The 144,179-nt window shown below is 40.9% G+C and overlaps 1 long non-coding RNA gene and 1 pseudogene across 2 annotated transcripts; both read right to left on the reverse strand.

Annotated features, from left to right (window-relative positions):
* Positions 1-18,904: 18,904 nt before the first annotated feature.
* LOC143389120 (arf-GAP with SH3 domain, ANK repeat and PH domain-containing protein 1-like) lies at positions 18,905-85,840 on the reverse strand (annotated as a pseudogene). The gene is made up of 14 exons (XR_013155155.1): positions 85,713-85,840; positions 83,265-83,394; positions 81,723-81,808; positions 73,062-73,137; positions 71,622-71,708; positions 66,178-66,278; positions 62,060-62,129; positions 46,623-46,710; positions 38,291-38,457; positions 37,918-38,200; positions 36,343-36,476; positions 34,492-34,583; positions 24,431-24,500; positions 18,905-19,382 (listed from the first exon to the last, which is right to left on the reverse strand). The product of XR_013155155.1 is annotated as an arf-GAP with SH3 domain, ANK repeat and PH domain-containing protein 1-like (transcript).
* A 105-nt stretch (positions 85,841-85,945) lies between these two features.
* Positions 85,946-110,502, reverse strand: LOC143389864 (uncharacterized). The gene is made up of 6 exons (XR_013090182.1): positions 110,464-110,502; positions 108,615-108,750; positions 101,610-101,684; positions 98,879-98,958; positions 88,051-88,182; positions 85,946-86,126 (listed from the first exon to the last, which is right to left on the reverse strand). It is a non-coding gene; the product is annotated as an uncharacterized LOC143389864 (long non-coding RNA).
* Positions 110,503-144,179: the final 33,677 nt, after the last annotated feature.

The raw sequence follows: 144,179 nt of genomic DNA on the forward strand, positions 1-144,179 counted from the left end.
TTTTCAATGTTATGAGCATCTTTCAGAATGAGAGAAAGGGCCCCCATCTATCCCACAGCCCCTCCTCCAGGGAGGCTCCTTTCTCAGCCCAGCTCAGGACTTCATATCTGTGAAGGTCATCTCCAGCCTCCCCCAACCCCACACCTGTCCTGCGTGCGTATGGCCACCGTTTGCCATATTTGCATGAAATCATTTTCGTTCTCTTTCCTTTGTTTATTTGCTGGGTGGGGAACCTGAGTGTTCCCTTCTGAGTTGGTGCATCTCCCTCCACCCTCACCGAGCTTGGTCACCCCCATGTATTCACAAAAGGGATATAGAATTTTGCAGTTTTAAAACTTCATAGAAGTGGCTCCAATTTGTAGAAACCCTTCCATCAACGTTCTGTTTTGCTCAATGCTCAATGTCGCTCCCTATGGACCTGGTCTGTGTATTTAGTGCTTTGTGGCATTCACTAACCCCGTGAGGACCCTAGAGTCTTTCCATGTGGCCAGCTCTGCTCCCTCCATCCGCCACAGTCCCGGCTTTGTGAGAGCAGGGATTTGTCTGTAGTCCCCAGGACAGGGTGTACCCTGAAAAATCTGCAAACTTGTTCCAAGAATGAATCAGCACCCTGTAGTAGCCCCCCACACAGAGTCCACACAGTTCTAGCCTCTTTCCTCTACAGATGGGGGGTACTTTCATTATTCCAGTATTTTGCTTCGTTATTCCAGTTCTTTTATAGGGATGTCTGTCTCTGTGTCTTCTGTTTGCACGTGGGTAGAAATCTCTCTGGACCCCAGTTGGAGTGGTTGGGAAATAGGTCAGATATGTGCAGCTTTGCCTTATTAAATATGACTACCTACTTTCAAAACATTATGCCAATGTAAGTACAAACCCTTTCATAAGGTTTTCTATGCATAAACTGTGAGGCATGGAGAGATTTCTCTTTGGACACATTGAGACTTTTTACCTTTTTCTTTTTGACAGCTGTTGGCATAACTTTGCTAAGATCCACCTTATTTTCTAAGACAGCATGTTCATGGCAACATATTATTTTGTTGCTATATCATATGCACGTTCACATCACATGCACGTTCATGGCAACATATTATTTTGTTGCTATATCATAAAAATTACTGATGTGTATTTTTAAAAGAATGCCCAGTAACTTAGGAGGCTGAAACAGGAGTATCCCAAGTTAAGGGCAGCTGCTGAAATTTAGTGAGAATGCAACTCAGTAGTTAAGCACCCCTGGGTTTAAGCCTAGCACACACACACAAAAAAAAAAAAAAAAAATAGATTTATTTTTCTTAGAAAAAATTCCCAAGAATTAGAATTTAGGTCAGTATACTAAAAATTATTTTTGCACCTCTTACTGCCTCAAAGGATTACATATTATCACTTAGAATGCCCCTCTCCTGGAAGCCAGTTTCCTTTGGGCATCTTGTTCATTTATTTTACTGAATTCACTCTGAGTCTCCACAAGGCAGGACTGTGTTGATACTCTTCTGTGTCCCTGGAGTCTGGCACATAGTAGATGCACAATAAATATTCATTAAAAGAAAAAATGGCTCTGGAGGAGGATTGGGTGTCAGTCTGGGAAGATGGGGTCGCCTCAGCTGCCCTCGGAGTGGGTTAGAGACCTGAGAGGGTGGTAACAAGGCTGTGATTCCTGGGGGTCACCTGGGGCCTACCTGGAAGCTTGCCTTCCTGTCCATTCCTGGTAGCAGGCAGCCAACTGGTTGGGCTAACTGTGGCCTCTGGGTGGGCAGTGGGGTTACGCCAAGGGTGGGGCCAGGAGCAAGACCCACATGTGGCTGCCGATCTGTCACAGCGGCTGATGTGAGCACAGGACCTGGCAGGTCCCAAGCTGGTGCTCACAGTGGTTTGAGGAAGTGAGTCACCTGGGTGACACCTGACCAAGAATATCTACTCTCCAGCGGTGCAGCTTGGGGAAAGTTAAGGGTCTTGATGTGGCACAGACGGTCCTGGATTGCCCAGGTTGGCCCTGTGAAATCACAAGGATCCTTATAAAGAGTGGCAGGAGGGTCACAGTAAGAAAAAGAAGCGGTGACCACAGAACTACAGGTTGAGTGATGTGCTTTGAAAATAGAGGGACCTGGGCTGGGGTTGTGGCTCAATGGTAGAGCGCTTGCCTAGCACGTGCGAGACCCTGGGTTCGATCCTGAGCACCACATTAAAATAAATAAATAAAGGTATTGTGTCCAACTACAACTAAAAAATTATATATAAAGAAAATAGAGGGACCAGAGATGGAGGAATGCAGGAAGTTTCTAGAAGCTAGAATAAGAAAATGCCACCCTGAAGCCTCCAGGAAACAGGCAAGCCAACACCTTGATTCAGACTTCTCACCTCCAGGACCAGAAAAGAATAAATCTGTGCTGTTTTAAACCACTGAGTTTGTGGTAGTTTGTCTTAGCAGCTGTAGGAAACTCGTCTTCAAGGCTGTACCTGTGAAGTGGGGATGGCTATTAGCCTGGGCCACCAGCTGCTTGAAGACTTAATGTACTTCAAGGTTTCTACATGTTTAGAAGCATGCCTGGCAAACAGTAAGCAATTAATAAGCACTTTGGCAAATCACCTGAACTCCCTGGACCCAGACACACCCAGTATCAGGAAGGGCTTCTGAGAGCAGCTGTTTCCAGGGGGTTCAGCCTGCTTTGTTCTCCCTTTGCTGCCCTCCACTTAGCAGGTGCCTGGAGCTTTGGGGGAAGATGAGCCCTGGCAGGTGAAGCTTCAGGCCTTGCCAGGCCATCAGGGAAAGCCAATGGGGGTTCATGGGAGTGAAGAAAAAGTTCCGACAATTGCACTTTCCTGCAGTGATTCAGTAGAGCAGAGTGGCCAGGAAAGCAACCAGGGACAGCTCAGGTCAAGGCAAGAAGTCAGGGCAAGGGAGGAATCATCTCTTCTAATCATCTCTTTGCCATGCTCAAAGCTTGCACACACAGGCACACACATAAGAGCCCATGTGTGTACACACACACACAACTGATGCTCCCAGTAGTGCCAGGATGTAGGCAGAGTTATGTAACCCATTTTCCAGATGGAAAACTCAAATTTAGAGAGGAAAATTCTTGCCTAAGATCATGCAATTGGCTAGGCTCCCAGCAAGGGCCAGAGCCCGGCTTCCACTCCCACCTCTGTTGCAGTCCAGGGTATTGGTGACCTAGCAGGTGGACTTCAATTTCCTTGCCCCTGCTGCCCTGTGGGGATGCCCCTGGGTGCAGGCACAAACAGGATTACATTCATAACACCACCTTCTGCATTTGATTTCAAGAGCAGGGGCTAACGGATGATGAACACTAGGCCAGAAGGAAAGAGGACCACTTTTCACGAATCTCAGGTGATTCTTCTCAGTGAAATTCTGATTGGGTCAGGTCCTCAGCACTTGCTGCCTTAAACCTGTTAGCTGAGGACCCACGATGTGCTCATCCTAGCAGGGGCATGCACATGGCAGACCCAGATGGGGCCTTTGAAGCACCTGATGCTTGGTCAGTGGCCTGAACCCAGAACTCGTCAGAGGGCAGACAAAGCATGGTGGAAAGGCAGTGGGTTAGGCAGTGGGCACCCCCTGGATGAGAAGGAGGCTAAGGAGAGTGAGAGCAGCATGACCCTGTCAGCCTGGCAGAATCCCAAGATGCCAGGCCCCAGGCCATTTCCATCGAAGCCATCTTTTGCTGTCAAGTCCATTTGTTTTGATTGAATAGTCAATTCTGTGAATGCTACTTTTCAAAGGGCAGTCTGTGACCACTCGCATGAGAACCACCAGGCTGGGTTTGCCAGAAGCCCCCCGTCCTGGGACTCAGCCGGCTCCAGCACCCCTGTCCTGCTCACTGTCTCTAGGAGCCAGTTGCAGGCTTTGCATTTTCCAGTTTGAGACCCACAGGTTAGGTGTCGGGAGAGACAGGTACTGGGTACTGCTCTGGGTTGGGCTCTCCTGGAGCATCCCAGGGGCACTGAGCAGTGGGCACCTGGACAGCATGGGTGTGTAGGAGCTGCAGGAACCCTGCCTGGAGGAGAGGATTTTGAGTAGAGCAGAGGGGTTACCTTGATACCTGAACTTCCCAGCCTGACTCACGGAGAGAGAGAGTTCACCATTGAGGGTCCGAGGGGGCAAAGTTGAGGAACTTCTAGAAGAGTTTCATTTTTATTTTGCAACTCACAGGTCACCCTTGGGCAGCTTGCCTGTGGCTCCCGTATAGACCTGTTTGTTACAGGAAGTTCGGTTCCTGAACCTCCAGATTCTGCTCCAGGATCTGAGCCCAGCCTGTGTCCCTCCCCAGGAGGCTCTGCAACCTGACTCAGGAAGCAGAGCAGCCAGGTGTCCCTAGGGTGGTAGAACTCGCAGAAGATGAGGCCCCAGGGCTCTAGGGCACAGGATGTCCAGGCTAGGCCCAGCAGGGTGAGGTGGGAACAGATGCTGTGGTGGAGACCGAGGAAGGCCCTGCTAGGGCCAAATGGCTGTGTCCCCCAGAAGGAGGCAAATAAATGACACTTTCCTCTGGTTTCAGTTGACAGCAAACTTTTTATTGGCCCAAGAAGCTGACAAACACTTTGTCAGTGATTTCATAATAATAACGAAAGCAAAAGCTGTGATATTTCCCCCTTTCTCCTCCTCACCGCCTTAAAAAACAGCAGTTTCAAGCTTCCCCTGCTAAAAGTAGCCATGGGAAATTAAGAATGAAGGGGTACAGGGTTGAGGGAGCAGATTGTCACTCATTTTTTTAAGCCCCTGATTTACATCAGGCGAGATATAAGGCTTACATTTTACTTTAAAAAGGTCTGTGAAGACAAAGTGTGCACATAGTTAAGATTTATTCAGGAAGACCTATTGTAAAACACTTTGGGTTACCTGTTCTGGGTCTTTGGAGGGTGGTGGCAGGGTAACACTCCGTTGACAAGCACATTGAGGGCTCCTTGGGGCCATGCAATGTGCCCATGTCCACTCAGCTTTGAGAGGGAGATCACCATTTGCTGAGATCTGAATGTACCTCCCGAAGTTCAGGGGCTAGAAACTTAATCCCCAAACTCATGTGAATGGTATTTGAAGGTGGGACCTTGGGGTGGCAACAGGGTGAGGACTGGGTGACTAGGCTCTGCCCTCAGGAATGGAACGAGGCTTTCATGGATTAGTGGGTTAGTGAGGGAGCGGCTTCTTAAAGGAAGCCAGCTCTCTGTGGCATGCTTGCCCTGAACACAGGAGGGCCCTCCCAGATGCTGCGTGTGTGGGCACAGGCTCATGGGCTTCCCACCTCCAGAACTGGGAGCTGAACAGACTTCCTTATAAATGACCTGGTATCAGGTATTCAGTGATAGCAACAGAAAATGGATGACCACACCACTCACACTGGGCCCCTGGGAATCCAAAGCCCACACTCATACTCCCAGAGGTCACAGAAATGCTCAGTTTGACTTGAACACAGTGTTACAGGAGAAAAACAGAAGGCCACCTCACAGCTCTCGGTGATTTTGTCTGGCCTTTGAAGACTTTGGCTCTGAAAGTTCATCTTCTGGAAGAGGGAAATGAGTCATAATCAAAGGAAAAGCAGCAGAAAAAGACAACCACCAGAGGGGAGGAAAATTCAAACCACATAGCGAGAAAGGACTTGTATGTAGAAAATATAAATAACTCAAAATAAGGGACAACACAATTTAAAAATGGGCAAATGAAGATGTGTTCAGCATCACAAATCATCAGGAAATGCAAATCAGAACCACCACGAGAGGTCACTTTATCCTTATTAGGGTGGCTGTTACAAGAGGAGGAAGAGGAGACGTGGGGGGAAGAGGAGGAGTGGTGCTGGTGAGGATGTGGAGAAATTGGGACCCACATGCACTGCAGGTGAGAATGGAAAATGGTGCCTCTGCTTTGGGAAACAGTCTGGCAGGTCCTCAGAAGGTACATATAGGATGCTCCTATAATCTAGCAATTTCACTCCTAGATGTATATATACACAAGAAATGAAAACCAATGTCCATGCAAAAACAGGTACCCAAAAGTCCATGGCAGCATTATTTATAATAATCAAAAAAGATGGAAATGACTCAAATGTCCTCTCAAATGGATAAAGAAAATGAAGTATATCATACAGTGGAAGATTACTTGGAAAAAAGAAAAGAAGCAATGAAATGAGATGAAACAGGGACAGGTAGTACAAGGGGGACCCACCTTGAACCCATCGTGGTGAATGAAAGAAGCCAGTCAGAGCAGAATGCTTATTGAATGTTTCCACTTACATGAAATTTCCAAAGAAGATAAATCTATGGATATGGGAAGTAGATTAGTGGTTTTCAGGGGTTGGAGGAAAATGAGGAACACCTGTTAAATGGGTATGGGGTTTCTTTATGGGGTGAGGAAAATGTTCTAAACTCAATCGTGATGATGGTTGTGTAGCTCTGTGGATATACCAAAACCGACTGCAATGCATATCTTTAATGAATGAATTGCATGGTATATGAATTATATCTCAATAATGCTCTTACAATTTTTTAAAAATGGGTGTAGTTATTTGTGTGGTGTGTGTGAGCTCTAACAGGGGACCAAGCAAGACAGGGGTTACCCCAATCAGTCCCTAGTCTCACCTCAAATTTTAATAGACAATTTTTCATTGGTGTGTTGTACATAATGGCAGGATTCATATTCATATATGCACATAACATAATTTGGTCAATTTCATTCCTCAACACCTACCCTGTCCCTACGTCCTCCCTCCCCTGGTCCCTCACCTCTACCCTTTTGGTCTTCCTTCTAATTTCCTGAGATCCAACCCCTTTTTACCACTTTTACTCTCTAGCTTTCACATATGAGAGAAAAATATACGACCCTTGACTTTCTGAGTTTGGCATATTTCACTTAACATAATTCTGTCAAGTTCATTAATTTTCCTGCAAATGATATAATTTTGCTCTTTATAATGGATGAATAAAACTCCATTGTGTGTACATATCACATTTTCTTTGTTCACTCATCTGTTGATGGGCGCCGAGGCTGCTGGTTCCATAACTTGGTTATTGTGAATTGAGCTGCTGTAAATACAGCTATGCATGACAATGCTATAGCAGGCTCACTTTAATTCTTTTAAATAAATACTGAGGAGTGGTATTGCTGCGTCAGACTTGTTTTAAAGGTGTTTTTTAAGGTATAACCAGTGATCTGCTGAAGTTGCCACAATATGACTTTTGAGAAAGGGTTTGTCTTGGTTGGCTTTTTGTTGCTGTGACCAAACCACCTGATAAGAACAACTCAGAGAAGGAAAAGTTCATTTGGGGCTCATAGTTTCAGAAGCCTCAGTCCACGGATGACCAACTCCATTGCTGTAGGACCAAGATGAGGTATCACATTGTGAGGGAAGGGCCAGGACAGGGAAGTTGTTCCCCTCTTGGCAGCAAAGGAGGAGAGGGAGGGAGGGAGGGGAGGAGAAAGAGAAGAAGAGAGGGGAGCTGCAGGGCAGATGCACCCTTCCAGGGCGCCCCCAGGACCCGCCTCCTCCAGCCAGGCCCCTCCCAGTCTACTCAAACCAGGATAGACTGATCAGGTTACAGCTCTCACCACCCCATCCTTTGCTATCTGAAGATTTCCTTTATGAACAGGAGCTGTTTGTAATTAGCTACAGTAGAAATATTTACACCCAGGAGTTGGCAAATTCTACAAATAAAGGTTTCTTCTCAATTTTAATTTTTTAAGAGTTGCTTAAACATTAAGCAGCAGACCACTGAGAATAACAGCACACATAAAAAAAGACAAGACAAGAATGAACAGGTCAATGAGTGTTCAAATTGAACAAACCCTTGTGACAAATATTCAGAGAAAGAAACAGAATAGTATCCGTACCCCGAAACCCCCTTCCTCCAGGGTGCCCTCCTAGTGGTTACCCAAAGATAACCACATCGATGGCCAATTTGTGTACATTAAGTGGAATTACAAGGCAAATTCCTTCAAGTCTGGCTTCTTGTGATTAATGTTATTCGTGAGATTTGTCCATGTGGTTAGGCTGTAGTTTATTTCAAATACAATGTGTGAACATTTCCCATTTATGCATCCATCTCCTGTGTTTCCTATTATAAGTAGCTCTTTTAGGACACAGGTCCATGTCTTTGAGCTGACATATGTACACATTTCTGTGTAGGGTTCCTAGGTCCTGGGCATCGTCATACTCAGATATAGTTGACAGATTCCTAGTCAACTGCCTTTGACGTTCCCTCCTTGCTAGCCAGGTCTCTGCATCTCTGTTGCCCACCAGAATGGTCCTCCTAGGCTTTGGGGAGAAAATAAAGCCAAGGCCATGGAACTTGTTGGGAAGGCAAGCCAGGGACTAGTAATCGGAGGTAGAGCTGCCAGGAAGTCCTGTGAGTTTTTATTTCCTATGAGAGTGTCTCCCTAAGTTGCCCAGGCTCTTAGTGTGGGCAGATGTGCTGCAAGTGACAGGAGGCACCTGGCCCTCCGACTGGTTCCCACTAGACCTAGGAGACCAGTGGGTGTATCTGGGAGAATGTTCTCCCATGTCTTAGAGAGGAACACGTAGAACCAACAGGCTCCAAGCACTGTTGCACATTTGAGTTCCAAGCTCCTGAGCTGAGTAATGGTATGAGGAAGCTCAGGGCTGAGAGCGCCCGAGCCACATGCACTGTCTGCCCAACAATGTGCTACGCATGTCTGTTTGCAACTGGCCAGGGCGGTGTTGAACCAGGTCTGCCAAAGTTGTTTCCTTTTCATGGCACTTACTATGGTGAGACAGTGACAGTTGGAGTTTCCGAAGTGCTGAGCCCTCAATGAGAGGTTTCCTCATTATTAGAGGGTGCGTCTGTAAGGAGGTTCAGGACTCTGGATAATTCTCCCTCATGGTGACAGAGTAGATTTTCAGGAGCTGAGTGGTGTTCCAGGAGTGACCTGGCTTTTTTGGCGAATGTGTGGGAATCACCTGGGGGACGTGGTTAAATGCAGACTCCTGGGTCCCTCCCATGATGTAGAATCTCCAGGACAGGACAGATTTGCTTCCCAAATCTGAAAGCCGGGTGCTGTTTTCTTGCTGTGTCTTGCTCTCCAATCTGCCTGGAACTGCACAGTGAAGTTTCCACTCTGCCTGTTCGAGTGTGAAGCCGAATAAGGCTTCTGTCCCGATGATTTAGCAGAAGGTCAAGGTTTTGGCCTCAGCTAGGATTTGCTGTGTGGTAAGATTTTTGCAAAACATCTGTGTTTATCTGAGCTCTAATTGCTGTTTCGGGAGCTTATGTGTTTCAGCATCTGCCTGTGGGATGCTGTGCTCACAGATACGCACGCTCCCTCACTGTTTTCTTCCGGCAGTCTATGTGTGCCAGGATAGCCACCTCTGGTTCCCAAGTGTGCAGTAGTAGTCCAAGAAATCCTCCTATGGGGCTCTTCTGGCAAGTGCTGGCACTTCTCTGAATTGGAAACTTGATTTTGTGGTTTGCACTTTACTGGCAGCCGACCTGCCGGGAGAGGGGAGGAGCAGGCCAGCAAAGGCTCCCAGGCAGGAGCTGCAGTGGGCCCTGTGTTAGGGTTCAAATCAAGGTTCCTGAATCATGAGTGACTTGGCTTCTGGCAAGTTACAAATCAACCTGAGCATCAGTCTTCTCATCTGCTCATGGGGAGAATACAGCTCCTTCTAATAGCTGTGCCCAGCCCACAGGCGTTGTTAGCACTGGGCCCTGATCCATGGGAGGTCAGGGTTGGGTGTAGGGACGACCCTGCTCTCCAGCTCAGCACTGATGGAAGACCCTGCAGGTGGCTCTGCCCATCTCGAGCCTGCTCCAGCTGTTTCAGGAGGGCCACCTCTCACTCACTGGCCTTGGTGAGAGCTTCCCCAGGTCCTTGGGGACAGGCACCGCCTTCCCCCAGGCCATCCCCCAGCTGAGCCCCACAGTCATCCTCACCTATCCATCCCCTTCTCAGCCTGGAGCTTCTAGAAGAGGATGTGGAGCTGGTCTGTGCAACCACTGGCCTGGCATCATCTGGCCACAAAGGGGATGTGTGTGGGACACATGAGCCTCGGACGCAGAGAAGGAAGGTGACATGATTTAGTTGACTTTGCCTCCATCCCAGGCAGCTGGCTGCAGAGGCCAGGCCCAGTGTGTCTCTTGGCTGGTTTGGGCTCAGCCTCGGCTCGCCAGCTGGAGTCGTGAGGCCATTAGCTCTGAACACTCTGCATGATGCAAAATTGAGATTTGCATCTGGGACAGATGGATACACAGGGGGAATGAGCAGCGTAGGAGAAGCTGAACCATCCCAACAAATGTCATCCACACCAGCCCCCCTGCCACACATGCAGACTCTGGGAGTGAGGAAGACTTACACATATGCAAGGGGAGGAGAACACAGGGTTAGGACAGAGGGGAAAAGCTGGGGCGGGGAGGGAGAGCAGTTGTCCTCGACATGGGCTTGCCCACTGCCCACCACTTCCTGTGTGATATTGAGCAGTTCGCTCCAGCTGCTCCAGGTCAGAAAATTTCAACAGAAAATGTGCCTAACAAGATGACACCTGCCTCACAGCTGAACAGGTGTAGGAGGCCTGGGCCTGTGTTCAGAGGGCACTCAACCCAGTGAGGTGCAGAGGCCAGAGCCAGCCTCCAAATTCTGTGATCCCTGGAGAAATGAGATAGCTATTGGGCCATGAGAGGGGCTGCTCTTAAAGGGGTGGTGAGTTCTTGGTTTTAAACAGGCCCTGTAGCAGGGTTAAAACCACAGATAACCAAATGGGAAATGACATTTTGTAACCAGACAGAAAACAGGCTGCTGCTCTGCCTGACTTATCCAGGCCAACAGTGTCAGCGTCTCCCAGAAACCGCCTGATGCAAATCTACCGCTTCCCTGCCAAAGCCCCTTCCTCCAGCCACACAGTGTGTGTTGGGTTTCCCACACTGGCTGTGTGGACAGACCTGAGGTTACCAACTTTCAGGAAGGAAGGAGAAAGAACGTGGAGACCAGCACTTCAGAATCTTTGATGCTGTGATCGCTCCCTGGCTAGAACTTCGTGTAGCAGACATCTTCCATGGTCTACCATGGCTCAGATTTCTGCCATGGAAGCCAGAACCACTTGTATGCACTGACTCAGTGATTTTGGAGCCACGAATCTCTCCGAGTTTCATTTCCAAGCTTGTGAAGTGAGAGGTCAGTGCCCCTGTAGGGGGTCACTGGGGACTTAGCCAGACGCTGTAGGCAGAGCACCTGGGCCTGAGCTGCTCCACCCCACCTCAGGGCAGCACTAGGAGTGACAGCTGCCGACAGAAGCACTCTGTGGCACATTGCTGGGCACCTAGAGCTGCGGCTGCATCAGCATGTCACCCCGGGACACAGAGGGGCCCCCCTCTCCTTCCTGTCCTGTTCACAGTGCCACACACTGTTCACAGGAGGTAAGATGACCAGTATCATTCTTTCCTCCAGAGTAAAGCCGATGAAGTCCCGATCTTCTCCAGTCGGAAGGAGTGGACAACTCACAAAATGGTCTCACTGCAGATGTTTGGGGTCAACTGAGAATGTTTATTTAAAAGCAATTTTAAATATTAAAAAAAGTAGAAATTAACACATACAGTACTGAAAAATGGTCACATTAAATACATGTGAAACGAAAAGTGTACTGATGTTTGATGGTAACATCCAGATGAGGATTCGGAAATTAACTAGTGGCACTATGGGATTCCTATACAACACGTTGAAGTTTTAGGCAATACAAAAATAAATAGCAATTGCTGTTCAACAGTCAAATAGACACACACTACTTGCAGAACATTACTTTTTCCTCTGGGGAAAAAAAAGAACTAATTTGCTATTTTTTTTTTTTTTGGTAAGGTCCCATTCCTTCAAAATACTATATCATGTACAAAATGGCAGATCATGGCTCTTCACTGAGTTTAAGAATGAGGTCAGATTTAAACTCAACAAGATTGCCAATGGTTTTTCTATCTAGTTTTCCTATGTCCCACAGAAAACTGGATTAGAGAGAATTCAAATTGCTCATGGAAAACAAAACAAAACCAGAGAGGAGGAGGAGGAAAAAAAAAGGTATGAAAAATGCATCTGTGAGAGTTTCTACAATAGGGGAAACAGAATAGACATCGCCTCCACATAACTCTAGAGACGGAGCTTGTGTGTGTATTTAAAATAACTAGTTTATTTTCAGATGAGTTGCAAATAGTCTGGCCACAATTAAGAACGGCTCTCTACTGCAACTTCAAATTGTGAATGAATGAGCTGGGACCCAGGGCATCCTCAGATGCTGACTTCCTGTGCTGACACCAGTGTGGCTTAAATGCTGAGGCTGCTGGCACGGCCAGTCACACATCAGCATGTGGCCTGGTGCCTCCCTCACATTCTGGGTTAGGTGCGGGAATGCACGTGTGCCCTGATGCTGAGGAAGCAATTGCTTAAAATCAGTTTCCAATAGTAGCTGATAAAATATTTCTCAGGTATGCCATGCAAGGTTTATTCTTCAGGTGGCTACTCAAAGTTTTCATAGTAACCACTTAAGCAGAACTAAATATTTACTGAGCACTGTGACTATGAAAGAGGGTTTTTCCTATGGATTTGGTTGGGAATTGTGCTTCTGTGAAATTAACATTTCTCATTCACGGCTAAGATTATTTGCTTAAAAATATTAAGTCTTCTGTGCTGTTGCCAAAATAGCAGTTTAAGCAAATGGAACATCAGAACGACACGAGCCTTAGAATCAAGGACAGCTCCACTGGTTGTGGAATACGACTGCTGTATTCTTGTCCAAAATTCAGACTGATGCCAAAGATCAAAACACAATGTTCTTAATGGTCTGATAAGCATGGCTGGGATGAAAGCAAAATGAGAGAGAGAGAAAGAGCACAAGTGACAGAGAAACAGAGACAGACTCCTTGCAGGGAGAGCTTTTTCACAGTGCAATTCAGAGCAGCTTCCAAAACTTGGTTATGAATTGACTTGAAAGGGAACTGTCTAGTGGCTGGCGCTTCAGATGGGAACACTAGTGTATGAAGAAGAGCAGAAGAGCTTGGTTTCAGCACCTGGATCCTACTCTGGAAACACTGTGTGAAGGGCTGACTTTTAAACTCTCCATTTGGAATAGTCTTTTAAAAGTAAATTTATCCAAGAACAAAACTAAGAAAATAATTTAAAACCAACACTTTAGATGCTTCAACACAATTGAGGGATGCTGATTCATAATACATTATGTAAATTCACACTCTTTGAGAGAGTTGAATGACTGACTACAAACAGATATAGTTGCAACCTTATAATTTCTGCTTTAATGGCAATCAAGTTTAAAAAATGTACAGTTCAACTTATTCATACTATTTATTCCTTTATAAAAGGCAAGATTTTAGGTATAAGCTTCTAAATGCATGCATAATGTAGAGGCTAATATTTTCTGGCAGTCCTTGGTTCCTGAAAGTTAATCTTCATCAGACATATTTTAAACTTTGTCAAAATAGGCATGAAGGATATGTTATTTTTGCATAATGAGGTAATATCTCAAGGGTGGGCACTCATCATCATAAGACAGTATAAATCCACTTGTCTCAACTTGCATGAGGCTGTGTGCATTGTAAAATGCCACAGAGTTTTGGGTCAGTGAACATTTGCTGAAGGAGTAACATATTTAACTGAGCACTTGTCTGTAATAAATACCAAAGTAGGTTTTTGTAGCTGTAAACTGTGTACACAGATAACTACAGGCTGGTCTGTCATGGAGCTAACTAGAAGTTTCATCTGGAGAATAGAACCCACCTCTTTGCTAATGCTGCATTTTCAGTAACAAGATTGAGAATACTGCACTGTAAGGAGCAGAGTCAACTCTAGGCCCTTCAATAGCTGCTGAACAGAAACCACTCTACTTTCAAAGCCAGCAATTCCTACACTCCTGGTTTTTTGTTGTAGTTGGTTTATTTTTTATTTTTACTTTTTTATTTTTGCTTGCTTGTAAAACAGCACAGATAGAGAGAGATGTAAGTGCTAGGTGCCAAGGACGGCTTTGGCAAACCAGCAAGGCGCACCGGGCCCCGAGGCTACCCTCATACTGGCAAAGGCAGAAGACCACAGGATATTTACAATACATACTCTGTTCCCCTCCCGAGGTGGCCCTCGAGGAGTTTCCTATTCTGTAACAGCAGCTATACACACACTGTGCACAGGGTGGCATGGAAGCAGAAGTCTGGAATGGAGGATGGAGACAACCATAAGGTTCTGCTTTCTGCTAGTCGGACAGGATGTGAACAAAGGACACTGGAAAGACCCCCTTCCTTTCAGGCTGTCCTTTGATGTGTCCAATCTGCAAAGGAAAAAGATAGTGGTCAGGCTGGAGGCAGCAGGCAGCTGCCCTGGGACAAGTCCAGGGGGTAAGAGCCCAGCCCCAGAACCCAGAGCCCTGGGGTGGACCCAGACAGATTTCCCTATCCTTTGTGAACCACAGAAACTATGCAAAGAAACAACAGAAGGGCACTTCTGCCTGCCCCCACAGAGTTCCCAGAGAGGTGGAACAGCCTGCCCAAGGCCTCCCTCCAGCCCAGACTTCACGATCCATGTTCTGAGCGGATGCTTCTGCTTTCCAGATGGGGAGGAGGTGGGGGTCAGACACACCTTGCTAAGCCTCTCAACTGTAAAACAGGGCACCAGAAAAGCCCTTCTCAGGCTTGTGTGATTACTTTAAAAAACACAAACTACATGGGAAAAGCTGCTACGTGCCCATCGTTTGTCCTCTGGCTACTCTGGGGGAGGATATTGCGGGAGTCTGAGGCTGAGGTCAACTGTACTGACTGCTACACAAGGCTGCAAGCCAGGCTGCCTGCAAAGATCTTCTCGTCACCTCTATTAGATCAGTGTTAATCACATCAAAGAGAACCACATCAGGAGCCCTCGACAGCAAGAAAGACAAGACCACTCACGCTGTCTTTAAATGGCAAATACACCTAGCAGGGTGGTTGAAGCATGGGACAGGATGAATCAGGCCAACTCTCGTTTTCTCTGCATGAAGTACCAACTGCCCAGAGAGTGGGAGCCAAGAACTGTCTAGCCTATAACCAGCTCCTTTACCAACCAGGCCCATGGCGGTGGAGGCCATTGGTACTACTGGTCCCTTATCCTGGATATGCAGTCAATGGTTAAGATGTGGCCTACCTACGCCACGAGCGCTCAGCTGAAACCACGCAGTACGAGGTTCTGTGGGTGGCATGTCACCATGGGGACATGGGGATGCATGGTGACATTCGTGTCTGGCTGGACATGTGCTGTTGGCTCAGAGAACTTCTCCCAGGAACAATGCTGAACACACTAACACAGACTCGTCTCTGCTGGAGTCACCCGTCCTTAGCAAAGACTATGATGGCTGCTTGATCACACTACAGCAAAGTGAGTTTGGTGACATCCTTGTGAGGGAGGATTAATCAGGTCCCAGTTTTCAGAAGAAAATAGGTTTACAGGAGGGACATGCTTCCCCTAAGGCCACAGAGATGGTGACTGACTCCCGCTGGCGACCTCAGAGTTCATCTCCTTGGCCTTGTGCACATTGGCTCTCCAGGCTGCATGCTGGGGGCTGGCCTGCCTCTGCCAACAGAGGCTGGAGGCCCCTGGGCCTGCCCCAGCTCATCCTGTCCCAGGAGAGAAGAGGACACCAGCCACCTCAACCCAGGGTTTCCTGACCTCAGTGCTGACATCTCTGCTGCGTGGCTCCCTGCGCATGGCAAGGTGTGGGCATCACCTTGGCTTCTTCCCACAACATGCCCACAGCAAGCATCTTTCCCAGGTCCGACAGTCAAGGTTTCTCCAGAACTTGCAAACCTCCCAGTAAAAACCATTGTTCCAGTCCAGCAAAACCACTGCCCACAGGCCCAGGGGAGGAGGAGCCAAGGTGAGTGTGCACATTTGCATGTGCCAGGCTTGCACAGGCCAGGCACACACGTGAGGGGGTGTTCTGGGCAGCCACAGGTTTTGCTGGCCCAACTGTGAACCACAGAACTGAGCCCCTCTTGGGAGGAGGGGACTCATGCTGCCAAAGAAGGAGGATTTCCATGCTGAAGGTGGGAAACTGTCAACCAGAAAAGTTTGAGGTGACCGTCTGCTGCACCTTGGCCTGGTAGTCGTCCTGGGGAGACACTTTCTGATCAGCCTGAGAAGCGACCAGTGCGACGGTACCTATAGGCCTCCAAAAAGCTGGGTGGAAAGGACAAGGGTGCCTTCCCTTACACATACCTGAGTGGCAGGTCTTAATGTGAGGGGAGTTTTCACAGATATTTTCATTTTATCTTCTAGAATTATGTGATGAAGTTACTGCAAGTCCTCTTTACAAACTGGGAACCCCAGAAAGGATTAAAGACTGAGCCCGAGGGCCAAGCACCACAAACAGCTGAGCATGTCCTGCACCTCCGCCTTCTGGCTCCCAGCTGGGGGACGGCATGCAAGGGGAACAAAGCACAGGCTTCGAGCTCTGGAGCGACTCAGAGACCCGACTGCCTGTGTATCATCCGCCTGGCCTCGGCAATGCGCCTGACTTTCCTGAGCTTGAGCTCTGCGTCTGAATATTTAAAGATGCCTACAGCACACAGTGGGCTGTATGGTACCTTGGGAAATCACATACACGCATTCATTTCCTTTACCCACTTCTGAAGGGAGGTACCATGTGGAAGGATCAAGTGTAAAAGGCTCACAGGCCATTGTCGCGGCTGGCAGGCTCTCTGTGCATGAGGGATGCTTTACTGACTGCAGGGTCTGCAGGTTCCCACATGTCATCTGCCAGGGTGTGGTTGGTGAGTGAATGGAGGGACCAAATGTACATACCCACCACTCCTGGTCCTCTTCCCCTGTGACAATAATTACTTCTCCCTCGATGAAGGTGAGCTCGTTGTAATTGTCTGCCTGGCAGTCGTAAATGGTCTTCACGGGCCTCACTTTATTCTTCCCCTTCAATACAGAAACTGGGTTTTAGCTGGAAGAACAGGCTGCAGGGGTGAAGAGCATTTTGCTCTTTAGGTGGATGGGTGATGTGGGGCAAGCGACTGGACCTCACCGAGCCTTGATTTTCTCAAGGGTGTGTGTGTGGAGGGGAGTGTCTGCCAGGCACCCAGCGTACCACCGTGTGCTCTTGAGGAATGACGGGCCCTTCCTCCATCAGGAGCAGGCTAGTGCCCAGTTAGGGATTGGCCACTGCCAAGTTATTTTCACTAAAAATCACATCATGTAGGCAGGAATCGAAATTCAACTTCCCCAAAACACATGAAGCACCCTGCCCTCCCCCACTGGCAACAGAAGCTTGCAGAAATGACAGCGGAGTCTAAAAATGTTTTTAGGAAACATGATGTAAAGCAAAATGTGCAGCTTCTGCACACTGAATGTGCAGCATCAACAAATTTCACCGTACCCTCATGCAAAACAGCAGGTCAGGACATGTGGGCTACCCCCGGCAGGATCAGCCTGGCCGGGTGGATTCTTGCTCATACACCATTCTAACTTCTGGCCAGTTCTGACTTAGGCTTTCGTTGGCTGGGCTTCCAGTTCTTTGTAAACAGAAAGATGAAAACAGAGACCTTACCTTCTAAAGAAAACTTTTAGCACCCAGCTAATAAAATAATCAGTAATAAAAAGAGCAAGCTGTCTCTCTGAAGTGTTTGGGTCTGGTGACTCCCCCTCTCTGCCTCCTCACTCTGCCCTGGATGAGCCAGGCCTGTGCTCCCTGCCAGGGCCATGGTGGGGTCTGGGAAACCTGGCAGAACTATGGTGGCAGCAGACTCTGAAAGCAACTGAGAAGCAACCAAGAAGGCCCATGATGTGCTCATTTAAAATGGAAAGGATTAAATGAGACGGCTCGACTGCAAAGCTCCCAGCATCAACTGGAACTGCACAAATCAAAAGGCTGGTGAGGCCATCGGCAGTGCTTTGGACTAGGGGTAGCGACCTCCTGAGGACAAGGAAGAGCATCTATGATGCTCGCCAGGCTGGTCTCAAATCCATGGGAGGATGATTTATTTTTCTTACCTTTCCTTTGGTACTCATGTGAAACTTTTTTTTTTGATAGCACTGGGGGTTGAACCCAGGGACAGTGTACCACTGAGCAACATCCTCAGACCTTTATTCTTTTGAGACAGAATCTCACTAGGCTGCCCAGGCTGGCCTCAAACATGTGATCCTCCTTCCTCAGCCTCCTGAGTTGCTGGGGTTACAGTATGAACCATGGATACACTTTTACTCTAACATATTTTACAATAAAATGAACGGATGGGGCTATCTGCACAGCGGGAGGACTCTGGGTTTCCACAGTAACTGTGCCCCTCACCTGAGGTGCAGGGCCGTGGGGTGCAGCCGTGCACAGGGCAGAGTACTGCACATCTCCCTGGAGCATCACCTTTCCACAGAGATGGTGGAGAAAGCCATGTTGTGGTAAAATAAAGACGATGCACTACAGAGGAGGAATGTGGCTCTGACAGAATGGCAGAAGGCTGACACTTTCTCAAAGCCCGCCTGTGGAAGGGTGGTGGACTTCCCCCCTAGGAAGGCATGAGCAGCACTGGCTGAGGAGCTACTCAGGACCCCGAGAGGGAAACTGCTCTCCCATGATCCTGGGGAAAAGCAGCAGTGCCGCCCTCAGGTTCTCCGGAGAGCAGCAGCGCTTGTGCTGCATGGCCTGAGGGCTCCCAAGGCTCACACGCTGACCCACCTGTGAGCTGCGTGTCCATGGGCCCCCTTTTTTTTGTGAGGAAAGAGCCTCAGGGTGAGGAACTTGCCACCTCCCTGCAGTTTTCCCAGGTCCTATGGCAGCTGAGGCAGGTCGCACAGCCTGCCTCTGACCACCAGGCTGTCTCCGCCCCAGCACCTGCCCCACAGCCAGGCAGAGGCGTGGTGGGCAGCCTGCTGCATGGGGCAAAGCCGTCCCGATGCCCTCCAGGGGCAGTGGGGTGAGTGGCCTGAGCGCAGGGGGCACCCACGGTGTTGATTTTTCTGGGCAGTGGTACAGGCGTCTCGGGCAGAGTGGGCGTGAGGTCACTGGAGTCCTCAGATGCCTGCTTCGGGACAGTATCTCTGGACTGCATGTTTAGGGAGAGATCCCCTGGGTGTGACTTCTGTGTGACCTCGGAGGGCTGCTGAGACTTGGGTGAGACGTCACTCATCTGAGACTTTGCCAGCAGGTCGCCCAGCTGGGGCTTGGGGGGCAGGTCCTTCATGTGCGGTTTGGGAGATAAGTCTGAGAGCTGGGGCTTGGGGGGCAGTTCTCCAGGCTTAGGTGGCAAATCTCCGACTTGGGGCTTGGGGGCCAGTTCTGTGGGCTTTGGGGGCAGGTCTCCAGGTGGTGGCTTTTGTGGCAATTCGGCCAACTGTGAAGATTTCTGAAAAATCTCAGGCGGGATGTTGGCTTTGTCTAGAGAGAGATGATGGCTCGTTTCTGTTTTCCTTAGTGCCACTGTGGGGAACAATCAGAGAGAACAAGGTCACCAAACAGACAACGCGTTATCAGCAGGAGGCACAAGCACCTCAGTGGAGCCATCTCCAGGGAGCACTCGCGGGGACCAAGCCAGGGCCAGGCCAAAGCCTGGGCTGCGGTTCTTGGCCAGGTGCGAGGAGGAAGCTGGAAAGTCCATCATGCAAGGACAACAGGGCCACCTTAACTCAGAATTTAAAACCCCCTTAAAAGGATACTATTCCCAGAAAATTGGAAAGCACAGTTGAAAAGAAAACTGCCCCATAAGACTACCTCTACAGGTAGCCATTTTAATATGCGTCCTTCTGATTTTTCTGTGTGTTTTCTACAAACGAGACTTTTATCAATATACTGTTTGAGCAAGAGTACTTGCTGAGCTATTAAAATCCTTTACGCGTAGCACAGATGTAATGTTGAAGGGGAATTCTATCAAATCTATGGCTGTTATAATTTACTTCCTATTTTTTTTATATGATTCACGCAGTAGGTAAGAGAGGTCCCTATGGCCACCCGACCTCCTCCCGCTCTGCACACACGTACACTGAGGATGTCATTTGACACAGTATAGGGGACCGGAATCCCAACACTGCAACTGTCTCCCTACCCAATGCGCCTGGAAGGGCTTCTCCCCATTCCCTCACCAGCTGCACATGCTGCAAGGCTCAGCGGGGACAACTTACTGAGCCTCTCACAGCCTTGCACAGCTCTGCAGAGCAGCACTTACGGCATTCAGACACGTCTTCATGTCAAGCTCAACATTAACTAGCTGTGTGACCTTGGGAGAATTACCCAATCTCTGTGCCTCAGTGTCTTCACCTCTAAAACCCTAGTTCAAAGGGTTCATGAAGATTGCATGAGTTAATATGTGTAAAGAATTGACTGATGGGACCTGGCAGGCGGTGATTCTTCTGTGAGAGTAATAATATCACTTCTGTTCAGGCTCCAGAGCTAGGAAACAGAAATCTTGGTTTGAGTATTCCCCAGTGCGCTCTGTGCTGAAACATAACTCCCACTGGGAGATATTATGAGGGTGGGGACTTACCCTGACTGTGGCGCTAGGAGATGGAGGCTCTAGGAGGTGATCAGGGTTAAAGTCATGAGGGTGGAGCCCCTGTGACTAATCCTAATGAAGAGGTCGCTGAGGACGTGATGCCTGCTCTCACAAGCCTGCTTCCTGACTCTAGACCTGTGAGCCTTTATCACCTTGGGACTCTGTCAGAAGGAAGACCATCACCAGATGCACTGCCAAACATTGCACCTTCAGCATTACAGATCCAAATAACCTTTTTTCTTTATAAAGGTATTCAGCCCCAGGTATCCTATTACAGAAACAAAGTAGGCCAAGAGGGAAAACTTTGGTCCAAGAAACTTAGAAGACAGATCAATCAATCAAATGTGTAGACTTCATCTTGATTCTTATTCAAATAATTCATAAAAAATTTGCTAGTAAATTTGACATGTGAACACTGTGTAGTTGATGATATTGAGGAATTTTTAACCTTTTATATGCGAGGATGAATTGCATATGAATAAAATCACATGTTTGGGGTCTGCGGCAGAACTACTAGGGGCCAGTGGATAGGGATATATACAGAATGGGATCAGGTATAAACTGGGAAGTGCTGGAGATGAGTGACAAGTGTCTGGGAGGCTGCGTTACCTTATTCCTGGTCTAGCTGTCAGGACAGGTGCAGGTGAGAGAGCAAAAAACAGCACAGGAGGGATGGGAGGCGTGGAGGGGTGGGGACGGGGAGCAGGCAGCAGCAGCCTAGGTGGACATTTGGTCTGGGTGCAGGAAAATTCTGCTGGGAGGCAGGGAGAGGGACTCAGGGGTAACAGGCAAGAGACACAGGTCAGAAGCTGGGCAGCCTGAAGGTGGAGGACAGTGTCTAGCAAACTCAGCTCAAGCTCTTGAGGCCAGGATAAAAATGAACACTGTCACCAATAAAACCTAACTCTAGAGAGAGACTCAGCAAATTCTGGGAGTGCTCCCTCACTGCTCCGTGGATGATGAGTCAGCAGCCACTTGAGATGTCCCCTCCTGACAGGGAGTCGGCCCCTTCTGCTGATGTCCTTCCAAATGGCCACTAGGCTGAAAAACTTGGGAGAGTGGCAAATTCTAACTCCTCTACACTGACTTCTACTCTAACTAGGCTGCAGAACATGGGACAGGGTCAGAAGTTGGCTCCAGGCACCAGCAGTCCAGAGCAGCTCCCCTGGGCCTCTGCCAGGACCTATGCTGATGCTGGCCTTGGGCTCCCAGGAAAGGGAAGCAGACGTCTGATGGGCTCCGCAGTTCTGAGGGCAAGGCTGGCGCTGCACTAGAAGTCTGAAATTTTGGTTTGTGGAGGAAAACTCTGTTTAGGTCTGAAGAAGACCTGGTCAGAGTGGAGTGTCTCTGCTGCCGAGCAGCATTGGCAGACATGCCTTCTGTCCTGTGCAGAGCTTGTGCCTCTCTATGGCATGACAGATGCCATCTTAGGGGGGGTCCTGTTGCCACCCACCTGCTGGGGGCCCTCTGAGCATGACTGCACTCTGTCCTATAAACTCCATGAAGTAGGCATCATTCCCCACTTTAGAGCTGAGGTGTGTGAGGCTACCAGGTCACTGGCCTGAGGTCACAGCTAGGAAGTGGAAGAGCCAGTACTACTCCCCAGGTCTGTCTGCTCAAGTGTCCCAGAGGGGAGAGACTTGGAGATCATGACAGTGTCTTCTGGAAAGGTATTTTTTTAAATGAAAAACTACAGTGTTTTGCTAGTCACAGATTTTGAATTTATAAATAAATTTATAACCTTTTTAAAAACAAGTATTTACTGGGCACCTCCTATGTGCAAGGTGTTGCTCTGGGCATTTTGGACAGATCAATGAACAAGAGATGAGACCTCTGTCCCTTGGGAAGGTGCAGTTTAGGAAGAACTCTTGGGCCAAGGGCAGTCTTTGCAGAACCAGTGCTGACCAAGAAATAACAACCATTTAGGATCTAGAAGTTCTATAATATCAGTAGTTCTATAATATTATTCAAAGAAATCGAAGCATTTACAGAATTACCTAGAGGATTCTTTCAGAATTCAACCAAATATTACTCTATTTTCAGGACTTCCTTTTGCCTGGTTGAGAAGCATGGGAAAGGGTTGGGGATCCCGAAGCCAAGGAGTTTGATAAAGCCACACTCTGCCTCAGAGCTCTTATTGTTCGAGGAATAACGTGCATGAAAGCACTTGGCCACCACAAGCTGTGACCGTCACGTACTGACCACAGCACCCTGCCTCATCAGCTCCCATGAAGCAGCCCTTGTCACCTCATCTTCAGATGAGGAAGTTGAGGTACATGGAGTGTCACTAGCTAGCAGAAGGTCCCTGGGCCAGTGGGGGACAATGGAAATTCAGCCCCTTCCTCCTCCACGCCAGATGGCCTGGCCTCCAAGTCTCAGGCTGGCCCTCCGGAGGACATGTACCTGTGCAGGGGAAACACCCAAGTGCCCAGAGCAGAAGTCTGCTCCACGCGCGGTAGCGCCAGGCAGCCACTGTCTCCCTCTAAGGAGACGCTACGGTTACCCTGAGCACCCCAGGGGCATTGCGCTCCCGAGAAGCAACAGCAGCCACCAGCCTAAGCAGCCCTTGCTGAGGACCTTTTCTTGATCCCATGCCCCCTTCCTGGCCTCTGACCGGCTGCTGTCCTAAATGCATTGAAAGGAAAAAAAATGGCCAAGCCTTCCAACCAAGCAACCGAGTCAAGGAGAAGAGGACGAGGCACTTGTTCCTTTGATGCGGCCCCCGCACACCTGGGTCCTACTGCCCCTGTGTAGCTCCCTGTCAATCCTCCCACCCCTGCAGCCTGGAGGGCAACCCTGTCCAGACGGTCACTACTGAACAAGGAGCATAAGTGCTGGAGGGCTTTGCTTCCAACATTCTGCAGTGTGTTTGCTCATGTTCTGCCTTGGCATCTTCTCAAAGACCTTGACCCATGGTTCCTCCTGGTCATGCCACCAAGGCCAGGGCCAGGGTCTAGACGGATGGTCCTTCCATGGAGACTCTGGACCAACACCCAGCCTGCACCTTCAGCTTCCTATCACAAGTGAGCACAGGGCCAGTGCCGTGTGCACAAGTGTGTGGGCATGTGTGCGGAGGACTGAGAATGCAGAGATTGCCAACTGGCTCTGGTTTACAACCAGCCTGGCCATTGCAGGTGCTTTCTCTGTGTCACCCTCCCCTCTCTGGCCCCCTGAGCAGGGGTGGAGGAGGACCAAGTGAGGATAAAGTTGGGAGCAGGGTGTGGAACCAGCCAGCTCTGATATTCATGCTGCTCTGAACCTCAGTCTCCTTATCTGTGAAGCTGAGGATAATGGTGATTGGGTCCATCCCACAGGGATACAGGGGTCAAATGTGACGGCAGCATTAAGAGGAAAGGGGTTTTTTTTTCTTTGCTAAACCCTACAAAATGGCCCTGGCACACCAGCTGATTCTTTCTCCTGAGGGTCTGGAAGTGGTTCTTTGTGTCTGATATTTGAGGTGCACCTCTACAGAGAAAACCCTTTGGGGTGGGCTGGATAAACAGTATGGCTTTTAGCTGTCCCCCTTCAGGGAAAGGAGGGAAGAAAGGAACACCAGGGTTAGCCCCACCTACAAAAATCTTACAAACAGCCAATCTAGAAAGAGGTTTTGTGTTTGAAAAGCTCTGGCTTCCAGATTTCCCTGAGGAGAATCTTTTCCAATTTCCAAGTCTGTGAACAGGTGGAGGGGGACATAACAAAGTCACAGAATTAAAACATCAGAAGCAACAGTAAAGCTCATCTGGCAGGAGCGCCGTCACAGACCCTCTTCTGACTCTGACCTCAGGGCCACGAGGCTGCACTGCCCATGGATGGAGTGCCCCATGCAGGACAGGATGCCCGAGAGTGGACGCCCAGCCTCTCCTCATGAGCCACGCTGCCAATGACCACACCATGAGTGGCACTGGGAACACAGCCTCAGCCACCTGCAGAATCCTTCCCATCGCAACTCCAAGTCCAACAAGGAGCTCAGAGGGCTTACCTGGATTGTTGAGACAGCCCCTCAAACTTGTTCGCTGTCTTACTTGAAGATGACGGACCCACATCGTTACCTACGAGGGAAATCAGATAGGGAATGTACGGCTTCTGCAAACAGGTGGGATCCCTGAGGTTCCAGAAAGGTATTTAAGAGACCTCAGCCTTCTGGCTGTATGCGTTTGGGGCATTAAAACAAAACAAAATGAAGCATTGTTTTGGGGTTGGTGTTTTTATTACGAGTGGAGGAGCACGTCACAGGAGAGCAGCCTGGTTTTTGACAATGCCTCTAAGATCACAGGACCTGGTGTCCCATTGGCTCAGATCCTGGCCTCAGACTGGGGGCACAGGAAGAAAACAGTAAAGTGTCAAGTTCACGTAGAGGTTGCCCCTGGTAACCACACTCAGATGACACACTTGACCCCCACACTGTGGGCACAATAAGGAGGGTGCTGATGACAGTCATGGCCCTGAGCCACTGACTCGTCATTCATCCATATTTTAACATTTCTTAAGCACCTACTATATGCAAAGCATGAGTGTGAAGTGTGGGCACGGAGGCACATGAAATGCCACTGTTCCTGGGAGCCTCGTGGGTGGCAACTATTAACTTGGAATGAAACAAAGACAGTCAGGTTTGCTACTGTGGAAATCCAGAGGAAATGGGTGTCTGCAACCTAAGTGGCAGGGGTGGACAGGGACTATCCACCTTGGAGGTCATGACACATGAACTCCCTCATGGGGAGTGGCAAAACCAGAGGCCCGCAGGTGAATGTAAGTGTGCTTCTGCCCAGAGGAAGTCAAAAGACCAGTTAGAATAAAAGTGGCTTGCTGGCGCACATCTATAATCCCAGCAACTCAGGAGGCTGAGGTAGGAGGATTCGAAGATTGAGGCCAGCATCAGCAACTTATGAGACCCTATCTCAAAATGCCCTGGAGTCCTGACCACAAATCTATATGCTCTTTGCCACCCTTCATGATGCCCCAATGGTAACATTAATCACAGAAACTACATTTATTGAGAACTTACTCTGAGCAAGGCAATATACCAAGTGTCTCAAGGTAATCGTGCCTATGAGAAGTAATATAATCACCCTCTCTCTTTTACACTTGGTGAACCATGAAGAGAAGCAAAATTGCCCAAGGTGAAGTAGCAGGTCAGAGCCAGGGAGACCACCTCCAGGTCTGGACACTAAACCTTACCCTCCACCCTCCCAGGCCTCCAGAACCTGTTCAATCAGGAGGGCTTGGCAGTGTTGGGGCCTCTTGAAGGGAATGTCCCTGATTCTAGGGTATCTATACACAAAGACATAAGTTCAACTGCATTGCCAGCATCAAAGACTTTCAAACCAGTGCTGTTTAACTTTGATAAGATACTGCTGACCATCAGTGTATCCATGAGCCTGTAACGTGATAATGGAGGACTTCTTTGGGATCTCTTGTAAAATCTGAACTGATTGCTTTAAGGTAGGCTTTCTCCCCTGGCTCCCCCGGCCCAGCATCATGCTCAGTACTGAGTCTACAGTCCTGGATCTCAAATTCTACCCTTTCAGACTGAAATGAGCCCTAACTATCAAAAAGTCACATCCATGGATTCCCTCTCCAGGTGGAAACACTTCCAACAATGGCTATTAATTCACTTTTTTACATGTGAGAGGCACGAGTGACTTGGAGACCAGCAGACTGAACCCCTTGGCTCTACTGCTGTCCTTCTCTCTGAAGTCACATAGGTGAGTTATCATGGCTGTGGTCTGGTCCCACGTGCATTTAATCTTCCTTTCTGGCCACTCAAGATGACGTGCCACTCTTCAAAGACACTGTTTTGATGCCTCTGTAGCTCTGCTCTTTCTTTTCTTTCGTCCCCTTCCACTCTTGAATCTCACAGCTAGGCAAAGGCCACCTGCTGTGCCCAGAAGAAAAGCCTGGCTTAGAAACATTCCTAAAAATAAGACAGCACTAAAAGGAAGAGGAGCAAAAATGATGGCGGCAGTTCAGTCCTTTTTTCTTTCTCCGTGCAACCTGGAAAAGGCTGTGGGTGGATCGCACAGGTGTGTGCAGGAGAGACCTGGAGGAGGCCATGGCCAGACAACTGGAGACCTTGGAGCCAAGACTCCTTACTATACAGCTCAGAAGCTGCAGGATGGGAATTTGTGGGAAAGGCAGAGGACATTAGCTCAGCAGTGAATGGCCTGGAGGACTTGGCCCAGGGAGGACCCAGGAGTCTTCTAAAATGATGGACTAGTAGACAGGCCTGGAGTCGGAAAGGGGTTCAAATCCCAGTTCTGAAGTTTCTGGATTCGTGACTTTAAGCAACTTCTATGCTTCAATTTCCTCATTGGTGAACTGGGGCAACAAGAGTCCCTTATCTTTTAGAATAATAAAAGATAATTTTAAATCCCAGTGGCCAAAGGTGAGGAATGTTAGTGATTCCCAGAGGTCACTTAGGCGTGGAATGGTGGAACCGAGATCAGAACTTGGGCTTCAAGAATGTTCATCCAGTGCACAGATGGCCTCCCATGACCCACACTGCAGACATTTCTCTAAATGTTGATGGGCTGAGGTCCCAGGAGGAACTGCCCTGAGATATTAACTTTAGGAATCTCAAGTGCAAGAACAGGATTAATCCTATGCCTATCAATCACACACCAGATGATTTGTTGCATTTTTCCTGGGTTTATTCCTGTGAGACCCCTAGAGTAAAATCTGGGGTCCACTCTCAGCCATGGTATGCAACCTCATGTTAGGGATTTAAGAGATCACACTCCTCCTGTACTACATCTTACTTTGCTATCTTTTTCCCTTCTCTTTCCTCTCATTTTCTTATTTTTTCAATTGTGTTAAAATATGAGCTGGTCTGTTTTAAAGTAGGTTCTTTAAAACAGGAGGAGGTATAACGAAGTGCCACTTCAAAGATCCTAAAGCACCCACAAGACTCAAACTGCCCATTGTTCTATTTGCTTCCTTATCAAGACTGCCCTGGACGTCTCTGGACACAGATGGCCCCATTTATCACAGAAGTGGGGATTCTGCAAAGCAGTGCCTGGGCTGTTCTGGGGGCTGTGGATGGTGCAGGTCTGGCAGAGAGCACCTGGAGTGGCCCTTCCTGTCCGGGTCAGGCTAGAGCTGCACTTGTTGCAGATGGAGAGTGGGGCTCAGCCCACAGAGCACTCACTGCTTGCTGGACTTCCTGGGCTAAGTGGAGCACCTTCTCTTCACAGGTACAGAAATGACTATTGAGAAGGGGACAGTGAGGAGTCTCACTCACCTGCTTTTTGAGCGTGAGGAATGTGGGCTCTCAGCTACTCAGGCTCAGACCACCCCTGGCCCTCAGGCACCAGCTGTGAGAACTGGGGCAAGCTGCGTAACCTTCCGGAGCCTCCTGTCCTCACAGCCCAGGTACCAGCACAACCTCCAGCATACAGGATGCTCAACAATGCCCGGCACTCCACGAGTAAGAGCCAGCTTTAAAAATACACATGTGCAGTTGTTTATCTAGGTAATGACACCATACACCTGCATTAAGAATTGAAGAAGGCAGAAAATGGTTTTGAGGGGTAGAAAGACAGTGTCTCTGTAAGTGGCTTTTCATGAAGTAGATGCATTAAAGGCTACTCTCTTGGCCCTCATCCTTACAAGATGAACATCAAATGCCTGCTTATGTCCTCCAGGCTACTCCCCTCATCCTGCAAGCACAAACTCAAGCTCTACCACCTCATCTTTTTTTTGTTGTTGTTGTTCTGGGGATGGAACTCTGGGGTGCTCTGCAATTGAGTTATGCCCTCAGCCCTTTTTTGCAATACTGGGGATTAAACCCAGGGCCTTACACATGCTATACAACTGCTCTACCACTGAGCTACATCCCCAGACCCCTCCCCCTTTTTTGTGGGATACCAGGGATTGAATTCAGGGGCACTCAACCACTGAGCCATATCCCCAGCCCTATTTTGTATAGCACCTCGCTTTTGCTGAGGCTGGCTCTGAACTCATGATTCTCCTGCCTCTACCTCCTGAGCTGCTGGGATTATAGGCATGTGCCACAGTGGCCAGCAGACCTTTGTGTGTATTTTTTTGGTAGTTCTCAATGGACAGAATGCCTTTATTTACTTTTATGTGATGCTGAGGATTGGACCCAGTGCCTCACAGTGCAAGGCAAGCTCTCTGCTACTGGGCGACAGTTCCAGCCCACCTTTTTGTTTTGAGACAGGGTCTCTAAGTTGTCCAGGCTGGCTATGGACTTGCAATCCTCCTACCCCACCTCCTGAGTAGCTGGAATTACAGGTGTGTGCCACCGTGCCTGTTCTCCTTCCTGTCTAAAGTCCAGCATGGAGGGTTGGGCAAAGCATGAGGACATCGGTAGAGGCAGGGCCTGGTAGCTACAGGGGCTCCACAGTCAGAATCCAGAGATGCCCGAGTCCTGTAACAGGACTATGGTAGGAGGACCCACTAAGTGTACAAGCTTCAGAAAGTGACAGGTGGAAACTTGCTCTTGGCCGAGGGAAGAGACCACTGTGCTGCAGGCAGGGGTGGCCTCAGTGCTGACCATAACGCTGGCTGGCATGTTCACTGAGAACTAAAAAGAACGAGGGCCAACAGGGTGGTGAGACTTCTGGGCACACTGGAATGTGATCTGCACGTGGGATGGATGTGAATCTTTGGGGTCCAAAGAATAAATGAGGATAGGTTGAAATGGCCACCTGAATATTTAAGTCCTAACTCTTGGAACTTGCAGATATGAACTACTAGGAAAAAGCATCTACGTCACAATCATTAAGTTAAAGCTCTTGAGATGAAGCGACTACCACAGGAATTCAGGCAAGCCCTAAACACAGTATCAGGTATCCTTATAAGACAGGCAAAGGGAGCTTTCAGAGCAGAGCAGGGGCGAGGTGCCCATGTGAGGCAGAGGGAGGAGCGGTGTGCGTCATAATCCAGGAACACTGGGAGGCACCTGCAGCTGAGAGGGGCAGGGAAGAGGATCTTCTCTAGACCCTCTGGAGGAAATGCAGTTGTGCAGAATTTCAGACTTGTAGACGACAGAACTGATAGATCTGGTGCTGTAAGACACCAAGTTTGTGGCTTGTGCTACAAAAGCCTCAGGATGTTAATACAGGTTTCTGATACATGTGACAGTCTCCCAACTAGCCATCTCAGTAACAAAATGTTGCTACTGAGAGTAACATTAGCTAGCATTTACTGAGAGCTTCCTATGTCCTGGATCCTCTGCTTCATGTGTCTCTTACTTAAATTTCATGAGAATATTCTGTAAACTATAGGTATAATGACTAGCCCCAGTTAATGAATGAAAAACTGAGGCACAGGATAATTCAAAGACACCTGCTGAAGCCACATGGTTACTAGGTGGCAGAGATGGAATTAGATGTAGGTAATATGACCCTAGCATCCACATGGGGGGCTCTACTGAGCACAGCAGCACATACCTTTACAAGACATTCATGCCTGGGAAAGGAGGAGAGACAGAGAACCATGGGAAGCTGCTGTGCCTGAGGCACAAAGAGTGGGCACGTGTGGGGTGGCTGGGCCGGGCCCCGTTAAGCAGATTCCAGGAAAGCAGGGCTTAAGGGATGATGAAGCACAAAGGAGCAGAGGTAAGAAGATCCTAGGTTGAGGGCACAGATCCGAGAGAAAGGATGCAGTCTGGGAGCCTGCTCGGCTGCAGAATGGCAGACACGGCCTGCTCTGGGTGGATGTGCAAGGCTGCGAGAGCAACAGGCCGCTCCTCCACCACATCTTCCACTGATGTCTTCCCCAGACAGTCCGAGGGCCCTCACCTCCATGGGCTGAGAAAGATGGGAGGTTCAGGGGAACTAAAAGACCAGGAAATATGGGCCCACTGAAAGAAGATGCAGGTTCCAGGGAGAGAAGGTGCCTAGCAGGCTGCTACCCTGCATGCCTCACTGTCCCCCAGCCTGACCCTGCCCTTGTCGTCTGAAACACAGCATCAGCAGGAGACAGGTGTTAGGATCACCAAGCAGTAGTTACATGACATGAGGCACAAATGCCAGGACTGGAGTGAGTTCAACCTGCGAGCAGTCCAGCTGTGTCTGTGAGCAGACACACCTGCTACTGACATGTCTGTGTCTGCACACCTGTCTAAGTCTTCCACACGTGCATACATGCCATGCATAAATAATAGCCTTGGTAATTCTGGAAGGAATATTTGAGAGTGTAAGTCATCACCAGAGCTGTGTTGTGTGGAGAAGTATCTCTTTTCCTGAGGACAGACTCTGATTTATCCTGGGGCTGGCTGGTGGCAAGGGGCTCCCAGTGGATGGCTGAGAGGCCCATCTGCAGGTCTCTGAAGCTCCCAGCTTACTACCAGGCAGTTGATAACTTTCATCCAGCCACAGCAACTTTGCTTCTTGGTGAAAAAGGCTCCCGTTCCACCTCTGCTGGAGATGAAAAAGAAAGACCAGGTGCCTAGTCCTGACACTGAGAGCTCAGAGCAGAGGAGGAATCCTAAAAAAGAACTGCCAGCTGGCGGCAGTGGTGCGTGCAGTGGTGCCCAATCCCAGCGACTGGGAGGCAGAGGCAGGAGGACTGCGAGCTCAGGGGTACAGTCTCCCTGGGCTCAATCCCAAGAACCACTGGAAAAATCAAAGTTCAGCTTTTCAAGCTAGAAAACAAATCTGGTTAATGTTCTTGAGGAACACATGGGTCCCTATAAAGTGAATGTAGGTATATAAAATATGGTGGAATTTAGAAAGAAGGTCAACACGTGATATGAAAGTCTACACAGGAAACGTGTGATTTCTGATGGAATGTTACTTGTTATTCTCTTTGACAAATCGGAGGGTCCTGAAGGCCTTGGGGTGCCACCTCTAACCTGTCTAGGACATCTTTAGTATTTCCGTGCATAGGGGCCTGCACACATGCACACACTCTTCCTGCCTTGCTCGTTTCTCCTGGGAGCTGATTTGTTAACATCAGTCTCCTCCTCTGTGAAGCCTTCTCTGCTTTCCCTCACAGAACACAGACACACTGTTTCTCAGCATTTCAACAGTGTTTGGTACATGAGTACCTGCCAGTTAAGAACTGTTCACCCCTCGGTGTCCCTTACTGGGCCTTGGGCTCCATGAACGTATGGACTGAGAAGGCCCAAGCAGGTGTCCTAAATAACCCTGCTGTGTCAAAAATATTTATCTACTATGATAATACACAGACATATTCAGGCATGCTGCATACCCTCACGCTCCCCTCTCTGTGGCATCAGGGCCAGATGGTGGTCGGGTGTGCCAACCTATTTAATTGGATGGTATGACTTTCTCCAAATTCAAATACCTAGAACGCTTGAAGTAGGCTTTTAAGAAAGGCTTTAAAAGCATTAAGAGGACTTCCCTATTAGCTAGCAAAACAATGAAAATGCAAAAAAAAAAAGCGCCACAATGAAAGTCACTGGCAGGAAGAAGTAAGGTAGAGTAGCATGTTCATTCAGCAGCACCTGACCGCTGGTGGGCCAGGACCCTGCTGGGCGATGGGACTACCCTATAACGCAGGCAGGCTAGCAGGAAAGGATGGAATCTACCCTGCTGCTTCCTCCTCCTGTTCCCTCTTTGCCCATACTGCAGATCAAACCCAGGCCCTTGTGCATGCTAGCCAGGGCTCCACCACTGAGCTACATTCCCAGCTCTGAAATTATGTTTCTTGTGGAAACATTTGCAATCAGTGTCACTCAACTGATTATACTTGCTGACTCTGAGTAGGGCTATTCATTTTCAAGAGATTGCTGGCTATCCGCTGTGTACCAGGCATGATTCCAGGCTACGCAGACACAGGTGAGAACGAGACAGACAAGGTCACTGCTCCCATGGAGCACACATTCTAGTGGGGAGACAGACACGTGAATAGAGTATTTCTCTACTATGATCAGGTGCTTGGGAAGAAATCTGCTCCTTCAGAGAGGAGAACCATGGAGACAAACATGAAAGCTGAGAACTCGGGGAGAAAGGAGCTGGGCTTTCAGGGAGCAGAACAGAGCTCCAGGGAGTGGAAGGGTCTTAAGGAGGGAAGACCAGAGTGCAGCCAGGATGTGCAGGGAGGCCAGTGGCAGAGTAGAGGTGAGAGCCCCAGTATGCAGGGCCCTGGAGGCCTTGGTGCAAGGAGTCCAACTTTATTAGAAGCTCAATAGGAAATCTTTACAGGTGTTAAGGAAGAGTGACCATGATCTGATTCACATTTTATAAAAAAAACATTCTGGCTGTTTTGAGGCAATGGACTCCTTTACTTTTCTGGCCCTTTACTTCCACTTCTGTAAGTGAGATTAATAACACCTACACCACAAGGTCATTGTTATGACTGAATGATAGTTTGGATATGCTTGGCACTTTATTACTATCATGGTTGGTCCTCTGCATCTGCAGTAATGCTCCCTGGATTCAAGCAAACATCTGTGGACCAAAAATATCGAGGAAAAACCTGAGTGTTCTGAACATGTCCAGAATTTTTTTTAATTAAAATTACATTGTATTAGATACTATAAGTAATCTAGAAGTGATTTAAAGTATACACACTTAGGTGATATTCAAATACTATGCCATTTTATATAAGCAACATGAGCATCTGCAGATTTTGGAATCCCTGGGGGAGGGAGGTGTGTCCAGGAACCAAAATCCCAGTGATAGTAAGGAACAACTATACTGACTGCTATTAGCAGTATTTAAGGGCCCCAAACATTTTCAAAGTGTTTCTCGGCCATTAGAGATAGGAATAATCCCACATATCCAAGCCCTCATCCAGTACGTGGCCCACTTTCTAAATGCGCTATCCATTGGCTCAAACATAAAAGTGGTATCAAAGAATACTTTGAAGTCTCACACCCACTCCTGCCCAAAGCATGCAATTTTATTGATTTCCTGTGTGCTTTCAAGTGTTCCCTCAAGTGAATTTTAAGTTCATAAACATCTACCTTTATGCATCTTTTACTATCAGAATCTAAGACCTAGGCAGTGGGTAGTGAGAGATCTAGGAAGAATTATCAACAAATTGAGCCAAATTTCAGTTCCCAAGTTTGAACATGAGCCTGGATTGAAGGGACAGGTGTACTTTACTGACTCCCTGGCACCCTTCCTTTCCCCAGGGCAGTCTATTTTGTTTGGTGCTCTGTGTCTTGCTTTCTTTTATGTAACAATGATCTACACGGTGCTCAACTGTGTGACTGTACCCTAACATTCACTCAGAGGCCTATAAGTGGATACTTGCTTTGTTTCTACTCTTGCTACTACAGAAGAGGAATAACTTCACAGAAGTGGGACAGTTGAGTCAAAGGGTAAATAGATTTATAGCTTTGCTAAATATAGGTAATTTTTTTAAAAAAAATTATTGTATTTGGACACAACACCTTTATTTTATGTATTTTTATGTGGTGCTCAGGATTGAACCCAGTGCCTCGCACATGCCAGCCAAGCACTCTACTGCTGACCCACAACCCCAATCCCACTAATTTGTTTTTTATAATGTGCCATCTTGTATTTCCACCAGCAACATATTAGTAGAATGTCTGCTTTCCCAGACTTACTGAGTGAAAGCATTGGGGTGGAAAGCATTGGGAGTTTTGCCAGTCTGACAGGAATCTCCTATGGTCCTTTTCTTCTCTCTCTCTCTCTCTCTCTCTTTTTTTTTTGGGTACCAGGGATGATTGAACCCAATAACATTCTACCACTGAGCTACAACCCCCATTCTTTTGCTTTTTGAACAGGGTCTTGCTGAGCTGTCCACGCTGGCTTTGAACTTGTGATCCTCCTGCCTCCCGAGTCTCTGGGATTATAGGTGAGCACCACAGTGCCCAGCTCCAGTAGTCTTTGTAGGTCTTTCATGTGTCACAACGTGCTCCAAGTGTAGAAAACTAACCTCATCCTCATGAAGTTCTATGCTCCACAGAGCAGGTGCTCAGCTGCACCTACCTGATGGTGGAAAGAATCTGTGGATTCCAAAAATACATTTTGTTGTGCTTCTCCCCAATAATGGGAAAACTTAACCACTAAGAAGATTTTGGGGGAGGATAGAAAAACAATTATAGAACAGTGAACAATTTAATATATTAGAGATACTTACATATCACTTGAAAGGGTAGGTTTTGGTGAGGGGCTGGGTAAATTTGCCTCCATAATATCATTAAAACTATTGTTTCCTACATTCTTGGCCAGCTGCAACATAAACAAAACACAATACAATAAGCTCTTTACTATTAGTTAAAAGCTTCCTATTATTTGCTTTTGCGATTTCTGAATGTATATTTTCCTTCATTTGACTCAGAATATAAACCATCCATTCAACTGGTCAACAAAAATTTACTGAGCATCTACTTACTACATGCCAGGCACTGAACTCTGAATGAGAGAAATGGGCAGATCATGCTCTCTTTTCCCTAGTGAGGCTGACAAGAAAATCAATCACATCTACTATATCAAGTGATAATGCCAGAATAGAATAGAATCTGGTCCTACACACTGATAAACCCTTTGAGATCAGAGAGAGAAAGCTCCATCTGTGAGTTTAGGCTGAATTCCTAATGGGCAGAAAAAGATTTTTCAACCCCAGCCCATCTCCTCTTTATGATGACATTTACTCCTAGTGGGCAGAAAAATAGGATTACTTTTTATATTTGGGTACAGATTAAGATGCTACAGGTAACTGAGGACCTATGGAACATATTGTTTCTGGATTCAAGATATTTCCAAGAAAATTTGTCCCAGAGGGCCTTTGGTTATTCACATAATTTTGAGGGCAAGGTGAAGTTGAAGAAGTACTCATCCTTCAGTAGACAAGGCCTGGGCTTACTGCACATCGAATGTTTAGGACTGGGCTTTCCTATTTCTAGGTGTTAGACTGGGTTTCATTTCCACAAGTCAAGGAGATGCACTTTATTCAGTAGCACCAACTGTGCACTAAAGGAAAAAGTGCTTAGGTATCAGATCTGAGCTTTTCTCTGCAATCCCGAGGGAAACGGGGAGCCCATTGTCAGCACGATTTCCTATTTTCTGAATGAAGAGGCACACACAGCACAAGGAGGGTCATCACTGCACAGTGGACCCTCAGCTGGGGCAGGCTGCTGGCTGGGACTGGCTGCCCTGAGCTTTTGGTACTTTTCTCCAGACAAGGCTAGTGACAAGCAAGGTCATCAGCTTGTCCTCAGCTCGTGTTCACTCAGGAGCTGCTCCAGGCATCATGCCAATGCCACCTGGGCCTTCTGTTTCCTTTCTTGACATATTTATGGCAGCACCAATTTAACTTGGATCTGATGAGGGCTCAATATTCAGGTGAATCATGATGGGAGGAGCAGTGGTTAAAGAAAAATTTAACTGTTCATAACACTTTTTTCCACATTACAAAGCTAAGAAACACAAGTTCACACTGCTTATTCTGTTATGAGGTAAAGAAGTTATGAATTAAGGAGTAACTGGTTTTGTGACAGTGATTGTGACTTAGTAATTCTAAGTCATATGTACTTTTACAAACAGAAACAGTACAAATAAAATCAAGAACGTTTTACTCATTATTTTTAATAACATAAGTCATTAGGTAATGTGAACATGTGATTTTAACTTATTATAAAAACGAATTCCTAGCCAGGTGAGGTGGTGTACACCTGTAATCACAGTGGCTCGGGAGGCTGAGGCAGAAGGAATGCAAGTTCAAAGCCAGCCTCAGCAACAGCGAGGTGCTAAGCCACTCAGTGAGACCCTGTCTCTAAAATACAAAATAGGTCTGGGGATGTGGCTCAGTAGTTAAATGCCCCTGGGTTCAATCCCCAGCATCAAAAAAAAAAAAGTTGTTTCCTAAAACTCATAAAAATTCAGGAAATTAGAATTCTTTGTACCTAGCAGAGACAAAAATCCCAAAACATTAAATATATTCATAAAAATAAATTTTAAGTTCTCTTTCAAAGTAGAGGTTATTACTTACCAAGAGTTCAGAAGTTCCTAATTTGTCTAATTCCAAAGATTGAATGTGAGAAATATGAACCCCCATTTCCCTATGGATGCCGGAACATTCTATACAGGTCAAAATACCCAAGTTGGTTGAAAGCCAGGTGGGTTCTGTGGAAACAATTTAATGAAACAAACAAGATATCTAATTTAGCATGCAATTACAGAGAAAGCTAAAATAGTATAAAACTTGCTTTGATGCTCCTTGGTTTCTTTTTTTTAATCATTTAAAAAAATTGTTCTTATATATATATATGTATATATATATATAACAGTAGAGTGAATTTTGCCATATTATACATACATGGAGTATAATTTATTCTAACTAGGATCCCATTCTTGTGGTTGGATGGAACCGGAGATTATCATGCTAGATGAAACGAGCCAATCCCCTCTCCAAAAGACCAACAGCTAAATGTTCCCTCTGATATGTGAATACTGCCTCACAATAAGTGTGGGGTGGGGGTTTGGGGGTCACCAGATTGGACAGGAGCAGTGGGGAGAGGGGAATGGGAAAGACAGTAGAGTGAATCGGGCATAACTTTCCTCCTATATGAACACACGACCAGTGAAACTCCACATCATGCACAACCACAAGAGTGGTCATTTCTTTTTGATCGGTCAGCACCTGAGCAGTAAGTCTTCATTCTGCCACTTCCTCACACTGTGAGTCACTATCACACACACCTGAAAAGGGCAGGAAACCTGACTCCTCTCTGAGGTGCTTGTGGCATCCCGTGAAGTCCAGTGTGACAAGCAGAACGATAAGTAGACCATAACACTCGAGAACACCAGGTTTGGCTCCCTGTTCTCACCTCTACTGTCTTGGTGACATAACGCAAATCACCTTGTCTGAGACCCAGTATCCTCATCTATCAAATGGGGACATCAGCATCTTCTCACAGAGCTTCTCTGAAGCTTCAGTGTGATAATTTAAGTAAAACCCCAACCACAATCCTCAGTACAGGGAAGCACTCTGCCATTGCTAGCTGTTGCCAACACCTTGGCGACACAGTGCTACCTGGAAGCAGAAGTTTGTGGGAGGGTGACATTGTGTGAAGCAGAGGCTGGGAAGTTTCAATGGGCAGGCAGGAAGGAAGGTCAGGTATTTTGTGTCAGCCGACTTCACACACACAGTTATTAATGCCTTATAATGGGGTGTGTTATCCTGACTGCAGGATGAGGAAGCTGCAGATCAGAATGGTAAAGGGATTTGACCTGACATCATCCAGGCCCTGAGGGCAGACTTGTGATCTATAATGGGACACCCTGTCTGTGCTCTTCCCTTAAGGTCCCTGGTGCTTATTAAACTGACCCTCATAGGAAAGGGAGCACGGTGGCCATCAAGGAGAACAGGTAGGTGCTTTCCAGGCAGAGCAAAGGGTGTAGGTAGGAGCAACTAAAGGGTGGGATGTTCATGGTGGGAACACATGTTGTGCGTGCCTGTGCGATGGTGTCCACAGGAGGCAAGGCTTTTAAGTAATGAGCTTATTCTATATTCTACATCTAGAGTGGATGCTTAGCAGGTCAGTTCAAGCATGGGGACAAATACCTGACGAGCCACAGTCACAGCACACGTCATTCCCAGGGAGTCGCTGGACCTCCTCAATGATGGCTTTCGTCAGATCTTCCAAGCTGTTCTCCCCCGTGCTCTGCTCGCCCCGGAAGGCCATGGTCAGGGCCTCCTCTTTGCTGTTGGTCAGCACCGATATCCACCTGCGGTCAGAACAGCAGAGGCAGGAGGCCTTTGAGGGTTGGCCGTGGCTTTCTCCCTTCACTGCAAACAGTCCTCTTTCATCAAGAGCTTCCAAAAGAGACCCCCTCACCCCAAGTAGCTATAAAATGAGGGAAAGGAGAGAAAGGAAACGCGAAGGAAAGACTTAAAGAGGGGAAAGCCACACAGGAGAAGACAGAGAAGTATAAACCTGTGCAGCTAAGGACCGGCAGGAACACGCGTGGTGCCTTGTTTCTATGGGGGCAGAATCAAGGGGTTGCCAGGGGGCAGGGGCCCAGCGAGGGATCACTGGAGAAGGGGAGGGAATGGGACAGAGCTCAGCGGAGGCATTGCTGTGGAAGCCTGTCTGTGAGGACGCTTACAGGTGAAAATGAAGGAATATCATGTTAGCAGCCATAACATTTATGCTTATGAAAAAGGAACATCAAACAGTGACATTTACAATGAACAATGGAGCGTGAAGGCTCCCTGATAACATATGCTGTAGGACCGTCACCTATACCCAGTAACCCCCGGCCTCCAGTCCAAGCGTAAAACCACCCAGAAGCTCAAAGACAGGGTGCTGCTTAATAAAGCATGAAATAACCACGAAGGGGAATGTGAACAAGCAAGTTCTCAGGCACATCCTGTGATTCCAGCAACTCAGGAGGCTGAGGCAGGAGGATGACAAGTTCTAGGCCAGTATCAGTAACCTAGCGAGACCCTGTCTTGAAATAAAAAACAAAAAGGACTGGATGTAGCACAGGGGTAGAGCCATTCTAGAGTTCAATTTTGGGGGAAAACAAAGCAAAATGTGGGAAACTTGGTGGGATCTGGAGTGGTCTGGTGGCAGCTGCCCCTTTTGGAAGGGGCATGAAATATTATTTTGCCACAGTCCCCACTGGTCTACTTCATTAGTTGATGACATTGGACACTTCTGAATTTTGAAGTTGAGACTCAGGAAGTAAATTAACTGTGATTAAGGATGTGGGGAACAAGCAAGGCTCTGACCTGGGGGAGCTGGAAGATCTCATGTGAAATAGCAGAACCCTAAACAATTAAATCATAGTCTATTCACAGAAAGCCCAAGGGAACACAGGAGACACAAACTGACAATGTCCCCTACCTTACAAACATTTTGCAAGTAATTTCATTTACCTTGAGCAGTTCAGAGAACTTGTAAAAACATAACTATGTAATTACCTAAAAACTTCGATTTTTTAAATGGTGGCAACAAAATATCACGTGATAATAAATATATATGATTGCATTTATCAATTTATTTTCTTCCTTTTATCGGTGTATCATAATTGTACATAGTGGAATTTGTTCCACATTTATACATGCACACAATATAAAACATAACTTGGCCAATATTTAGTGCCCAGCATTTCTCCTCTTCCCTCCCTGGGTCCCTGTGCTCTACTTTACTGATCTCCCTTTGATTTTTTTAAAGATGGACAAAATATCTTTACTTTTTATTATTTTTATGTGGTGCCTTCAAACCCAATGCCCAATATGTGTGAGGCAAGCACTCTCCTGCAAGCTACGACCCCAGCCCCCTCCTTTTGATTTTTATGAGACCCCTCCCCTTCTTCCTTTCCAGCTCCCACATAAGAGAAAACATACAACCCTATGTTTTAAGTCTGGCTCATTTCACTTAACATAATGGTCTCAAGCTCCATCCATTTTCCTGAAAATGACAATTTCATTATTTTTTTATGGCTGAATAATACTCCATTGTGCATATACACCATATCTTCTGTATCTATTCATCTGTTGATGGACACCTAGGCTGGTTCCACAGTTTGGCTATTGTGAACTGGGCTGCTATAAACATGCGTATGCATAGAATGGTACAGTATAACTTTAATTCTTTAAATACAATAAATACAAGGGAGTGGTACAGCTGGGTCAAATGGTGGTTCCCTTCCTAGTCTCCTGAGGAACCTCCATACTGATTTCCATGGGGGTTTTGCTAATTACAATCCCACCAATGATGTAAAAGTTATAATGAAAAACATTGCCAGCCACTGTCTTCAAAATGTCATATGGAAGTTTAGAACTGAGTACGTTGGGTATGTATTTTTTCCTCCACATCCTCTCTAGCATTATTATTTGTGTTCTTGATGGCTGCCATAACTTGTGTGAGATGAAATCTTCTCAGTTTTGATTCCCTAACTGCTAATGATGTTGAACATTTTTTTTTCATGTATTTGTCAATTGATTGTATTTCTTCTTTTGAGAAGAGTCTGTTTAGTTCATGTGTCCATTTATTATTTTCTTTGCATTCTTTATATATTCTGGTTATTAATCCTGTCATAGAATAGTTAGCAAAGATTTTCTCCCGTTCTATAGGTTCTCTCTTCACATTCTTGCTTCCTGTGCTGTGATTTTTAACTTGAGGCCATCCCATTTATTAACTCTTGGCATTATTTCCTGAGCTTTAGGGGTCCTAGCTGTGCCTACATGCTGGAGTGTTGACCCTATGTTTTCTTCTAGGAGTTGCATAGTTTCTGGCTTAATTTCCAAGTCTTTGATTCATTTTGAGTTGAAGTTGAGTTTTGTACAGGGTGAAAGATAGGGGTCTAGTCTCATTCTTGTGCGTGTGGATAACCAGTTTTTCCAGCACCATTTGTTAAAAAGGCTCTTTTCCCCCCAGTCTATGTTTTTGGCATCCCTGTCAAGAATCAGATGACTGTACATGCATGGGCTTGTCTCTGTGTCTTCTATTCTGTACCATTTGTATGTGTCTGTTATTATGCCAGTTTCTGCTACTACAGCTTTGCTGTATAATTTGAAGCCAGGTATTGTAATGACTAAAAAGGACGGATTTCACCAAAATGCTAACACTGGTTGTCTCTGAGTGATTTTCTTTAGGAAAAAAACTGATGAGAAATTGCTTGTCTCTGCTTTTATGTAATTTTCCTAATCTAAAATAAGTTTGTATTACTTTAATAAATGAGGAAGAAAAAGCCAAAGTTTAAAAAAGATAATGAAAAACAATGCTAGCCACTGGCTTCAAAATGAAAGCTTATCTTCAAAACGTCATATGGAGGTTTAGAACTGAGTATGTTGGATATTTTTTCTGTTATTTTGTTCTATATATTGTAGGATGAAGCTGATATAAAGCAAAGCACCGTCTACAAAATGTTTGACTAAGTAATAGTGAAATTTGAGAATTAAAACTATCTGCTTGAGCACTGGCTTGCACCTCACACCGTTGACTCTAGGTGGCGCTCACCTTCAGGCCATCATGACACACCTGAATAGCTTCCCTTTTCTACTGCGATGCAGAAAACACCACTTCAGAACCAATGTCTAGGAATGGGCAGGGCACTCGATACATTTTAAATTAAACAGTATCTTTAATTATTTAGTCTCAAGTTAGAAAACAAACTGTTTTCTTAAAAAAAAATTCAAGAAACTGGTATGACATGACTAGCTACTATGCCACTGGCTGGCTGGACTCCTGTTACTGGTCTCCCTGCTGATCGCAGACATTTCCAGTTTGCTTTCCTCAGGCACCATGACATTCGGCTCCTTAATATGGACCAGTCTCTACCATGGGCCAAGGACTTATAATTTTGAAACAAAATTCCCCGAGAGCCTGTAGGCTGGGCTTTAAAAAACCTTGAAAATGAGGCAACAGAAGCCAGAACAGTTATGTGACTCTCCCAGGGCCCTGCAGCTGGACTGGGAAGGCTGGGAGGAAAGCCATTTTGTTGGCCCCCTTTCAGAATTTCTCCCATTATGCCTGCCACATTTGTCTCTTCACCCCAAGGCTCAGGATAAAAAAAAAGAAAAAGATTGTCAGGATAATCAGAAAAAAAATACATTTAAAGGACAATTAAGTCTCCAGGGAAGTAATTCAGATTTGATGGAATTGGAGTGGCTATATTTCAAAAGGGTCAAGAGTCAAAGTAACTACTTCTGACAATATGTAACTTTTAAATTATTTTAAAGTAACAGACATAAAAAGTCTAAGCAGCAATACATAATTGTATTTTTAATAGCTTAAAAATAACTTTGAGTTTCACAAGATAAAAAAATAAATTGCCACCCTGTGAGGAGCTTCACACATTTCATCCTCACTCACAAAATCCTCATTCTCCTCAGCTTACTGAAGAGATGGCCGTGGCCCCATACCTTAGGGGAAAGGCGCTGGTGAGCAGAACCTGGAGCAAAGGCCACTGCTGCTTGACACCACCCCCTTCCTTGGTCAGAAAGAATTTTTTTCATTTAGTTCCACTGGACACTTTTTTTGCACTGGCTCGGAACCCAATGATTTAGTGAAACTGCCTCTATGTGAACCTGGAGGTAAAAAAGAACTGAGGATTCCCTCTGGGCATGTGATTTCTTTGTGCAGTTACCTAGTACATCACTCAAAATGAAGCCTCCCACCTCTACCTGAAAAGGCTGAAGTGCAAAATGTGTGGCAATTTCACAATGGACAAAGCAACATTTTTACTGAAGAGTGCTGAGTCCCACGGGCAGGAAACCAGTCATCTAACAAAATGGGGCTGAACTGCCTCTAAGCTCTGAGAATCAGTAAGACACTGGAGGCCTGGGTTTAGACAGAAGGCCACAAAGATAAGGTGGACCCCTCCTGATCTCACGTGAATTTCTCATTTGTTTTCCAGTTAGAGCTCTGAGGAGGGGGAGAGAGGGAAGAGAGGAATTAGAGAAGTTCAGGAAGCAATATTCCCCTGTGGGTTTGGAATTCTGTCTGGATTGAAATCCTGGTTTACCAGGACCCTGGCCACAGGCACGCTGTGCCTGTTTCCTCATCTGCAAACTAGGGATCAAAGTTCCTCCTTCCTGAAGTTGTGGCCTACCAAGCACAATAACCTCAATAAACACCAGCTTCTGAATCTGTGGGTGGAAGGCAGCCCTCCTGACAGGGCCCCTTCTAATCTGGTTCCTGAGTCACACTTCTCCTCTGCCAACTCTGTGCTCAGAATATCAAGCCCAGGGGCCTCTCACTGCTCTGCCTGTTGCTTCTTGCCGCCAGGACCATGCCTGCAGGGCAGAGTGCTTACACCCTTCCATGCCTGCCAGAGCCAGCACAGCTTATCTTCCTCTAGAATGTCACTTCCGCAAGAACCTCAGAAGGTGAGCACCCTGAGTCTGCTTCCCCCCAGTAGCCCTTGTGCTTAGCGCCTGCTCCAACGTCACATGGCTCATCTCCTTCGGGGCAGGGCTCCGCTACATTTCTTGTTGTGTTCTCAGTGCTTTGCACTGTTCTTGGTATCTCAGTGGCATTTAATAAGTATTCAGGTGGAGGAGTGGGTACACAGAGATGGCTCTTCCTTCTCTGTCTCCCTAACCTGCCTTTCCACTTTATTCTCTTTGGCTGTATTTCCCAACTCCACATGCCTTTTACCCATTCTTAGTCTCTTTCTGATCCATTTACCATTTCCCCTCTGTCACAGGGAAAGAGAAAAATGTTGCACCCAGTTCACTAAACAATGTCAGAGACAGGTTTTTGGGAGGTAGGCAGCCCTGCACAAGATGCCTCAGAGTGGACAGAAAACGGCAAAAACTTCCCAAAAATGTTTTGGTAACCAAGATGTCAATTTGTATTTCCTATTAATTATATCCATTATACACATAAATAAATGAGAATAATGAGAATAATGCTGCAGAGAAGCACGTGTGAGAGTGAATGAAAGAAAAGAGGTGTGTGAGGCACACTGGGTGTAATCAGAAAAGGAGAAATCAGAAAAGGAAAATGACAATACTGATTGCCATGGATGGGACAGAACTTTGAGAGTTTGTGAAACTCAGCCCACATTACCCTGGGACTTGCCAGAAATGAGAGAAATCTGAACAGCATAAAGGTCAACTGCCCTCGTTAGCACCAGGGCTGTGAGCAGCTGAGAACATCATAGCCGTAGACCACCTTCCGCAGCCCAGGGCAGCCACAGGAAGGTGGCTCGGGACTGCTCCCAGTAGCATGTGACCACAAACCTGGCTCTTCCCAATGCAGTGACCCAGGGAAAGGGCGCCTGCCAGTGTTCTTCCTCAAGGACAGACTCTCCTGCCCTCTTGTAGGCACAGTCAAGCATCCAGGCACACTGGCTCATGCATTTGGCCACCAAACACTGAGCAAGGCCTTTCTAAGTATGGGTGAAATAATTAAAAGACAAGTGAGGTGCAGCCCTTGTCCTCAGGAAGCTCTTGGTCTCCAGAGGGCCATGGGTGAGCACCAGAGGACAACAGTGGGGGGAAGCAGACAAGGGCACAGAGGAGGGAGCAATGACCCCAGAGGCAGAGAGCCTGGGCCCAAAACGGCGGGAGGTGCCAACATTTACTGAGTAGATAGGACTGAGAACTCCAGATGCAAGAAGGAGAAAAGTGTGGGAAAGTAGCTTGGAGAGCCAGGAGCGGTTCCTACTAACTCTACAAATTACTTATGCCACATAATCCTGCTCATCTTCTGCCTGAAAATGATATGTCCTATTATCTAAAAGAAAAGAAAAAGAAAGTGAAACCTCAGAAAGCACCATTATTCAGGTGTAACGCAGCTCTTTAAAGTTCTAGGGAAAAAAAACCCCATCCAGCAAGAGTCGGAATCTAAGATTATTTTTTACACCATGCTTTGCCAGATGCACAGTTTGCTCTGTCAATATTATTGTTCTCAAGTACCAGAGGAATATAATAACACAAATACCATGCAAACATTAGCCACCTCTTCTGAAACAAAAGTGAGAAGGGAAGAGGTCCCATCTGGCCAGATGGGATTTGGGGACAAAGCTCAGAGTGTGGCATCTTCTTTGCAGCAAGGATTCACCAGCCACTTCTCCATGGCTTAAAAGCAGGGCGGCTGCTGCCCACTTTGCCCCAGGTGTTGGGCTGCCTCCTGCTTTCTTCTCCAGGAAGAAAGGCTCAACTTTTCCACTCAGGAAAGGGAGGATGAGGTGTAAATTGGCTATTTGGGACAGATGTCCATGAGAGAAGTGCTTTCTTAAAACCCAAGATTTGCAAGATGCTTTAAGACACTCAAAGTGAAATAACATTTACTGAGCACTTTCTTACATGACTGCTCCGGGCTGGGCGCCCTTGTCCTTCACGAAAAAGACAATGTGTATGTTCAAGTACACACATGGGTAGGAGCGCTTCACGGCCCTGGCCAAATACCCCACCTTATTGCTGTGTGACCTCATCCGATTCTCTGAACCTCTCCTAAGCTTAGTTTTTTCTCTTCTGTAAAATGGAAAACTGATAGGGCTTCTGTAAGAGTTAGCCATAATGTATTAAAAGTATCTGGCACATTTAGATGCTCAATAACTGACAACTATTATTAATAATCTATAGGTTCTCATATCTAGGGGTTCTTGGCTTTTTGAAACCATATAATTTCAACTTTTCCTATTTCCTTCTCATTAATAACCCAAGAAATCTACAAGTCATGAAAATTATGGGAATCTAAACTTCACATGATGCTGTAGAACCCAGCTCACACTACACTTGAAGAGCCTCATGACAGACAAACTCCTAGATCGGACTATTTTTGAGTCTGCATTCATGGAATTGCAGGGCAGGAAGGTATGTTTGTGCTTCAGCTCCTGGCCTGCTCTGTTGGGCTCTGACAGAGGAGGGACAAAACATAAGGCTGGCCCTGCAGGATTTCGGGACAGTGGTGAGTCACTTCATTGGCCTTGCTGGCCTCTCCCCCTGCAGAAGGAGGTGTCCGCTCAGCTGCAATGTGGCCAGCAGGTGCTCCCACAGGAGCTAACTTAGCAGAACAGCACTCCCCAGCTGCTACTCACCGTGACAGCACAGGCTACAGGGTGTGTGTGGGGGAGGTTATTATGCTGTCACCTCAAGGGAAAAGTAAACTCTGAACCATATGGCATAAGGAAGTGAGGGGATACAGTGACAGTAATTCATGAAGTTTGAAGGCCATCCTGCTTGGAAGCAAGACGACTTTTCCTGAAAGAGTCTGATTTTGCAGCGATATAACTCCAGGCAAATTAGCTGTATGGTATAGTGCTACACATGTATTCCCAAGTCTACATCAGAGATTCTTGACCCCCAGGTGCACTTTAAAAATCACAGAAGGGCTTTAAAACCCCTATGTCTGGACCTCACACCAAAGAATCTTTGAAATCCAGAGAAATGGGAACATACTTGGAAACAACGCTCTGAGGAGATCCAGCTGTGGACTCACTGCACCAGGACAACATATAAATGCATACTCTTCATATTCCTAAACACGGTCACATCTGACACTGCTATGCCTTCCCAACTGTAAGTGCAAATTAAGTGACCTGAGAAAGCCAGGTACAGTGGCACATGTTCTGTAGGCCAGCTAATTGGGGGCTGAGGCAGGAGGACTGCTGGAGCCTAGGAATTCAAGGCCAGCTTGGGTAACAGAGCAAGACTCCATCTAAAGCTGCAGGTGCAGGAATGACAAGAAGCTCCCCCATGGTGACCTTGGATCCCTGCTTCGAAAAGCTGCTTCAGGATCCAGATGATGGACATCTGCAGGTGTCAGAACCCACAACAACCTACCAAAAGTGTTCTAAAGGACTCACGTGAAATCAGGTCAAAAGACTTCTTGTCCTCAGCGTTTGGTTTCACCTGGCAGGTAAGAAGGTTCAACTTGGCTGGCTGTCTATTGGACTGGAGAAAAGAAAGCAGAGATGTTATGTGCAGCACTGCCCTCTCACCTGCGGACCATGCCCGCAGCACAGCATGCAGTTCACAGGGCCTGTTCAGTGATGCAAGACACATTTTTAGCAAGGAAGAATAGAAACCTGTGTACTGCTGAGTGTACTGCAAGGCAACACCAGATCTGCAAGTTTCTGTCCTCAAATATAAGTGGGTAGGTAAAGTCTTGATTTACTGCATTAGAGCTCTGAATCTCATCGAGAAGGAAAATATTTAGGTGCCCAAATACATGTCTGTTAACTACACACAGGGATCCTGGTGATTCATCTTACGGGAACCAGGAATGATTGATTCACTTCACTTCCAGTGAAGACTGGGCAGAGTTTCTAGAAATGTACCTTCTAGAACCTATACATATTCAAAACCCACAGCTGGCAGTATCAAGATGGTACCTTACAGTGACATGTAGGGGAGCCGCAGTGCATTTACTGATTCAGAATGACCTCAGTAATCAAACATCCCGAACCTGATGTCCCAGGAATCCACATTACATTACTTCTCTCAAAAGTATGGGAGTGAGTCCCACCTGGGAGTCACTGCTTAATCAGTCCCATATCTGCAGAGAGAACTCTGAGGATTTCTCTTCACTCATGAGCACACCTCTCGGCCACACATATAAAACAGACCTGACATTAGCCAACATGCTACCTAGGAGTCTCACCACACAGACATTCCAGCTCTCCTGCTTACAACTGTGCATGGTCACCTGCTGGCCAATGCTGACTTAAGGACGCTGCTTCCTGCAGGGGCTGAAGAACAAGTCACCTGAGTGCCTGAGTTGGGCTATGCTTGGATACAGAAGCTTGTGGGAGCAAGCAATGGAGCTGTCTGCTATGACTTGCTGCCTGCTCTGGCTGAGAGCCAAAAATCCCCATGTTTCCACCCAAGGAATGCCAAGTATTCAGGCAGACAGAGGGGAAGAGGGACAGAGAGGTCCAAAAAACCCCAAACAACAGAGATGGAACAAAGTCAAGACAATCAGCGATATTCCGCATCTCTCCTAAACAACAGCCCTCAACGATTGTGTTGACCTTCCTGTACTCTCGGACCAAATTCAAGATCCTCCCCCTCTGTGATTTCAATGACACTAGACACAGAAAACCATGTCCTTATCCCCTATTGGTTCCAAAGCAAACCATCTCAGAAGAGGAGGTGAGAGAGATCCCACGGAATTTCATGATCACTGCATGTACCCTTGATTTAGAAATGGAACTTGGAGTGCAGTATGGGTGATTCCTCCCTAGGAGGGCACAGTGCTTGGGAAATGGTTCCTGTGCTCCAGAACTGGCTGCTGAACTCAGGCAGGAGGGGAGGGGACACGGGCCTGCACCCTGTCTTAGAAGAGAACTGGAGTTTAGCTTGCTAAGGGTCTCAGACTCCAAAGCTGGTATCTGTAGCCACAGACCAAGCCCAGCCCAAGGCAAAAGAAACTGCTAGTCCTACATCTCATCTCTGGATGTTGATAAAATTGCCAGGTTTCCCATATGAATGACAGCGATGTACAATGATCTGAAAAGGAAGTGACCCAGTTAATGGTGCAAATCTTGTTCCACTTTGAAACCCACATTTAAAGAAGGATGTAGAAAAGCTTAGGGAGATGGAGAGATGATTAAAGGAATAGGAAGTGGAAACTCTGAAGATAGGTTGAAGGCACTGCTTACTCCATAGGAAGGTGGCTGGGGGTGACTTAATAACCACCTACAAGTTCATAAAGGTTGTTACTGGAAGGCTGGGCAGCTGTTTTCCATTTGCAGAAATGAAAATAAATGTACTTAAAAAAATCGTAGAAAATTTGAGCCAGGCATGCAGAAGAACTTCTCAAGCTTTAAGTGACAAAGTACAACAAGAGGTTTTAGGATTCTTAAGTAGAGAAATTTGTCTTGGAAAATTTTAAGAATTTTGACACTCTTCACATCTGAATGTGCAGAGGGTTAACACAGTGATTTCTTATTCTTCCCAAATCTAGAGTTCTCTGGTGTGAGTGTGTGTGTGTGTGTGTGTTTTCCCCCCATATACCAAACAACAGATACAATATCTTTTTTAAAGGAAAAACCCTTCAGCTCAATATTAATTGCATTCAAGCAGGTTAAAGAGTACCACCCACCTCTCACTCCTCGGCACTAGTTTTCTGGAAAGCTTTGGATGAAAGGGTCTGCTACGGTTGGAGTCATTCATGATTGAGCTATAACTTCAGTGGCAACGGAGTATCTCTCTTCCCTCAGAAGCCCTTCAAGGCTACAGGACTGACATTTGCCCATTATCAGAACCTTATTTGACATGGACATAGCCTGTATCCAGGGTGTTTCCCAAGCTGGGCTGCCAGGGAAGAATCAGACAAGCGACCTATCACCTCAAATGTGATTTTTCAGGAGCAAAGAACACAATGTTTGACTGTCTTCAGCAGCTGACCCAGCAGTGCTGAGCCCACCAATGCCAGCAAGGGAAGTGGAGGATCAACCAAAGCCCAGGGACAAGGCGTCAGGCTTGGAGACCACTGTGGTAAAAATAGTCATTCCAGATGTTTGTCCAACTTCCCAAAATTCCAGAGAACTTTCTTGACATTTAGTACTAAATTATAGGTGTACTGATTAAAGAAGATGTAATCTTCTCTGGGGTTTCAGCATAGAGTAAAATCAAAGAAAAACTAAATGACTTTCTCTGGGCTACTTCAGGGTGGGAAGGTTTAGGAAATGCTTTCATATTGTTTAAGTATAGGCAGGAAAAAAAAAGAAAATCTCACAGACAGTTCAGTGCTGTTGAGCATTCTTGCCCCACTCTGAATACAAACCAATCTGTACCCTGACTTCCAGGTGCCACAAGAGGCCCCTTCGACTGACTTCAGCTCCTACCATGGTGGAGGGCCTGGCCCTTCCTGCTGTCCAAGCCAGCCCACACGCCCTCAACTCTGCCTCCCTCCCTTCAGGGTTCACTAATCACCATGTCCACAGGGGACTGTTCCTGGGCCCCTCTTCCCATGGCAGTCCTTCTTACCCTATGGTATTTCTTCCTGGCTCTTATCTCCCCTTTTTGCTTCTTGTCTTTCTTCCCATCAAGGGTACACTCCCCCCACCCCCTACTAAAATGTGCCGGGCATACAGCAGGTATTCAAAGTTATCAAATGAAAAGACTAATTCAGGTGCCTTAGTACATTTTCCCTGGGAGGGAAGTCTTATAGGTATCTTTTACTAGACGAAGAAATTAAGGCACACAGAAGCAACATTCCTAAGATCTCTCAGAAAGGAAGTGGTTTGAGTGGATCAGAGGCCCTGATGCTCTTCTGCTTCCTCTGTGGAGCACACCTGGAGACTCAGCAGTATGGCCTTCCCAGACCTAGAAATGCCGGATGTCCCCGCACTAGAGCTCCTGAGAAGAGTAAAGCTGACAAGTCAACAGAGCAGAAGTTCCAAGATTAACTTGTATCTTAATATTTTCTCAGGTTATTTGATTCTCACCAAAGGATTTACTTTCATAATTGATAAATTTTAGAACATGAAATAACTACTCATTCATATGACAGATGTTAAGTTTCTACCACATACTTAGCACATCTGAAAAACATGAGGTCTGTATCCTCAAGCGGCTCTGAGAAACAGACCTGAATGTGTTCCAGAACATGCCTGGTGCCCAGGGAGTCCTGGAACCCCAGCTCTTGGGTGCATGCTAGAGGCATCCTGGACCTTCCAGTGAGGACCTCGAGGAGGAGGGAGTAGGACCAAGCCAGATGTGTGGGAAGAGTTTGGAGGTGCAGGTAGAAAGGCCAGGAGTGCAAGGAGGGACAAGCGGCCCCAGGTGATGCTGAGCAGAGAAGCAGGTGAGGCACTGCACAGGGTGCTGAGGGATTCCATTCCTAGAGCTGTGGCAACCTGCGGAAGGAAGCTGAGCAGGCAGTGACCAATCAGACCTGCCTTGCAGGACGGGCTGTGGAGAAGGCCAATAACAACTCAGAGAGGAGAACAGAAGAGTGGCAAGAAGAGTCTGAATCAGAGCTAGAGCAGTGGTGCCCGAGGCTGGGGATGGCTAAACACTATTTCAAATGAGTGACTCAAGAGTAACCGCGTTAGGGTGTGCGAATTACCCAGACCTGACAGCAAGCAGGGGAAGGGCAGGTGCACCTGCAGGTGCTCCTGGGTAGCAACTCTTTCCAAGGTTCTGAGAACTTCTTCTCTAAACACAAGTGTCACACCTGTCAGTTGAAGATTTTATGGCTCTGTTCCAGGCTCTCTTCTGAGCCTGTCCTTTGACAGATTTTAGTTTTCATTAAAATAATGCATAGACACTGGAGAAAAATGAAGAGACAGATGGAGGAAAGAGGAAACTCAACATCACTTGTTAACCCCACTTTTACACCCAATGATCCTCACAGTTATTACCCTGATGTTAACAAGGTGCATGCCAGGTGCCCGCCCTTTTTGCATCCATTGATTAAACCTGTATTTACTGTTTTATAAATGCTTGTTTTCTTAACACGCACAGATGTATTCTTTTCACATACATGAGTGGACTAAAAAGCAATCAAGGTCAGGAAGGTGGGGTAAACTGACATATGTACAAAAGAGGCAAAGCTGGGGTGGAACAAGTCTCTAGACACTCATCACACTGTTTCTCTGTCCAGGTAAGACGTGGAAAATTTGCCAAGTAGAAAATATTTTGTTCCTCCTTTCCTGCTTCTTCCTGCTCTTAACTGGCCAGTTCTTTCATTTCCCTCTGGATCACATAACAGGCCTGCCAGAAACCTGTTCCTGACAAGCTCCACATTCCAAAATTACTACTCTTGTGGCCAAACCAAAGTTCCCTATCCCTTTAGTGATTCTTCCTGCAGCTAAGGAGAGAAGCAGGTGATGATCTAACCAACGTACTTCTCTACACTATGGAAGATAATGAAGGCCCTAACCTCCTAACCTTCCAATCACTTTAACCATGGGACTAATTTCCAGTTTTCAAGAAACTCTCTATTATTTCAGTAAGGAACTGTTACCTTTTTACCACCCCTTTTCAATTGGTGTGTTATAGCGGTACCTATGATAGGATTTGTTATGTATTTGTACCTGCTCACAATATAACAACACAATTTGGCCAGTATCACTCCCCAGCACTTCTTTTCTCCCTCACCTTATCCCACTCTCTGGTCCCCTTCCTCTAGCCTATTGATCTTCCTTTGCTTTTTATGAGATCACTCTCCATCTTTTTCTTTTTCCTCTCTAGCTTCCACATATTAGAGAAATCACGTGACCCTTGACCTGCTAAGTTTGGCTTATTTCACGTAACATAATGCTCTCAATTCCATCCATTTTCCTGCAAATGACATTACTTCATTCTTCTTAATGGCTGAATAAAACTCCACTGGGTACAGGCACCACATTTTCTATATCCATTCATCTATTGGTGGACACCTCGGCTGGTTCTATAGTCTGGCTATTGTGAATGGTGCTGCTATAAACATGGTATGTGAATATCACTATAATATCCTGGCTTTAATTCTTTAGGAGTGGTGTAGCTGGGTTACTCTACCTTTGAGAGAATGTAGTTCCTCTCAGGATCAGCATTAAACAGTGCTATATTATAAATAGGGGGAAAGAGTGGATCAGGGCTCTAGGTAAGAAGCTCTTGTGGGGCTGATGCTGTTATTGCATCTGAAAACTGTGCTCTTCATCCTTTAAAGCATTTCCACAAACATTTATTGAGGGCTTATTTGCCAGTATAGAGTTTGGGTCAGTAAAAGAAGAATTTTGAAATTCACATTTCCAAACTGTGAAATTCACATTTCCTAACTGTGGTAGCCTCTTTGATCCCTGACTTGTTCTTTAATAGGAGTTGGACACCAAAAACCTCCTGACCTACCATATGTATAAAAAAGTGCAATGATAAAACATCTGAGCCCTGGTCTGTTTTTTTAAGGAACATATTCTCATTAAATTTTGTTAATTGTGTTAGATTAATGTTTCTGTGATGCAAATGCCTGACAATAAGAACTTGAAAGATTTTTCTGGCTCATATTTTCAGAGGACTTGGTCCATAGTCAGCTGGCTCCAAGGGAAACATCAGGGTGAAAGGGCTTGGCAGAGAAGAGCTGCTCAATCTGGCAGCCAGGAAGCAGAGAGAGTAAGGGGCTGGGGAGAGCATGAGTCCTGCATCACACTCCCAACAGCCTAGCTCCTCCAACCAGCTCTTGCCTCCAAGGAGTCCATCCAGCCACTAATGAGGGCAGAGCCTTCCAATCACTGCCTAAAAGCCCCACCTCTGAGCCTCGCTGCATGTGAGAACCCGGCTTTCAATACACAAGCTTGGGGAGACATTCCAGATCCCAGATACACTGTCCACAGAGCAGGCAGTGAGTGGCTGAGAATGTCTACCAGACTCATCTCATTCTCACACAGGGTCTGTCCTTCAGAGCAAGGGCACAGTCTCTTGACAGGTGTGTGGCGTTTACTGTGCCAAGGGTTTCACGTGTTCGTTTAATTATCACAACAGCCCCATCAAATTGCCCCACATTTAACAGATGAGAAACCAAGCACAGAGAGTTAACTAACTTCATGTTAAGGTCACAGCTAGCTCTAGCAGAGCATTTGATGAAGGCCGAGCGTTTTAAAATAACCTTACTTTTCTGTACCAGGGAGGGTGGGTGCAGGGCAGCATGAAAGCAGGCTGATTTCAGACGGCAAGGCTTTTGTTTTCTACCTTCAAAATTGTAAAATCAGGATTTTCTTTCTTCTTCTTATCCCTGAACAACCAACTGCATCTACTGTAACCAAATGGATATGCTTTCTTAATTTGTGGGCTCTACATTAATGAGGTTCTTCTCTACTGACTTTTCTACTAGAATTACAGAGCTGCACAGGAAGCACTAAGAATGACACGCTGTGTGTGGGACCTCCAAGGCAGGGTTTTGAGACCACAACCCTCACAAGCTGGAGGCCTGAGGTTTTGATCTGAAGGCTCTTTTTAAATTTAAATCTTCAATTTCATCCCCCCTTCTTCATTTATGAAACAAGTTTCTTGCTGGAGTTTCCTCTAATCTCTATTCAACATGAAAGCAGGAGAGACTTATCTGGCAGGTCCTTAAATCCTAGGAGGCATTAACTCTCTGACACCCTTGTTATTCCAGAGGATTTGCCAAAAGAAGAAATCAAGGCTGCAATGCTTGATCTTCTCTGATGCCCACATGAGAGACTACTACACAATACCTAGCTTTAATGGAGTCACACTTTTGGAACTGAGCTCCTGAAAGTTTGGTATGTCTGAAACAAAGCAATGTTCTGTTAATTTAAAAAAGCAATTTATTCATATATCAAGGTACCAAGGAGAATGGAGGGAAAAAACCTCACATGGAGGCAATCAGACCTGGTGTTACAAATGGAGCCAGGAGCAAGCACCTTAGCCCCTCTGAGCTCTTTAGCATGGAGAGAGAAAATAAAGTTGTTTTTGCTGTGGCAATGAACTCAGGGATGCAGGACAAGTGTCCAATGCTCTGCTTCCTTGTGAAAGGTGGCCCAGGATCTGGAATTCAAATCTGGCTCCAGCACTTATTGGTTATGGGATGTTCAGACTTCTTCCCATTAAAATAGAGATGACCCACCTCCTTGTGAAAGTGTAACAAAAGGCAAATGGAAAGCGTATGTAAAGGGCTGGCACGCAGGGAATGTCTCAGACTGTTTTATTACTACACTGAAATATTGGAAGCTAGGTGTCTTAAGAAGAAAAAAGGTTTATTCAGCTGACAGTTTTGGAGGCCAAAATTCAAACTGCATGGTGCCAGCTCTGGTGAATCCCCTGCTTCTGGCTACACTGCCTCCTGGTAGATTCCATTGCGGTGGCAGTGTGTGAGAGGGGGATCTCATGGACAGACAGGAAGCCACAGAGCAGCACAGCGGGTAGGGGATTGAATCTAGGGATGCTGTGCCATTAAGTTATATATCCAGTCCTTTTAAATATTTTCCGTTGAGTCAGGGTCTTGGAAGGTGGCTCCATTTCCAGATCAGTCTAATATGCTATCAGGGTAGAGACTTACTAGGCTCACTTAGCCAGGGGTAGCCTCTTCCAACCACTTGTATTAGTTTATTGAGATGCAAGTGATATGGGTTTTCCACAGAAATAAACTATATTGATGCTGCTAATATATAATCTTGGGATTCAAACAGTGAAAAGGAGAAGACCCTTCATCCGAATGCATAATAGTGAAAACCTCTACTCGGTGTATTATTTAAATAACCTATTATTTAGATAACCTATAAGGTGTAAGCAGATGCATTTTTAAACTTTCATTTTATAGAACTTGAATTTGTGAAGTTCTCTTGTAAATGTTAATGTCTTCATTTGCAATAGAAGCCTACAGGGATATTCCACAGTGACCCTGAGTTTGGAAACACTTGCATTTTTCGTATGTCCAAATACTTCTACTGGTACTGACACAGCCTTTTCCACCTGCTAGTGAACACAGCTGTGGAGAACGTTCAGCACTGTGCCTTTGCACCTGCAGCTACCCCCACCCCACCCCACCCCACCATGCTGTGGATGCAACCCTTGGCTTAGCATTTACTAGGCAAGTGCTCTACAGCTCAGCCCAGCTGCATTTGAACTTCATTCATGAAAGTCGATTCTGGTATTTTGTCTAAAAGAAAGAAGGGAGAGTTCCCAGGTCCCAAGGGCAGCAGGGTGAGGTGGTTGATACTGTGACAGAAAATTGGCACTACCTCAAGCTGGTGGAAGAGACACAGAACAGAAAATGATTATTAAAATAGGGGAACAGACAGTTCAAATAGAGATTAAAATAATACTGGTTCAAGAAATAATATTAGTTCAAGTTTATCCTCGACTTCTTCTTTTTTGTTATCCAGCAGATAGACGGTAACAGCTTCCAGAGTCCTACTTTCCCTTGAGTTCCTTGAACATGCTGTTCAGCTCAGGAGCAGAGGCTCCTCTCTCCCCTTGGCAAGGCTGGCTGCTCCCGAGCTTTGGCATTAAATGCCCAGAAAGCCTCTCTACCCACACTATCGCAGCGGCTGCGCCATCTTCTATCATGGCCTCCTGCATTCTGCCCCTACAGTCCCCACCCTTTGTTTACTCCAAGCTCCAGGAGGTCAGGGCTATGGATTCATCACTGCTTACAGGATCTAGCCCAGTGCCTGGCTTAGACAGCTACGAACAAAAACATTTCAATGAACAAAGTGTGTCTTCTTTATATTTGAGCAAACCAAAGCCTCCAAAAGCTTGAAGAGCTCACCCAAGGCTCTACAGCTTGTCAAGGGTGGAGCCTGGGTCTAACTGGCTCCACAATTTGCCCTCTTTGAAGTCACAATGTTGCTTTCTAATCCACTGATGAAAAGATTCTCTTCTCCTAGTGACAATGGGGACAAAGAGGTGGGCTCAGAGAGAGTCTAGAACAGCCTCAGAGCTGTAAAGGCCAGCCATGGGCAGGAGTGAGTTCTGATCCACTCAGGGACAGGAGCAGTCCTTTGCCAGGCTCCCCTGTGCTTCCGGAGCGTTTTCAGTGCATTCTTCAACGCCCCAGCAGCTGACTGTTATCTCCAGAGCTCTGCATAGGTCCAAAAGCAATAGTCCTGGGGAGATGTCCACTGATTTGAAGAGCCCAAGGACAAGCAGAGACACATCGAATCCCTGCCTTAGCGAAATGCCCTGGGAGGTGACGGAACTGCAGTTAAGCCTAACAGGCAGAAATTAAATTTCTATGAGAGAATACTTACCCTGAACTGGCTTTGTAACGTGTCGAGGAGTAAAGGGAGTAAGGGTACAAAAGAATTCCAAAAAAGCACAATTTAAAATGGAGATAGTAACACATTAGGGAAGACGACGAACAGTTCAGATAGGGAACATGCACTGAGCATAGTCCTGACCCTCCTCTGCTACCATTACTCATAATCAATGAACTCATTTCACCTTTACAAATGCCCATCAATCAGGCACTGTCAAGGGCTCCCTTTTATCTAGGTGGGGAATCCTCCCCTGGGTTCAGCATCAGAGACGGAGCTCAAGCTTCAGTAGCCTGTCTCCCAGGTTCTGGAAGCAGCGGCCCCAGCTCAGCTCACTGAGGTGATGACAACCATTGAGCTCAGGAAACACTTTTTGTGGTCCAAGCTCTCTAAAGCCTTTCAATCCATTATTTTATTTAATACTCAAGACACTGAGAGCCAGGGACTACTGTTAGTCTGTTTTACAGAGCGGGGCACAAGCTCAGTAATGAAGCATGCCCTGTAAGAAGCTGAGCACACACTACTCACAGGTGGATTCCAGGGCTGTGCTTTGAATCTCACTGTTGAGGACAATGGGCCTCCTGGCAGGTGGCCCCTCACATCATCTGCAGGTGCTCGACCTGGTCTAGGCCAGTGGGATGCCTAGACTTTTTGACTAAATCACCAAACTTTTTTGTTGTACTTCTATGTGACATTGACGTACTTTTAATATCATCATATTGAGAAACAAGTGACTAAGAATTTTTTTCAGTTGTCGTTGAACAGAATATCTGTATTTTGTTTGTTTATTTTTATGTGGTTCATACATCCGAGGCAAGTGCTGTACTGCTGAGCTATAACCCCAGTCCCAAGGGACTAGGAATTTAATGGCTATTATGCTGTTAATCCTCAGGGCACATATAGGCATTTAAAAATGTAAGATATCACTTAGGCAGTCTTCAGATTCAAGAGTAAACTCCTAGAGCCCTCGCAATATCCCCAGGACCAGCACTCCCCTCCCCTCCTAAAAGTCCTTGCAGCCTTCTCTATCTGAAGACGCTGACTGATTCAATGACATGGGAAGTGACTTTGTTCCAAAGTGCTGTTATTCTTGAAAGTTTCAAAGACCTAACAACAATCTGGCATCTGAGGAGAGGCCTACAGTTTAGTAGAAAGAGCATGGGCTTTGGAACTTGTCCAGCAGTTTACAAATTACATGGCCCCAAGTGTGGTATTTCTGAGACGCATCCATAAAATGCAGTTTCATTTAAAAAATCTTCACTGAGCACTAACTACATATTGGGCAATGTGCTAGAATTAGGAATTCTATATGAGCAAGACCAGGTTCCCACTAAGGAATTTCAGCCTAATGAGAAATGAAGGCAGGAGCGCCTATCCTGAGGACTCTCTTGAAGACCACGTACAGGGAACACTAAGTGCTCAATAAAAGGCAGTTCTCTTTCCTTTTTCAACCCATTATCTGAAAAGCATGTTGTATTGAGGTCAATTAATTCAGGGAGTGAGGGTGTTGAAAAGCACAGCTGCCTAGGCTTTTATATAGGATTACTACAATGAAGTCAGACTATAATTCTAATACTTCATCTCTTTGATGATTTATTATATTTATACTGTTTATGTGTATATTGCTTTTAGTTAAAAAAAAAGGAAATGCAAATAACTCAAAGGTACAGACTGGAGTAAGATGGCAGCTGAAGCTGCTTTGGGGCTTGTCAACCCCAGTGGGAACGGCAGTTCACACCAACCACCTTCACCAGGGCCAAGGGAGCCAAGTGAGACCCAGCACCTGGCTTTAGTATAACAAAAAGAAAAGATCACTGAAGCCAGAAAGGAAAGAACTGGCAGAGTCACCTCCTCTCAACTCCATGCAGCAGCCCCAGGTCTCCTGCTTGGGGGATGAACAGGGGATTACAACTTTAGACTTCAAACCTAGTATGAGGCCCACCACAGTGAAATCCAAAGTACAGAAATCTATTAAGAATGGTTTAGTGACTTGACACAAGCTTCTTTATTCTTAAGTTTTTTCCATAGATTTGTTAATAGTTGGAATTCTGAAACAAAAGCATTTTATATTATGTTTAGAAAGTACTGGATGGGGTCGGGGTGTAGCTCAGAGATAAAGCCCTTGTACAGCATGGATAAGACCCTGGATTTGAGCAAGGGAAAAAATGATTAAATATTAATATCAACCAGGTATGCTACTGTAAGCCTTAATCCCAGCTACCTGGGAGGCTGAGGCAAAAGTATTGCAAGTTCAAAGCCAGCCTGGGTAACTTAGTGAAACCCTGTCTTAAATTAAAAGTAAAACAGGGATAGGGATGCAGCTAGGTGGCAGAACACCTCTGGGTTCAGTCTTCAGTACCAAAAAGGAAAACAATAACAGTTAAGAGTAGAAAAATGTACTGGATATTCACAAATAAGCTGAGATGATGATGATGATGATGATGATGATGAAAGCAAATGCAGAGATTCCCACTAAATTTGATTCCTACAGTGCTGTTACGTTGAATAGTAAATAAAAACACATCTTTGAATAAATACATGAAAAACAATGTATCTGTTGGTGAAATCTAGGGATGGGCTGTATGCAATTCTTTCAGGTATACATAAGAAAGTATTTCTCCATGGAATAGTGAGTTGGGGAGATGAATCTCTCCGGGAGCAGGTATTACTCAAGTGGTTAAGTCAAAAGACACTGTGTGCCATTAATCTGAAGGTAGCCTGGTCCTCTCCCGAGTCACATTGTTTGTAGAACAATCTGCAAAGGTGACATTCACTGGCGGGGTGGGGGTGGGTGTGGCCTGCAAGCTGGAGGAATTTTCAGGGGTTAAGGGCTCCTGAATTAAGGCCTCAGGTTTTCTTACAATAAAAACTCTTCTCTAGCAGCAGAGGGAATGTGAGGAACTGGAAAAGGGTCTGGGGAGTGGACAGTGAGGAGAGCAGGGAGGCGAGAGAGCAGGTGTAGCAGTGGGGAGGGGTGATCAGCACACGATGCCTGCATGTGTGGAGACAGCACAGCGAATCCCAGTAATCTGCACAATTAGGAAGTATTGATGATTATAAAGAACCAAAGGCTCTTTCCCTCACTTGTTTCAAAGTCACTACATCTTTTTGCTATCCCAGGAACTACTGGCCCTGATTTTCAAGTTAATCCTAAGTAAGCAATGGTGTCTGCAAAGTGGGGAAAACTGACTAGAGATCTTCCCATGGAGGCAGGAATGATTACAAGTGATGTAACTGGCAGCTAAAAAAGTGGCTTAAAGCCAATGGAAAGTGGGGAACAGGGAGGGAATCAGCAGTTGGGGAGGAGCCTGTTTGCCCTGGGCTGCTCTGGGGCAGGAGAGCTCCCAGTTTGTATCAGGAGGGGATTATCAACAGAGCTCAGACTCGCCAGTGACCTGTGAGGAGCTAACAGAACAGCGAGACTGGCCACTCTGTGCACACACAGCAGGCTTTCTCACTCGATACCCACATCGTCTTTGAGTTAAACACTTTTCTCAAGGTCACACAGTCAATGGCAGAGCTGGGATTCAGACTCCCATCTGATGGATGCCACAGTCCATTCTCTCAGCCATCAAACAATGTGGTCAGTGCGATACCTGTTGTTAATTAGAAAGAAAGCACATAAACTGTTGGCTTAGCCACAATAACGTCTTTTGGCAGAAAAGAATAAGGGAGTGAGAGAGAACTCATTTATTTCCTATATTTAGCAATGTGCCCAAGGTCGTATAACTGTCAAGCAGTGCTGCTGATGCACTTCATCACTGGGCCATCTCCTGCCACACTGCTCTGTTTTCAACAGCAAGTTCACAAGAAAAGTAAATGGACAGAACAAGGTAAGGCCACATGTCGCTCTCAAATGCTTGCTGAGAGGGCCATAGCCAGGCAAATCCATGGGAAGAGTTCTCCAGCAGAAGGTCATGGAAATTAGGGGACACATTGTAAATCTGACAAAAAAAAAAAAAAAAAAAACACTCACAATCTAAATAGTCAAAATAGATCAGAAACTTTCACTCTAGTAAAAACTATATGGAATTAAAGATGAGAAGGTCCAAATTATCTATTTTCCACCCATGTAACTTGATGCTTAGGCCAGCACATGGGTGAATGGAACTTAGTTAACAAATGCTAAATATATGAACAACTGCTAGACAGTCTCAATGGCAACCCCTAATGGGTCCAACTCTGCAGGCGGGATTTCTGCTATCGGATGGGTGGCTGGCTAGAATGGGCATGATGGTTAAAAATCTCAGCTGGGCTGTCGGCCAGAACTCACCACAGGGTTCTTCAGGGGTCAAGGGACAGAGAGGAGGGGAACTGTTCAAGTTTCATAGAGAACTACAATCTTTAGGAAGCATGCCATCCATCATGTACTAGGCCACAAGAGGTACCAAGAATTTTCTGTGTGTTTAGGTCTGAGTACCTGGCTAAAGATGGACAGAGAGCTGTAGAGAGCTCAGAGTGCAGAACAGCTGGGTTCTACAGGAAGAGAGACAATAGCAGGACCACATGGACTAATGCTGGATAGACCCAAGCTTGAATTTCTAATTCTACCAGTTACTAGCATTGTTCAGATCTAGGGTCTGGTTTCTTTATCTGTAAAAGGAAGGTTCTGATACCACAAGGGCTGAAGGTAAGTGTTACTTCCTTTCCTTGATAGAGAAATATAAACTCAGCTGTAATGAAAAATTGCCAATGCCATACATGCCCATCCTTGTTTCTACTATTCTGTCAGTAACAGACTGCTTATCCTAACTCAAGGGCCCCACTCAGCACAGGCTACTGCAGTTCAATCATGAATTTGTCCCCCAAACTGACGTTACTGGGTTAAATGCCACACACATTTTTAAACACACCTGGAATGAACTTTGCCATCCACGGAGTGATACATTTTCCATTAGGACACTTGCATCTTTGAGAATTGAAAATAAGTTTTTGCAGCCGGGCATGGTGGCACACAACTGTAATACCAGTGACTCGGGAAGCTGAGACAGGAGGATCGTGAGTTCAAAGCTAGCCTCAGCAATGGCAAGGCACCAAGCAACTCAGTGAGACCCTGTCACTAAATAAAATACAAAAAAGGGCTGGTGAAGTGGCTCAGTGGCTGAGTGTCCCTGAGTTCAATCCCAGGTACAACCCTCCACCCCATTTTTTTTTTGCTAGTTTAAAAAGGCAAAACAGAACTTGTTTCACTGTGCACTCTTGCGGCCAGCATGACTGAACATCTCTAAACACATCATTCCTACATTACTTTTCTATGCAAAGAACATCCTCTATCAACTTTATAATGCAGGAACTAGGCTTTTTAGAGCAGCTGATGGTATTTCCAAAGATAAAATTATAAGATCAAACAATACCCAATTCAGGTTGAGGAAACCAAAAAAAAAAAAAAAAAGGTTTCTGGGGGTGACACAGAAGGACACAAGGACACAGGCTACCACAGGACAAGATAATAAGAGAATATCCTAAATGATCTGACCCAAATCCACACATAACGACATGTGGGCAAAACCTCAGTGTGGTTACATCACCTCAGGAGCTTTCTGGTTCAGGAGGCTGAAAGTGTAACAAACAGGCAGAAAAACCACAGACACACTTACAGTTGCGTGTGAGATGTTCAGAATTCCATTCTTGACGGTGCACTTCCTCCTTTGCCACACTTTCCGGATCCTAGGAAGCAAGCCCAACAGAACTGTAAATAGTGTCTGAGTCATCTGGGACATACAGTCATATGGTATAATGAACAAGAATTACAAAAAAACCCACTCCAATATTAAAAAATCCTGACCCCCCTTAAGTTACATAAATCAGAAAATTCTGATTGCCTTTTATACCCCAGCTAGAGGGTAATTCAGACAGGTAGGCATAACAAAGATGCTCATTACAACACTGTTTTTGATGGTGAAATGAGAAATAGAAATTACAAAAATTTAATAGCAGGAGAATGAAAAATTAATTATAGTTACAATATAGGTAAAAATACTATTCTCTGGAAAGGGGGCCCAGACCTATATTAGGAATTATGTTAGTAATGCTTATAACTATATCTGTCAATCTTTTACCAAAAGGCTCTATTAATTGATTAATTCTACAATTAGATGAATTTTAAAAAAGTTATGAAGTCTGTCATGCAGGAGAAGAACGGGGGTGAGGCTGCCTTAGATGTAGGAAAATGAGCTGAGGGTCCAAGGCACAAGATGATCTAGTTTTGGTGACTCGTACACCTCCCCATCAGGGGTCTTCCAGTGCTAAAATGATGCCAGATCCCCTGGAAAGAGAACTGTTCCTGATTCATATAGGAGTCAACTGTGGTCAAACCATCTGAAGGAGTTGTGATACACATTTTGAAAAAAAATGATGATGCTGAAGATGGAAACCTCCAAAGAGAACTAATTTCAACTTGGAGTTTCCTGTGAAGCTCCAGGTGAGATTAAGAGGCTGAGTGTCGGGCAGATCTGTGCACGTGCAGCAGGTGCAGCTTTGCTGCTTGGGACCACTTCCCCAGGGGAGGCAGAAATGGGCAGGGAATAGGATTCCCTGGCCTGGGAGAGGGTTGTGCAGGCCTCTGTTGCCATGGAAACAAATGACACCAGAGAGGACCATTCTAACTTTCCCAGGTCTTTAAAATTGTAACTTGCATTTTCTTTTCCATCATAAATTAATACTCTAAGGAAATTTACAAAACATAAATTGAAAACCAACACAGATAACACTGTCGTCTTATATATGTAACTACCAGAAGTATAGTTTGTTCCAGAGCTTGATAAGAATTTGACTCTATTTGACTAGATGTAAACTGAACACAATGCTCAAAATGCTAGTCTCTTCAGGAGATAGTTTAAAACCACCAATTGAGAACTATCCTCAAATCACAGCTAAATCACAAACTTTCTTTTGCAAGTACTAACTAGGATATTAGCGCTAATATCTATCAAATGAAAATGCCTGAATTTGGTTTATGGTTCAAGCTATCTATAAGTGGTTCTGATCTTGTTTTACTCTCACAGAAGCTTGTGAAGATGGGAGAGGCAGTCCTTATACATTAAGCCAAAGCCAGCACCATCCTTCCTAGGAACACATTTCAAAATACCAAACCACCAACTCGTCAAACTACTCAACCTTGGGTAAACTCTCCCTGCTCAGTTTACTCATTTTATTTAGTTAAGCTTTTATACATCAGTTTTTCTTATGTGTATTAAGGAATCATAAAATAAACATCCATATTCTCTTGCACAGCTAATGAAGCTGAGGAAAGTAACACAAAAGCACTGACCTTTCTGGCCGAGAGACTGCTAATGAGGCACTGCAGATCGCCAGGAGGAGAGTATTAAGATATGCCCCTGCACAACTGAGAACAGCAGCTCCTGATCTTTGTAAATCTTCTACAGCTCTTTTCTATTAAAAAGTAGCCTTGCACGACTCACTGTGTATCAATGTTGGTGCTGGATCATTTGGGCTTTGGATCCCATGTCATTGGCTAGCATAATCCCAGCAAAGCGGTCACCTAACTCATGTTACTTCACCTCTTAGGGACTCATTTTCCTTGCCTGTATCATGAAGATAATAATGCCCTCCTTTTGGGATTATGTTGAGAAAATATATGTAAAACAATTGCTCCCATGCCTCTTAATAAATGCCTCAAGACCATAAAGTTTTAAATTATTAGACATTTTAGATTGTTTTTCAAATTGTGTAACAATCCTTAAGAAACAAGAAACATTTTGAAATTGGGGTCAGAAATTACTAATGCAAACGACCCTTAGGAGAAAATCACAACATATCAGTGGTTACTATTAGCAAATGTATTTGTCTTCAGGTATAGGCACTGCAGTATCTTCTTCCACAGAAGTAACCACCAGGAACTCTGGGTTATTGCGATTCACCTGGGCTGTTGGAGCAATTATTAGGGGTTCGGACCACTTGACTTCCAACCTCCCAACTCTAAGATGCAACAGCTCTTCCCTTATCTCTTGCCAACAGACTGTAGCAGGGTGAGAGTGAAAGCCATCTCTCACCTACCTTTTACCCCCCAGCACCAGCAGACTGCCTCACACACTAGAGTGCTTTCTGTATGCCTACGAAATGTATGAAGGTACGTGGAAGGGTGAGTAGGCTAGTTTGTTTTGGGTGTGCCAAGAGTGGTTGACAGCAGTAATGACCACTTTGAAATATGAAGGGGAGACTCCTGATGTGAAGTCAGATAGCAGGTTCAAATCTGGCCCTTGTAATTGCTGTCTGTATGATCTCAATCACAGAGATGACTTCGGGTCTCTGGCAGTAGGGTAGGCACCCAGCAGATGCTCACAAAAGAGCATTTTAGGGTCTAGACTAAACAATGCTTATGAAAAGACTGATCTTCCTGGGACATGCAGATGTTAACCACTCAGAAATAGGCAACTCTAATTTCCAGAAAATCATGGTGATTTCAGGTGACAGTGCTTAAAAATTTGATTATTTTATACTTCTGCTTTGAAAGAAATGTAATAGTATATTGTTGCCTTTTTCTTTCTTTAGAATGTAAGGACTTTCTTTTGCTCAATGCTATATATTTCAGGTTCCTTGTGTCCTAGACACAGAGGATTCTCAAAAGATACTTGTTGAAAGCTTGAATAGAATGAGCATAAAGATAACAACACCAGAAATTTGTAAGAGAAATGGCTGCAATTTCAATAAACAAAAACCAATAAAACACCTATATCTTAGATAAGGCCAAGAACATATACCCACAAACAGTCAGAAAACAAGGAGCTTTCTTTTAAAAATGGATGCCAATTAGTAAAGGAAATGATTTAAGAGTCTAGTTAAGCACTTACTGCTAAATAGGATCATTTGTTCAAGCAACAAAGGCCAGTGTGGCAGGACCAGGGGCAAAGTGGAACAAGGAGGCTGATGAGAAAGACCAGGCAAGACACTCTGTATGCAAAGGGAAGTCACTGGAGCAATGTAAGCGAATGAATGACATGGTGTGCTGGATGTGTAAAAGACCATTCTGGGCTAGGTGTGGTGGTGCACAACTCTAATATCAGTGACCTGGAAGGCTGAGGCAGGAGGGTGACACATTTGAGGTCAGCCTCAGCAACTTAGTGAGACCCTGTCTCAAAAATAAGAAGGACTGGGGACATAGCTCAGTGATAAACTGGCCCTGGGATAAATTCCCTGTACCAAAACCAACCAACCAAAAAAAAAAAAAAAAGACCAGACCACTCTGAGAGCTGTTAGAGGGGAGTTGGCGAGGGAGAAGACAGTGACAGAGTCCAGTTAGAAGGTGGCACCAACAGTCCAGGAGAGATGTTAGTGGACCATCTCTGGGCAGCAGAGACGGCTAGAGGTGCATTATATTTAGAGTTAGAATGGAAGGGCTTTTGTCAGATTGGCTGTAACAGAAAAGGTCAAGGTGACCCCCCAGGTTGGGATTTGAATGCCCAGGTTCACCTCCCAGGCAGAGAACAATGCAATAACTAAAAGTAGAGAGGAGGGCCTCTCACTTCTTGCCTTCCTAAAAGTACAGGTTACAGATGCCATTTGGAGGGGCCACAAAACTACTACTGCTTTTTTTTTTTAAAGACAGCAGATTAAATCTCAGACTTATGTGAAGAAAGTCAGTGCATTAGAAAACATTTAAGTGTGTTTTCCAATTTGAGAGGCTAGAAAAAATTGCTAGCTAACAGCCTTTAGTAAATATGCCAATCACACCCTGGGACACCAGGCCCATACACACCCGTCGCTCTTCTTCAGCAGGTAACCCTTCTTCTCACTGCCGTATTCCTTATTGCCCTGGAGCTGATGCATGCTGTACCCTCCTTGCCGGCTCTGGGAATCCTAGAAAAATAGAAGCCACTAATTAAGCTAAATCTGGAGACAATTTTCAAATCCTCGACTCTATCCTGCCATTGAGTCTTTGCCCACTGGTCTAAGAATTATGAAGCTTTGAGAGTTGTGAAGTCTTTGCCTTGGTTTTAGAGGAGGAAAAGGGTAGGAAAACATTTGCCAGTCACAAAGCCAGTGCGAGGAAGGGCTGGGCCTGGGTCTCCTGTTTCTAGTTCAGAGGCCAGCTCTACTCTGAAGTGAGTTCAAACACACACAGGGTGTTGGTGGGCTACCAGACGACTCAACCCAGTTTACACAAACAGCAGAAGCAAGCACAGGAAGCAATGGAAAGACAGGTGGACCACAAAACAAACCCGTGCAACCCATGGGGGCATGCCATTGGTGCCTCACCCCAGTTTCTAAGGACTATGTGGCCAAGTGGCCACTACGTTGTGAAAGCCTAAGAAACAAGTGAACCATATTGGACTGTAGCATGACAACATGGGTGTCTAGACATGGAAGTAGGACAATACATTCTCACAGGAAGTATGGACTTACTCTCCTAGACTTCGATCAGGAAGGGCAAAAGCAGAGAGAGAAAAGGCAGAATGTTGGAAAATACAGTTAATTTTGTTGAAAATGTTGACACTCATAACATTTCATATAATGCACAAAGAGAACATTGCTGTAAGAATAATACCAGAAAACATGAACGTGTACCTTTGGAATCATGATAACCCTTGGGTGATGGGACAGTAAATATCTTATACCTATAGGGTTCTGCTGGGCCATGTTGAGTGACAGCAGGAACATAGCAGAATGGAAGAACATGAGGTACAGGTTACCAAGATGCAGTGTTGACAAGCTTCAATGCGTCTGGTCAGGGAATCAATAACTCAGTGAAACTCAAAATTATTTACTTAGTAAACTTCAGAAGAGACATAGATTGTAAGAGTTCAAATAAAGAGAGCTGAGTGCATACATCCAGTTTATAAGAGACACCTAAAATGTGGTGGTGCTGCGGGAAGCTCAACCAGCCACACTGGTTATCTCCTGATGGATGTGCACAACACACCTCTAGGCCAGGGTGGCTTCTTTCAGACATTCAGTCCTCTGGGTCAAACAGTGTGTGATCAGTGAGGCAAATCAGTGGGAGGAAAATTTCTATGACAGTGCGCCTTTGTGAGGCTATTCCAGTTGTGATAAATTCTGTGTTCAAAACTAAAAGCCTGGACAGAGGTCTTGAGGTCCAACAGAAGATGCAGCCTGATGTGCAGGTGGACGCTCACACTCTGACCACATTGCTGTCCTGCTCTCTCGTCAAGTAGTTAGAGCCAACTATATACACCAGGCAAGCTGACTGATGTTAAAGAGGTCACAGATTCAAGTCACTTTCTTACTCTTGAGTAATTTCTCTAACAATCCAGATTCCTTTCATGTAACTAGACAATTTTAACATGGGCAAGGGTGGGGCATGGAGTGAAATCTGGCAATCTATTGTGAACCTCTCCTAAATGTTTACCTTTAAACAGGGTCAGAGCCTTGAACTGCATAGTAATTGAGCTCATGGACTCCTCCCTGGTAGGCATTCCCATGCTTTCTGGATGGAGACAGGACTGAGGGACTGGACTACATGCCAGACAGGCAGAGGAGAGACCCTGCCCTCCCAGTGCCTCCGGCTACAGTCCCTAGGAACAGTTGGGGAAATTTTCTCTTCTTTTTTAAAAATATATTTTTTTAGCGTTGATGGACCTTCATTTTATTCATTTATTTTTATGTGGTGCTGAGGATCAAACCCAATACCTCACACATGCTAGGTGAGTGCACTACCACTGAGCCACAACCCCAGCCCTGGGACAATTTTCTTGAGGGAGGCATTATAACCTGACAAAGAAAAATTAGGACTGAAAATCAGCTCAGGTAGCAGGGAACTGAGGCCCAGGACAAAATAAGGGCAGGGATTAGTGAAATCCACAAAACTCTCTGCTTTACTCCAGTGAAATCACATGAGAATTAAAACTACTGATTTAAAGTCAGGGACCTCCCCTGTCTCCCAGAAACATTAAAACAAAATCTAAAATCTCCTTGGATATCTTCCTAAAACCGTCTCTAAACTTGACTCATTTGATAGCCTTTAAAATACAAGTCTAAGTTTTAAAAATAAAAGTACTCATACATTTTTCTAAACATGGATTCAGATGAATGATGTATGAAAATTATTATAATCTTTAAACTTGGTGTGAAAATATTCCTTACATATAATTTATTATTTGCCCACATAAACTTTAAATTCTAAATAACAAGTGCTTGAGTTGAATGGGTTTGCTGTACATCAGGCAAACATATTTCTAAGGGTAAACAAAATGCCTTATTCTAGGCTTTGATTTTATTAAACTGAACTGAACAGAAAGAAGCAATATGTGGTAAAAGTCAAGCATCAGTAATACCAAAATGACTATTAGTGAGTTTCATGGCTTAACAAAGTTCTATCAATTATCATTTGTGCACGTGGAGAAATGATGGCCTTTCAGGTGGCTTAGCAGAGTACTGTAAATAAATGAAAAGGATTTTCTCTTCTGAGAAAGTAGGTATTGGAAAATCATCAACACAATCATATAAAAACACAAATGAAGAAATAGATCCCGAATTCATTCATAGCATAACAGAAGTTAAGTACGTATTCAGAAAAGAGAAGTGCAAATGGAAAACTCATTTGGGCAAATATATGTAATATTAAAAATAAAAAATGAACTTAAATCCTTGGGGAAATTTCATGATGTGAGGCAGGAAATGTAAACTATAGAATGAAACTGCCCTATTATTTTTAGCTCAATTTCCTATCCTCTTATTAGTAGTGCAGACAAATCACTTTCTTATCTGAAACTGTATTAACATAAAATCTATTATTAAGGACTAAAATCTCAATCTCTTTAAACTGCAAGCAATTACACCATACTCACTGATTTAATGGGGGGTTATAAATGTTTCTGGTATTCAATTCAAAACCAAACTTCTACTGCTTCAATTTTCAATTAGGTGTGTGGATGGGTGGACAAAGATCCCTTCTGTTTTGTCTTACTAAATGCTCATTAAGCAGTTCTGGGGTGCCCAGCAATGTGCCAGATACTGCAAAGTAGACAGAGAAGAGCAATGCATGGAATCCCCCAAATCTGGAAATCGAACTGTGATGGCGATTCAGTGCCTATCGGTGACTCAAACAAAAGGCTGGAATTTTTGAAATGTTTCAGTACACTCTGAATATGACTGACAGACATCACCACTGAAAATAGAATATTCATAACCCTAAAGATAGTTAGAGAACAAATAGTTCTTTTGGGAGGTTAGGCTATTCTATTGTAAGAGGTTAAGATAATTAATTTCATAGAACACCTGCCAAAAGACAATAAAGACTTAATTTGATTTTGACAAGGAAAAAAAAAGCCTTCCAAAAATCTGGGAATATTATTCACAATTAAAAATTTTAAAGTTTCCTTCAATGGAGCCATGTTAGAACATGGTAGGGGAGACAGGCTAAAAGATTTGTTGGGTGTTTTTAATTTCTCCGGTAACATTTTATATTACTTTACACTGTTCAGAAAGTAGTGCAATGATGAGAACTCTCTGGTGGATACTCTCCTCTCACATTTAATCTAAGTTGTTAAAAATCATTAGCTTCTAAACATAGTTTAGAAAGATCAATTTTTCTTGTAAAACACTCTGGATATGCTGCTAATGGAAGCTTACTTATTAATTTAGGGTAGAATTAAAACAAATCAAAACATCTGCTTTGCATCATGTACATATTCCTTTTGTTTGGAGAAAACTTTTTCTTTAGTTAGCTTAAGCAGAATACATTAGTCTCTATGCAAAACAAAAAAGGGACTTTTTTTTTCAACAAAGTATCCATATATAGGAAGAGGTAATCCTGTTGACAAAACAAAGATAGCAAGTGGTTAAGTGCATACCAGTAAGAATTCTCACTTTTCTCAAAGATACAATCTACCCAAGGCCTCCTTCCACTTGAGTCCTTCAACAGATTTTATACTGAGAAATCACTCAGGGAGGAGACATCTTCTCTAAGAAAGTGTGTGGTGGGAATGATTTTCAATCTGATTCTCAGGAAGGCCTCAGATCACAGGTGCAGGAAGCGCCTGAGACTGCTGAGTATAGATATTGCCTCAGAACACACGGATCTTCCTGGCCACCATGCCTTCTCCACAGGTGAGCAGGTATTTTCACCTGAGAAAACCCCAAAGCATATAAAAACTGCATTGGAAAAGCAGAAGAACAGCAAGTTACATTCACTCAGTGAAGAAAACCTCCAGGGTTGCTGCATAGGCCCCGTGCGGCTGGCGCAGGGCTTCCCACATTTTAAGGATGGTTGCTTCATCTTTGTTCTGGACTCAGAAATTCCTTTCAGAAATTTTAGGAATTAGAAAGTGTGAGAATGCTACTGTTGTGAGATAGCATGAGAAATTGACAATTTAAAAAAATGACTATTAATATTGCATTTGAATACTTAAATTCAATCCATAATAATCTCATAACATAAACAGGCACATTTGACTTTCTTCCATGTAACAAATGGTACTTATTTTTCAATTTTCCCTTATTATGAAACCCAACATTCAAGGTCCTTCATAATCAGAACTGAGTTTTTATCTCAGAAACCCACTGCTTATTCTTCCACCTACCCTGCCTCAAACTGTTTGGAGTCTCCTACCTCTGAGTTTCTCTCTGGCTGCAACCTATCTCCCAATAAATCCTGAATAGCACTGATACTGATTTAGATAATGAGTTCCTTGATGGAAGGGACTGCAGCTTAATACCTCAAACAGTGCTTGGCCCACAGTAGGTATTAACTGAATGGTTGAACAAATGACCTTTATAATTAAGGTTACTGCAGTCATCTAACATTTACCATGCACTTTGTTTCAATATCCAAGGAACATTTTACCCAAATTTTTCTATTTATGGAGCAAAGCTTCTGTAGGATTCTGCCTCACAATATTTCCTTATTTCCCTGGCAAAATGAGACATGCCCCTTTGGCTGGATATAAGGTTTAGCAACATGGGGTGTACTGCCTTTCCTTCAAGGGCAGAATTAGAACTCTATAGAGTCACAGAATTATAGATCAGGGTATCTTTTTTAATAATGGAAAGAAAATTAGAGTTTCTACACTGGGGATCACTGTAGGTGCACACTGGTCCCTCACATCTCTTTGTCCCCACAACCACCCTGGAAGGAAGCCATAAATGTGCCTGTTTTGCAGAGCAAGAAACAGAAAGGGTATCGGTAGCATAAGCAGCCTCATTTACACAGTTAGCCCTGCTGGGAACATATAAACCACCTACTTCTTTCTGATCAAGCTGAAGAGAGGATTTTATTAAATCTCGAAGTGCAGTGAGCTGTTTCTTTTCTTCATCCTGGGTCTGTTATATCTATGAAAGAAAAAAATCACCTTCTGTTACTTATCATTTATACTTTTATGAGCAGAGTTTTATTTTATCCAAATATAGCACTCATCAAACAATTCAATGACACAGTAGATTTTCTTTTTAGTCCTTCCTAAAGTCTTATTTTTGATATGAGAGGCATGGTCTTCTCATCCTAAGGCAGTACCAGTGAGTTCTGGAATTCATGAACAATGCACCATGCTGTCTTATTAAATAATACACCCAGGCGAGGCAAAACCCTGAAGCAGGAAAGTAAACTGATATAATACTGAGATCATTGCTTCTAGCTTTTCAAAGCATGGAGGTAGGAATACCACGTTGGGATTAGATGGGCCGGAAGAGAAGCACACGGACAGCCAGGAATCCCATGGGCCAGTGCACAACGAAGGTTCACGCCATACCATGTGAGGACAAGAGACTCCTGCTTTTTAAAAACTCACTTGGAATTTAACTGTAATCTGAACCACATAAACTATTAAAAGAAAATTACAAAATAAATACTATGTGCTTTCAAAGTTATATTAAAAACATAGGTAGAAAATTCCTTATATAAGACCAGAGTGTTTTTTTGTTTGTTTTTAGAATTTTGGAATATATGCACAATATAATGAGATACCTTGAAGATGGGACACAAATCTAAACATGAAATTCACTTTTATTTCACATATACCTTATAAACATAGGCTGAAGGTAATTTTCTACAGTATTTTTAGCACACCTACATTTTGACTGTGACCTGTCACAGGGTCATGTCAGTCAATACCCCAAAAGTTTCAGATTTTGGATTCTGGATGTCTGGATGAGGGATGTTCAACCTATTTAAGGCATTATTTACAATGCCAAAATCTTATCTGAAGATATTTCCTCAGATTCGGAAAATACATTCTTTTAATACTGCTTACAAAGAGCTTGTAATGAATTTGCCATTTATATGTTTATATTTAGCTTTTTTCCCCAGAAAAGTTTTCCTTTTGGTTTAAAAAAGTGAAACACTGATATTTTGAAGGAAAAAAAAAGCAAAATAAATCCATGACTCTGCTTATTCAGTTATGTAATTTATATCCCTTCCATGGCCAAAAATTGTTCCTGACGAACCAGCATTGAAATTTGAAGCTACGTAGTCCTGAACAGAGAACCATCTAGAACCAAAGGTTATATACTCCCCTTCCTGCTCCTCCTATGCATCCCAAAGATGCATAGGAGGAGTATCTGACCAGTGGTAATTGCTCTGAGCTAAACAGAAGGATCACTTATGCTTTTGATACCATTCTCGAACAGATTTCAAATTTACTGATGTTTGCCACCAGTTGAAATGCATGTATTGCAGGGAGAACTTACATTATATAAATCAGCAGCCAGTTTTTCAATGTACTGTTTCAATTTATCAGCTGTTTTCAAGCCATCTTGGAAGAAACTATAATACAAAACATTGGCAGTTTATCAGCAATGTAAAAAAAAAGAACTATAATTACTTGAAAAATCTGAAAACTCAGACCCTTTTATTTACCTTCACAAAACAAGTATAAAACAAATTTCAGTATTTTGTAAAGATGCACACCACCAACAAATTATGGCTAGTATTTCACATTTGATATCATAGTCACTGCAAATTACTGTTGCAGTCCTCACGTGATGATTTCATAATGTGTCCACCCATCTACATGTAGAACAATTCCTCCTGGTTGAGCCACATTTAAATACAAGAAAGAAAAACATCTTCACTACTGGCATCCATGAAGTCAAAGTGGCCACCACGAACAGAGATGTGACTGGACTAGAGGGACAGGCAGGAGGGAGGTCAGAGTTCTTTCAGTCCCCCAGAGGGATCTGTATTCCAACACATGCTTAAAACAGAGGACTTCAAAGCAACAGTATAATGGACCTGGAAAACAGAATGTCAGCACATAGGTAGAAAGGCCTGAATCCTAACAAGAGCTAACACCAGCAGAATGAATGAAGCACTTCAATCTCATCCCTGTTGTTAAGAAGCGTACATGGAGGAGAGAGAGCACAGGACTTGCTCAGGTTGTTCACAAAGAGACAGACGACTGAGACTCAGGCCCCCCTGATTCGGCACCCTTGCCTGTCAACTACCAGAGGGAGACTTCCTACTGCAGGCAGAGCACACTCCCCTCAGGGGCCCAGTGTGGAACATCAGCTTAGTACAATAAGCTGCAGGACACTGGTATTTACGAATTCCACTGCTCTACTGGAAGCTTCTCTGATCATGCCCCTGCTGTCCATTATTTCTCCGTGGACTGTATCTGTTTTTCTGTCTCCCTACAGACTATCTTATCTCCATATCACAGCCAGCCCTACACAATGCAGATACTCCACAAGTGCCTACAAATGAAGCAACAGCAAAATATTTTAGGGTACATTTTACACTTCTTCTCTACGTTCATTGCCAATAAGACGACCTATCAGAACTGGCCTTCACAGTGGTTTCTCAAGTTCTACAAGTGCCAGCATTTTTTAAGGCTGAAATCTTTTGGTGGAAAATTTTACCAAATTAAGAGAAACACTATTTTATAAAGTCTTCCAGCAAAAGGGACAGAGGGAATGACACCTTTTTGGTCAACTATTTAACTGGAAAACATATTCAAGTCCTCATTTTCAGGTTTTCACCAAATTCTACAGGGATGCAAGTGACACTTATTCATACAGAATTAAAGAACTTCTATGTTATGTCCCTTGAATACTTTTCTGATTTTAACTTCTAATATTTTCCCTTAAAAACTTTAGGCTCCAAGCCAGGTGCAGGGGCACACATCTGTGATTCCAGAGACTTGAGAGGTTGAGGCAGGAGAACTGTGACTCCGAGGCCTGTCTCGGCAACTTAGTGAGATTTTGTCTCAAAACAAAACCCTAAAGGACTGGGAATGCAGCTCAGTTGGATAAAGCACCCCTGAGTTTTGTTTTCCCTATTGCAAAACAAAAGAAAAGCACCACCAAAAAAACCAAAAAGCAATAAAATAAAAAACAAAATTAACAACAGAAATTGTTGGCCTGCAGCCATGCCACACTATTTCCAGTTGCTTGTTCCTTCTCAACCCATGGCTGATGGCGAGGAATACGAACATGTCCATCACTGCAGGAAGCTCCACTGGATGGTGCTGCTCTATGAACAAGCAAACAGATCTGAGCCTAATGCAAAGAAAGTGCTATATCTACAGTGTGATCCCACTGATGTGCATACCAGGGATACCTAAGTTCAGTCATCTTTTGAGTGAGAAAAATGTGTGTTTTTTCTCCTTCAGCTTCATTTTCTAAAAACTTTCCCCTAAAACATGGCATATTACTGAAGCAAAAAAGATTAAATAATTGATGTTTAGTCTAGGAGGACATGTTGAAGCAAGTTCCTTAGAAAAAGTCATCTTAGCGCCAATTTCTAGTTTTGGAAACAGGAGCAAAAATGAAGGATGGGTTGCAGAGAGAACAAAATGACCAAGAGAGTCATGAGTAAAGCCATAAAGAGCAAATGCCAACATGCTGCCAACAGCACTGTCCCTCTGGTGATTCCTTTCTTTGCATGCTTGATTCTCTCTCCTTGAGAATACAAGAGCCACTACCTGTCAAATTTCAGAGGGCAGCAGCTTCTCTCTTCCCCTCTTCCTCTCCACTGCAGTTGGCTGCAGTTCCAAGGAAATGCATGGGCTTGGGAAATCAGAAGCATGATGTCCTAGCTCTAAACCTTGCTAGATGTGAGTCCTGGGGCAGGGTAGTGGCTCTACATGAAGAGCGGCATGCTTACCTCCGCAAGTGCACATTAACTTTGAGGAGCACTAGACAAGCTACTTACTACAGATGAAAAGTGTTCTATCAACTGCGAAGTGAAGCACAAGTGTGAGCTCTGATTACCTATCATGGAATTTGACGTGCAAATCCTCCAAATGGAAGGAAATCACCTGTCTGGCACTTGTCTCAGTCATGTTCTCTTTCCTTATTTACTGAAATATGATGAGATCTTCAGAAAATTGAGAATGATGACAACAATCACAACAGCAGCTGGCATGAACTGAGATTTTCTCTGTCTGTCACTATTTTGCACCATGCAGGGAATATCTCTTTTTAAAAGTTTTATTATAGAACCAACCATGTGATTAGAGCAGAGGAACCTTCAATCCTCCTTCTCCTCCCACCTATGGGGAGGGGAGTGGGGCTGGAGATTGAGTTTAGTACCAGTGGCCGATAATTTAATCAAGCATGTCACTTATTGGGGCTTCCAAAAAATTCCCTAAATAGATGTATTCAGAGAACTTCTGGGTTAGTGTAGGAGAGCAGCATATCCAATTCCATGGGGACAGAAACTGAGGACCCTTTTGGATCTCACCCTACGTGCCTCTCATGTACCCTGGTCACTTGTGTCTTTTATAATAAGTCAGTAATTTAAAAAAAACAAAATTTCACTGCAACTCAACACAATAGGTAATCATCACTAGTCCTTATATAGGAAAAGGAGATGATCACTTGGCCTGGGAGAGTTCTGGAGAGCCCTGGAGATAATGTGCTTATCACAACAGGCACAGGCATGTAGATCAACACGTGACAGTCCCAGGCCAAAATGAGCCTCATTAGTTTTCTGACCTTAGAGAAGGCAAGACTGGCTTCACAACTTAATCAAGCAGCTTGAGATACATGTCACCACACTTTAATGATACAGGATGCTAAGAAAATTTAAGTTGCCAGCTGATGAGCAGAGGGACCTCATATTTACACTGACAGGCTATAACACACCCACAGCCCAAAGTGCAAAGCCATGTTCATCTAATAGGGATATCTGTCCACTGGTAGAACAATCTCCAGAAAACAAATCAGAGCCTTAGCATCCAGAGTCCCTATGTCCTTCATTTTTAGCCTACTTAATTGTGTCCAAACAGCAATGGGGAAGGAAAACCAAGCAAAACAAGAGTGTCTCCCTGATCCTCCTGGTCAGATTCTGTTTGAGTTGGCCTAGAAAGAGATGCTGTTTGACTAAAGGCTGAGAACACCTATTTTCCAACCTACCAAACAAATTAAACAATGAAGCGACTAGCCCTCACACCTTCTGAAAGCCTGGTCTCCCAGCCTCAGGCTCTGAGTCAAGAACTAATTCCCTGCCTTCCAGGTAACAGGGTGACTTCCTTCCAGACATACTCTGCACATCTTTGGCACCAATGAGCTTGAACATACAGCACTAATTCAACAATTCAGATCCAAGTAGCACTCCTGAACCCACTCCTGGAAATCAAGCCTTAAAAACGTGGATGTCTAGGCCCAATCCCAGGCTTACCAAATCAAGGTTTTCTGGCATGCTGTCTAGGAGCATGTACTCTGAAGCTGGAGACCTGGGTTCAAGATTTGGTTCCATTACTTTCTAGCTATAAGTTTTGTGAGGGTGATTTGTTTTATAGTTTTTTTTATTTCATTTTTCCCCTCGAGATAAAATTCATATAATAAATTTCAGTTTTAAAGTGCCCTATTCAGTAGTTTTTAGTATATGTGCAATGTTACGTAACCATCGCCACAAATTCCAGGACTTCCATCACCCTCCAATGTCCTGCGTACAGCAGTGTCCACAACTTCCTCCCTTCTCCTCTGCCCTTGAAACCATGAAATCTGCTGTTTGTCTCTATGGATCTACCTTTTCTAGACATTTTACACAGAATCATACAATATGTGGTCTTGTGTGTCTTAAGCACGTTTCAAAGATCCATCTCTGTTGTAGCATGCATTGGTACTTCATTCTTTTGTACGGCTGAATACAACTCCCTTGTGTGGTGACACCAAATTTGTTGAACCATTCATCAGCTGATGAATATATATATATATATATATATCTTGATATTTTTGTTTATTACTTTAATTACAGGGCTTTAGTGGGTGTGGTGTCTCACTGTGGTTTTTAAAATATATTATTTATGTTAGTTGTGAATGAACCTCCTTATTTATTTATTCATTTTTTATTTATGGTGCAGAGGATCAAACCCAGTGCCTCACACATGCTAGGCAAGTGCTCTGCCACTGATCTATAGCCCCAGCCCCTCACTGTGATTTTGATCTGCATTTCCCTAATGACCAACGATGTCAAGCATCTTTTCATGTACTTTTGGGCTGTTTTTCTCTCTCTCTTTTTAAACATAAAAAAGAAATTAACTTTATTTCTCTGGAAGAAGTCGATACTGATAGCTGGAGCAGCAACTCTGGCCACAGAGGCTGGTGGGAAAACATGGATGGCACAGGGGAAAATGGGTCAAACAGTTAGCACTGGTGTCCTTCAGGAAAGCTGCCTCCTTGGTCTCCTCCCACTCCTGGGGCCTTTGGCCCTGGTCTTTGCCATAAGATGATCTGGCACCCTTTCTCTGTTTCCTGAACCACATTGGGCTATTTTTCCAGGCACAAGATTCTAAGATCAAACAAGCCCCATAACGTGTCCATGGTAAGATCACAAGTCACATTCTTTTGGCACCCCCAAATGTCTGCTGGGGCTCTCTAGAAGAGTGCCGAGTCCTTATGGTTTCCCAGGTGTTGACCCATCTTTGGGCCAACACATCCTCCTGCCCACGACACACACACTCCAGTCATAGGCCCCATCAAAGACTAGAGGCAGAGGCAGGTCACACACTGCCTGAGGAGGCAGCCCCCAGCCTATTATGGGCCTCCTGCTCACCTCCTAGCTGGGGCACTGAGTTCTGAACCAGAGTGTGCAGGGATAGCGTCTGGTGAGAGAAATGGGCAAAGCAGAATTCCAAGCCTTCTGCTGCCTTGGCCTCGCTCTGCCCCCTGGGAGCAGCAGGTCCTCCAGGCCTGGTGGGGAGTGTCTCCTACCCTTGTCCCATGGATGGGCTCAAGGGCTTCCTTCAGAGCAGACTCTTGCTCTCCAGATGCCTTTGAGTGCTTGTGATGGGCAGGACCACTGGAGCCCAGCAGTGGGCAGCCGGCTTGCTCCAGGTATCTGTGTATCTCTTTTAGAAAAATGGCTATTCATAATTTTTGCACATTTAAAAAATTGAGTTGTCTTCTTGAATTCTTTCTACATTCTGTATACTGGATCCTTATCAGATAGTGGTTTGCAAATATCTTCTCCAATTCTCTAAGCTGTCTTCTCATTTTCTTGATAACATCCTTTCATAAGCCAAAGTTATAAATTTGGGAGTCCAGTTCTTTCTTTGGTTTTCTGTGCTTGCTATGTCTATTTTGACACAATTTTTGGATATCTATTAAATGAATGAACAAGACTTCCAGCAAGTTCTTTATCCTTTTTGAGCTATATTTTCTGATTGCTCTGAATAGGAAATGAGAAAATGCATGTAAAGAATTCTGGAAAGGCTATACACCCTGGCCTACAAAATAAGCTCTTGGCAAATGTCAGGTTTTATTACTGTTTGTAAGATGAAGGATAATAGAGCAATGTTTGTAAAAGCTCTTGACTGTGCAGATTGTAGTGATAACACAGGTGGTAAAGGGAATAGATGAGCAAGAGGATGTGTTTGTTTTGAGAGCAGCACATTACCAACCATGCTCGTGTTGGAAGTAAGGAGTAATTAGAGTGGGTGAGCTGAAATAGGTAAGAAAAAGTCAAGAGCTCTTTCCTGCTCCCTTTATTTCTTCATTGTTGTAGCTGCATCCACATTACGGTGTCATGACACATGAGGTATCGTCTTGCAAATTCACTCTTGAGTACCAGCTGATGCTGTATTGAGAATGATTTGGGAACTGGAATAAATGCTCAGAAGAAGAAAGTTTTAAAATAAAAATCTGAGTAGAGAATGCTTTATAGATTCACAACATGGCTATTAGGAGTTCTGAGGGACTGGCTAAAGTAGGAAAAAAATAAAATGCTCCTTGAAAGAGAACCCCCACCCCGGCATCTTGCTATGATGGAACTCTAGGTCCAATCATGGGATAACTTATAGTTGAATTTCAGTATAACCCAGTTCTACCATGAGGTCTTAGAACTGCACACAAGGTTCTTCACGTGCAGAGTTCTTCTTCTGCTCATACTTCTCTGTCCTAGGGGGAGACTTTCTCACCAGAAAAAGTCAGCCATCCTAGTCCAATAGTGAGTACCACTACCTCCTCCAGGGTACAGTGACCCACCTTCTCAGCCTTCCTTGCCAAAAATGTCTCCTTTTTGTCTCCTTTTATGTCTATGTCACCATTTACTGTTTGGAATCACTGCTATTTCTGATGTGCATGACCTAATTCCTGTACCAGACAATTAAGTCCCAAGAAGAGAACCCTTATTTAATTTCTTCCCCAGAACCCAGCAAAGTAGCTGGCCTTTGTTAGGAGATTAATTAATATTTCTGAGCAGGGAGAAGCAAAGAATAAAAGAGTAAAGGGAGGACACGTTAGCTAATACAAGTTAGGGTTGCTCTTCTCATCTTTGCTAACAAGGCTATAATGCGTGTATTTTACAAAGCCTCTTATATTTGGAAAACTCATGTTTGTGAAGCTCAAACTCTCATTCAGGCTTAGAAAATCTGAGATCAAAAAGATTTCTAAAATCAGGTTAAATCAGATTTGCTACCAAAAGGTTGCAATTCAGAAGATCGAGAGATTCGCTTATTTTGGCAAAAGTTTCAAAGCAATGTTTCTTAATAAAATCAAAATTGATGAGAGATGAAAAATTCCACCCAAAACTAAAATCAGGGATCACCACAATATCCTTCCAAGTTTCATAATTGTCCTACTCCACTACTAAGTCAAAAGGAAGTTCCTAGTCTTTAGTACGAGCCTTCATCGGTCAAGTCAAACACTATCCTATAAATGTGGAAGCTATTTCCACTTAAATATATGCTTTTTATTTTTGATACACATTTATACGAGGGTAGAATTTTTTGAAAAGAGAAAAAAAGTTATCAAGTTAAATTTATGTAAATAACAATGTGATCATTAAAAAACTTTTCCAAAAGAGAGACATCCCAAAAACAAATATATTGCACATCGTCAAAAGAACCCTGAGTGGTACTACAAACTTAACCTTACCCCAACTTAACAGATGAGGACACTGAGGTTTGGTGAAGAACCTGATCACGTGTCCCCGGCCCCAGGGTCAGAACTTGATCTAATCTACTACATGACTTGAGCCTTATGCTGTTATCATAAGATTAATGCTGACCTCCCTAAATGTTTCAATTGTATATAAATATCTGTCTAGATAATGCTACTATTAAAAGGAATAAGAGATCAAAGCGAATTATGTATTTAATGTTTTGGAGAGTAGGCATTGTAACCTAGTCCAAATGACCTTGACATTATTTTACTCATAAATTTATATCAGAGCCATCTGGACCACTTTGGAAAGGTCCTTGCCCTATCTATAATTTTTACCAATTAATACCAGACTTTAATAGTAACTGGCACATTTTCATATAACACTCTTCCTGAAAACTCATGCAAGTTAACCCAACAAGTAAAGAGGAAGTAAATAGATGTGCTGCCAGAGAATCATGAGAAGAATAAAAAGGCAGCCCTACAATGCAGACAAACAAAAGTAGAGCCAGCATACAACAGTGGATGTCTCTCAGAACATAACACCATTTCATAGAAATCCATGTTCAAATGAAAAGTATTCTTCATGCCCAAAGCACTCAATTTCACTTATTTAGATGATGAGAAAACACCCAAAACAAATCCAGGTGGGAATACATGGTGTAAATGACCCACTGACAGTAAAATGGCAAGTACGGGAGGAAAAGGGGCCATCGAAAAGCCCCCATTGGGACAGGACTCGTGTGTCTCTGACACAGGCTGCAAAGGCTGACCTGCAAGGTCAGCATGTCAATGGAAGACAGCATGTCAAGTGACCAGTCAGTTGTTCCATTTTGAGCTATTAATTTATATAAAACTCTAAAGATAGAACACAACACCATTTCTTGTCCACTGAGCTGTGGAATATCATTATATGGTTATATACAGCCCTAAATGAAAGGAAAAAAAGCCAAGAAAACCAATGAAGCAAAGGGGCCTTCCCTAGGCTATGGGCTAAGGCTATGACTGCAATGATCTAATTACTTGCACTGTGCGTGATAATACTTTATAAGGTTTTGCAGCAGATCTACACCCTTTCTGGTCTTGATTTCGTTGACTTTAATGAGATACTGTGGAGACAAAACAGAACTTTATGTTGCTAATTTCAGGCAGGGTTCTTAAATCATGGGTTCAGGTGGCACACCACCACACTGGGCTACACAAGTCAAAGAGCCTCAGTGGCTTCAGACAAGGTGAGCTTGATTTGGGGAATGCGAATTTGGCACAGTCACAGAGAGTGTAAAACAGATTAGAGCATTAGCATTTTATAAATTTTCACAATTAGTTTACTAGACAAGCAGAAATAAAACACAGCAAAACATTCTAGAACAGCTGAGCATTCCCCCTCGGTGCAATGCATTTCAGACTTATAGTTCACGTGCTCCTGAAAGACAGCTCTGTGCAGAAAACAGGAGTCCCTTCAAGAAAAGTGACACTGGGTGCAGTGGCGCACACCTGTAATCCTAGCTACCTGGGAAGTTGAGGCAGGAGGATCACAAGTTCAAGGCCAGACTGGGAAACTTAGTGAGATCCTGTCTCAAAATAAATAATAAAAATTTTAAAAAGCTGGAGTCTTGTTCAGTGCTAGAGTACTTTCCCAGGATGTGCGAGGCCCTGTGTTCAATCCCTAATATTACCCCTGACACCTGCTTAAAAAAAAAGAGAGAGAAAAGAAACATGCCATAAGATACCAAAACTTATAATCCAAAGACACGAATCAAAGAGAATTCTTGTAACTTAAAAATGAAAAAAATAAAAATAATAATAATCTGTTATTAACTCATGTAGTTAACTAAACAGCACTGGTTCTGATTTTCATTACCAGCCAAGATTTTTCTATTGACATTGTTTCTTGCTCACTTTGTTTTATCATAGAAAAGATTTCATGATCAAACAAATTTAAGGAGTCAAATGTTTACAAGGAAGAAAACACAAAAGAAAATTCAGGAGAGAAAAACTTGAAATGAGAAATTTTTCCATTTTAAATATTTTCCAAAAACTGCAAAAGCATCTCTATTACCCCGAAGCAGCCAGCATTAGAACAGGTTAGAACAGGCTGAGGTCAAGCGGAGCTAATGTCTGGTGGGGACTCAGTTGGAGAATCACTGCTCTAAGTTTAGGCAGCATGCTCTTGACTGCATGTTTTTCATAAACTCAGACTTCCTCAATGACTCCTTCATTTCAGTTTTTCCTTCATTCCAAATGAATTCATGGTTAAGAAAAGCATGCTCTAAATTTTTAATGTCATCAGTGTTACCTCTCACCAAAATTTATCCCCCCAATCACTCACTCACAAGCAACATTAAGATTCTCACCAAAGAATCCTGTTTTAGCTTAAAGAGACCCATAGGACCAAGGCTCAAAATATGAGACAACAGGGCAATGATGGATCCCAAAAGGCTTGGAGGAAAACGGAAATTAGAATCCTTAGGAAAGAGTACCCTCCTTTAACGCCCCAACAGCCTGCTGACTGGCAGGATGCTAGTTACCAAGCTCCAGGCCAGAGATGGAAAAGTCCGTTCCTACCTCACACATTTGGAGCTGAAACAGGCGCCTTTCCTTCTCCATTTCTTCGGCAATCTCGGCTCCTGTTATCTCGGTGCGGATCATCACGTGCTGTTTTGCATGCTCTCTTTTTTCCTTTTCAATCTTTGTACTATAATAAAAGCAGATATAATTTTTTTCCAAACACATTCATGCACAAAACCAAGAGTGAATCCTTCTGGTTTATTAATTCTATCAAATGTACCAGTCTGATGGGAGTTGGCGATAACAGGGGTGGCTGTGTGTGTGGAGTGGGGCAGAGAATATATTGGAACTCTCGGTACTATCTGCTCAGAAAGGAAGCCTTTTGGGCTGAGGATATAACTCAGTGGTAGAATGGTTCATCCTGAGGCCTCATGCATGCTGGGCAAGCACCTACCACAGAGCACCCTGCTATCAGCCACACTCCCCTCCCCCAAAGAAACTCTTAAAACACCAACACACTGATGTCTCCCCTTTAATGAGAGCCCCTATTATTTCTTAATGACTAAACATCAGGAGGCAAGAACTTTTAAATCATCAGAATCAATCCTTGATAAAAATCTAAATTTAAAAAGCACTGACACCTTGTGTGGGTTTTCATCTAGGAAACTTTATATTTTAAATTTAACTTTACACGTGATGGGTCCATAAAAATTCTCTTACATTTTGGCTGGCAGGGGGAATTTCAGATATTTTACCTTTTCTTGTGGTTTGTAAAGCACTTCATGATGGAAATAGCAGCAGAAAGCTGGAAGAACTGAGGCTTTTCCGAGTTATTGATAGATTATGAGATTTAGAATTATTTCAAGACAATTAAAGTATATAATGAGTCTTTGTGGGCATGCATGAAAATTAGACAAAAGTTATTTTAAACTTGTGCTATTTTTACATCCCAACAGCATATTTTAATCATTTAGCCACTTATCATTAGGTTGTACAAAATAAGGATTGGGAAAAATCCTTATGTATAATTTGGGATTCTATGGAAAAATCTTTCAGTGAGGAGGGAAGGGTGGGGAGGGGGTACCAGGGAAAAAAGAAGCAGGTCATGTTAAATCTACAGTACATGAAGCCAGCACTTGGCTGACAGATGACATTTTGCTGGTCACACCAATGATCATAACTCTGTCCAAAAATCCACTTAAATTTGAAAATGAGCTTCTAATTTCAGAAGAATCATGGATGTAAAGATTAATTCACTTCACCCTCTAGTCTTCTTTAAGTTGTAGTGGTACCAGAGTGGGGAACCAGACACCACAGAAAGCCATAAGTATGCTCGTCTATATACATACTATATACATATACAGCGACGGAGCCCATTCTTTATCTGGGAAATGAATGTAGCAATTCTAAGGTGGCAGGATGGCTGCAAATGAATGAAACAATGTTTCCCAGGAAGGGATGGCACCCAGAGCTTGGCGAGACTGTTGCCCTTCCTGACCCTTTCTGCCCTGCCCCACCTTTCCTTCCAAATAAAGGAGGCAACACTGACATGACCGAAAACACTGAGAAGCCCACAGCCCTACCCACCAGAGATCTCCTGTCAGGTCCCAGTGTTTCAGTTCTGCATTTCAACCCCCAAAAGGACTCCCTCTGCGTGTCCCAGTCTGGGTTTCCTGGGTGAGACGGGCTGGAGAGCACTCACCGATTCCATAGTGAATCTCTCAACGAAAAACTGGAGAGCCGGGAGGCTGAAGATCTCATGTCTCAGCCGTCACATCAGAAATCACCTGGAGGGGGCAGGAAGAAAAGGCAACAAGGGTCATCCAGCGGCCTGTGCAGAAGACACTGTCTCAGCCCGCCCTTGATTTCACCTGGAGCCAGTGCCCTTGCTGGGAACGTCCTTGCACATTGGGTGGCTGTCCGGGCGCAGGAGGGAGAACTTTGAGGCTGGTAGCTCCATGGCTGTCTCTGTGCAAGGAAGTGCTCAGGGATCCTTCCTGGATTCTATTTCTAGCTCTACGTTGGAGAGCAATTTACAAGTCATTAACTTCTCTAGACCTAGGCTCCTAACATGAAATTAAAGTGTGCTGGCATATGCCACAGACAGACACCTGCAGCGGTGTGCCTACGGGAAGGCAGACGCGCTCCCCGCCCCCCCGCGGCAAAGAGAACCAGCCCCAGGAAGGAAGTAGATTCGGGAGAACGTGTGTGGCTCAGGACAGCCCCTCTGAACCCGGGAGAGGACTGTAATTAATGCAGGCACACCAAAGCTTAATTAATTGCTGAGCGTACAGAGTGCATGAAGTCTGGGATAAAAGCTGTTACATAAGCAAAGAGCTTCAGTAGTTGAGGAATGAAGGGGAAAGAGAGGTGGCAATGAGAAATCAGGAGCCCAGGGACCTGCTTAAATCCAAGATCCTGTGCTCAGAATAGCATCTCCATTTGAGGCCAGAAGCTCTTGGTCCACCTTCTCCCGCATCCCTGTATCCGATCCATCCAAGTCACCTCTCTGCTTTGCTTCCTAAAGATCTCTCAAGCTCACTCTCTCCATTTCCACCCACAGCCTGGACCAAGCCACCGTCATTCTTACCTGGGCCACTACAACTGCCTCCCACCTGATCTCCCTCAGCCATTGCTCCCCCTCAACCAGTTCTCCAATGAAAAGTTTCTACTAACACAAAAACAGAGAAGAGCACCACAAAATCCCACCACCCCGCCCCAATCACCATCAGCCATCATGACAGCACCCTGACCTCCAGCAGCCCTTAGTCAATCCTACCCTCACCACACCTCAGCCTTTCCCCTGGCCCATTGTAATTCTGAAGGAAATTCTGGACATCATTTCAGACATCAATTTCACAGTGTGCATCTCTAAGATAAGGTCTTCCATAAAAAGCCAACTGCAATACCATTACCACACTAAAAAAAAAAAAAAAAAGATGATTAGATGATTCCTTGATATCATCAATTTTTCACACAATATTCACATTCCTACTAGTTTCATAAATGTCAAAAAATGGCATTTGTTTTTCAAAACCCATATCCAATTAAGACCCACATCTTACAACTGATTGACATGCAGAATGAAATGTTTAAAACATAAATCCGATGGTGTCACTTCCCGTCTCTCCTCCCCACGCTGAACATCCTCCAGTGGCTTCTCGGTGCTTTAGGATAAAAATGTAAATCATTTCACGTGCCTGAACTTTTGTGCCCCTCTCTGTTCTCATTTTGACCACCAGGCTCAGGCTGCAGCCACAGGACATTTTTTTTTAGATCCTGGAACATGCTGCAGGTCTTCCTGTGTCATGGGTTCCTCACCCATGCTGTTCCCTCTGCCTCGAGGGCTTCCTCTCCCACCCTCTTTGCCTCTTCGTCTAGCTAACACCTGCACTTTCTTAAATGTGATATCCTCAGAGAAACTGTCTCTGCCCTTCCAGATCAGATTATGGCATTTTCCTCAGATTTTAATGTTACAGATGCTCCTTGACTTCAGTGGGATTATTTCCCAATAAATGCAATTAAGATAAAATATCCTAAGTCAAATGCATTTTGAATACACCTAATGCTGAACATCACGGGTTAGCCTGCCTAGTTTACACAAATTCAGAACACTCACATTAACCCACAGTTGGACAAAATCTCCTAACCCAAAGTCTATTTTATAAAAACATGTTAAATATCTCATGAAATTTAGTTAATAAAAACAGAACAGTTGTATGGGTACATTTTTTCAACATTATAAAGTCACAGTAAGTCAGGGACTATCTATGTATTCTTTAACATGAAGACTGATTAATATTTATTGATCTGGCTTGATGATTAACTATTTGAGTACAAAGACTATTTGTTTTGTTTGCTCACACAATACCTGGCAAAAAGACATTAATAAACATTTGTTGGATAAGTAATAAACACTCTTCCCTCAACCCTAGATGTTCATGGTAATTGACTGAATCTTCTTGAACTTAAGCCATTTAATTAGGTGGGGAATGGACAAGCTTATCCTAAATTCCATATGGAGATGTGCTGGATTCAGGAGAGCCAAACCATCTTGGAGAAGAGAAACAACATTGGAGGATGTCCGTTTCCTGACTTCACAATTGGCGACAAAGCCACAGTGCGGTACAGCCCGGTGTATAAGTAGAGGGTGGTACCGCTTTTACAGAATCCTCCTAGAACAAAGATCTCAGATCCTCACTGTACCAAGCACACATCGCTGACAGGTAAGAGCTGTCACTTGCATGGACGGTCAACGCCTCTCCCAGCCCACCTCTCAGCTTGTTTCACCCGAGTAGACCTCTGAGACAGTGTGGCAGGCCAGATCCCTCCAGCCAGATCTGTCCCAACACAAACCTGAGTTACACATTTCTGCCCTCTGTTATGTGATGTCAAGTTTTCCCACTGGGACGGGTGTCCTTTACTTCTCTACCCCACTGCATCCTGAACTGGACCACTGACTCACCTTGACCAATGGAATGTACATGGAAGAGACAATGGCATGTGGGTCCCCAAGTCTGCCCACATCTCCTTTGCACCTATCACTTGCTACCTTTTAGTTTGGACTAGTTTAGTTGATTTCATATTTTCATTTGAAAATGACATTTAAAATCTTAATACTTTTTTTAAAAGGAAAACCCAAAAAATACTTTTTAAATTTCTTCATTTAAGTTGAAGGAATGTTTTTCTATATGGAGGTATTAGAAGCTAATTTTTTTTGTTTTTAAATAGTTACTTAGCCTGAAACATGCAATCAAATTGACAATGAGTTGGAAGATAGCATCACCAACTTTTTAAAGTAAAGAAATATAAAAGTGCACTGCACAACTTAGGCCAAACTCACCAGTGGTTCTCTATTCTTCACTAGACGAATTATTTTTACAGAGTCTTCCTCATCGTCAATATCATCAGGCATAGGAGGCAGTACAGGATCATAATTCTTCTGAGCCACAGCATCATGTACAGAGAGTAAAGCCTGTAGAATTCAAAAGTTGGTAAAAACAATTAATCAAACACAAAAGGGCAAACACTTCAAACTGTAAAGAAAACAGAAATAGTGTTTTGATTTTGGCCTGGTGGTAGCAAATCAACTTCTTGAAAGGGGTCTTTTATAAACAGGATGGTAAGCAGAACCTGAAGCTGGCAGTGCGACCTAGCTGCACCTCTATCTCCAGGGTCATGTATGTTCTGTTTATTATAGCAATATTAACAAAAATCAAGGTATAGAATCAATCTACGTGTCCACCATTGAATAAGTGATATCTATACATAATGAAATATAGGCTCATGTACTACAAAAATGAATGAAATTTTGTCATTTGGAGCAACAGGTGAGGAGGACATTATGTGTTAAATAAGCAAGGCACAGAAAGACCAACATTTCATGTTTTCAATAATATGTGGAAACTAAAAAAGCTGACTTCATAGAAGCAGTGGGCAGGACAGTGATTACTAAAAGCTGGGAAGAGGAGGGTTGGTTAATGGATACAAAAATATATATAGGAGGATTAAGTTTTAATGTTCTATAATGCAGCAGGGTGAATGCAATCGAAAATAAAGTGCTGAGTATTTCAAAATAACTAAAAAAGAGAATTTTCAATATTACCAACACAAAGAAATGATAATGTTTAAGGTGATGGACATGCTAATTATCCATTTGATCATTGTATCCCGCTGTAGCCCATAAATATGTAAAATTGTGTGTTAATTTAATAAATACTACCAGAAAGAATTAAATACATGATTCTTAAGGGAAAGTGATTTCACTCTCCAGGGAACATTTGGCAATGTTTGGAGGCATTTTTGATTGTCACAATTTTGGGGTTGCTACTGCCATCTAGTGCACAGAGGCAAGGGATGCTCCTAAATACCAGCACAAAGAACAATCCTCTTACCCCCAAAACAATTATCCAGCCAAAAATGTCAAAACAGTGCCAAGGTTGAAAAACTCTTCTGCTATAGTTTGGATATGTGGTTTGTACCCCAAAGGCTCATGTACTAGAGGTCTACCTTCCAAAGCACTATTAAGTGGTAGTAGAACCTTTAAGAGTTAGTGCCTACTGGGAGGGAATTAGGTCAAAGTGGGTATCATTATGGGAACAGATTATTCTCAAAAGAGAAGTTAGCTCTTGAGAGTGGATTGTTAAATTCAAGACCACCCAGGCACCTGGCCTCTTCTACACATGACCTGTTCCCTTCTTGTTTATCTACCTGTTTTAATGAAGCCCAAGGAGTCCTTTACAAACTCCAAGAGGCCCAAACAATGGAACTGCCCAATCTTGGATTTTCACCTTCCAAAACTGTAAACTAACTAACCCTATTTTTTTTAAATAAGCATGCAGATTTAAGTATTTTATTATAGCAATAGTAAACAGAGTAATAACAGAGTAATACATTCTGAACTACAAGGAACGATCCCTGAAGCAGGAGAAGTTCTTCTCACCTGAGAGAGGGAAAAACACAACACATTGAGAAGAGTTGTCACATAGACTTCAACAGTTAAAAATAGGCCCAAGATTAAGTGTTGCTATGGTGTCATCTAGCAAAGCTTAAACACAAGCCTCTGAAGGATCAAAATGTTTCCAAATAACTTCACTATTTAACAGAAAAACTCTTGAGATTTTTATTTACAGAAACACAAAATTACCCAGCTTCATGAGAGAAAACCCACAATGATTGAAATTCAATCAAAAGTTGCCAGCTATCCAAAGAAATCAGAAAATATTACTTATAATGAAGGGAAAAAAATAAAGCAATAGAAGCAAGCCCCCAAATTACAAAGGTATCAGAACTAGATAAAATCAAACCCTGAAATTACACAAGTAAATAGACAGTAGATAAGGAAATTAAGTTGTTATAATAGTTATATTCTAAATGTTCAAATACCTGTGAGACTGAAACAGGAGATATGAAATATGGTTAAAAAAAGATTCAAAGCAAACATCTAGAGATGAAAAATGTAATGTATGAAATAGAAAAATTACACTAAATGAGATTACGGTAAGTTAGATACTGAAAAAGTAAACTAATAGGCAAATTAATACAATATATCCAAAAAGAAACACAAAAGAGAAGAAATGTTTTAAAATGATGAAAGGAATATTAGCGAGCTGTGGGACAACTCTGAGTGACTTACTATAGTAATTGGCACTTCCAAAGAAAGGTAGAGTGATGAAAAATATTTCAAGAAATATGGCAGAAAATTGTCCAAATTTGATATTGGAAAAAAAACCCCACATAGTCAAGATCAAAGTACCAAAGCAAAAGAAACATAAGATCAAATTGCTTAAACACAGTGAGAAAATTATTCAAATCGCCCAAAGGTGGCAAGGTGGAGGTCGTGGTATATAACATATGAAAGAATGATTATCAAAAAGGAAAGCATACTTCTCATAATAAATAATATGAGCCACAAGACAATAGAGTAATATCTTATTATCTCAAAATACTTGAAAAATATTTTTAACCTAGGATTCCATACCCAGCAAAAATATCTTTTACCTGGCATGTAGTAAGAACAATACAAATAGCTAATGAAAATATTTGTAAGTAAAGCAATTTTCATTTTTGCAATAGTATATGCAATATTAAGAGTACCAGCTGTACACATCTTTTCTCACTAGCCAAAATTAAGGAGATATCTGGATTCCAGAATAACTTTATGGACTTCAAGTTTATTATTTGTAATAGGTCTGCTTTACAAATACTGTTGTTTAGCAACATTTTTACTATGGACAACTAAAAGTCATTTTGTATTCCATTTTCCTGTTTTAACTATGATGATTTTATTTTTCAATATATAGATTTTTCCTGTCAAAAGGCAACTTAAATGAAAATTGTGTTTCCATATGCCATAACCACCAATCACAACTGATGGGTTTACCTGTTGCTCAGAAGGATCTGCAGGAAATTGAACACTAGGCCTTGTAACTCATCTGGCTCCAAGCTTTCAGTGCCTCAGACCCCCTGGAGTCAACTCTAAGTTCTAAGTATCTGTCAGGTTCACAGAATTGAGTATCCAGCTCATAAGGATAAGGAACACTGATTTATCCCTCCAGAAGGAAGCTTAACTTTTTCCTTTAGCATGCTTTAATGAAGCCTCATCCATCCTGCATGCTCTAACAATGAGTAATTTCTGATAAGTGAATGCTTTCGAAAGCTAAAAAGTTACAAAAAAAATTTATTTTATCCTACCAAATTCTCCCTGACTTCCTAAATTATAATACCATGTTTTCAAGATAGTGTCACTTCACTATTTTATCCAAATGAGCCCCTGGATGATGACTCATACCAGTTAATTTGCCTTTACTGCAGCAATTTGATGGCTAAAAGTGGTTCCTAGTTGTTAGTGAGTGACAATGATTTTCCTAGAAACAAAATTTCTGTATAGACCAAAATTGCTCCATTAATGCAGGAAGCATCTGGCTACTCATTAACTTTTCCTTTTCTCCCCATCTGTCATTTCTTTTATGTCTTATTGTTTTTCCTAGACTTTAAAGATCGAAACAATAGGACTTTGTAGATACTTTTGACTTATAAAAATAATTTATTTTTGGATGTGTTAATTGATAATTTATGTTGGTATCATCTTTAAAAATCTTCTCAGCTGAGACTATTTTTATGGACTGGCAAATCATTTTCTCTGTTAAAGACTTAAGAGCAACAGGCTATATGAGACAAGTATTGGCAACCCTTCAAAGCAAGTGATTATGAAAAAGTGAAATGAATAGAATCATGACTTTATATTATTATGAATTAAAGAACATGAATGAAAACCTTAATAGGTATATGAATATGCTGAATTATCTTATATGAAGATATAAGAGATGTAAAAGATTATAATGGAATAAAAATTCCAAATGTTTAATAATTTCCATTGATTTCAATTTACTGGGAATCCCCTATGTTCCAAGCTATGTGCTATAAACAAACAAGATCATCTCTCTGGTACAGCCATAAGAAAAACAGACTTGCATTCTTTGTTGACTACAGAACACAGAATACCCCTAAAACACAACACGCACAAACATGTTAAATGTCCAGTTTAGTTAGTTTCTGAGTGCAAATTTTTGAGCTTCATTGTTCCTAATACTCAAAAGAGAGTTATATGCAACTTTGTGTATAAACTTGTATAGGACCATGTTTATGTAAAGATTACTTTCATATAGTTACATTTACAAAAAAAGATCAAACAAAAAATGTCTTTGACAGATTTTACATAAAACAGGTTGAATACTGTGATTAATACTGATCACACTAGAAGTAAACATACAGTTAAAACATCAAGAAGAAAACCCAAACAAATCCAGAAAATTTAAACAAGTCAGGATAGTAAACTTATCAATATTTGCTAGAGACTATTGAGAAATTTTTAACATCAATACCAATAGGACATAAACAATAACCATGGAAACTTATCAAATTCAAAAATCAAACTCAGCTTTTATGATTTTATATTGTTTTTATCTAACATTTATGCTTTTAATATAGCTTATGTAATGCTTATATGTTACATATATATTTAATTTATATAAGGCTTTTATATGCCATATAAAACATGTAAAATTTATATATGCTTCTATAATTCAACACTGTGAATAAACAGGCCAAGTACTCAGCTGAAGAAGCTGGAGGGGAAGACAAACCAATAGAAATCAAAGGAAGGTAAAAGAAGAAAAAACTGAGAAACAGAATTGATGTTAAATAGTCAGTTATTTTGAGAGATTAGGCAAACAGTTTTTGCTATGCACAGTAAAAAAAAAAAGATAAAAGAAAATATGTACATTGGTAGTATTGGGAAATGAGATAGAACTTCAGATATGAATCAAGTAGGAAAAAATGCAGAGTACCACTAATAAATCTAAAAATCTATAAAAAGAGTGTTAAGTTTTCTAGGAAAAATTAAAACAACTCTAGAAGAGGTTGAAAATCAGATTAATGACAACACAAGAATCTGAAAGAACTATCAAAAAGTTTTCTTCCCAGATGGTCCTAGTACTAAGGGACTGTATTAATGTTTTCGATGCTACTTATAAGCATTGCATCACTCAAGAAAACCATGAAAATATTTTTGATTTCTTTTCTAATTCTTTTTTAAAATAATTTTTAGTTGTCAATGGACATTTATTTATTTATATGCAGTGCTGAGACTTGAACCCAGTGCCTCACCCATGCTACACAAAAGCTCTACCACTGAGCCACCACCCCAACCCTTCTTTTCTAATTCTTTTAAGACATGGGGTCTTGCACAGATTGGCCCAGCACCACTCCTGACTACAATTTCTTTTTCAAAAGTGTCAGAACCAAACTGTAAAACCTAAACACAATGCATAAAATGATAATACCACAACTCTTGCATCAGAGTGGATTTTTAAAAAATATCTGAGTATTACATTAGAAAATCACATGGTTAGCATAGGCGAGGTTGTGGGAAGCCGTTCTTGCACGTGACCGAGATACCTCCCTGACTGGGTGTGAGGCGCTCAGACCAGCTGAGTCAGAGCTTTCCCCACCCTTTCCAGGTGGGGGGGCTTGTCCCTGTGGGGGTGTGGCTGACCATTGACCTGGAAATCAATCACTGACCCTGACTTTGGAATGCTGTCTCCCTTGACCTTCACTGGATGGAATTTTCCCCTGAATTTTTTGTTCCCCCATAAAAGCCCACTCTCTGGCGTGCTTCTTCCTCTCTTTCCTGCTGGTCTTTTGTGTAAACCTCGCTACCGCCAGGTGGATCGAGGCAGGAGCCAGGAAGGGCTGTCTCTGAGCTGGGCAAGAAAAAGGTAAATTGAGTTTATGTGTCTTTATTTTGAGCTCACTAGTTAACTTCTATGTTTGGAACCTCTAGTATGAAGCTAGAATGCTGGTCGCGTGGCAGACGAGGTGCTTAGCAACTCAGTGAGACCCTGTTTCTAAATAAAATACAAAATGGGGCTGGGTATGTGGCTCAGTGGTTGCATTCCCCTGAGTTCAATCCCTAGTACCCGCTTCCAAAAACGAACAAGCTAGCAATAACCACCCAAATTTTTAAATATGAATGTACAACAATTCACTGATATGATAAAAAATATATTTTTATTCAACATTCCATAAAATTCTGTAATATAGCCAGGTGCAGTGGCACACACCTATAATCCCAGCAACTCAGGAGGGTGAGGCAGGAGGATCAATAGTTCAAAGCCAGCCTCAGAAATAGCAAGGCACTAAGCAACTTAGTGAGACCCTGACTCTAAATAAAGTACAAAATAGGGCTGGGGATGTGGCTCAGTGTTGAATGGCCCCAAGTTCAGTCCCTGGTACCAAAATAAAAAATTCTGTAATATACAAAAAATGTACATCATAGTGTTTTTTAAATAATAGAAAAACAGAAATGACAGAAAGACCCACTTATAAGTGATAAATTAAGCAGATAATTATATTCATCCCAAGAGAAGTTCACAAAATACCCAAATGTTAAAACCAAACAAACCCACAGTTAAGTAGCATATTCTATGATCACATTTATGTTGGAAAATGTACATTTAATATTGATATTTAGGAAAAAATGGAAAGGTAATTCAGCCAGCTAAGGACAGTTATTCCCCAAAGGTATATGAACATATAATTCACAGAAAAAACAGTGAGGAAGAGTTATTAATCTTCATTAAAAGCAATGAGAAATGTGGCTTCTGAACTTTGTCCACAGTTTGAATTAAAAACACAATTATGTATCATCAAAAAAGAATATATGTTTGCTTTTGTCTTTATCAAGAAAACTTTTAAAAGATAAAATTAAAGTTTCACATTTTACTAAGGACAAAAATCATAAATCATTTATATAAAGTACTCATTCTAAACTCATTCAGAGATTTTAAAAAACTCCTATGGGTATGAGCATGTGTATGTGTTTCTGTCTGTGTCTGTCTGTCTCTATTCTTGTGAACACTTCTCTATCCCATGATCAAATAATCTTTTTGTTGTTGTTGTTGTTTTGTTGCAAATTTCTTCTTTTTGCAGTACTGGGGCTGAAACCTAGGGTCTCATACATGCTGGGCAAGAGCTCTACCATTGACCTAATATCTCATGGTCCATTTTTTTTTTTTTTTTGGCCGGGGGTGGGAGGGGGTGCTGGGGATTGAACTCAGGGGCACTCAACTACTGAGCCACGTCCCCAGTCCTATTTTGTATTTTATTTAGAGACAGGGTCTCATTGAGTTGCTTAGTGCCTCGCCATTGCTGAGGCTGGCTTTGAACCCTGATCCTGCTGTTTCAGCCTCCCAAGCCACTGGGATTACAGGCATGTGCCACCATGCCCAGCACATGGTCCAATTTTTTTTATACTTCAGGCTTTATCCTATTTGGAATCCATTCTAGTGGGGATTTTTCTTTTCTATTTCCTCCCCCAAATATCATGTACTAATGTTATCCCTCAAAATGACCTGTCCCCCATTTCCTTCATCAGGGCCACAATCATATTCCTCTTCCATTATTTCCACAGACTCCCAACTGACCTTCCTTGATTACAGTATTTCATTCCACCCACCCTTCATCCCTCAAAACTGTTCCATATTCTACGTATGGAGTGATTTTGTCACTGTCCTATTTAAGACCTTTCATGACTCTTCACTACACTTTGGATGAAATCCAAACTTACCATGTTCAAAATTAGGGTGGTCATATAATAAAACATAAATAAGGAAGCAACTGAAAGTAAAAGAAGGCCTATTAATAATAATCCTTAACTACAAGCATAAGCCAGATTCTGTGGGACAAGCCCAACTCAAAAGGCTTGACTTCCTGCTCCAAACCCTTGCCCTGTCCTCTCTCACAGGCTACTGTCCAGTCATGCTGAAATTTAAGAGACTTCACATACTATGCATTTGCCCTAAAACCTTTATTCTTCACACTCTGCCGACGACCCATTCCACATGCCCCTGTTCTGTTCTGGTTACCCCGTATTCAACCTTCAGGCCTTCCTCTATAGTTTTCCTCAACCAAAGTTTGGATTAGCACCATTCCTATATGTTTCACATCATTTCATTTGTTTTCCCTTTTTTTCAACCCAATATTTCTCCTATGCCTTCATTAATCTATTTACTACAAGTCGTATCTCCAGAGGGCCTGGCACACAGTAGGCATTGAATAAATATCTGAAAAAAATATCTATTTCTAGCAACATTTACAAATCACCAAAGAAAAGTTCTAAAGCTTTTTGAAAAGAGTTATTAGCAAATCTGAGGAATACACATATTATTTTTCTATAGTGGCTGCATATTTGGTTGTTTATACCTGAGTGTTTTAAAAAAAGTCATATTAGGGCTGGGGCTAGGGACTCGGTGGTGGAGTGCTTGCCTTGCATGTGTGAGGTACTGGGTTCAATCCTCAATACTACATAAAAATAAATAAATAAAATAAAGGTATTGTGTCCATCTACAAATAAGAATATTTAAAAAAAGGTGAAATTACTTGGTAAGCATATGTCAGGTTTTCTTTCAGTTACTATGAATAAAATATTTAAAATAGAATAATCATCTAAACAGTAAATAATTTTTTATCTGCTAAAAATGACAGACAACACTCAAATTAACATACCAGAATTACATAATTCATATTTCAACTGTCAGTTCAACTAATAGCCCGTGAATAGATAACATATTCTACCGTACTTTGCTGTTGTTTTAAAAGAGGGAAAATAAAGCAAATATTTTAATTTAATTCCTAGGACCAAAAGAATTGACTGATTTTTTTCTGAAAAATGTCCAACATGTATTTTAGGGCTGAGCTTTTTAAAGAATTTCTTATAGGTGACATTCAAAATGATGGCAGTTAATACAAATGACTTCAAGGAAAGCTGTATAATATGTTAGGTGAAAAATGGAAGAAAGATATGTCCTTCCCAACACTGGCTAATCACGGATTGTCATTGCCAACTGAAACATTATGTGTCTGAAATATCATCTGCTTTTTACTCATATTTAATATACATCTTTTACGCTGACCTCTCATCCATTCTATTGTCGCACTGTTAAATATGAAAAAATAAACAACATAATCCATATAAAATACATTCCATACAATTAAATTTAACCAATTATTAAATTTTATCAAATGGGATCTTCATAATACCATCTAAGTCATATCTCCTTTTTAAACCAAATGCCAATCTACCTCTTGTATAATCTATTTTTAGCCATTCCATTTCAAACAATGTTGAGTAGAATACCAAAGTCACTTTTAAAAAAATCTGAAACATTCCTCTTTAGTTTCTAATGTCGTTGAACCAAGTTAATAATCTCAGAGAGGGATTTGACAAGCTTCTCATAGCTCACCTCACCCTGCTCTGGTGATACTAACTTTTTACATACGGTTGATACTAAACAGAGCTTTAAATCTCAAGATTTAAAGAAATCTTGACAGTGGTCTCCACAAATCTCCTTCTTGGAGTGCTTAACCATGTGGCACCCTTTCTTTTTAATATTAAGCAACTTTTCTGTTCTAATTTGATCTTTGTTCTTTTAGAAATAAAATTTAATTAGACTCCTAAACCTTTAGAAATTAATTACCCTCACATTATTATTCATAGTCCATTTACTTCTGACTTCAATACATTCATGTACTTATAAGGATTAGATACTATGGCCCATTTTATACTTCATTTCAATAACTTTAAAAAAAAAATTTGGTTGTTGATGGACCTTTACTTATTAATTTATATGTGGTGCTGAGAATACAACCCAGTGCCTTACACATGCTAGGCAAGCACTCTACCACTGAGCTACAACCTCAGCCCTGATTTCAAAAACTTTTTAAAAATATAAATTTTAAAAGCAAATACAGCACAATTTCAAAGGGATATTTCTCCAAGAAGGCAAAAATAAGTTTTTGTACCTGAACATAAGTTTTCATTCAACACTCTATCTATCCTTATCAGTATTCATCATAAGACAACTGATCATTTTAATTATGCAATTATAAAATTCATATGTAATTGTGACTCATGGAAACCATTTTACACACAGTTGCAGTAGTTTCAAATTCTCAATGTATGCATTATAGAATTTTATGTACTGATAACCTTAGAATAAGAGCAAGACAATTGTGAAATGCCTTCTCCAAACCAATCACATTCAGAAAATAAATAAATAAGTGAATAAATAATAAACTCTGAGGAAGCAGGCAAGACAGAATTGAAGTCTATCAATATTTTAAGACATATTTGACACTGGACAACTGCTCTATTCTATAAAATGGCATGATATTTTGAAACATGAATTAGTATAAGGATAGAAAATGGGGCAGTGGAAGGGGGAAAGAAGAGTGCCAAAATAATCCTACAGAAAAATAGAGATATTTGTCAAATATATTAAAGTAATCATTAACTGGCCAAGTTAAATGAACCTAAACAAAATCATTGTGGTTCTGTATTTTGTATTCTTAATTTCACTGTAAAGGAAAACGAACTTGAAGCTGCACTATCTTAAGCCAACTTAAATACTGAGTTTCCCAGTTAAAGTAATGGGTAGTACTTGTCACAACATTATAATTCTTTCACCTTACTAGGATTCGGGCTAATAAAATACTGTGTACTATTTGAAAATACATTCAGTTGAAAATTCATGCCTGAAACACAATTCATCTGAAGACTCAGAAAGTGGCCCTTTCAGAAGGTATTTATTTCAGGAGTAACATGTCCTCACCTTCACATTGGGTTTGGCAGTAGTTTCAACAGCTCTCTGATCTCACTGTTTAATGGCTTGTTCTGAAGCTCTTCAGCCAGCTGCAAGGAAGATTACATTGACATGAGTAACGTTTAGCAAGAGCATTGTGAGGTTCTGTGCAGAACTAAGAATCTATTTTGCTCAAGGTTATTACTTTCCAGTATTTAAGTCAGCATGAAAGAAATCAATCAGTGCTCTTCTTTTCTGGTCCTTAGAAGAGCAGATTCAAGCCCAGGCTCTGGGCTGAGTACAACCTGCGAGATCATATCAGCCACGTCACTTCTGATTTATTGCAGTGAGGGCAAATCCCAGCACTTCATCTGTGTGAATGGTCTTTTGCACGTAGACAAAGGACCATTTGTAAAAAGAACTGGATCAAGTTTAGACACTGTGCAAAAAAAAAAAAAAAAAAAAAAAAGATGGAGAGTTTTTGAATGAGGTGGTGAAATCCACAGGGTTTCCAAAAATCCACAGTAGCTGTGCTGTTTATAACTCGGGTAAAACGAACTAGAATGATCCTAATAGAGTAAATGACCTGAAACTTTTATTATGTTTATCTACACAGACTAAGAAGTCTATTAAATAAAAACCAAGTTAATCATAAACCCATAATAAATGGAGAACTACTCTGGCACCAAAAATGCTGACTGTACTTTATTGTAATGATCAACAATTCCCATTTGTCAATTTGATATGAAGAAAGAACTGGAACTTTGAATCTGCCTCATATTCTTCAATAAGAATGTTTTGAATGTTCTTACCACAAAGTAATGGTATATGTTTGAGTTGTTGGGTAAGCTAATTAATCATATGTGTGTGGGGGGGGGGGTGTGTGTGTAGGAGTGTGTGTATAGGGGGGTGTGTGTGTAGGGGTGTGTGTGTGTGTATGTGTCTCAAAATATCACACTGTGTACCATAAATACGTACAACTGTCTTATCTTTTGCCAGTTATAAATAAAAACTTGAGACTTTCCTATTAAAATTTCTCAGTAAGGATCATATAATTCTATAAGAAAATCAAGACACAAATAAAAAAAAGATAAAGTTTACGCAACATAAGGTTTATAATTCAAAGTATATAAAAGCATTTTATCTTAAAATACTGCATGAATTTTCCATTTGCCCCTACTGTTTCTTTTATGCTAAAAACAATGGTTCTTATCTTTGGAAATGGACTTTTCGTACAGAAAATAAAATCAGAGAAAGTTGACAAATAACATTACAAAAATTGCTTTTACTTTTTCAGGGTAACATTTTTATAGAATTCTTAACTTACAAAAAGATACAAAAGGCTCTTCATATTCTTTACTCACTTAATACATAATAATATATGTTTAACAATTAAGTATAATGTTATAGTGAATTAAAATACTGTGTTGATCATATTTAATAGTAAGGTCTACTATTTTATTTTATTTTACTTTTTCTGCAGTGCTAGGAATCAACTCTAGGGCCTCCCATATGTTAGGCAAGTGCTCTACCCCTGAGTTCTATTCTCAATCTCATATTCTAATTTAAAAAAAAAAAATTACTATGTACTATGCTTGGGGCTCAATTACATAGGTCTGTACACAATTTTTTCCTAAAACCCTCAGCAGTAGTTGTTTGAAAACTGGTTTTAAAGCCTTTTTCAAATGTTAGCTGCAGCTTAATTATGTAACTATATATATACTTTTATTCACCTTTGTTTCAAAAGTTTTAGTTTTACAATGCAGAAGTAAGCTTCCTCATTAAACACATGTATTGAAACATATGTCTGGAGATAAAAATATAGAATGGAAAATATTTGAGGACTAAACCAATACACATAACTGGATTGTTATTACATATGTTTTAATTTCTAAATTAGGATACAAAACATCAAAGCAAATGAACTTCTGAAAATGTTCAATTCTTTTTTTCTTACTATATTATGGTCCTGGCATTTTACTAAACTGAACTACAGTTTGCCTTATGGTGATACAGGAAAAAAATTAAGAGCAACAAATAAGTTACAGGATATCACTACCACACACTAAACACATTTCTCGTCTAGCTGAGTGTCCTTTATAGTTTATCCACGTGTGCTCTCAATTAATCCGAATCCTAAAGTTAACAGTAGGAATCAGCAAGTTTGTTTCCCCTCCCACAGGCTTAAAATAAAATTATAGCTATAGGAAATTAAGTACTCCATCAATGCCAACTGCTTCTAAAAATTTATTTTTTGGTTATGAAGGTAATTTGGAAAGGTCTAATATCCATAAATCATCACTGTGCTTTATAATCCATTTTAAAAACAATTCTGTCTTTTTATGTATTTCATATGCCTCACTCCTATCCTAGTACCTGTCATTTTTTAGTACTGTCAGCAATATAACTATCTCATTTGTCTTTATTTCTCCAAAGCTTTCCCCTTGTCTGTGACTTTCTCAGAACACCAATGCCTGACAGTTTCTTTCTCTCCATAGAGTTTGAAGCCTAAAATTTCTATTACGTCGTTACTAAGGCAGAACAAAGGGGTAGCTGCATGCACAATTTTTAGAACAGGAAAGTGAATGAAAATCAACATAATATCAGCATAAGCTCAGTGATAACAGGGCTTTTGGAAACATTTGCAACTTCTTCTGGTTTTCACTCGTAGGATCACACACATCTGTCTGCACTAGGATGAGTTCCACCTCTGCCAGGCCTGCGGCAGACACGTCCCGTGAGCTCAGAAAGGCACACTTACGTCATTGGCCAAGGCCGCCGCACCATGGAGAATGGGCACCGGGCTCTGCTTCTCATAGTGGAGTTTTTCATGAATCTGGAAGAAAATCAAACAAATGTGAGCTTACCTGCTAGCAAACAATCACAGATATTTAAAAATTTTTATAACTGTACATAGAATTGGATTCCTTGGACTTTTTTCTATAGCCATGTGTTTAAATAAACCTAAAGGTGGCACATATGTATACAAAATTCATCTATTACTGTGATCCAATATTTATTATGTGGAGTGAAATAGAAAAGCATCGTCATTAAATAGGACCGACCCACATAGAAATTAAACCTTAGGTTTTCCTCCTGAATAAACATGTCACGTTTCTAAAGCTCTATAATTTCTAAAATATATAGCTTGGATACCTCACGTATTATTTGTAGTTTATTTTCCTTAAAACATAAGTAAAACAAAGCAATAAGTCAGCAGCAACACTATGAGAGGTTGGCACGTAGGAGCCACCAAGAATCAGCAATTGGTGTGATGAATACCTGGGTATCAAGTCCAGAAACACCTTACCAAGCACTCTGTTCCTGTTACCTATTGCTCATTTATTTTTGAACTCCCTAACCTTTACCCCAAATTCAGATTTCAATGAAACAAAGAGATTCCTCATAACTACAGACATTTCTCCATATTACAAAACACGTAACTTATATTAACTAAAAGGAATTTAGCCCTTCATTTCCTATCATTGTGACCCAAGAAACACAAAGGCAAGAATCTATTTTAATGCTTCATGAGGCAAACTGAGTCCTTAAGAAAATCTCATACTAGAAAGTTGAGAAGTAAATGATGCTTCGATAAAGGTGTACCTGTTGGTACTTAAGTTTAATCTATTTCAGCTCTTACATAGGTGTACTTCATATTTTTTACTTGAAAACTCACTTTAGCAGCTTCTATATGCAGTTAAAGAAAATGTCCCACAATGTACGAAAACCAGTTGCACCTCACAATTTCCTGTCTTTAATAGGTATCAAATAATATGCTTTTTAATTATACTCGAAGCTAACCAAACTCCCCTGTAAAAGTCTGGAAGACTGATTTTATTTTGATTAGCCAGAGGCTATTGCTAAGAGAGGATTTTATTATGTTTTTGGCAACCTGGTATATAATGTAAAGCATCTGGGCAAGAACTGTGACAGTTATGATATTATCAGAATGATCAGGACAATATTTTTACTTAATATCTTGGAGCCTTCAAACATTTATCACATTGAGGTAATAAACAAATTTTAAAGAACAAAAACCATAAAAATAATAAGATCTGATTTAAGAAACTATTAAAGTATAGTTTGAAACAAAAACCAGCCATACTAAAAGCTAAGCTAAATTTGGTTAAATAATTATCAAGAATTAGGTCATTTTGACATATATGATCATGGAACACTGAACTTAGCCTATTATAAAACTCATCCAGCTTTACTGCAATTACTTGTTTAAATGTCTTCTTTCCTGATATAATAAATATAGAAGCGTATACTTATTGGGCACTTACCAACGTAAGTTACCTATATAACAGTTGTTAGCAATACTAACAATATAGTCTTTAGTGAGTTTTATCTCTTCATTCCTTATCCATTATGGGAACATGAAGAGGTAGATAGTAAAATTGTCTCACTTTACAGATAAACAGATATATAGGAGTTAAATAACTTGCTACACTCTCGCAGACAGTAAAAAAGCCAGAACTGGACTCTCAAGCTCCAGCCATCTGGCTCCACGTCAGAGCTCTTAATCACCCACTTTCCTGCCTCTCAGACCAACAAGTCGAGAGCCTGTGTTCCTCACTGGGTGCTTTCAGTGCTGAGTGAACATGACCTCATAACTACAGGGCACGGAAAGGACTCAGGAGAGAGATGGCAAGGAATAGTAAAGGTCCCCAACAACTAAAAGGATTATGCTGGCTCCTCTCCATCCTTCTCCCTTATCTCTTCTTTCTGATGGTTCCCAGTTTTCCTGGATTAATACTGTAATTATACCCTAAAATTATATTCTCCAAAGAAACTGACTCTGCTTCTTCTGAGTGTCTTATAAAAACAAACAGTTCCTCCTCCATCATCTTCTGGGTAAGCACCAAGTAAGATAATAGCCCACACCCTCACCTCCCCATCCCTGGACTTTGTACTATTATCAAGAATTTTCTAAATGTTCTTCAAGAATTGCAAAATGCTAGCAATCCCAGATTGATACATGCTTTATTTCACTAGTCTTAAAATCTTAAAAATTAAGTTGGGAGGAAAGTTAAAAAAGATATATACACGTGAAATAATTTTGAGCTATTCCTTGTTTCTAAAAATTAGTATTTATAATATCCAGGGAATAAAATCATCTTAAAATTCTAATAAAATAAATAAAAATAAACAGGTATCACCTATAGATACCATTCAAGGCCAGCCAACAAAACTTGCTGTGAGGCTGAAATGCTCTATAGCTACTTGTGCAACGTGGCTACTGAGCACTTGAACTGGACTAATGTACTTGGGAAACTGAATTTTTAATTTTATGTCATTTGGCTTAATTCAAATTGAAATACATGTGGCAACTAGCTTTTCTGTTGGAGAACACAGCCTACCTTTACATTACACTCTCTATAATTTTCCTTTATAGTCCAGAAAAATTCACTAATGTAGCTTGGCAAATTGCTCTGAGTAGGAACATTTTAAAATCCAGTAGACAGATGTATAACCAAAGAGGTACCTTAATTATCAACACCTATTATTAAATGGAAGGCAAAATCTCATTTATTTTTAACTATATATTTCCCTCAGCAGATCCAACCATATAATGATAACAGTGTGCTTTCATTTTTCTCCCATGAGCATGAGGAATAAGGGAAAGAATTCAGGGAGGAAAGGAGTTAGGGAAAAAGATGTCTGGAGAGAAAGAAAGACATACCTACTCCACAGAAAGCTCCTAAAATAATGACATGCTGAAATATCTAAAATATACTATTAAGAGGACATCTCAAAATCTACATATATTATGCTGTATTAAACGGTGCATATGTATGTGTCCCTAAGAATTTGTTTTCTAATTTTCTAAAGTTACAGTAGAGTTAGAAAAAGTCAGTTAAAAATCAAATTTACTCTTAACATGGCCCAAATGTTAAGAGCTACTATACTGGCTGACCCTAATAAACTGCCCAAACACAAGGCAACATATCATACTGCTCTTTTCCAACAGAGAATTCCAACAGTTGTACTTGACTACAGTAACAGAAGGTAGAACTTTTTTCAAATGGCAGATTTCCCATCCAAATTAGTTCTTCTGAAAATAATATATATATATATATATATATATATATATATATATATATATATATATATTTATTATATCTTTCAGTATCTGGGTACATACCAAAAAGGTTGCCTGAAAATATAACCTGAGACCTTCCTAAGCTAAAGGTTTATGTGATTAAAAACATCTATGAGGTAAATCCTTGAGAATTGACTATAACTACAAAAAAATTTTCTGTGGCCTAAAATCATTCTTCCACTGGTAGGTACAAAAAAAATCATCAGGACTAAATGAGATCCTCGCACTCAGAGCAATCATGGTTCTAAAATATGGCCCTAATCTTAGACCTGAACCTGAACTCCCAGAGGTAGCATCCAGGAGCATGTGCTGTTAATTAGTTCCCTGGGGTTATTTTGAAGTTCAAGAAACACTAAGTTCATCTCTTTCCCTCCAATTACAGATGGGGAACTAATAAATCATTCAGGAGAGAGTCCATGTTCAGGCCTTCACATTAGAACTTTGTGACCTGAGAATGAATGACCCAAAGGCACTTGTTTCAGCAGCCACATATAGCCAGCCAGAGTAAGGGCAGCCAACTTCCAGCCCACAGGCATCTCCCTCTCCAGAGCTTGGTGTGTGGCCTTTGAAACAAGTGGAAAGGGAAGGAGAAAAAAACAGAAACCTATCATTACATTCTGCACTGAAATTAGATTACAAGTAATGTGGTGAAGAGCCTTTAATAGACTAGAAATATTCTCACAGAGATGCCAGTCAATTCTGTGCAGAAGAACTAGCTAGTAAAACTTTAAACAAACAATTATTTAAACAACAAGTTATTCTACTTCTCTGCAAGGCTGCTGAAGGCAGAACAGAAGAAGAGTTTTCTTAGGAGAGCTGGTCTCCAAATCTGAGGTCAAGACCAAGATGTAATTCAAAGTAACTACCCCTCCAGGCATTATCTCAGGTACCACCAGTCTATGGACAACAGTTAACTAATGCTGTGTGCTCCTCACTGGCCCCCATACCTAGTCAACCCCCCCTTTTCTCCCAAGAGGTACTGTGACTATTACTAATAATGCTGGCATTAAGCAGATGTATTATCAATTAAAGGAGTTTGTATTTTTCATTTTAAGAAATAAAAACAACAGAGACATTTTTCAATTAATGAAATAATTCTGAGAAAATATCACACCAAAGGATAATCTTATAGAACTAACAGAGTAGAAAAAGAAAAAACTGAGCCAGGCATGAATCTGAAGGCTGAGGTGGGATAGGAGAATTGCCAAGTTGGAGGCCAGCCTGGGCCACATAATTAGAACCTATCTCAAAACTTAAAGTATAAACTAAAAGGGCTGAGGATGTATATCAGTGGTAGAGCACACCTGGGTTCAATATCCAGCAAAAGAAGTGGGAAGAAAAAGGATGGGAAGGAGAATGAAACAGCAAAAAAGTTAACTAAGAGGTTCAAGATGCAGATTCCTGCTCCAGTTTCAATGCTGTGAAACTAAGCCATCAGAAAGATAGGGAATCGGAGAGGGAAGCATTGAAAATGATCAAGTCCTTTTGAAATTGAATTAATTTATAGCTCTGTAGATAGCTCTTTTAATTGAAACTGAAATCAAGTCTACCTGATTATAATATCAACGAAATTTTTTTTAAAAGCAGAGCCTATCAGTGATTGCTTTGATCTGTTTTGTTTTTTGCTTTCAAAAGTACTCAAGAATGGCAATGAATTCAGAGTGGAAATCATGACAGCCACTTGAGTCTCATTTAACTCTAGCAATGACACTCACCAATGACCATTTATCCCTAGATTCTACTTTCCCACTTTTACCACTACACTCTGAGTGAGACCATCCTTTCAGGCCCCAGTGTGTACCTACATCCACTTACAGCTCTATAAATAGCAACAGCCAGGCCCTACACAGTGACCAGCCACCTGTGAAATTAGCATCAAATGATCTGATCAGGTTTCTTTACTATCTCTCCTCCTCTTCGCCCTGGGCCCAAAATCCAGATGCTGCTGTGCGTCACATTTCCCTTGATGGGTGGAGAAAAGACCTGATGCCAACACAGGATGGCCACTTCACCATAGCATTTCAAATGACTTAAAACAGAAAAGGTCGAAATTTTAATACCAAATCTTCAATATTTATTTTGTAAGTTTTGAGCCCTACGAAATTTATAACAAAAGTTCTATTTCCAAGAAATTAAACACAAAATATTCTGTTATTTTATAATCAATTTAACTTAATAAAGTCAAAAACAAAAATCTAAAAATATTAACTAAATTTTACATGATTAAATATCAATGGGGACTGAAAAGGAAAAGAACTCTAAAGATGACAGGCAGCTTATGACTGGTACACATAGAGAAAATGTATTTCCATTATTTATTATTTCCTTTAATTATGAGACTTCTTGCCTAGGTTAGGAAACCTAAAACGGCAGGGGCTTGTTTGTTTTGTAAAGCTCAGAAACAAGTGTTCTCTGTCCTTCCTAATGTAGGGGCACTTAATGCGAAAAGATAGCCTTTCCAATTCATTTAAAAAACATGGATTTATTGAGCACACACTGTATGTAGGACCCACAGCTAGAACTTAAGGGATCAACATGTAAAAAACAATGTTTCTAAAATTGTTATACACACACACACACACACACACAAACACACACACTGAACTATAGCAACTATATGCAGTACCTTATTTTATACATGAATAAATATAGTTTAAATGAAATGTAAAAATGACAGTCATTTTTCAATGTTCAGCCTATCACTATTTCATAGTCCACAGCCATGCCTCACTCCAAATGCACTTACAAGAAAGTCTGTTAGGGTAAGTACTAGCCTATTTAAGAGGAAGTTCAGAAGGCAGTTAGCAAATGCTCCTTACTGATAGTGGTAGCATGCACCTCAATCCTACCCACTGGCCCCTTGCTGCCTCACAAGCCCCTCTGCCTACCCCCAAGAAACCACTAGAAAACTAGTTGACTTATTCTCAGTGTTAGTTTTATAAGAACATAAAACATACCTTTCTTTTCTCTTACCATTCTTTAAGATCAGAATCAATAACTTCTCAGGAATATCATGTACTCTAAATCTAAAATTATGCCCCTTACATGTGAGACGACTAACTCCCCAATCTGACTGCTTACTACAAATAACTGAGAGCTTTAAAAAAAGAAAAATACATTGAAAGTCCCATCATACAGCAATCCTCGTTTACCTGGTCTTGAGTGTGTATGTGTGTGTGTGTGTGTGTGTGTGTGTGTGTTTTAAAGTCCCTGGATGATTCTAATGCACATGGCTAGCACTTCATTAAGTGTGGTCTCTGGACCAGGAACACCAGTGGCATCTGGGAACTTCTTAGAAATTCAGAGTTGAGGGTGTGCTCATCAGTAAAGGACCTGGGTTTGATCCCCAGAACCACAAAAGGGAGGTGGTGAGAAGAAACGATAAGAATAAGAAAGAAGGAAGGAGAGATAATGAGGGGAGGAGACAGGGTCTAAGTTGTCCAAACTGGCCTCAAATTTGAGATTCTCTTGGCCTCTGCCTCCTAATTAACTGGAATTACAGTGTGGGCTACGGCACATGGCGACTATCGGTATTTCAGCAAGGCTTCCAAGTGATTCTGAGGCACATTAACATCCAAGAACCACTACACTAGAAAACCTAAAAATATTTAAGAATTACTGTACTGTTGATTCATTTTTAAGGCATTTACATCTTACCTTTACAATTAGATAATAAAGTCCTCAAAAGGGCTGGGGATGTGGCTCAAGCGGTAGCGTGCTCGCCTGGCATGCGTGCGGCCCGGGTTTGATCCTTAGCACCACATACAGACAAAGATGTTGTGTCCGCCAATAACTAAAATAAAAAAATAAATATTAAAAAATTTTCTCTCTCTCTCTCTCACTCTCTCTTTAAAAAAAATAAATAAAGTCCTCAAAGGAAGAAAATGAACCTTCTAAATATCCCTATAGCCAGTACTGTGCCTTACACAGGTAGGTGCTTTGTTAATGTTTAATGGCTTATCGTTCAGCCAGCCTATATGTGGAATCATAAGCCACACGCTCCACAGAAAAAAGGGAGGGCTCTATGCCAATATAAATTGGCATGAGTGGTCTGTCCCCAGAAACTTGATTAAACGCCAATTCCTTCTAAACCTACAGGAGTCAGCTGTTCCCATACTATCCAAAAATCCTCTTCTTTTAATCAAGAGTTACAAGAAGAAATTTGGAAAAAATTATCCTGAAGAAGAAATTTTTCTTCAAAGTCTGTTTTTAAAAGAAAGAAAGAAAAATTATTGGGGAATGATTTTATATTAAAATCAATAATAATCAATCATCTATTGAATAAAAACACTTCATTGGACTTCATTAAAGATTCCACTATTTCTAAGAAATCAAAGCTCAGACCAGATGCAATGGTGCATGCCGTTGAAATAGGAGGATTCCAAGTTCAAAGTCAGCCTCAGCAACTTAGTGAGACCCTATCTCAAAAAATAAAAGAGCTGGGGACCTGGCTCAGTGGTTAAGCACCCCTGGGTTCAATACTTGAAACCTTAAAACAATAAAAGCTCAAAGGCCTTAGAGTAAAATAGTAGCACCTATAGGGAATTATTCTAAAACCTAGCTTTCTGAGAATCATCTACATAAAGGGAAGCATTCACAGGAATTGCTCAAAAAATGTTAGTTGCTCCCATAAGAATATGGGTGCAAGACCTTCAATTAAAGCAAAGTGTGTTCTCAGAACTACAAAGTGTACAAATGACTATTAGAAAGTTGCTTAAGTAACAGAGCTTGAAATAAATACAACCATTCCATTAATACAACCAGAAAACTTTAGTAGTCTAGAAATCCTAAGTGACAGATAAGAAAATGGCATGGGGCAGGCATAATGGGATAGATTTCCTCCATTTATGATAGCCTCCGCTGATTTATTGTGACCATGCTTTCTGAGATTACCTGAGACTGCCCAAGAATTAAGGAAAGTCATGTAATTCTAAAGTTCCCTTTAGATACAATGCCTTTATTATTTTCCAAACATATTAAGTTGTTCTCACCATAGAAGGGCAAGTACAGGCACCAAGCGGGAAAAGTGGTTATGATGGTTACTTCAAAAACCACTTTTGAGTTCAAAGCTAGCCTTAGCAAAAGCAAGGCACCAAGCAAATCAGTGAGACCCTTTCTTTAAAATTTAAATTTAAAAAATACAAAATAGGACTGGGGATATGACTCAGTGGTCGAATGGCCCTGAGTTCAACCCCTGGTAACCGTACTCCCACCCCTACCCCCAAAGAAAAACCACTTTGAGTTTATTTTTGCTCTCAATAAAAGAAGCTTCATCTCGAGTAGGAATCAGGATGCACTCTTGAGTAAACTGCTTTCCACAGTCAGGGATTAATGATTAGCAAACTGGCTGTGTTCCTCCCCAGGTCAAAGAATGGTGATGCTGAAAGTGGCTGTACATACTACACATGGTTAAAAATCATGCTGTCAAACACAGACAGGTAACAGGGAGCCTGAAAAGTTAGGAATCTCCATAGAAAGGGCAAGAGACACAGGGATAAGCACATACCATGGTATTTCTTGTTATCTCATAGATCCCAGAGCCACCTAAGGAAACAAAAATGACTCCTCATTATTAACTCCTAGGTTTGCTAAACAAACAAGCACATTAGATCCATAGCCAGGGATACCAGCACATATAGAAATCACTTTGGGAGACAGGGGAGATACTGGAATTGCACTCAGGGGCACTGAACCGCTGAGCCACATCCTCAGCCCTATTTTGTATTTTATTTAGAGACAAAGTCTCACTGAGTTGTTTAGTGCCTTGCTTTTTGCTGAGTCTGGCTTTGAATTCTCGATCCTCCTGCCTCAGATTCCTGAGCTGCTGGGATTACAGGTGTGCACCACCACACCCAGCAGAAATCACTTTTTATGAGTATTTCTTATGGTTCCACAGTTGTATTCATGGCTTATTGTCTTTTAAAGAACAGCAGAAAATGAAACTTTAAAATATTTTTAGAGGTTCCCCAGTACCCATCCCTTCTGTGCCACACCCAGAACTTCTTGAATACCTTCACTTACATAAGACTTATTTACATTTTTCAAAATGTTACCAGAGTGCTGTTCCTAAAACAGAATAATACTGTATTTGCCTTCTAATTCAGTCATGGTTCTACATTAGGAAAGAAAAAAAAAAAAAGCTACCCCATCTTAGAAATCATACAGATTTGAAGACAAATACATACACAAATTTTTAAGTGTTATCACCTATAATATAGGCTGAAAATTCCAAATGTTTATTTTCCCCCCACAAATAGTTCCCCTAACACAAAGCCAATAGGATTAGAATATATAACTCTATCTAATCTCCTCTCTCATTAGTCACCTGACATACCACAATGCAGCTTTTTTATGACCTAGCACCATAATTGACAGCTTCCAGGAATACCACATAACTTTTTTTATTTGTTCCTTTTAGTTATATGTGACAATAGAATGTATTTTGACATATCATACATACATGGAGTACAACTCCCCATTCTTGTGGTTGTACGTGATGTGGAGTAACACTGGTCATGTATTCATATCTGAACATAGGAAAGTTATATCCAATTCATTCTACTATCTTTCCCATTCCCACCCCAAATTGCTTCCCCCGGCTCCCCCAACCCCCCCGTCCAATTCGGTGACCACATAACATTTTTCACAACATTGCCCAATAAAAGAAACAGACAAAAATAACTTCCATATGGGGATAATACACTTAACCGTTTGTAATTATGTTTTCTGTTTATTCTGCAGGTACTTATCTGGTAATTCATAATTTACCAGAACAAGTTTCTATTTGTACAGATTGCTAACAGATTTATATTCTAATGAATTCACAACTAGCCTAGATTCCTCTGGAGAAATCTGTATTCCTCAGAGCCTCCAGCTGCCTTCAAATCATGTGATGAGTTATTAAAATAAAAAAATATATATGCTTGGACTCTGTCATAGAACTACTGAACCAGAAGCTCCACATTTGAATTACTGGCCCCATGCATTTTTCATAAATCAACTTTATTAAGGTACAATTTACTTCAAATAAAAGCACCCATTCTGGTTTCAAGACTATCTCCATCACATACCAATTCTTGGAGGCTGAAGTGCTAATTTTATTAATATTGTATTGGATCATGTATAAAATTATAAAGTTTGGTTATTTAAAATTAAAACTTTAAAAAAAAAAAAACTTTAGATCCAGGAAAAAAAATACCTATTGTAAGTACACTGTTTGGTGAAGTATCCACAAAGAAGATCTACAACATCTCCATCACGCTGTGAACATCAAAACTGGTCTCCTGTTACGTCCACAAGACTTTTTCCTAAGATTTCATGTTTTTTAATTGTTTAAATAAATTCCTTGTTGAAGTATTAAATTCCTCTCATAATTCTAATATCTAATTCATCTCAGTGCTGACATGTGCTACTGGCTATTCTCCTTCATGTTCGATTTTCCTGATTCTTTTCATTTTATTCCAGATGTCTTTAGTTAGTAGGCATGTTGAAATGTAGCATGGGGGATGTAGATTCTGTTTCCCTCTGGGACCCACCAAATGCTAGAGTGGAAAAAGAATGCATGAGTCTCACTGCCTGTTACAGATGGCAAGGAGCAAGTTCACCTCCCTGCTTACACCTTTCCAAAGAAAATATGCACTCACTGGCACTGCCTCATTTCTGCCAGTTGAGGGTGTAAGATCAGGTTTCTCTCAGCCCCACTGGCACCCAGGGGAAGGGGAGATGAGGGATGATTCTACCACTTTGTTGAAGAAGGATGGGAATGGAAGCTCAGTATCAGCCTGGACCCCCCAACCCCCACCCCTACTTATATTCCCTGGTACTCTTCTAGACTACCACCTAGTTCTGTCAATCATGGAATGGAAGATCAGCACCCTGCTGTTGACACCACCTGGCAGGGGTATTGATGAACACTGCCTGCTTCCAACAAGCAGAGTGCGAAGATCAATTTTTTTGCTCTGCCCTGCTGTAGCTTTAGGTGTATGGGATATGGTCTTCCCCTTGGTATTGGATACAGTAGGGAAACAGACATTTAAGTTGTTTTTTTTTTTTTTTGGATAGGGAAGCAGGGCAGGAGGGGAGTTCCTATAACTGTAGCCATTACTGATCAGAAGTTCCCACAATACCCATTCTATAACTACACAATTTATGAGTTTTGTGTCCTTAGGCATCATTAAGGAAATCCGGAGGATTCACCATCATGCCTTATCTCAAGTCCCTAAGTCGTAGACAGTCTGGATTCTTTCTACCTTTCATGTGCTTTTTTGTTGTGTCATGTTCAAGCTTTTTAGTTTAAGGAAAAAAGACCTTAAGGGGAAAAAGTTTAAAGGAAAGAATGAGGCTAACACTCTTTGCAGAACTAGAACCCTTAGAGATGTATATTTTTAAGATGCCCTCTCAATGATTTTGATGCACAAATTTACAGAAACAGCAGCAATGTTCAAGGGCATTAGAAAAATCAGACCCACTAAAGGAGGTCACCAGACAATCCAATTGTGGATAATACTATATGTAAGGCAACCTACTTGTATACTTTTGTTTGAATTTGTTCATTATTCCTTATAGTAATTTTTATGTGACAATGATTTAAATTATCATTTTCCATATAAGGAGATACTCCTAGTTTAATAGCCAAAGATCACACAGCTCATAAATAATGGAGATACCATGCTCTTTTGCTCCCTGAGTCCACATTTTTACAAACTACTCTCTCACACAATGCAAAGCTTATAAAACTACCTTTATGTATACATTTTCAAAATTTACTCAAACACATTAAGGCATTATCCTCCTGTAATAAATAAAGTCAAGGAACAGGGGAATCAAAAAGGACTTGCCTTAGGCTATAAATTCCAAGAACTCATTGGCATTCTCCCTGGGTTGGGGGTGCAAATTATTAAGTCCTAACTTCTTAGACTAGCTCTTCATAAACTGATACCAGCCTATGTTTTCCAAAGTTAATTCATGTTTTAAGGCTTTAAGCTCCAGACAGGAAAAAAATTGTACTTCTGTTAGACTGCACAGCTGTTTAGAACTAACTCAGTAAGCACTGACTTAATGAATGAGAAGCAATGAACCCAGCAAGGGGGCCAAAAAAAGTAATGACTCAAATGTAGAGCAACTGAAATGGAACCTGACCAATGTGAATGTCTTATTTGACCCTATATCTGTCACTAAACTAATCGTGTACATCTATCTCAGGCTCTATATTATCCAAGTTAGACACAATCACAATTCTCCCTCACCCCACCCCTATTGCCAGGGATGGAACTCAGTGCCTTGTTTATTGTGGACAATACTCTATCACTGATGATTAGATGATAACTAAATAATCTTAGCACAAGATCACAATTTTAGACATTTCAGCTTTCTATGCCAAACAAAAGGGAGACATGGGGATTTCCATTTCTTTCCCTTAGTAAAAGCAAAGAAACCAGGTCACATGACAGGCAGGTATAAGGTGGAACTGAAGCAAAATACACCCAGTCTCTGGATTTGGTTCTTAGCTCCAAATCTTCTTAAGAGACAGACCATTCATTGTTCTTCTGCCCTGGTGACCTCCCTTCTTGTTTATTTGGCAAGCTTCTCATTGTCTTCCAAACCCACCTTGATCAACGTCCTCCTGAACACTTCCACTGGCTGCATGATCTACACTACCACTGCATGTTCTATACTACCACCATTCTTTGTGGCACCTTTCATTGCTGCTGTTTCCACAGTAATTGAAACCATTTATTTGTACAAAGATGGTTCACACTAGACAACTTCTTTAGAGATGAAACAATGCTTAATTTTTTATTCCAGTGTGTGCCTGAAACCTAGCTGCACTGAATACATATTTTCCATTAAGTTTCTCAAAGCCAAGTAATTTTCCCCTAAAAAAATCCCAAATCCCCTTTCTCATCATTTCCTTGTCCAGGTACCAGGTAAAGCCTGTGGCTACGTGTAGAAAGATCTCCCGGGCTTTAGAAGATGGGGGTGGGGGTGGCGTGAAATTTTCACAGGAAATGCACAAGAGTCATGGGTGCAGAGGCCAGAGCAACTGCAAGGTTAGTCATCCACAGTTCTTTCTGCTGTAAAATCTGAGCCCTCCCCCACAGTGCTCCAACACTGTGAAACACAGCTCCTTGAACTGAGGGGTCAGCAGGTAAAGCTACATTTCCTTTGGTGATCTACTCTAAAACCAACTGGCCATTAGCTCCCTCAAGTAGCAATCTGTCCTGCCTTATACGAGTCTTTACTTTTTTAACTGCAACTTATTGGTGTTCTTGAACAAATCAGTTTTACATTTATTCTCTAACTATAAATGATGCCATTAAGTCCTTCCAAGTGCATGAGAGAAGAGGTGGGGAGGGGAGAGAAAGAAAGTCATTATGCAAAGCCCTGAGACAAACAATTGGCCCAGAGTGGGAAATGTTGGCCTTCTGTTATTCTCTCATAGGCCTCTCTAGACTCCGTTTATAAAGTTCATCATCTCTGAAATCCACCAAGTTTCTGTAGTGAAGCATTCCACAAAAAGCTATGACTTAGGTGAAATACCACAGCTGCACCGAACTCCACATAGCTAACCCTATAATATGTATAACCATGTAGCCCATGCCCAATAGTCCAGGTGACTCAAGACACAACTACCTGCTCCAAAAACGCTGGAGGCAAAAGGCTGGCACCTCAGGTAGCCCTGGATGATTCTACTGCAGCACTCACACCTCATTTTTGGAAAGCCCTATAACTCAAGTCTGAGGACAGTGTCACAGAGTCAATAAATTCTAAACATAATCCTCATTAAAAAATACTCCCACACATATACTGATTACCTAGTATTACAGACATTTTTATTTATATTTTTAAAAGTATACAAAGATACTTTGATACATTATGAGAAACATCACCTGAAATAAATCAAACTAATATATCAAGAACCAACAAAAAGGGGCTAGGGTATAGCTTAATGGTAGACCACGTCCTTACCATGTGCAAGGTCCCAGGTTCAACCTCCAGCACCAAAAATACTATAAACCAACAACAGTCAAGAAAAACCTCACAAAACAAAATGAAACCACAACTTCAAACATTATCTGATATGTTAGTCCCAAATAAGAACAATACCATAATGTCACCTTTTGTTTCATTATGCCAATCATCTGGAAAAAGACATAAACATATCAGTTACATGCCTATTTATGCTCTTAACATTCACATTCATACCACAGTCATCATTCACCACAAATACCAACTATGTATCTAATAATAATGAAAGCAAATAAAATGCACTGAAACACATTCTACATGTTGTTATAAAGGTTTAGCATGTGTTTTTACCCTTCAAAACAACCATATGAGGTAAAAACTACAATTATCTTATTTCCTAGCTACAGTTTGGTTCAATGACCCCTCCAAACACACTGTCTTTATCTTTTTTACTTTGGTTTATGTCTCTTATTTATTATCAATAATCAGGTTCACTATAGATTATTCTGTGCCTGGGAAACAAGAGCACCAAGGAACTAAAAATATACCAACCATCCTTTTCACTCACAAGCTCTGGTTTGCAACATTAATTCACAAACAATAAAGGCAGCAGACAGCTCCCATGAAATGAGAAGGAGATACAAATGCAAACACGTTATAATCTGAGAAGCAATTAGGTCTCTAACTTGGAAAGTTAGGAATTTCCAGCTAAATACAGAATGGTGCATTTCCAGTGCCATTAACTTTAGGAAGACCACAGCTAATCTCATTGAATCCATAAATAAAACCCACTCTGTGAACATTACATAATTTACCCCTCAGCCTCTCATTTCCTGGACAGCAATCAATTCTTGAAAGGCAATCAACTTCTTTCTCCCCATGGAACAGGAAAAAAATTCTAGTGATGCTGTGTACACACCAAGACATATTCACTAAACTCGTCTCTTTGTGATTTTTGTCTCCCACCTAATTATAGATGAAATATGATTTACATTCCTTGTTCAAGTGTGATATATTTAATAGATTATTCCATATCAGTTTATCCAGTCAAGTCAGAATGACAGTAACAATGCTAATCAGGGTTAGGCCTACATATCAATTTTAAGCTTCATATAGTTCAATGAAATTATCAAGAGTTGTGGGACACCATCAATATGTTTTGCTCTCTGTGTCAAGAGATTCAGAGTATTTGTTGAGTTCTCCTTCATGTTCTATTTCACTCATAGTGGGGGAAGAGAATATGTGCAACATGTGTGCTGAAACTGGGCCCAACATGTTCCATGGTGGGGATGCTGAGGGCCCAATCTAAGAAGAAGGATGCTATCTTGCTACCTGGAGCCTTACACCAGCTAAGCCATCAGGTCACATTTCCCTGTTCTGCTTGGTGACTGGAAAACCCAAGCCCCTCTGTGAAGGAGGGGCCACCTCATCCTCTCATTCCCTCCTCTGGAACTCATTTTCCCTCAACTCCCCTTCTTCCAAATCAGAGCAACTATCTCTCAAACACTTTCTGATAGCATATAACCTTCTCCACTGTTCAACTTGCACTGATCACTCCCTCCATTTGTTACTAATTAAAATGTGGTTCTTTTATACAGGGTCTCAGTACCCTACCTCAAGATTTTCCTATTCATTCTTCTAAACCTTACAGCTTATAGTTCATTGCTGGTGGTGTTGAAACTATCCTAGCTCCTGGCTATAACTATACATGAGTTTTCTAGCCTCATGGAAAAGAAATATACATCCTGTGCCTAGTCTACCTCTTTGAGCTGAGCAGACTGTCTCCCTTCTCTATCGTTTCATTGCCTACAAAAGTGAAATGTATTCTACTGCACTACTGTAAAGCGGAATGAGCTTTACAGTAAGTGCTTAGCAAAGTACCTAGCACAAGGTAAGTGCTAAATGTTCCTTAACCTATGCTCATTCTTTCTTTCAGCTCATAAACTGACATGACAAGAAGAGGGCTGGTTGCCATCTGGGGCCATGGTCAAGATTAAAGACACTAATTCTACCATATACCTTTCCATCAATCACTTGTCTGATAAACCAAACATTCACTACAAAATTGCCAACAGAGTATTGTACCAAATTCTACAGGTTTTAGAAGAGATAGAACTAAAACATGGTACCTACTTAAAGGAATATAAAGTCTGATTAAAAAAAAACACTGTCTTGTATAATTACAATAGAACTAATGAGACACAGTGATGACAGTAATCTCCAAGTGGGGCACTGAAAGATCTGGACCATTAAGAAATATTTAAGCTCAAGCCTGCTAAGATTCAACTTACTTCTCTGGCCAGTCATGGATCCTGAGAATCTGTTATTTGGGTTTGGACCTCAGTGAGCAATGGACAGTGGTGGGAGTGTGTTTAAGTTCAAGGTATGCTACAGCAGGTGACTGAGAGTACTTACCCATGGTCAATTCAAAACAATCTAGAGATCAAGGACCAACAAGATGACCTTAAACACATATCTTTAAAATCTAGTTATTTATGGAAAACAGTTCCTTGAAAACAAAAACAGACTTTTCATGTGATCTAGCAATTTTACTTCTGTGTCTGTGTGTGTGTGTGTGTGTACACACACACACACACATATATAGATATCTATGTATGTATATACACACACACAGAAAACAGAAAAGAGGATTGCAAAGAGACTTGCACATTCATCTTCATATCAACACTACATATACAATAGCCAAGAGGCAGAAGCACCTCACATGTAAAATAAAGAATGAATGGGTAAACAAAACTGTGGTATAGACACACAAGGAAAATGTTTTCAGCGGGCCAGACAGACCAACAGACAGCGCCCAGCGAGGCGGGGGAGGCCGGCAGGGGAGGCCGGCGGGGGAGGCCCGCGGGGGAGGCCGGCGCCGCCAACCGGGGCGCGCATAAAGGCATATAGGGGGAGGGGGCGCTTACCTCCACCGCTTCAAAAGGGACAAAGCTGGTCAGGGCAAACCCATGGATGATGTCCTCTTCGGCCAAGGTGGACTCGCGCCGCTTCCTCCACGGGGGTCTGGGCAGGACCGGTCGGAGGACGGGGGCTTCCCATTGTCTTCCTTGTGGGAGCCCGACGACAAGGCGAGCGAGGGCGCCCGGTCCGGCCAGCCCCGCCTCCGCCCGCCCGCTGGCCCCCAGACCGCCCCGGGAGCGCCTCTCCCGGTGTCGCTGCTACCGCGACCGCCGCTTTTTGCGGAGTCCATGGGCCTGAGCCGGGCCCCAAGGCTCTGCCACGACGGGGTCCCCGCGCTCGCCGCCCGCGCGCCAGAGGCTCCGGCCGCGGCCGCACAAAATAGTTACACGGAGCTCTCCCTTCGACTGCACCGCGTCCCTCCGCCTTGCGCAGACGCTCGCCTCCCGCACCCGCTCGCCTCCCGCACCCGCCCTCCCGCGGGCCCGCAAAGGTCGCGGCAAAGGGCGGGGTCGCGGAACTGCTCACGCAGGAAACTCACTGCCGGGCAGCAAGAGGTCCAAGCCACGCAAACAGCGGCGGCCGGGGCAGGGCAGCGGCCAACAGGATCACGTGGGCGGATGGGGGCTAGCAGCGCTCCCTAGCCCAGGACGTGCGCGCTGGGGCAGCCGGGCTTGCGCGCTGGGGCAGCCGGGCTTGCGCACTGGGGGTAGCGGGGCGCCTGCGCACTGGGGGTAGCGGGGCGCCTGCGCACTGGGGGTAGCGGGGCGCCTGCGCACTGGGGGTAGCGGGGGGCGGGGGCTGAGGGGCAGGGGTCAAGGCGGGTGAGCGTCGCGGGGCCATGTGCGGGGGCGGGTGGAGCCCCAGGGCGTTTCCCCTGGGCGACCCGTGGGGTTGCAGGACGTCGCTTGGGGCCAGGGCGTGCCCAGGCGCGCAGAGGGAGCAAGCATCAGGGGAGTCCCCTCAGTGTTCCTGCAAACATATTTTTCAGTCTCTGCCATATGAAGCCAATGAAAGATGCCTGCTCGTGACCAAATGATGCTCATGCAAAAAAGTGATTCTGAAAATTTTAATAAGCCTATGTTTTTAAAAATTGTATCTTTATTTCTTCTCAGGAAATGTTTTCAATTCAGAATTTCATGTGACTTGATCAAGTATGAAAATTGATGGAAGGTCATATGAAAAATCTTCAAATGACTCTTTAAAGCAACCAAGGTATTTTTTTACTGATTGTAAACCCAAGTGTCAATTTTTAATGGATTTGATAGATGACTCCTGATGAATTATGATTTTTATATTTATTTTGAAAGAGCAATATAGATCTAAAACAGATGTAGCTAAGATACCATCCTCGTTGAAGAAAGTATCCACCCTGTGGAATTACAAAAAAAATATACTAGATACTGGGGACATGCCCTAGTTCAGTTCCCAGCAACACACACACACATACACACACACAAATAACAATAATAATAAGTAAAAATAATAAATTCTAGTCCAGATCCAGTTACAAGCCTCCTATTCACAAAACTTAGTAATTAGTTTGTGTTTCTGCCATGTTCAAGGCCTTTCATGATCTAATTCCTGTTGCCAATCAAACTCCTTTATTTCAAAATGTATTTTTCAGTGCATCCTAAGCTACCTCTTTCCAGAACACCTCCATACCCTTGCCCATGCTGATCCATCAGTCCAGAATCTCCTTTACTGCCATCCAGACTTAATGAATTTCCATTCACCTATCAAAGCCAACTCACCCAGAAAGCTTATTCTTACTATTTCCATTTAGAATTATCACCCTTTTTCTACTTATGTGGCCCTTTAATTTATGGGCTTATGTATATTTCAATGTATTGTTAAATATTTTGAAGTAATATAATGACAAATCATGTACTTTCCCATTTCTGAAAGGGCTTATATTATTTACAAAATAATTAATTTGAAGGATAATTGATAAAAAAAAAACCTACCTACCAGAAGAATACTGTCTATATACCTTTCTAAAGTACCTGACCCCTCTTATGTACCTGTCTAGAGTCCTGTCCAATCTCTGCAATCCCAGGGCCCTTAAATTTTCTTTTCCCATCCTCCACGGGATATCATTACTCTGAATCCCACACTTACCATTCCATGTATTTCTCTATATTGTTAATACATATGGAAGTATCCCTAAGCAATATATAGGATTCTTTTGCATGTTTTTAAATCTACATACATGATCAGTCTATATGTATTCTTTTAAAATTTGCTGTTACAGTGTTTTATTTGTCAGAACTGTTGATACATACAGTTTCTGGGCATTGTTTTCACTGTTGCCTACTAATTCCATCACATGAACATTCCACAACATATTATTTGATTTCTATCTCATCAATAGAAATTTAGATTTCATACAATTTTTGTTAGAAATAGTGCAGTGCCGAAGGAGACAGGGTCCCCTCTGTTTATACTGCTGTTATGGAACTTGCCACAGTATTCACTTATTTTGTTATTACACATATATTCTGTGACTCAAGACTGGGTGGGCAATGCCAAATGCTAAATGAATGTAAACTGATTTTCAAGACTTATCCTTTCTGTATTTGAGTTTATATTTTGTAGACTTAGGCTGCTATTTTTATAGTACAGATGAAGACTTGCATCTTTAGATTTTCACACTTCTCCTTCAGAAACTCTAAAAATAAGTTGGAAGTAAACTCATGACTTAGTATTAAAAGGTGCTCCTTAGCCAGGCAGGTGTGGTGGCACACACCTGTAATCCTAGTGACTCTGGAGGCTGAGGCAGTGTAATTTGGTAAGACCCTATCTCAAAATGAAAAAAAAAAAGGGGGTTGGGGATGTATCTCTGTTGTAGAGCAGCCATAGGTTCAATCTCCAGTGTGAAAGGTGGGGGCAAGGTGGTCCTTAAAAATGAGTTTGTGGTATTCCTGAGTTCCTTAATGCCTCTGACAATTTTGGAACACAATAGATGTCTCTTTATGAAATTATGACTACCCAGTGATCACACTTCTCTCTTCAAATGCTATTAATAGTTTTGAAAGATCAAAAAAAGGAAATATTTTTATCTATGATGAAATCATCCTGGCTTTCAAAACAAACAAGCAAATACTTTGTTGTTTGAAACATACAGATAAATATATTGCCCCACTCCTAGCATGGATTTATATTACCAGGAAGTATCATAAAATGGTTACATAGAAGGATAATTGATAAGCTATCAGAAAAATATATAGATATATATAAAACATATATTCTAAGAAAAGTAAACATTTGTTATGTGTTGAACAGAACAAACACATTATACTGTTTTCTGTCTTTGCAGATAAGACCCAGAGCTTGAAAACAGTGGGTTTATGCAATGCAAATAAATGTATTAAAGTATTTCTTTTTTAAATGAAAAGTGCCGCAGTCTCTGGCTGGGCACAAATCACGAGTCTCCACACAGCTTGTAGATTCAAACAGCAATTCTTTATTCCTGAACTCACACCGGCCGTCTACAAACACGTTCTGGGGGAATCCATGTTCTCTGCCCAAATCCACTTCTCCCAAATCCACTCTGCATGGGCTTCTGTCTCCCAAAATATACTGTCTGACCCTAAGCACTCAAGAGGAACTCAGCAGCAGGATACGCCCTATTCTAAAGGGGGAACACCCTAATCTCCTATTATGCTAAACTGCCCTATTCTAAAGGGGGAACACCCTACTCTCCTATTATGCTAAACTGCCCTAGTCCTTGAGCAAGGTCACCTTTCAGAAGTCCTTCCACAGACAGCATGGAAGTAAGCTGGCAAGGAGATTGTCATACCTACTTGGCTGACGGCTCCCAGCAGAAAAGAAAAATGTTTATATGTTATCAGCACAATTGTATCCTATGTTGTACTTTTCCTGAAAGTTCAAATTTGAAGGAGGAATTTTATGTATACAAAATTAATATTTATGCACACAAAAACATTTGTAACATTATATTTTGGGGAAAATCTTGAAGAAACAACATAAATGCCCTAAAATGAAAAATAAGTAACGTATAACATGAAAATATGTTAGAATTTAATGAATTTATTAAAGCTATGATTTTGTGAAACTATGTATTTGTTAACTAATAAATAGAATTGTAAATACCTCTGATTACAATTGTTCTGTTTTTTGTTTGTTTGGGAGTTTTTTTGGTACTGGGGATTGAACCCAGGGTGCTTTACCACTGAATTACATCCCCAGCCCTTTTTTTAAATTTTTATTTTGAGACCGAGTCTCACTATTTATATTTAAACCTCAAGTTGCTGAGGCTGCTCTCGAACTTCTAATCCTACTTTTTCAGACTCAGGAGTCACTGGGATTTCAGGTTACAATTATTTTTACAGTTGTTAAATTGTACATTATTTGTCAGAACAAAGTGTAGAAGAAATAAAACTGAATGTGTAAATTTGGTTTGTTTTAGTGGTAATATAAATGGAAAACTATCAATTTTTTAAGTATTTATTTTTTAGTTGTAGTTGGACCCAATATCTTTCTTTATTTATTTTTATGTTGTGCTGAGGATTGAACACAGTGCCTCACACTTACTAGACAAGCGCTTTCCTGCTGAGCCACAACTCCAGCCCCAGAAATTTATTTTTAAATTGGTCCTTCTTATACTAAATTTAATGTGATAAGATAAAGCATCATGTTTCATTTTAAAGAGTAAAGTGTGTATATTGTAGTAACCAAGTGTCCCCATGTGCTTATAACTGATGGTTTTCCCAGAATGCTGAACATTTCATAACTAAAATCAAAATCATCCTGGGTGAGTGGGAATGATGAGTCACCCTATAATGAATCTTTAATTGGTAGGAGAAATGATTAAAAAAAATATTTCTTTTTTCTTGAGACCATGGGGATTGAACTCAGAGTTACGTTGGCACCCTTTTACTCTTATATTGAGACAGGCTCTTGCTAAATTGCCAAGGCTAGCCTCCAACTTGTGATCCTACTGTCTCAGCCTCCCAAATAGCTAGAATAATAGATGTATGCCACCATGCCCAGCAAGAAATTATAATTTAATTTCAATTGTTAAGAAATAAACTAGATACTAGTTTGGTCACCAATCAGAAATTATTTACATTTTAACCTCTTCCATGTTACAGCTACTCTTAGAAAATTGCACTCAAGGTCTTAAAGACACAGCCTTCTAATTACATATTCACCTGGTAGCCATTTCAACAAATGAAGTTAGTCTCAGCACACATTAATTGACATAATCACCAAAACATCAAAATCAGATTAGCCACTGTAGCTCAAAGAAAAATAGTAAAGAATCCATTGCTCCAGTAAATTGCAAAAGTGTTTTCTAAAAAGGGCTCAAAAAGGTTGTTCAACTTGTAGATAGTTTTAAATAAAACTGATAAAACATGGCTATAATAATATTCATTCATGAGACAATTCTGGTTTCTCAGTGTGTTTTGGCTATATTGCATTTAAAATTCAGTCTTTATAAAATCCTGCACTTTGTTGATCTTGTAATCCCCATTATACAAGTTTTAGTGGCATATCACTCCTGTTCTAAGAAAAAATAGTATCTATCATTTGTGTTTTAATAATTAACAATCATACAGTTATCCTCAAAGCACAACAGCAGCAACAATGACACCGTTGTATTTGTAAAAAGCTTACATCTCAAATTCCTGCCTCTTTTTCCTAAAATACTGACATTATAGTAAAACACTGTTCTCCCTGCTTTGGGTTCAAGTAATCTGATAAATCAGAGGAACATGAAGATATCAAAAAGAATACATATGTTAGTGCAATTCTGCAAGGCAACAATGCCTTTGCCAAGACTTCTTTATTGATTACATGTCATCTATCATTTCACATCTCTCTTCCTTGTTTCCTATGCCAGGTTATTCTCACCACTTCAAATGTAATTTGCACAATCCACTTTCCATGCACTCTGTTCTGGTTACTGTGCTATTATTAGACTACCTCAGCTTTACAAGATCTTTTATCAAAGCTCATTAGCATTCTTTATCATAATCATGATTATTGCTATTATTCTTTACTTTTACTCTTCTCTGCAGAATGTTTTCTCTTTATTGCAACACTTGGTAAGTTCTCCCTATTGTTTAAAAACTGGTTCACCTATTGGGGTAGAATTTGCTTTTGTTGTAAATTAACTCTGATAAATCAGAGAAACACAAAGAAAACAAATTATTCAAGATAAAAATAGACATATACTTGGATTATTTGTTGCTGTTCCTTATCACTTAAAATATTCACTATCAGTAATGTCTCTTGAAAACTTTTCTTTCTGATACAGTATTGGTTACTAATTGTGTTTACTATCAATAATATTTGATTTTTGTGAAATTACAACTAGAATTACAGTGAAATTACAACCAAAAATACAATGGAGGAGGGGAACTGAAATAAAGAAGGGAAACTATAAGTCACCATTTTAAAAAGATAGACTTTAATACATTATTTGCATTGCATAAACACATTGTTTTCAAGCTCTGGGTTTATCTGCAAAGACAGAAAACAGTATAATGTGTTTGTTCTGTTCAACATATAACAAATGTTTACTTTTCTTAGATTCTTCCCATTAGGTACCCCAAGCCCTCCATTTAACACTGTTCAAAATACAAAGAGCATGTCAGTTTATCTTCTCACTTTGCTTTAGCACCTACATTACACAAACACACTCCAAGGTCTGTCTGTGGTCCAGCCCATATTTGCAAGAGATCTAATGATTATCCCAATTACTTTTGTAGAAAGCAATCAAACTATAGCAATCTTACAATCACCATTGATAATGGATGTCATAACCTTTGACAAATAAAGTCTCAAAGTGTCACTCTTCACATCTCTTATGAATTATAAGGAGAAATAGCACTTTAACATTGCAGACATTTGGTGAGTTCTCCCTTAATCAAATGAACCAACATATTGTACCAATTACAACAGCACATAAATTTGGATATGACGCATTGAGTACACATTAATACCTATATGATATTCCTTCAAAAAATTTTATGATGCTGGAGACGGTACCCCGGGCATTGTGCATGTTAAGCATGTGTTCTGCCCCTGACCCATTCCTTCCAAAAATATTTATCCTGAATCTAATCATTAAGAGACAGCCAGGCAAATTCAACTTGAGGGACATACTGAAAACTGGCACGAATTCTTAAAAAAATGCTAATGCTATAAAAGTGAACAAATAAAAAAAGACTAGAAAATTGTAACTCAAGGGAGGGTAAAAAGATAGGAAAAATGAATGTATCAGATAATCTTGGTTATATCATGGAATGAAAACAAAAAAATAAAACTACAAGAACTGCATTGGAACCATTGTGAAAATTTTAATATAGAGTTTATTTTCAGATAATAATATTGGATCAATGTTAAATTTCCAGAGTACTTGTATTGTGGCTATGTAGAAGAATATCCTTTTTCTTAAGAAATATATGCTACAGTATTTAGGGATGAAGTGTCAGGATGCCTGCAATAAATTATCCAATGGTTCAACAAAACATATACACCAAGGGAAGGAGTACAGAAACAGAGAACAAATGTGGCAAAACGTCAGCAATTGGTAGATACAAGCTCCCCATTATACTTTGCCTGCAAACTTTTCTGAAGATTTGAAATGTTGCAAAACAAAAAAGCTTGGGAAAACCTATTAAACAAAAATCCAGCATTTCTTAGGGAAAGAAATCCTGGGTTTAATTATTTACATTAAGCCAACATGCTTTGCTTTGAGAAAACACAGAGGTCTACAAGTTTGTGGAGCAAAGGGAGCAGGGTCAGCATCAGGTATACAACAGACATTGCTAAGTAGACTCGAAATTTCAGGACAGGTTATATCTCTCCAGCCACAATGAATCTCAGATCAAAAAATAGTAACCCCCCCCAAAAAAATTGTGTTTACTGAACATGTACAGATTTCTTCTTGTCATTATTCCCTAAAAAAAAATCCAGTATAAAATTATTTACAAGACATTTACATTGTATTAGATATAAGTGGTCTGGAAAGAATTTAAAGCATACAGGATGATGTGTGAAGGTTCCATGCAAACACTATGCTGTTTTACATAATGAACCTGAGCATCCTCAGATTCTGGTATCCATAGGAAGTCCTGGAACCAATTCCTTGCAGACATAGGAAAGATTGCATATATTTATGTAGTGAAATATGACATCAGAGATGCTATAGTACAAACAGAGACTCAGAGAGATATGCCTCACCCCATGTCACACAACATAACAATAGAGCTGGATTTCAAAACCAGGAGTCCTATGTTCTATTAACATTTGAGGCTTCCTCATGTACAATTATTTCTACAAAAGAACAACAATCAAAAATTTCCTGAGCTATTTCAGTTTAATAAAAAGTTTTGACTTTTTGCATGAATGAGTGCTACCAATTCCTCTCTCTTTTTCTACTAATCCTCTATGATAATGAGACTACAAAGCAAAACCTGAAACATGTAAGACTTTTCGAAGTTAATAAAGTCAAGCCTATAATAGGAAATAACATAAATAGAGAGAAAAGTATGACGTTATGTATATCCTTTTATAAAAACAACAAGACAGAAATTCAGATTAGTCTATATCCACTACAGAAAAATGAGACCTCATTTAAAATGCGAATGAATGTTTTCGACTCTAATGTTTAAGATGTGGAATTGCTATTTAATGGAACTTCAAATGATCAGAAATTTAGTTAAATTCTGACCTAAAAGCCTTTTCCTCCTACCACTCTGCTTAGTATACGATTTTATTTATTTAGTCTGCTGTTGATCTAATCAAGTGTCTTGCACATACTAGGCAAATCTCTACCACTGAGCTATACCTCCAGCCTCAAATATATGATTTGGTTATTTCAAGCACCACAAAGCATTCTTGAGATGCAAACTGTTAAATATTTTCATCCTACTTTCTAACTTGAAGACAAATAATATTCAAGAATCATTTCTCTTGTTGAATTATTGAATCCATAGTGAAACTCAAGTTTCTTATGCCACTAAAATCCCTGTTGTATGCAAGGAAATCCAGGACTGCAGGCAAAGAGGTCTGACAGTAGCATTATGTCTGTGAAGAATGCTGCCCAATACCTCTTCTTCCAGTCGTCCATGAAAATGAGACTACAGCACAGCAGGAAAGACAATAACATCATTATAGCCCAAGTGACCTTAAAAGAAATCAAACTCTATTATTTGAATGGAGTAATGGATAGGCCTGAGCACTATCAGTCACTCTGGATGTGACAGAAGTACACGTTTTGTTAGATCATCAGAAAAAAAAAAAAAACTTTTCAGCATATCATTTGTCTTGAGCAAGCCAAAGAGAGATGTACAACAAAAATGCTACATTCAATACAACTATTTTTTTAGAAATATTGCATATTAGAGAATAGAGTCTTAAAACTAAAATTATCTTACTTTGTTAAACAGACTCATTCTTTCTATGCACCCAGGTCGCTTTGGTTTTGCATGCAATATGTAAAGTCCTTTAGAAACCTTTTCTCTCCCTTGCTAATAAATGTCCTTCCCTTTTCTAGATCAGGTATTATAGCCATCTTCCCTGGTAAAATGTGGACACATTTTTGACATGTGAACACTGTATGTATTCTTCATTTCCTTCCTTATGTATTATCCTGGCCTAACTTAATTGTTCCTAGCTGAAATGTTAAAACTTCATATTCAGGCATATAGTGTCACATATGAAAATATCTTACACCTGATGCCAATCTACAAATTTTTACTCTTTTTTAATATTTATTTTTTTTGGTTTTTTTAGGTGGACACAATATATTTTTTTAATTTTTATGTGGTGCTGAGAATCAAACCCAGTTCCTCAGGTATGCTAGGCAAGCACACTACCATATTGAGCCACATCCCCAGGTCCCAAATTCTTATTCTTTGAAAAGAAAAATAATAATAATATTGGGCTGGGATTGTAGCATGGTGGTAGAGCACTTGTGTATCATGTGTGAGGCACTAGGTTCAATTCTCAGCACTGCATATGAACAAAGGTCCATTGACAACCATATATATATAATGAAAATAATAATAATAATAATAATAATAATAATAATAATAATAATAATATATGGTATCACAGTCCCAAGGCAAAGAAAAAGACCTTCATGGCTGTACTAAAAATTATTTCGGGTGGTGAGTGTGGCTCAGTGGCAGAGCGCTTGCCTCACACATTTGAGGCGCTGGGTTCAATCCTCAGCACCACATAATAATAAATAAAATAAAGGTAATGTGCCCATCAACAAATAAAAAAATAATAAATAATAATTTTATTCACCCTCAGCTAGGCAAACTTAGAGGAAGATTAGGAGGTAAGTTGGCCACATTTATCATCATACATTCAATCAATACATTCAATCAATACATTCATTCGACACTGTATTAAACCAACCCCTTCTGCTAGGAAGATAGAACTCTTAAAATAGAAAATAAGTAGACAGTGATGAATAGCAATATTATCCCTGCCTTCAATTTAAGTTCCCAGGACTTTGGTAAACTTTTGAATCCTCTATTCTCTGGACATAAAATCACATTTACCAGATCTTGAGGGAAGATAAAATGAATGACCTATGAGAGCGCTCTCTCCCTCTCCCGCCCCTCACCTCATTTCATATTATATGGAGAAGAATGACTCTTTACACTATGGGTAGAATAGCTTAGGATTGAGCATATGAACAACATGACCTGATGAGTAAGGGAATCAGTTTGCAACTGAGATCCAGCTTCCTGACTCCACGGCACTGAGTTGGATACCCACGAGTCATTCTGAGGATGCTTACCTCAAGGGTTAGCATATTAGTGCCACAGTCTGCTGTCTGTAAACTGGAGACTCAAGTCCAAATATAAGAGCCTTAGAGCCAAGAGCATATATGGTGTGAGTTTTAGTCTGAAGGCAGGAGAAGGCCATTTCCCATCTCAAGCAGGCAGGTCAAGAAAGAGAATTCCTCCTTTTTCTGCCTTTCCATACACGTCCTTAGTAGATTGAAGCAGGCCCACCTCACTGAGGAAGGCATTTTGCTTTACTGAACCCACAGCTTCAAATGCTAATCTCATCCAGCAGCACCCTCACAGACATTCCTAGAAATAATGTTTAGCCAAATGTCTGGGTATTTCATAGCCCAGTCAAGTTGACACATACAATTAAACATCACAGGTAGAAAGCTAATGTTTACTGGCATTTACAAAACATGTCAGGCACCATCTTAGGTGCCTCACATACATTGTCTATGCCACTTAACTGGAGTCAATAGGAAGGTGTGGAACCTGTCTGCTTTGATGAACATTACTTTCCCATTCTCCAGCATAAGTGATAAGCACACCATGAATATTTACTGAATGAATAAAATGAAAGGAAAGACCTCACTGAATCCTCAAAAGAATCCTGTCAAGTAGACAAGGTAGATTTTACCCTCATGTGACAGATGAAGAAACAAGCTCAATGAATTTGAGAATATTGTCATCTCATTAGAACTTCAAAGAAGGATTCTCTACATAACCAAGCAGCTTCCCAAATAATAAGGTTGAAATAGGATTACTACTGACTGATGAAAAACACTTTGAATACTAGACTAAACCGGTGGAAGTCAATATCCTGACTCCTGCTCAGTAGAACCCCTGCCACTCAAACAATCCTCCATTTCTCTCTGTAGAGGATGAAAGAAACATTTTCTTTATGAATGCTCCCAACACAGTGACATCAGATGTGAGGTCACAGACCATATATTTCAAGGTGAGTATGCTATGTGATCAGTGTGTCTTTACATCAGCATTTCTGAGAGATTGACGGAGCAGCTATTACTTGTCTCATTTTACAGACTAGGAAAATAAAAGCAATGAACTAGAAAGTGATTCAAAATGGTTAGAATCGCAGCCGGGAACAGGGGTGCAGGCCTATAATCCCAGCAGCTCAGGAGGCTGAGGTAGGAGGATCATGGATTCAAAGTCAGCCTCAGCAAAATGAGGCACTAATTCGTGTTTTAAATAGCTACATATATTAATAGGTTATATTAATGGTTAACATGCTTGCATATCAATAACTGCATGATAGTTACAGATTTAAAATTTTTAATGATACCCAAATATTTTCTCTACATAATGACAGAAATATTGCCTTTGAAGATATAATCTACTTATTTTTTCTCCTCTTACCTGTTATATATCTGCAAATTTTGATTATTTCAGGCTATCAATAAATTTTATAAAGCCATCCTGAAGAAAAACTTACAATAATAAGGTACCATAGATTATCTTTTGGACTAATACCATGACTACAAGGGGACTACAAGGTCCAGTAAGTTCTTTTCATCCAAGGCTTTCATAACAAGATGAGGGAAGGGAACTTTGATGACTTTCCTTGTATAAACAGTATAAACAGTACTATGACAATGAAGCACAGAAGTATATTTAGATAACTAGTTTTTTTTATCTTGTAAAAGAAAAAAAAATTCTTAAAAATTTAAAATGAACAACATATATCCACAGATGTCCTCATATGGTCTGTAGTGCCTTGGTGTTCCTTCCCAGACCTCATATGGTCTGTAGTCCCGTAAGTGTTCCCCTTCATGGTGTACCACCCACCTCTCCTTGTTTGAACTCTACACCATTAATAAAGCACCAGTTAGCCTAAGATCCTCTCAGCTGTTTCCACTGATAATGATTGTCTCAAAAGTTCTATAGCTTGTTTCACCCTAAGAGAAATTAATATACTGTTACCTAGTTAGTTGTCATGATTGTTCTGACAGTCTGACCTGCAGTCTTGTGTGGGAGAGGGGCCATTGCCTACAATATTTTTGCCCTCATTCCTGTGATCAAACCCAGAGTCTTGATGCATGCCAACAAAGCGGTTTTATCAGTTAGAGTTAAAAAGTTAAAAATAAGAATAATTTATTTTAAATTTAAAAATGCTTAGGGAGGACTAATGCACTTCACAAAGGTTTTACTTACCTTTTATTCACAGATGAACTCTTTGTAATTTTCCTGTTATTGGTGTTTCTCCTGTTTCCTAGAATACAGACATCATTGGAGATTGCTCTGTCATGGTTGGTCAGGAGTGAGCCCTCACATATACCTGTATGAGAATCAATTAGAGTGCTTATTAAGGTGCATACTTTAATACTCTTTTACCTGAACTTTTTATTTTTTTCCATTCATATCATGTTGTTCCTTTTGTTCTTTTGTATAATCTCCAAAACAGAAGTCTTAAGTGACAGTTTTAGAAAATTTTTCTTATGCTGCTGAGCTCATATAATGACAAATATCAGGAAATAAAAGGAAATTGCCTATTACACATATGTGAGTTTGGTGTCTTAAAGAGAAAATCGATTGGATAATAGTTTAGATTACTTATTTTGACACATATTAAAAAGCTCCTATTTTTCATCTCAGGGTTTTTAATTGATTGAAAATGTTTTTCTGTTTGGAAGTCTGCCCCTGTTATTATTCATTCTCTGCTTTAGTACTGGGATTTATTCTGTTTTATTACAGTGACATCTGACTTTATAATAATGGGCTAATCTGTGATAAACTTCTTTTTGATAATATAGGTATCCAATGTGAATATTTCTCATGTATAATAAAAAAATGCTTACTGAATTAATTGCATGTTTCAAGTAAAATTTTATATTTTCCAAGAAAATATCTATTAAGATTCATGCCTGTAATCCCAGCACCTTTGAAAGTTAAGGCAGGAGGATGTTCAAAGCCAGCCTCAGCAACTTAGCAAAGCTCTAAGAAATTTAGCAAGATCCTATTTTAAAATAAAATAAAATAAACAATGCTGGGGATGTGGCTAATTAAATGTCCCTGGATTCAATCCCTGGTGTAATAAACAAACAAAAAAAAAACAAACTAATACATAAATAAATATAAAATAAAAATATTCTTATTCTGAAATCAATATTATGTAAAAATGTATGACTGCTGACGATGATTCAAATGGACATTTATTTGTATAGCTTACTTTATAAGCTGCCTAATATCATGCATTTAGTGTGTTGGACTTTCAATTTAAAAAGAAAAAAACAAACTTTTATTTGGGAAATTTAAGAAATACAAAAATTAGGAAAATATTATAATGAAACTTCATGCACAAAATGTTTATTATCTAATAGTCATAATACCTCCATAGAGCTGGGGATATAGCTCAGTTAGTACAGTGCTTGCCTCTCATGCACAAGGCCCTGGGTTCAATATTTAGCACTATGAAAAAAAAAAAGAAACCAAATTCCTCTATAGAATCTGATGTCTTTTCCCTGCTCAAACCATTTCTCACCATTCCATTTTTTTCCAGTTTATTTTGAAATAAATTTTATACATAACATTATTTCTTTTAAATATTTCATAGTATACATTAAGGAAAATAATGTATCACTTCAAAACTTATATACAATGGCTTGTAACCCTTGATTTTATTACCAGTGTTCATATTTTTGTGAATATTATAATTTTTTTTCAGTTTCCTTTTCTTAATTTCCACAAAGTTATGAACATATGGTTTCCTGTTTTCTGAAATATCCATTATATCTGAACCTGACTTTTTCTTTGCATCTGTTGACCCTGTTTTGCTATATCTGTGTCCAAATTTCAGCACTTTTTGCACAGCACAATGTTATATTCTTGAGGGAGTTTTGGTTTCTTAATTAGATTCAGAGACTGCCTAATTCTAGGGAGACTTTGCTATGGTACCCAAAAAGAAATTTCCTTCAAATTTTAGCTTGTTTTGCCCAGATCTTTTGTTCTAATGATGTTTGGATTTTTTTTAATGATGAAATATGATAATAATATGTTGGATACTTGAATTCGAAGACTATGACAACTTGTTTTACCATCTCTCAATTTTCTAGCCCAATTCTCTGTCCATTAGATAGGGTAGACTGTAGTATTTGGTCCTTGTCACTTCATATTTTCAAGTTTGTGGAGCTATGTTATTATCAAATGTATTATGTTCTTATAGTTAGTTTAGTAAATCACTGAAGACTTTGTAGTATACAGCATCACAAATCAATCTCTCTCAATTTTAGGTCCAGAAATCCACATTCAGGTTAACTGGGCTAAACTCAAATTGTCATGAAAGTTGGTTCCTAATGGAGACACTGGGAAAGAATCTGATTCCTTTTCCAGGTCTTCCTTGCTTTCTGGTGGTTGTCTACCATCCTAAGTTCATCCCCATTTCTTCATGTAACTTCAAATTTTTTGCATTTTTATTAATTTTCTATTTATGTATCAAATCTCCCCCTCTCCCTCACAATCTCCCTATGCTTAGGTTTGTTGTTATTTTTACTGGGAATAAAACCTCAGAGTGTTGTGCCATTTTTCTTTTTGGTAATTGTCTATGGACAGCATGTCTTTATTTTATTTGTTTATTTTTATGCAATGAGGAGTATTGAAACCAGGGGCTCAAACATGCTAGGCAAGTATACTACCACTGAGCTACAGCCTTAGCCCTCCATTCTCTTTTTAATGCTATTTATTTATTTACTTATTTATTCTTTTGAGACAGGAGTTCAAGCTTATGGTCCTCCTGTTTGAGGTTCACTAGTCACTGAGATTGTGGCATGCCACCATGTCCAGCCCTGCCTTGCTTTATTAAATTCCTATGACTACATTTGGCATTAGACTATAAAATTCAGTCATGTTATTATCTCTTGAGAATTATTTTCATCATATATTTTTTAAAGTCCCTGTCCTTATATAATGTAAGGTAATGTATATCAGTGGTTGTGATTCAAATATGGATATCTTTGATGATTAGGACTTAGATATTTTATTTGCCTTACCACATGGAATTTCCACTGTAGATTTTATCCATGGTCTTTTGGTTTTGTATTCCAACTTGCATTTTTTTATTTTGTAAAAAAACAATCATTAAGATCTGAACATAAATCTTTCATGTACTTTTTCTCATATCTTTTTTATTTTTATTTATTTAATGAAAATTTCTTAGAATCCTGGGATAAAAAATTATTGGTTTTTTTTTATACAAAATATCTATCTAGTTTATTTCTACCATTACTGGAAGAAAATGTAACAAAAATATGTACTAACTTAGCAGGAGAATAGACAATTCGTATAAGGAAATACTGTTTTGATTCTTTTTAGGTGTTAGTCACAGCACCTCATATGTTGAAAATGAAATTCTAATAAAATGCGCAAGCATATTTATACTTACCAAGATGAATCCAAATATTATGTATTAATATATAGTAATAGCAATAATAATAATCATTCTGTTTTGTGTTCTCTATTGGTAACATTCTATCTTCATATTAGTGTTCTCCCTATAACCTAACCTACTAAGCCTTATTTTCACATTTTTAATAATAACAAATGGTTTGGGTACACAGATAATATGCTTTGTTAAAGGGCTAAAAGTAAATTTCTTTATTATTCCCCATTTTTGCTCAGATTAAGTATTTCCCTTATTATTAACAAGTAAAAATTATTGCAAATAAACCAATTCGAAAACTGAACAGTTGCTTCTAAATTAACTAGTGAGAGCATTTCTTCAGTTATGGTTAAGATAACTTGCTTATTGTCATCAGAATGGATTAGGTAATCTTCTAGATGTTTAATTGTTAAAGTTTATATATTTTGCTCAATCTCAACATTATTTTAGTATGTGGTCAAAAGTAAGGGTCCAACCTAGTTGTCTTTCCATTTGAATCTCTTTTCCAGTATTATTTTTTATTATAGCATTATAGTTATACAATAGTAATTGGTTTATTTTGATAAAAAAATATATGCAAGGAATTTTATTTTTATACGCATTCTCCCCTATTCACTCCTCCCCTTATTATACTTCCTCTATAGTACATTTCTTCCTTTTGCACATTTATTTATTTTTATTGATATTTTATACATAAGCATAAAGGTAAATTTTATATATATATATATATATATATATATATATATACACACACACACATATGCAAACACAATGATTTATGTGTATGCATATATATGTATGTATATGCATAACAATGATTTTGCATTTTTATTAGTTAAAATTCATTCTCCATTTCCTCCCCTTTTCCATCCTCCCTCCCTCCCCCTCATTCTCCCTCTTCTACTCCATATACATTATGATTTACGATTACCTCTTCCACTGGCTTATTTCCCTTATTTTGTTCTAGTTTCCACATATAAAAGAAAACATCTCACACTTTACTTTCTGAATCTGACATTTCATTTAACATGATAATCTCCATTTTCATCTGTTCATCAGCAAATGCCTTATTTCATTCCTCTTTATAATTTAATAAAACTCTATTGTGTATATATACTACATTATCTTCACCCATTCATCTGTCAAGGGGCATGTGGGATGATCCTGTCACATTTGAATAATGTAAATTATGATGCTATAAATATTGAAATGGCTCTATCACTATAGTCTGCTGATTTTAGGTGTTTTGAATAAATATCAAGGAGTGGGATACCTGGTCATATGGTGGCTTTATACTTAGTATTTTGAAAAATGTCCATACAGCCTATTAAAATGGCTATATTATTGAAGTCTCACCAACATTGTATCAGTGTACATTTTTCCCACATCCTCACCAGAATTTATTATTATTTGTATTTATGATAATTGACATTCTGATTGGAATGAGATGAAATTTTAATATAGTTTTAATTTTCATTCTCACGATTGATAGAAATGTTTGGACCATATTTTTCTTAACTTCTTGTCTGTTTGTGTTTCTTTCTTTCTTTTTGAGAAATTTCAATTTTTTTCTTTTGCCTATTTATTGACTGAGTTACCTTATATATTCTGGATATTAATCCCTTATCAAAGTAGCAACTGGCAAATATTTTCAAGAAAAAGAATCATATAATCATTTCAATAGGTGCAGAAAAGGCCTTTGGTAAAATTCAACACCCATTCATGTTAAAAATGATGGAGAAACTAAGTATAGAAGTGACTTACCTCAGCATTATAAAGGATATATTTGAAAAACAAAAGAAGAGAAAAATAAAAAGCATTTTCTCTAAAATCAGGAACAAGACAAGGTTGCCCATTCTTATTACTATTATTCATTATAGTTCTTGAAATTCTAGTCATAGCAATAAGGACAAAGAAGGCAATTAAGGAGATAAAAGTAAAAAAGGAGAAATTGAACTATTTCAGTTTGCTGATGACATGATTTTATATATATAGAAGATACCCTCCCCAAAAAGAACCTCCGTCAGAAGAGTTTTAAAACTGATAATTGAATTCAACAAAGTAGAAGTATACAATATCAACACTCATAAATAAGTAGCTTTCCTATACTCAATAGCAATTTTGCTAAGAAAGAAATCAGGAATGTCGTTCTTTTCACAATAACCTAAAAAAAAAAAAAATGGGAATAAATCTGACCAAGAAGTCAAAAAATCTTTAGAATGAAAGCTATAGAACATTAAAGAAAGACATTGAGGAAGACCTTAGAAGATGGAACTCTTGTCATATTTTTGGATAGGCAGAATTAATATTGTCAAAATGACCCTACTACCAAAAGCAATATATATATACCAGTCAAAATACCAGTGATATTTTTCACAGAGGTAGAAAAATCACTCCTTAAACTTTTTTTTTGGAATAATAAGAGACCTAGAATAGCCAAAATAATTCTGAGCAAGAAGAGCGATGCAGAAGGCATCACTATAACAGATCTCAAATTATACTTCAGAGCTCTAATAACAAAAACAGCATGACATTGGCATCAAAATAGACTTGAAGGCAAATGGTACAGAATAGAAGACAAAGAGCAAAACTACACACTTACAGCCATATGATACTTTTAACAATGGTGCCAAAATATGTACTGGGAAAAAAAGATAGACTTTTTAACCATTGCTACTAGAAAAACTGGATATTCATACGTAGAAGAATGAAATTAGATTCTATCTTTTACCCTGCACCAAAGTCAAATCAAACTGGACCAAAGATTTATGAATTTACCAAAAAACTTGCAACTGATACAAGAAAATTTAGGATAAACATTCCACCATATCCTGCAATCACCAACTACTTTAGCAATACTACTGAAGTTCAAGAAATAAAACTAATAATCAATAAATGGGATATCATCAAATTAAAAATCTTCTGCACAGCAAAGGAAATGATTAAAAGCATGAAGAGCTAGCCTACAGAATGAGAGAAAGCACATTATTTTGGATACTATTTTTTCCTCTTTGGATTGTGTTGGCATTATCACAAAAATCAAAACATAAATATAAAGGTTAATTTTCCCTTGGCTGCTATTTCATAGATGGGGTTTTGAAGGAATGTCATTACATTTTATAAAAACTTGTTAGAAATTACCAAAAGTAAAAACATATGGAATTATACTTCCATCAATGTGAGAAATTTAAATCTTTCCATGAATTTGCCCATTGTATGTAAGCTGGGTTTTTTTATATCTTTAATTTGTTTTTATTTTTTTTTAACTGTTGCTGAGGATCAAACTCTGTACCTCACATGTGCAAAGCAAATGTTCTGCCGCTGAGCCACAACCCAACCTGGCTATCAGTTTTGTTTAGATAAAATTTTCATAGTACACTCTTAGTATGTTTTCACATGTCTGTGTTTATTTCTGCCAATTCTATAATGATATTAATGCATTCATTTGTGACTTAAGTAATTCTTACTACTTTTATTTTGTTTATTTTTTAAAGAGAGAAAGAGAGAGAGAGAGAATTTTTTTTAATATTTATATATTTTTTTTAGTTATTGGCAGACACAACATCTTTGTTTATATGTGGTGCTGAGGATCGAACCCGGGCCGCACGCATGCCAGGCGAGCGTGCTACCACTTGAGCCACATCCCCAGCCCTTTTACTACTTTTAAAGTAATCTGAATTTTCTATATCATCTCTACAAAAAAGGGTAGAATTCTCTTCAGCAATAATGTAAAAATAGGCAATAACAGTTTAACACTTGACACCAGTTTTTGTGAATGATGCAGGCTGTAATATCATCATATTGAGGAGGTCTTAAGAATTTCCAGAGGAGTATGGGTGACCAGTTCACTATCTGTCCAGTACAAATGTTTCTCAGGTTGTTCGGTTGTTCATAAGTTGTACTACTACATGGGTGGTACTCAGCTTCTGAATAGCAATCATGTGATAATTCTGAAGACCCTTTTTTGTGCAGCACTCTAGGTTATGTTCTGGAATGAGATAGTGGTAACGTTTGCACAAGTAAACATAATTTCAAGAATGCATTAAATTTTACACTTTAAAGTAGATAATTTTTGATAGTTAAGTTACATTGAAACACAGCTGTTATTAAATATATTAAATATTAAGGTAAATATATTTTACACAATTTTTAAAATAAGTTACTTTTGTTGTTGATGGACCTTTATTTTATTTTATTTAGTTATTTATATGCAGTGTTAAAATCAAACCCAGTGCTTCACACATGCTAGGCAAATGCTCTACCACTGAACTATAAACACACCATATTTCATACACATTTAAAATTTAGAATATTAACTTATACAGGATATGAGCCTAGAGCATTTTGGTCTGAATGTTATTCAATAAAGTTAGGTTTGTTAATGATTGATCTTTTTCTGAATTAGGTGGAGTTAGGTATAAACAACTTATAGTTTATTTGAAATATACCCAAACTTTCTGCAAATTCTTATATATGAATATGGCTTTAAAATTATACTATGCACTTTCTTTCACTTCTTAACAACTACAGAAGTCTTGTCACTAAATCATGGTTAAGAAGTGCTAAATTGTCTTCCCAAACCATGAATGATTTACTTCTAAAAGAATGACATTTAACTATGCACCTTTCAAGGGTCTCTAGTGCAAAATGAAACATAGTGTTCTTTGTTGATCTTGCTTGGTACCCCTGTGGAGATTAGTGAAAAATTATTATCTTTCTTGACTTAAAGAGCTATTTCTTATGTTAATGGTAAAGTGAAAGTAACATACTTCATATGGATTATAAAAAATGATAACCTTTTTTTTTTTATCCTCAAGGAATTATAGTCAGCCATAAACTCAGTAAAAAGGATGAGATCATTACTTAGGTTGAGTGAGATCATTTCAAGATAAGAGATGTGAAGACATGAAAACCTGAGAATGTCAAGACTTTTTCAAAAGTTAACATTAAATGACTAACTTAAAAGGTATCTATTAAGAAAACAATATAGGTTTAATCAAGTGAAATACATAAAAGCTGAGTTCTTTTCCATATTTTTTTCTCATGAAAAGAAATACAAAAATCATAAAAATAATTTCATGATGATATCATTTTATTTCAAGACACAAATATATGCATTATTTGACCATTCATTAAGTTGGTAAACTAACAAATTATAGATAATTATTTAAGTTTGAGATTTGAAATAATTAATAATTTCAGCCTATATGGAATCTAGTTTAATTTTTGATTCTTCAAATGATAACCCAGTGCCAAAAGTTAAACATTTGCTTATCTTTTGAATTAAAAAACAGCATTCTTGAGACAAAATTGGTAAACCAAAATTATACATATTTAAGGTGTAAAAAAATATGTTTTATATATATATATATATATATATATATATATATATACACACACACACACATTATGAAATTATTATGGAAATTCAGCTAATTAGCATCTTTCATTTGACATGGTTACTCTCTGTGGTGTGATGAAAACATTTAAGATCCACTCTCTCAGCAAATTAGTATTATTAACACTAGCTATCATGTTGGATATTAGATCTACAGAATTATTCATCTTATAACTGAAAGTTTCTACTCTCTGACCAACATCATCTTACTTCAGCTACTCACCCTAATAGAATCACTATTCTACCCACTCCTTCTGTGCATTTGCCTGTTCAGATTACACACATGACCTCTTGCAGTATTCTTTCTTCTGCGTTTGGCTTCCTTCAAACAGCATAATGTTTTATTCATGTTACCACAATAATACTCTTTGCCACACTTTTATGAATAACAATAAATAATAATAAATAAAGGGTCATTACCTCAATTATGCTTGTATTTTTCCTACGTATCTTAAAACAGGATTCCATACGTTCACCATCATTACCACCACTACCACCATTATCATCATCATCATCTCTAGCATATCACTTCTTGCATGCCATGTTAAGTTATAGATCTTTCTTGTGGTATCATCTGCTACAGTCTGTGCCACAGTTCATAATGAATCAATAGTGATGTGGCTGTAATTAGAAGAAAGTAAAGTCCAGAAAGTTTAAATAATTCATAGACTTCCATCTAGATAGTATATATTTGTCTGGTCACCATTTAGCTTCTTTTAAAGCAAGTTTATGTCATGTAAAAACTCATTGGTCTGGAAAAGAAAGTCAGAAGCTCTTATTCCTCTAACTTTATTGCATGGGACAATCACTTCATGATCTATACACACATGCATATTAGTATGTACTTTATTAATATCTTTCACTCCATAAATTCTGATCAACTTTTGTTTCTCATAAAACATTTCAAATATATCTCACAATACAATTCAACTGACTTGTTGAATATTACATATTTTTCTATAATGCTGTGGACAAAACTAACAAAGAGTTAGTGTTCATGAGAGAAAACAAAACATCTACATTAATTTTCTTTCAGTAGACATTAAAGATACTTGAAAGTAGAGTCAATTTTACAGAATAAGAAAAGGAAATTCTGACAGAGTCTCTGGAAAGTGTTCTAGTACCATTTAGAAATCAGAGAAACTTTCTAATTGATCTGTCCATGCATTAGATACTTTTTTCTGTAAAAGAGCAAATAAGCAGTTTGAGAACATTTCAATAGTGGAACAATTTTTTGATATCAGGGTTTATTTTCTGTGTCCAGTCCTTTTTTTGCAAGAAGTGAATATCAATAGAATGCTTTAAGTAGTCAAACTACAGAAATATTCCTTAATTAGGGTGAGGAGAACTACATGAAAGTAGCACCTCCTTAAAAATATTTAAAAATCATAGATGTAGGACTAAGGTACTTACTTTAGTGATACTCATATAAAGTAAAAATAAAAATTAAATTATTATACAGTAGTTTTAAAAGAAATTGTTTAATAAATTTATTTAACAAATAAATTATTTAAACCAGAATTTCTAGAAAGCATAGTAAATGGTATTATAGATGTAAAACATATGTAATAATTCACGAGCTTCATGAACCTTAAAAAACTATATATGAATAACTGCAAAAATTTTCTTACTGACGTTTTCATATCATTTTAATAAGATGAGGCAATGATTAGTAGCTTATTTTCTAGTTGATTTAATTAATTTCCCAGCTTTAAGAATTTCTAAATATTGCTCAGGGATTGTCTCTTTTCTTTTTAAGTGAATTTACTGTACAAAATCTTTTGGTCATTGTTTAAATAGGAAAACACAAAATAATTATATTCACCGGTGACTTTCTCATTGTTTTCAAGTTACTATGTCATAATTTAATATGTGTGTGTACATTCTTGTGCTCATGAAATCATTTAGTTCGTGAATAAACCATGTAATATGTCAGAATGACAATAATAAACAGCATCATTTCACTGTCCTTCCCTCATATTTCATCAAGCTTCTCCTCTCACTCTTCTTGTCACATCACCTATAGACATGAAAATATTTTGCCTGGTAAAAGTTAAAGAAAATAGTAAATGTTTACTCTTGCTTGTAGTCTTAAAAAAAGACAAAGAAATATAGTTGGCAAATGCAAGTCTCTAGAAAAATACACTGTTTTTCCTTCTTTAAAAAACAATATTTTGTGTTTTAAGTGCTGTGAAGATTGATTTCCCTAAATGCAATTTATTCATCTATCTGCATTTTCCACCTTCGAAGAATATGAATTCAAGAGATACTGGTGGGTTAAATCCTAGAATTGTCAATGTAATGGTTGCTGGTGGGGTAAAGTGCTATCAACTCATAAAACCCTGATGTTCTCAGCTAAACAGGAACTTTCCTATTTTATAATAATAAATCAATAGAAGAGAAAGAATTGTTTCTATCAATTAAAGTTACTTTCTAAATGGCTGGATCTTGCATGATTATGGATACAATTTTAGAAAATAAACTTAACAGTTTGTATTTCTCAGTAAGCATAACAAAAATTAAAAGAAAACTACCAAATTTGATTGTTTAAATGCAAACATACTTTGTTAACTTGAAGATTGTATTTTGCTTATCACACATTTGTTCTATTGTTGTTGGTGCAAGTTTATGTAATGAACCCAAACTGGAAATATTAATAAATTTATGAAAATATTAAATAAAATTCTAAGATCATTTACATATATGTGCACTCTAATAATATATGGCTGAAAGTGTTTTTAAAATATTATGAAAGGCTGGTGTTGTAGCTCAGTGGTATAGTGTCCCTACACTCAATCCCCAGGACTGATAAAGCCAAACAAAACAAAACAAACTCTTAGTAAACTGATAAATGACACAAAAAGCATATAAAAGTTTTTAAACCTATAATGCAATTTATAGACAGTTATACAAACTAAATAATAATTGATAAAATATGTATGACATCTAATTATTAGTAAATAATAACTTTTAATTGCCCATATTAAAGGAAGGAAACTAAGACACAAAGAAACAAATAACTTTTATAAGTTCAAATATTTATTAATGAAGAGCAGATACTGAATACTCCCAGGCTGCTTCAGTGTCAATTGCTAAACAGAGTTAGGTGAGACTTTTCCAAAATTTGTATTTGATTCATTATAACATGCCTGTATTTACTATTCTGTTTGTGAAATAATATCCAAGGACATATTCTGATATGTTTGGAAAACTATCGTAATATATTTGTGTTTGGGGATTTTTCTCACACATGAATAAAATAAAGGCCCAATGATACACAGAAGTTAGAAGATTGTTTATGCCAGTAATCCCTAAAGTTATTTCAACATGGAACAGTATTTTTATGGAATAAATGAGAGAGTTATCCTTAGAACAATGATATCAATGATTAATTTTAAGTTATTTGCACTTGTTTGAACTTGCAAATGTGAAGAACTAAAGCAAATGGAAAACAAAGCATAACAAAACAAAATGAATTTACACTAGGAAATGCACCTAGCATAAGAATATCAGTACTGACACAATACCTATAAAAACTTCAGGATGGATTGGGAAATTGAAAAATCAGTAGGTAGATTCACAGCATAATGCAGCAGAATGTTACACTGGTCAGCATTACAACCAGTTGGTCAAATTTTGTTTTCTATACTCACAAACTGTTCATATCTAATAATATATTAATTATCTCTGTGATCAGTAAGAGTTTTTCAATATTAATTTCATTAAAATATTTACTCTGTGTTGTTCTCATGAGTTTG

This window comes from Callospermophilus lateralis, unplaced genomic scaffold (assembly GCF_048772815.1).
Source record: "Callospermophilus lateralis isolate mCalLat2 unplaced genomic scaffold, mCalLat2.hap1 Scaffold_65, whole genome shotgun sequence".
Taxonomy (NCBI): Eukaryota; Metazoa; Chordata; class Mammalia; order Rodentia; family Sciuridae; genus Callospermophilus; species Callospermophilus lateralis.